This window comes from Lynx canadensis, chromosome B3 (genome assembly GCF_007474595.2).
Source record: "Lynx canadensis isolate LIC74 chromosome B3, mLynCan4.pri.v2, whole genome shotgun sequence".
Classification (NCBI taxonomy): Eukaryota; Metazoa; Chordata; class Mammalia; order Carnivora; family Felidae; genus Lynx; species Lynx canadensis.
In genome coordinates, this window is record NC_044308.2 from 108,193,403 (window position 1) to 108,337,581 (window position 144,179).

At 38.2% G+C, this 144,179-nt stretch overlaps 2 protein-coding genes across 5 annotated transcripts; both read left to right on the forward strand.

Moving 5' to 3' along the window:
• The first annotated feature begins 22,940 nt into the window (after nucleotides 1-22,940).
• On the forward strand, nucleotides 22,941-64,704 carry HIF1A (hypoxia inducible factor 1 subunit alpha). Of its 2 annotated transcripts, none has more exons than XM_030319250.2 (15): nucleotides 22,941-23,313; nucleotides 41,944-42,134; nucleotides 42,739-42,884; nucleotides 42,970-43,054; nucleotides 46,535-46,647; nucleotides 47,261-47,463; nucleotides 52,183-52,289; nucleotides 53,504-53,651; nucleotides 55,632-55,852; nucleotides 56,745-57,031; nucleotides 58,280-58,402; nucleotides 58,535-58,962; nucleotides 61,891-61,999; nucleotides 62,783-62,909; nucleotides 63,386-64,704. In XM_030319250.2, the coding sequence occupies exons 1-15, from the start codon at nucleotides 23,279-23,281 to the stop codon at nucleotides 63,535-63,537; spliced, it is 2,475 nt and encodes an 824-aa protein (XP_030175110.1). In that variant the 5' UTR covers nucleotides 22,941-23,278; the 3' UTR covers nucleotides 63,538-64,704. The 2 variants fall into 2 exon arrangements, with proteins under 2 accessions (XP_030175110.1, XP_032449256.1); XM_032593365.1 differs by lacking the exon at nucleotides 22,941-23,313 and adding an exon at nucleotides 37,047-37,175 and having other exon boundaries at nucleotides 63,386-64,261.
• A 13,193-nt stretch (nucleotides 64,705-77,897) lies between these two features.
• SNAPC1 (small nuclear RNA activating complex polypeptide 1) lies at nucleotides 77,898-112,787 on the forward strand. Of its 3 annotated transcripts, XM_030319252.1 has the most exons (11): nucleotides 78,050-78,106; nucleotides 79,964-80,046; nucleotides 80,190-80,349; nucleotides 80,503-80,643; nucleotides 81,496-81,600; nucleotides 84,346-84,504; nucleotides 86,090-86,158; nucleotides 86,910-86,972; nucleotides 96,355-96,505; nucleotides 107,480-107,578; nucleotides 110,226-112,787. In XM_030319252.1, the coding sequence occupies exons 3-11, from the start codon at nucleotides 80,197-80,199 to the stop codon at nucleotides 110,276-110,278; spliced, it is 993 nt and encodes a 330-aa protein (XP_030175112.1). In that variant the 5' UTR covers nucleotides 78,050-78,106; nucleotides 79,964-80,046; nucleotides 80,190-80,196; the 3' UTR covers nucleotides 110,279-112,787. The 3 variants fall into 3 exon arrangements, with proteins under 3 accessions (XP_030175111.1, XP_030175113.1, XP_030175112.1); XM_030319251.1 differs by lacking the exon at nucleotides 79,964-80,046 and having other exon boundaries at nucleotides 77,898-78,106; XM_030319253.1 differs by lacking the exons at nucleotides 79,964-80,046; nucleotides 80,503-80,643 and having other exon boundaries at nucleotides 77,898-78,106.
• Nucleotides 112,788-144,179: the final 31,392 nt, after the last annotated feature.

Here is a 144,179-nt window from a genome sequence, read left to right on the forward strand (position 1 = left end):
CAGCCAGCTAACACGGGAGCCTGGGAGTCTTAACCAGCAAGTCAGCTCCTGTTGATACACAACAGAGCAGGGAAGAGCAAGGAAAATGATATGTGGGCAAATGCCCAGTACCAATACACGCCTCACACTCAACTCAAAGTGTTCAAAACTGAACTTTTCATTTCCCTCACAGCTGAACCCAACCCCCCAAAACCTCTCCATCTTCCTTTGCCCCTTAATGATTGCTGCCAACAACCGTCCAGTCCAAAAATTTGGGTATCATCCTTCATTCCTTTCTCATCCTCATCCTGCCAATCAGTCACCAATGCCATTGGCTCTGTCTCCTTCATCTGTCAAAACAATCATTCTTCTCCATCCCAACTGCTCATCCTCTTTTCAGACTACCATCATCGCTGACATCAGTGACCACACCAGCCTCCCAACTGATCTCCTGCTGTTAGACCTGCCTCTTGCTTTCCTTCCAATTCATTTTACCCAAAGTAATCTTTATAAAGCACAAATCTGATACATCAACCTCTTGCTTATGCCTTTCTTCCTTCTGTAGAGTACCGATGGGGTGTCCTCAGAATAAAGTCCAAATTCGTTTTCATATGAGTTCCTTCTAATCTGGCCCCTTCTTCAGCCTCATTTGTTCATTCATTGACTGTGTGCATTCAATCACTAAGTGTTCATTCATCAAGTGCCTGCTCTTTCTATTGGGCACTGGGCCTAGCACTGAAGACACTCCTACTCTGAATGAGCCAGGCTCTTACTAACCAGCACCTGGAACCATGTTCCCTCTCTCCTTTCTCTTCCCCAGCCGCTCCCTGCTTTACCCATTCCCATGTCCTAACTTATTCCTATTCTTCCTTCATATCTTAGGTGAGTCTTCCTCCAAATAGCTGTCCCTCATTCCCCAAGTCTGGACTTGTGTCCCTTCTGAGTATCCCCAGAGCACCTTGTGTATATTCATTCATGAGCTAACCACACTTTATCACAATTGTCCCCTTACTGTACTAAATCTCAACCAATGTGTAAATTCCTTGAAAGCAAGAGCGCTATTGTATTCACCATTGTATTCCCATCACCTCACACAATGCTCAGCCCATTGAAGAACTTCAAATCTTTATTAAATAGTTCAATCAAGTAACTAATAAGGAAGGTGCCATAAAGGGGCATCTGACCCAGACCTAGGAGTGGTAGAATGTTGGGAAGGAAAGGCTGGGCAAGTTTACCCAGAAAAGGTAGCATCTAAACTCTATTTTGAAGGACAGGTTGGAAAGTTTGTTGGCAGTTGGAAAAACAAGAATTAGGTTAATAAGCAAAAGAAAGCATACCAGTGAGAAAAGTTAGCATGGTGTGAACACAGGAACTTTAGGTAGCTTCCTTCAAATAGCCTGGTTCATAGAGTCAGAGGAAAGACAATGAAAGATGAGGTTAACTAGGGATAAGAAGGGCCTTGCTCAAGAGTTAAGAGCTTAAACTGAAAATTTTTAAAGATGTTAAATGAGGAATTGAGAGGACCACACTTATACTTACAAATACCACTGGCAACTGTGCAGTGAGTGAATTAGAGACAAGCAAGGCTGGCAGGAGGAAGAGCAGTTAGACATGAAATGATTAGGACCTGAACATGAGCAGAGTGGAGAGATACTAGAGAAACAGAATTGACAAGACTTGGTGACTAATTGACAGGACTTGGTGACAAGAAAAAAGACAGAGTGAATCTAGAATTATGAGTTCAATTCTATCATTTTGGGTTGGAGGTGTCTCTTGTCCATCAAGATAGAAATTTGTATTTGGACTACATAGGTTTGAACTTAGAAAGGTCTAAGCTGGGATGGGCATTTCTATGGGAGTAAGAAAGGAATGGACATATGGATGTTCACTGCACAATATTTCTGGTTTTTCTTCAACTTGAAAATTTTCATAATAAAATGTTGAGGAGAAAAAGTGAGAACAGGCTGAATAAAGCAAAAGGAAAATAGAACAGAATTGCATAAAATAAAATAAATAAAATAAAAGTAAAGTAAAGTAAAAAAATTTTAATGCAATTTAAGAGGTAGATAGAAAACCAGCAAGGGGTGGAATTCTAGAAATCAAGGGAAGTGTTTCAAAAAGAAGGAAGTAATTAACAGTGTCCATTTCTGCAGATCAGTAAAGCGAGGTAAGAAACTCTGACTCACTTATTGAACTAAGCAGTGGAAAACCTAGGTAAAGGCCATTTTGTGGAGTGTTGGGAGTAGAAGACAGTGAGGATAAACAGTGATCAGGGAGTGAACAATGCAGACAATGAGTGCAGACTACTCTTTTAAGGGAAAGCAATAGCAGATGACAGCTATAGGGGACTATTGAAAGAGTCTCTTTCTAGATGGGAGACATCTGAGCCTGTCTGTACCCTGAGGGAAAAGAGTCAGGGTAGAGGTTGAAGATAGAGGTGAGAGGGGAGATAAACGGTGTTTCCAGATCCCTGAAGAAAGGGCAGGTGATGAAATCCAAACACAGGAGCAGAGATTAGCTGCTGGGAGCAGGAGAGATAGCTCTTCCTAGAGACAAAGAGTTAAGGATGGGAATAGATGCAGGCAAATTTGTTCAGGGACACAAGAAGCAGAGCAAATGCTTGTCCACCCACCTCTAGTTTCGTTGTGAAATGTTGGCCAGGACACTTGCTGATAGGGTCGAGGAGGAGACAATCCAAACAGCAAGGTTATAGAATGGATCTATCTGTTTAATAGTTTTCATGTATACTGTGCACTTTTACCAATTTTCATGGAATTAGAGAACTGTGGGGTAGAATGCAAATACTCCACCAAACTATCCATAACATGATATAATCTTTAAGCTTTCCATTGCCTGAGAGTAATTTTTAATTATCAGTCGTATTTACAGTACAATCTGCTTGAAGAAGTGCCAGTGGATAGAAATAATCTCCCTATGCCTCACAATGCTCATCTGTAAACCAAAGCATTTGAATCACAACCAGATGGGTCTTAATTCTTACAGTTAGTGTATGTGAAGGGTCTTGAGTGCGCCCTATGCAATGTGTGATACTTTGATGTCCAAGCAATGTTTTCGACAATGTTTTCTTAAGAGGTATTTAAAAAATTTCTTGGATTCACACAGCTTTTATTTAGCATGCTATAAAACTCCTCTGGGCTAAGAATCCACTGCAGTGCATGTGGTAATCTCTCTCCCAGACAACGCAAAATATAAATTGAAGTCAGATTGGTTTTAGGTCAACCTCTTCCATAAATTCATTTCTTTATTACAGATAGCTAGGAGGTAGAAAGTTGCAAATGTATTTTATAAGAATGAATGATAAAGCTGTAAGCCTTAAACTTCAAAGTAGCAGAGGGGTGCCTGGGTGGCTCAGTCAGTTGAGCATCTGACTTGTGATTTCTGCTCAGGTCATGATCCCAGGGTCATGGGATTGAACCCCGCATCAGGCTCAGTGCTGAGTGTGGAAGTCTGCTTAAGATTTTCTCTCCCTCTTCCCCTCTACCCCACTCATGTTCTCTTTCTAAAAAGAAAAAAATAATTTTTTTAAAAAAATTAGAAAGGGCGCCTGAGTGGCTCAGTCAGTTAAGCATTCGACTCTTAATTTTGGCTCAGGTCATGATCTCACGGTTCACGAGTTGGAGCCCTGCATCAGGCTCTCTGCTGTCAGTAACAGAGCCTGCTTCAGATCCTCTGTCCCTTTGTCTCTCTGCCCCTCCCCAGCTCATGCTCTGTTTCTCTCTCTCAAAAATAAATAAACATTTAAAAAAATAGCAGGGGTGTTAAGGGTAAGACATTGTCCTCTTAATGATTAGAGCCAATTACCCTTTCTGGGTAGTGATTCCTTTCTTGCCTCTGTCTTGGCACATGGAGCCCAAAGTAACCAGGTGCGAGCTGAAGCTTCAAATGCAATGGGATTCTTAGTATGTCCTCTGATAACAGGGCCTCCAGACCTACAATGCCCAAAGCAGGGATGAGAAGTACACATTTCTCAAATGTGTCACTGGGAGTGATGATGAAAAAGGATAGCCCCATTCCATTCCTTGTGTTCCAAACTTTTGTATTTTACCTATCAGAGATACAGAAATACCACACAATGTTTGTCATTGAGGATTTACACAGCATCCTGGAAGATGGTGCCAACCTCACAAGGTATCCTCTTCAGAATGGAGCCTCAGATTCATCTTTCAGAAGCTGTTTCACCGCTCTACTGGACTGATGGCTTCTGGGGGATACAGCATGAGATAGGAACAATGGACCCCATGGCCATGTGCCACTGCTGCACCCCTTTGTTGTAAAGTTAGTCCCTACAGGAGTCTGAAAGAATCCAGCTCATAATGGGCTGCATGAGATGGAAGACTACTTGATGTCTCATGTTATATGCTCTCTCTACCATGACCCAATAGTCCACTGAGTACTGTTTTGAATGGTTTATAGCTTTTGCAGTAGAAAGCATGGCCTTGTGCCAGAATCCCAAAGGTGTACATTATGGTTTTCCTTTGAAACTTTCCATGAACTGCAAATGATGTCTTTTCCCACCACAAATATTTCTAATACACACATTTTTAAATGAGGGTGATAGCATCCACAAGAGGGCAAAAAATGATTCTTGGGTAGTAAAAAACAAAATACAAAACTCTGAGATATTACAATGGTTTGTGGTTATTCAAAACTCAACTCTACCTGACAAAATCATATTCCTTAATATTTCATTTCTCTTACTGGATTTTCTTGGGCATTACATGAGCAGCATTGACATTGATTTCATAGAAAACACACAAAACATATATAAGATGAGTGCTACAAAACTATGGTGAATAATGGCTATGATTGGCAGATTTTCTCTTGATGGATTGCTCTATCTTGCAATGATACAGTGAGAGTGGGCTGTGTGTATATGTGTGTGTGTCTATTAGATGCTATTTACTACCTTGTAGATGTTGTCCATGTTGGATCCTCAGTGCTGTTGTGCGTGACTGGGACTTAATAAGTAAAAATAGTTTCTATTTTATCATTTAATTCTACAAAAGTCTTTCAACCCATCATTAATTATGTCAAGCATTTAGAAGATGTTGACAATATCTCACTGAGTATCAGCCTATAGTTTTACTGAAAGCCCATTCAACTCAAGACAGTCCATGTGTCATAGCGATAGTTCTTTCCCCTGACCTTATGAAACTACTTGGTCACTTGAAAAGGAAACATCCTGATAAAGTAGGCAAATGTATGTAATATATCAAGTCTTTAAAACAGAATTTTAAGCTATCTAACACTGCTACTTCCTTAGTTAAGAACACATGAATGAATGGCAATGGAGTGACCGGGCCTTAGAAAATTGCAGAAATCATTACAAAACCTGGTAGTGCTCGTACAGTTGCTAAGAGTATTGTGTGAATGTGGAGACTACAGTTTCAATAGTGATGTAGCAAAATTCAATATTTTAAAAGAACTGCCAGGGGCGCCTGGGTGGCGCAGTCGGTTAAGCGTCCGACTTCAGCCAGGTCACGATCTCGCGGTCTGTGAGTTCGAGCCCCGCATCGGGCTCTGGGCTGATGGCTCAGAGCCTGGAGCCTGTTTCCGATTCTGTGTCTCCCTGTCTCTCTGCCCCTCCCCCGTTCATGCTCTGTCTCTCTCTGTCCCAAAAATAAATAAAAAACGTTGAAAAAAAAATAAAATAAATAAAATAAAAAAAAAATAAAAGAACTGCCATTAAGCGGTGATTAGATTCATAGATGTTACCTATGAGTTGTTAGTTGAGAAGCAACTAATCAGCACATTAAAAACAAGAAAAATTTCTATGCAGAATGATGAAATACAGTTACTGACGATAAGTCCTTCTAATGGCAACTATTGTTATCTCTGGGGTGATTATAAATTATTAGGAGGGATGTTTATAAATTCTTTAGAAACTATACTATCTATTTTTGCTGTTGTAGAATTTTGGCTCAATGAAACACAAGTACCATTGGAGAGCTAAGTGCCCCATGGTGCTTCTGGTGGAGCAAATTAAATGGTTGGAAGACATAAAGATATATAGCCCACCTAAAGGAATTATGTCCTGAAGTTCTCTCAGTAAACTGCATTGTGCATTGACAACAGCTGATTGCAACAAATGTTAGTCCAGTCCTTTATCTCACTATTGCAATTAAAACCATCAATAAAATAAAGTCACATAGAAAATATGATTACCTTTCCATAAATCTTAATGTTGGTAAGGAATAGTATGTGAGGCTTCTTCTGCAAAAAAAAAAGTCAGATGGCTTCCTGAAGGAAACTAACAAGATTTGTAAGCCTTTTGGATATAATCCATTTTTCAGAAAATAAAGAAGACAGATTTAGCAAAGGAGATCAGCAAACACACACACACACACACACACACACACACACAAAGCTTATGTACTATGGTTTGAATTTTTCAGAAAACTTGATAAAGTAACATTTCAACTTCAGGTGAAATTATATATTATACAAATATGCAAATTTAGCAACACTCACTGAAAATCTGGAAATATTTTCAATCAATTGAATGAGAAAATGATGTAACAGAATGCAGGACTTAACTGAAATCAATGCATTAGTCACTGAGAATACAGTTAAGAATTTTTGAGAGAGTTTAAGAAGTCAAACTTCCAGCCAGATAGCAAGCTACAGCAGCATGGCTTAAGAAGAGCCAAATCCAGAAAAAAAAATTCATTGCCATAACACTGCAGGACACTTTGTTAGCAGATGTTCCCACCTGTTCAGGTAAGTACTCCAATTCCCCCGAAGTGTTTTCGGAGAGCCCCAGAGGAGTATCTCACATACCTTCACTGATCAGTGTGGGTCCTTCATTTCCTTACTATAGCTGGCCTCTGTAGTGCCAGGGCTCTGCTTTGGTAAGTGCCAGCTGGGGATCTGCTTAAATGCTGTTACTTGCTTCTGCCATGTTGACGTTCTATGCCAGGTACATACCCTTGCCAATCACTCCAGCTACCAGTGCGCTCAACTCTTGCTGTATATAATGATACGGCAGCAGTGAACTGCCAAGTGAGGAGGGAGACTTTTCTCCCCTCTGTGTTATACTGTTGGAGGGTTTTGTAACAGCACTCCAACTGGTCTTAAGGGTTAACTTACTTCAAGTTTATGCACTCCTTGCTTGCTGACATGAACCCCATAATTTATAATGGAACTAACCCACTTCCCTAAGATCCTGCAGACCGCTAGCCTTGAGAAAGGAAGGGCTGGACTTTTGGGAAGATAAGGCCTGACCACACTCGAAAACAGCCACCACTGACCATGATATCCTCAATAAGAGACACCTGGGAGCCTTGATTCCTGAGTACATGGGGAGGAGTGTGGATGGCCTTGTCAGGGCCTGGCTTGTTGGGCTGTAAGGGTATCCTTTACTGAAAGACACCTGGGAGCCTTGATTATGGGCAGAGAGGAGGACTCTGGACACCTTGCAAGGACAAATGATTAACTGCTGAGCACCGGCTTCTCCTGTATGTAGTCCGTTCACCATTTCCTGTGCCTTCTTCTTTAAAAACATTTGGCTTCACCTCTTTGGGGAGGATGGTCTTTGGAACATTAGTCTTCCACCTTCCCAGGTTGCCGACCTCTTGAATAAAGTAACCTTTCTTTTCCAACCAATACTTGTCTCTCAAGTATTGGCTCTCCAGAGGAAAGGAGCCAAACCTGAGTTCGGAACCAGTCCTCTGTCCAGTAACAATCTCACAGCAACATTCTCAAACTCTAATATGTAAAAATAAAAATTAAAGTAAATAAATACAAAATAAAAAACACGACCAACAACAAAACAAAACTGCCTCCTTCAATCACTAGATCACTTAAATTATGTTGCTAAATCCAGTCTACAACAGACTTTCTATAGGATAAGTTATCTTTGAGATTTAGTTGTCCTTTTGCTGTAATTTGCTTCCATTGAATTCTTCACAATTTACAGGTGCCTATGTATGCCTGAAATCAATAATTGCCATGATCCCAATTATTTTCCTAAAGGCTTATCACCGTCTGTATAAATCGAATAAAATGGAATAGATACAGGTAGACAGGAAGTTGCCTGTCTCTGCCGATAGCTGGATTAGGACTCAGTTTTAGTCAACCTAGGATGTCCTAATTCATTCTCAAAGAAAATGTAAAGGATTTTACTGTGAAACTTAAAAAACACATATTTTTAGAAGGAAAAAACCCTAAAGCTCAGATTCTGGAAATCGGGTTTCTTTTTTTTTTTTTTTAATAGTTATTTATTTTCGAGAGAGACAGAGACAGAATGCGAGTGGGTTAGGGCAGAGAGAGAGGGAGGCACAGAATCTGAAGCAGGCTCCAGGCTCCGAGCTGTAAGCACAGAGCCTGACACGGGGCTTGAACTCACGAGCTGTGAGATCATGACCTGAGCCTAAGTCAGACACTCAACCAACTGAGCGCCCCTGGAAATGGGTTTCTAATCTTATCTCTGTCTCTAGTTTTCTGTACCTCATGCCTTGAACCTATTTCTTACCACACTGTATTAAATAGTTACACAAGATGGCTTTGATTGTCAAGCAGGGTGATAGATGTCAAAGTGCTTGGAAAATATTAACTGTACTGTTCAAATGTGAAGGATTCTCATTTTTATAATATTTACTTCAAACTTTACCTTTTGAATTTAATTGTCCACCTACTAAGTTATGACATTAACTCTGTGTTTCTCAGTCTTATACCTTTAAAAGCTGTATGAGATAAATTACTTTAAGGGAGCTTTGTCATAAAACTTTAGAGTTAGTAGGGGCTCTGGGGATTACATAGCTCAAATCTCTCATATTTCAGATAAGGGAACTGAGTCCCAAAGAAAGATAGATTATCTTGGTTGTGGATGGTGTAAAAGGTCAGGAACACAGGATCCTGATTGATACATAGTACTGTCATGTCATAGAAGCATGCCCTCAAGTACATTATTTCTTTTCAGAGATTATTCAGTATGAACAGTTGTCCAACATGCCTATTCACCAGGCCTCCAGATAAGCTATGTGATATTCATTCACACCATTCCTTATCCCAGAGCTTTTAAACACTAGTGCTCATAGAGCCCAGTTTTTAGGAGACCAACAAAATGGTATTTATTGAGTTCCTTTTCTGTACCAGGCACTATCTGAGGCACTGAAGATCAGCATAACAAGATAGACAAACCACTGCTATAACAGAGCTTATATCCTACTGAAATACTGACATAAAAAGTAATATATATGTTAAAAGGTATCTGTTGTCTTAAGCTTATAGGACACACAGTGAATGCTCTCCTTGGCAGTGTATTTCTTTAGTTGGAAGTCTCTATTGGAACACTTTTCTCCATATTGTACTAATATTCAAGTTTCAGTCTTCCTAGAAATAGTTTCCAAGTCCTTTAACCATTTAAGAATATATCTATGGGGGGCACCTGGGTGGCTCATTTGGTTTCGTGTCTGACTCTTGATTTCAGCTCAGGTCATGATGTTGCAGTTCGTGAGATGGAGTCTGAATCAGGCTCTGCGCCGACAGCACAGAGCCTGCTTAGGATTCTCTCTCTCCCTGCCCCTCCCCTCTGTGTGTGTGTGCTCCCTCTCTCTCGCTCTCAAAATAAATACATAAACTTACAATAAGAAAAGAGAATATATCTATGGAGGCCCACATGCAATTATGAGAACCACCTGTATGTTTCAGGCATCTGCCTCGTACACAATGACACTCATATTTTGCTAATACATACCTTTGGTGGCATTCATTTCCTAAACAGAGCAGCCCTTAGTTGAGTAGGAATGAGAAAAGAGCCATCTTTTAACCTCTGTGTCTGGTCATTTCATTTTCCCTTCACACTTTGGAGCAGAGGCAATTCATTCAGCTATTTTACCCTCCTGAATTTTTCTCCTTTATGCCAGCTGACAGTCAGCTGCTATATATATTCTTCTGGTTGGAGTAGTGAGAACTGCGCATGTAAAGCTCTGAAAAATGGAACTGGAAGCAGGATCCAATGAGCCATAGACACAGCCACGATGAAAGACAACAAAGGACTAGGATATAGACAGCATTCAAGTGTTCAACCAATTGATAGTTGAAATGTATCCTAATGAGGATAATACCGAAGAAAGGTCAGAAATTAGACAAGAGGCACAGTGAACAGGTGGTCAGCGTCTTTGTAAGAGTATCATTTCTAATCTATTTTACTGAAGTGTAATTTACATACAAGAAAATAAACCACTTTATGTGAGTTTGATGTGTTTTGAAATATGGACATACTTGCATATCCACCACCATATCAATACAATAAGGTCTTAGGATGGACTCCTTTTTCCCTCCACGTAATCTTCTCAGCTATTTCTTCTTGCAGATTCTAGGATTGCTAAACTCTGGGATTTGTCTTTGCTCCAACAGAAAGTATCAATGAAGTACCAGCAGCAATAACACCTTGAGATAAATTCTTGTCCCCAAACCTAGTTGCCACAGATCTTGTTAACGGGATCTGGAAAAGGCTTGGTAAATGTTTGTGCAGCAAGCATCAGAGATGTTCTGCTGCGTGGGCATGTGGGGAATATGGAGGAAACAGTTTATAAATCCAGATGCTTATCTGTCCAAATACAAAAGGTTTTAACAGCTCATTAAGTTGTTTTCCTTCTTTCCCTTACAATCCTAGAAAAGTAGACAGGAAGTGAGGAGTGGAGGTGAGGGTCAGGACTAGAAGTATTGGTTGAAGTAATGATAGACAATGTCTGCAATTCCCAAGATCCACCCCATATGTTGATACATAGTGCATGTTTAATATCATGTGTCCTGATAATAAGATAATGCTGGGAAGCTTTGGCTTACTTGGTATTGCCATGTAATGTACACTCACACAGGAGTGTAGCTAACCTGTCTTTGCAAGTCCAGGTATAAAATTAATCAACTTCTTGTGACTGCCTCTGGTTCTTCATAGGCAAGTCTTGACACACTTAACCAAAGGAATCTTTGTAAGTTTTCCAATATAAGAGCCAACTAGCTAATGTTTCTGCATTACCCACAAAAAAATCAAAGGGAAAATATTATCCACCCCAAATTTGGAAAGTATGAGTTGCCAGTGGCTTAGTGCACATGGAAAGAAAACCAAGCTAGGATAAATATTAAGCAATGTAAGATTCTTGTTTTCTTTCTGCTATAATTTTTCTATCACAGTTTTTCACTTAAAAATGGTTATTTTAAAATACCTGGATAATAGAAAGATAAACTTGTAGTAGAAATTAACATCTAGAAGAAAAGTACCTTTTAAATGCCATGGTCACTGGTACTTTGAGTGTTCTGGGTAGTGTTTTCTTCCTAATAGAAACTGCAGTTGATTTGGAAAGGATGAGTATATTACACAAACAGTTTCTAAAAGTTAAGCACTCTGTCCTAAGATTTATTCTGGGGTTCTCTCACCTACCCTCTATCATCTGACTACCTGTATTATAATTTGAAAAAGTTTTTTTTCTGTGAGCATTGAAACAAAGTTGGATGGAGATGCACAGAGATTCTGGAAGGCTACAGGCTTGCAAAAGGTTATTGTTTGACAGGGTTTTGGCAGAACCTCAGCAGACAGTATATAGAACTTGAAGATGTTTCTCCTCTAGAAATATGTGAGCCAATCTAAATTTTTACCCTGAAGTATAATTATTTAATATTAATTCATATCACAATCAGAAATGCTCAAAATCTAATAAATGCATTCCTAAAACTCTTACTACAGAATTATTAGATTCACAGTGTCCTTTTCACTCATCACTTTCATAAAAAATCAGATGAAGCTCACCTGGTTTCAAATGGATCTGAAGTCATTAGTTGTTTACAATCAAGAGGTTTTGTGTCCTTGCAGCTAAAAATTTAGATGATGTATGATACACAAATTCAGAGTAGTTGCTCTAAAGATAGTAAGGATAAAAGAAAGAAAAAATAATTTTTAACTAGTTAGAATGGTCAAAATAGGTAAAATACAAGTATTTTTTTTCCATTTATAACTCATTTAAGGTTGATAGCTTTCATATACAGATAAGGAAATTGACATGGTGAAGTTTTTCCAAAGCAAACTATAATATAAAAATTTGTCTTGCTAGCTGTCAAATGTCTCTTTGTTAACCTGCCTAGAGAAATCCAATTTTATTTGCGGTCAAAATTAAAAGATACTTGTTCATAGACATTAAAATTATGTTAATTTTATTTTAAAATTCTAGGGGCGCCTGGGTGGTGCAGTCGGTTAAGCGTCCGACTTCAGCTCAGGTCACGATCTCGCGGTCCGTGAGTTCGAGCCCCGCATCAGGCTCTGGGCTGATGGCTCAGAGCCTGGAGCCTGTTTCCGATTCTGTGTCTCCCTCTCTCTCTCTGCCCCTCCCCCGTTCATGCTCTGTCTCTCTCTGTCTCAAAAATAAATAAACGTTAAAAAAAAAAAATTCTTGCCAAGTTGCTGTCTTTGTCATCCATCGGTTTACTGTAAATGCTGAAAATATTAGATGTATGTGAACTGATGAGAGATAATCTCCAAATGATATTGTTATGTGAAATAGATTTAGTAGGTAGTCAAAGTAAATACTAATCTATCATCTGTACAGAAAGGAAAGGACACAAAACAGATCTTTTGGTATGCTAATATCTCTGGACAGACACACAAATACTGGTAACAATGGGTTCCTCTACAGAGAAGGAGGAGGAAAGGGAGGTCAGGAGAACTTCTTGTATTTGCTCATTTGTTGAATTTGAATTTTTTCTAGCCAAAAGCACAACACACCCTACAATCACATGCATAGTTATATTACTCAACTTTTCCTCATTCTAAAATTGATGCTGTAGGAAGATGATGAACTATGTTTTTGTCCTCCTCACCCTACCTTCCACAGCTTCGAGCATTTTCTGACACACAGGTATCACAGTTTAAGTGCCATAAAGGAGTGGCATGGTCTATAATCCTGGTTCCACTAATTCCTAGCTTTGTGATTTTGTATTTTTACCTCTTTGACCATTAACTCACTGATCATGACATGATCACCACAATTTCTACCTCGCAGGGATGTAATAGTGCTTAAATGAGTGTATCTAGAAATGCTTAGCCCACCACCCTCCAAAAAAACGCAAAAAATAAAAAAATAAAAATGCTTAGCCCAGTGATTAGAATATGACAGGTGCTTAAGAGATGGTTGTTCTTATGTGCTGGGCACCATCCCAGGTTCTAGGGCTGCCAATATAAAGGATTCCTGTTCATAAGGAGCTCATACTGTATAATGGCACATACACCTGCAGATTAAAGAAAAAATATGTCTGGCCCAAAATAGAATGGCTCAGTTGGTTGAGCATCCGACTTTGACTCAGGTCATGATCTTGCAGTTCGTGAGTTCAAGCCCCACACCAGGCTCACTGCTGTCAGCCTGTCAGCGCAGACCCTGCTTGGGATCCTCTGTCCCCCTCTCTCTGCCCCTCTCCAACTTGTGCTCTGCCCAAAATGAATAAATATTTAAAAACATGATACAATTGTATACTCTAAGTATGTAACATATTGGTGTGGTCTGGGATGGGGATAGAAAACAAGCAAGGCAGATTCTTAATAAATACTTTTTTTTGAGTTATCAATGTACCAACTTCCATACAGGTGAAAAAAATATGTGGAAATACTATAAGCATTTGGATCGGGAGGTAGTATTACCATTATTTTTCAAAGATAAGACTCTATTCTCCTTTTTCTTTTATATCTTTACTTTCTAGAAATAAAAACTTTTATAGAGCTGTGGCTTTTCAGAATCTTCTTGCTTACTTCGATGCTGGAAAAATATCCAAATTTCACTTTTCTTTTTAGTCAAAGGGATGTTTTATCAAGGTTGATTCTTACAAATTTAAGCCTTTTGCTTTATTCAGGAAGATAAGAAAACTTGACTTTGGAAGGATATTCCTTTTTTTTCTCTTATAATTAATAGACTATTTCTTAGTTTTAGGTTTACAGAAAAATTAAACAGAAAGTACAGAGAGTTCCCATGCATTCCTTCTTCCTCCCCGTATAAACACACCATTCCCTTATTATTGACATCTTGTGTTGGTATGGCTCATTTGTTACAACTGATGAAGCAATATTGATACATTACTATTAAACAAAGCCCATAGTTTACATTAGGGTTCACACTTCGTGCTATAGAGTTCTATGGGTTTTGCCTAATGTATAATATCATGTATGCATCATTAGGGTATCATACAGAATAGTTTCACTGCCTTAAAAATTCCCTGTGCTCCACCTATGCATCCTTCCCCTCTTCCCTCTAATTCCTGGCAATCACTGATCTTTTTACAGTCTCCGTAGTTTTGCCTTTTCCAGAACGTCAATAGTTAGAATTATATGCTATGAAGACCTTTCAACTTGGCTTCTTTCACTTAGCAATATGCATTTAAAGTTTTCTTAAATATGCATTTGATGTCTTTTGGTGACTTGATAGCTCATTTCCTTTTAGCCCTGAATAAGATTCCGTTGTTTGGATGTATCACAGTTTATCCACTTACCTAGTAGTGAGTTTTAGTTGCTTCCACTTCTTGGCAATTATGGATGAAGTTGCTATAAACATTCATGTGTAGGTTTTAGTGTGAATGTAAGTTTTCACCTCATTTAGTAAATATCTAGGAGCATCACTGCTAGATTGTTTAGCATTGTAATCAACTGAGAAATTATACTCCAGAGTGGCTGTGCCATTTTGCACTCCTACCAGCAATGAAGGAGAGTTCTATTGCTCCACATCCCTGCCAACACTGGTGTCAATGCTTTGGATTTTAGCCATTTAAAATGTGCAGTGGTATCTCATATTTAAATCTGCAATTCCACGGTCGCCTTGCTGGCTCCATGGGAAGAGCACTTGACTCTTGGCCTCAGTGTCATGAGTTTGAGCTCCAAATTGGGTGGAGAGATTACTTAAATAAATAAATAAATAAATAAATAAATAAATAAATAAATAAATATTTTTAGGGTGTTGGTTAGGCATCTGACTCTTGGTTTTGGCTCAGGTCATGATCTCATAGTTTGTGAGTTCGAGCCCCACATCAGGCTCTTTACTCACAGTGCAGGGCCTGCTTGGGATTCTCTCTGTCCTCTGTCTCTGCCCTCCCCCACTCATGTTCTGTCTCTCTCAAAATAAATAAAACTTAAGAAGAAATAAATATTTTTAAAAAATAAAATAACTTTGCAATTCCCTAATGACATACGATGTTGAGCATCTTCTCATATGCTTGTTTGCCATCTGTATATCTTCTCTGGTGAAGCATCTGTTCAGGTTTTTGGTACATTTTTAAATTGGATTATCTATTTTTGACTTACTGTCAACAATTATCTTATTGTTCAGTTTTAAGAGTTCTTTGTATATTTTATATGCAAGTCCTCTAACAGATATGTGTTTTATAAGTATTTTCTCCCAGTATGGCTTGTCTTTTCATTCTCCTAGTAGTGCCTTTTGCAAAGCAAAAGTTTTTAACTTACTAGACCCCAATTATTATAGAAATAATAATCTATATTTTTTCTTTGTCTCTGAAAACTTAACATTTTCTTTCATGGATAATGCCTTTGGTGTTGAAGCCAAGGTCACCTAGCTATTTCTCCTATGTTATCAAAAAAATTTACTGTTTTACATTGTACATTTAGGTCTAAGATCCATTTTGATTTAATTTTTGTGAAAAGTATGATGAGGTCAGAGTTTAAATTCATTTTTTTAAAATGTGGATGTCCAATTATTCTAGCACCATTTGTTGAAATGATTTTTTTCTCTATTGGATTGCCTTCTTTGCTCCTTTGTCAGAGATCACTTGGCTCTTTTTGTGTGAGTTTATTTCGGAGCTCTTTATTCTGTTCCATTGTTCTATTTACCTATTCTTTTGCCAATACCACACTGTCTTGATTATTGCAGCTGTATACTAAATCTTGAAGTTCTTTGTTCTTCTTCAATACTGTGTTTAGTATTCTGATCTTTTGCTTCTCCATATAACTTTAGAATCAGTTTGTTGACAATGAAAAGTAACCTCCCAGGGCTTTAGATTGCATTGAGTCTATAGATCAGTTGAGGCAAGAATTGACATCTTAACAATATTGAGTTTTCCTGTCCATGAACATGAAATCTCTGTTTATTTAGATCTTTGTTGTTGTTGTTTTTTTTCCTGAGAGTTTTTATAGTTTTCCCCACATAGGTCTTGTGCATTTTAGGTTAGATTTATACCTAAGTTCCTTCCTTCCTTCCTTCCTTCCTTCCTTCCTTCCTTCCTTCCTTCCTTCCCTTTCTTTTTTTGGTGCTAATGTAAATGGCATTGTGTTCCCCCCTCCAGCTCTACTGAGGTATAATTAATATATAACACTGTGCACGTTTAAGGTGTACAATGTGGTGATTTGATACATGTATATGTTGCAAAGTGCAATAAGAGTGCAACAATAAGATCAGTTAACACTCCTTTACCTCACATAATTGCTATTTTGTTGTTCTTGTTATGGTGAGAACATTTAAACTCTACTCTCATAACAATTTCCAAGTATACAATACAGTATTGTTAACTATAGTTAGTGGTGCTGTGTTTTTAATTCAAATTCCAATTGCTCATTTCTGTATATAGAAAAGCAATAGACTTTCCTATATTAATCTGGTATCCTGCAATCTCACTATAATTGTTTATTCATTCCCGAAGTTTTTGTTTGTTTTGTTTTTAGTTTTGTTTTGTTGAACCTTTAGAATTCTACCTGTTGCCCTTGTCCTTCATTTCTTTTTTGTCTTCCACTCCTTTCCTGCATCTTTGGTTTGAAAAAGAAACACTCCTGGGGCACCTGGGTGGCTCGGTTGGTTGAGCATCCAGCTCTTGATTTCGACTTGGGTCATGATCTCACAGTTTGTGAGGTTGAGCCCCACGTAGGGCTTTGCACTGACAGCTTGGTTCTTGCTTGGGATTCTCTCCCTCCATTTCTCTCTCTGTCCCTCCCCCACTTGCTCTCTCTCTCTCTCAATCTAAAAATAAATACATAAACATTTTTTTAAAAAGAAACATTCCCTCTGGTTTACTCTATATGATTACATTTTCTCTCCTCTCTTAGCATATCAATTATACTGAAGAAAAAAAAAAAAGGCCCAGGGAAGGGGTGGGATAAAAAAAAGAAAAATCAGTGGTTACCCTACAGTTTGCAATGTACATTTATGACTAATCCAAGTCCACTTTCAGATAACATTATACTGCTTCATCAGAAATGCAAATACCTTATGAGAATTTTCCCAGTTCCTCCCTTCTGTCCATTTTAACACTGCTGCCATTCATTTCACTTATCCAAAGGTATAATCATTGAATACATTTTTACTATTATTTTTCTGAACAAACTGTTATTTGCTAGAACTAAGAAAAATAAAAAAAATTACATTCATTTATTTTTTCTGTAACATTCTTTTTATGTAGATTTGAGTTTCTAATCTATATTATTTTCTTTGTCTCTGAAAACTTAACATTTCTTGCAAGGCAGGTCTACTGACAAATTTTTTTTTCAATTTTATTTCTCCTTCACTTTTTTTTTAATTAAAAAACTTTTAATGTTTATTTATTTTGAGAGAGAGAGAGAGAGAGAGTGCAAGGAGGGGGGGTGCAGAGAAAAAGAGGGAGAGAGAGAATTCCAAGCAGAACACATGCTGTCAGTGCAGAGCCCCATGTGGGGCTTGATCTCATGAACTGTGAGATCAGGACCTGAGCCAAAATCAAAAGTCACACACTCAACAGTCAACTGACTGAGCTACCCAGGTGCCCCTCTCCTCCACTATTGAAGGATGATTTCACTGGGAACATTATTCAGGATGGTGTGTTTTCTTCCTTCAGCACTTTAAATATTTCACTCCACAGGCATCTGGTGGCTCTGTTGGTTAAGCGTGACTCTTGATTTTGGCCCAGATGATGATCTCACAGTTGTGAGATGGAGCCTCATGTTGGGTCTGTGCTGGGTGTTAAGCCTGTTTGAGATTCTCCCTCTCCCTCTGCCCCTCTCCTCCACACCCCTCCTCACTTTTGTGTATTCATGAGTTCTCTCTCTCTCTCTCTCAAAAAAAAAAAAAAAATCACTCCTCTGTCTTGCTTGGAAGATCTCTGAAGAGAAGTCCAATGTAATTCTTCCTTCCTCCTCTATACGTAAGGTATTTCCACCCCACCTCCTACCTAGCTTCTTTAAACACTTTGTCTTTGGTTGTCTGCAGTTTGAATATGCTATGTCTAAGTGTAGATTTTTTAGTATTTATCCTGCTTGGCATTCTCTGAGCTTCCTGGATTTGTGATTTACTGTCTGTCATTAACTTTGGAAATTTTTCAGTCATTATTTCTTCAAATATTTCTCGTGTTTTTCTTTCTTCCCCTTCTGACATTCCCATTAAACCTTTCCTCATTGTTCCACAGTTCTTGGATAATTTGTTCCATCTTTTTCATTAATGCATTTTCTTTGCATTTCAGTTTCAGAAGCTTGCACTGACATACTTTCAAACTTTCATTCTTTCCTTAGCTGTGTCCAGTCTACTGATGGGCCCATCAAAAGCATTATTTCCATTACATTGTTTTTCATTTCTAGCATTTTCTTTTTCATATCTTTGCTTATATCACCATCTGCTCCTGCATGTTGTTCACTTTTTCCATTACAACCCTTAGCATATTGATCATAGTTATTTTAAATTCCTGGTCTGATAATTCCAAAATCTCGGGCATATCGGAGTCTTATTCTGGTGTCTGGTGTTTGGTTTATCACTTCAGATTGTGGGGTGTTTTTTTTTTTTTTGCCTTTTAATATGTTTTGCAAATGTTGTTGTTGTTGAAAGCTAGGTAGACAGAACTTTACTATGAAGTTTTATGTTTATCTGGCTAAGAGTTAGGCTGTGTTATTGTTTGTTGTAGCTGTGGTGTCTGAAGCTAAAATTGCCTCTAGTGTCCTTATTTTTGTTTCTCTTGTTGTCTTTGGATGTCCCTAGTGACTCTTTAAATAAGGTCTGAGGCTTGTTGTTCTTTTAGCTGCAGTTCCCTACTATTACACAGAAGCCCTACTGATGTGGTAGCATGGTCAGGTGTGGGAGGAAGGAAAGCATTCTATAGTCCTCTGATTAGTTCTCAGTCTTTTAGTGAGTCTGAGTTGAGTATTTCCCTTCCTCCATGTTGAAGGCTAGCTAGGGCTGGAGCTGGGTGTTTTCCCTCCACAAGGTCAGTTGAGCTCTGGCAAAATAGTTTCCTTTGAGGGCAGATCTTGTTAAAAAGAACAGAGTGCTCTGGGAGTATTTTTAAGGGTTACTTTCCCCCACGGAAAGCAAGAGGAGAGTTTTCTCAGACCATCACAGTGAGAATTTGTTAGGGCTCCTGAACGTAAAACTCAGAAAAGTTGTGGCACCCCTCTAAGGCTGAGCCTCAGAGTTTTATTTTTTTTCAATATATGAAATTTATTGTCAAATTGGTTTCCATACAACACCCAGTGCTCATCCCAAAAGGTGCCCTCCTCAATACCCATCACCCACCCTCCCCTCCCTCCCACCCCCCATCAACCCTCAGTTTGTTCTCAGTTTTTAAGAGTCTCTTATGCTTTGTGAGCCTCAGAGTTTTAAATGCTAAAGCTGGTCCCCATAGAGCCCCCAGCAATCCACAATTATAATTAAATTAAAGTATTCCTACTGATATTTGCTCCAACTGTCATGTTGGCTTCAGCTGCTGGCTTCGGCTCCTGGTAAACTGTGATCTTCTGGTAAGCTGTGATTCTCCATATCCATCTGTCTGTCTCTTCAGTTTTCAGGACAACAGTTTGCCCAGTGACCTCAATTCTCTGATGGATCTAAAAAGAGTTGTTGGTTTTCAGTTTGTTCAGCTTTATTTTCTTATTGTGAGGATGGAAGCTTCCAAGCTTTTTACATATTGGACCAGAAACTAAAAATCCTTCAGCATTTTTCTGTAAAATTATGCTTAAAGTCCGTATCATAATTAAAAAGTGCTAGTGGCAAATTTTCAGGCTATTCTTATTTTCCATAAACTCAAACAATGTATTTATTTTGTTTTGATCCTTGAAAGAAAAAGACGAAAGATCTGTAATTCTGTTACCTTCTAGGCACTTTCCTTCCAGATGATCTGCTTTTCTTTCTTCCTTCCTTTTTTTTTTTTTTTTTTTGTTATTGTTCCTAGAGTAGGTCAAAGGTGCAGGAGGAACTAAGGGTAATAATAAGCCAAGAATCACTTACCACAAGTTCTTCCCATATAGTTTGATACATTCTAAACTATCTGAATCTGACGTTTCACTCGTTAAAAGTTTCAATGCTCTATTTAGTAGCGATCCAAATTTCAAGTTTTACCTTGCCTCATCCTCAATCACTGCCTAACTTCCTGCTTCCTACTAATATGGGTTAAGGGTCAATCAAGTCATTTGCAAGTCACCTGTCAGTCTACTTAGAAAGTTCCTCGGAGTGTTTTACATTTAAATCTGCTTACACAAATTAGAAAGTGAATAAATAAGACTGCTCATTAAGGTTTATTTAAATTGTAATAAAATAAATATATTTACTAATAGGTGGTTGTAAAGAGGATAACTTAAAATTTTATCCTATAGAAACCCTTGCTTTTTCAAATTGTTACTTAAATAGGAGTGATTGGATTATGGAATACTACTTGTCTCATTGGTAATAACGTGAAAACAAATTGGTTGAATATTACTGCTTTCATTGCTCATACATGGTACGTGTATGTGTATAAGCATATATACATACATACTTTTCACACATCCATAAAATACCATATTCTTCACATTTTTGGAAAGGAAAATTGAACTTTGGGGCAAATTTAACGGAGGCTGAAAATGTCTTTTGCTGATTGAATTATCCTTCTGCTTTTAACATTTGAAATGCTCAGTTTTTAATAAATGGCTTAATTTGCTATTACAAAGTGCTCATTTTTTAAAAATGTAACAGACATTATACACTTTGGCTATAATCACAGGCTAGAGAGAATTTCTTAGCAGTATAATGAGAAAGGAACTGATTGAGGGTCTCTGCCACCATGCTTATATACAAGGATGGTAACACCATGGGCAGTTCCAAAGTTTAAAAGAAAGAATATTTGTGGATTATATTAACGTAATAGGCAGTCTTGGATAGTTAAAACTAGCTGAACTGTGACAGAAGCCCAAGCAATTACTACCAGCAGAAGCACAAATTTGGGGGCAAAAATAATAAGAATAATTTTTAAAAGCCCACCAACAATACTCATATTCACATTTATTGATTGCTTACTGTGTTCCAGCAACTATTCTAAGTGCTTTAAATGTATTATCTCCATTATGCCATAATTCTGTGACATAGACATAAATGAGTAAACTGAGGCACTGAGAGATTAAATAACTTGTTAGTGTCAGAGTCTGTCTTCAAACTCACTCCTGACTGGTATCAGTATATTTAACATTGAGTTTTCAGCATGTCAAATTAAAAGGTTTGTGTTTTATAGAGCTATTCTTTTCACAACTAAGAAAGAAAATATGAGTAAATATTTTTGGTCCTTTTTTCTTTTCAGGCCTTTCCAATGGTATTTTTCAAGAAGACATATCATTCAGCAATGTAGAACTAAAACTTAAAAAAAAATAACATTAAGATCAGTCTTTATATCTTTATGGGTCTAGTGAATCGGTTTTTAACAGTTTAATGCTGTTTTAGATGGACTATTGTTTTTACACAACAATATAACTGAATCCAATATAGATATCCACATTAATATACCACTCTAAGCTAGATTGTAACAATATAATATGGCAAATATGAGAAGTAAAATAATCCAGCATCAAGTGGAGATAAAAGCGCAATGATTTTTTGTTGAACTCAAAATACATTTTTCTTTCGTTTAAAAGATTTACAGGTTTGAAATATATTTTTTCAAAGGCAAAAAGTGATTTTTATTCAGTAGCTTGCAAAGTCATGTTAGCAAACAGACAATACTGGCCGCCACCATGTCGAGTTAACTCCGGTTCAGCAGTCCGCTGCCCAAGTCTGGGCAGGGGGTTAGAAGAATCCTTCCTCTTTCCAGTCTATACAGTGAATTAAAGGTGGTGAGTCTCAAACTAAGGGTCATCTTCCATTTTTCCCAGTCCATCTAAGATTATTGTGGGCTCTTTTACAAACAACAAGAAAGTCTACCTAAAGCCATTTTCCTCCCATAGCCCTGAAATTCTGGTTTACGCTTTTATTAAAGCCACTGACACCTATTTGTAAATGCTTAATTTCAGATTTTAAGATTTCCCTGCTACCTTAACTACTTCCCTTGAGAAGTTTACAGCATGAGGCGTTTGTTTGCTTTATATTTTTATTTGCATTTACTCAGTAATCAAACTTCTTCATAGAAAAACTTAGTGGACAAGGAGAGTACCCTTGCGTTCCATGGCAAAAAGGGCGCTCGGTGACCGGGCCCCCGTGGTTGGACAAGCTGGCAAGAAAAACCCCATTGTAACATATAAGCAAAGGGTCGAAAGAGAGCTGCCACGACGTGAAAAGTCTGCTTTGTTGAACTGGGGCTCAGCACAGCTGTCAGCAACCTTGCACAGCACAGCCACAGAGGAGAAAGACATCGCAAGACTTGCTGCACCGGGAGCAGGAAACGCGATGCAGGCTTGAGACCCAAATCCCTTCTCAGCAGCGCCTCCCAAAGCCAGCCACTGCTTTCCCTTGGAGAAGGCAAAGCGTCCCCAGACCCAGGTTGGCCGCACCCCAGCTCCTTTCTCTTTCCTCCGCAGCTGCACACAGACGAGCACGTGAGCCCGGCAGCGCTTCCCAGCTGTGCCTCAGCTGACCGCTTCCTGATTGGCTGAGACAGACGTGGGCTGGGGTGGGACTGGCCGCCGGCGTCGCTCGCCATTGGCTCTCAGGGAACCCGCCTCCCCCTCAGGTGAGGCGGGCTTGCGTGAGCGCGAGCCGGGCTCCGCGGGCGGGCGCGCCCCCGACACTCTCCTCCCCCCGCCCCATCCCGCGCGCCCCCGAGCGCGCCTCCGCCCTTGCCCGCCCCCTGCCGCTGCCTCAGCTCCTCAGTGCACAGAGACGCCTCGTCTGAGGGGACGCGAGGATCGGCCTCGCCGCCGCTTCGTCCGGTGCTCGGGGCCCTGACAAGCTGCCTGAGGGGAGGCTCTTCAGAGCCGGACCTGGACTCTTACGATTGCCGCCTGCTGCTCCTGCCTCCGGGTTTACGAGGGGGTTCCCGCCTTGCACCTCCCACCTCTGGACGTGCCTCCCCTTCTCTCCTCGCGTGTGGAGGGAGCCAGCGCTTAGGCCGGAGCGAGCCTGGGGGCGGCCGGCCGTGAAGGCTTCGCGGGGACCGATTCGCCATGGAGGGCGCCGGCGGCGCGAACGACAAGAAAAAGTAAGCCCCTTTCCTCCGTCCGTCGCGTTCTCCGCCGGCGCCCCCCGTCCGCCCGCCGCCACGGGCTCGGGGGCCAGCCTCAGCGCTCCGGAGGGGGCCGCCTTTTTGTTTCTGCCTCTTCTCCCCTCCCCTCTCTCCCCCCAGCCTCGCCGGCCGGGCTCCCCCGCTGCCCACGTCGCCATCTTGTCGTGGGGGGTGGGAGACGCCTCGAAAGTGCTTTCAGGGGCCGGGGGCTGAGCCCCGCTGGCCCTCCCCTCCCGGCCGCCGGGGCCTCGCGCCGCCCTCCTGCTAGCCTTGAAAATCACCCGGCCTGCCCTATACCCCCATCCGGGTGGACTTTCCCTGGCCCGAAAACCCCGGGAAGAGAGACGAGCCGCAGCTCGGTCGCCGCCGTTTGCACCCGAGCTTCCGCTCCTTCCCGCCCCCATTCTCTCCAGTTCCATTGAACACTCGGCCCCGGGGCGGACCCTGCGCGCTGGTCCTGGCTTCCCAGTGGGCTCGGGGCCCTGGGTTTCCCACCCAGGGGCTCGCGTGGTCAGATGAGACCTTACGGTGTGGTTGTCTAGTCGCGGCGGGTGTCTTTGCCTTTGTGCATTAGGGATTTGTCGCGACGGCCTGAAGATGCTAACTTTAGTTTGCACGTGCAGGTTTTGTTTTGTTTTAATCGCCTTGAAAAACTTGTCTAGATTGAGGAGTCGGAGTAACGGGAATTTGGCGAAGTAGCAACATTTTAAAGAGGGCATCACAATTGGATTCTTGTGTTTATATCAGCTGTCAAGGGAGCCCAGACGTTATAAATTAATATGTGAGACTGAAAAAGTATGTGATCGCAGCAAGTTTCAATGTAGCATCGAAATTTTTAGAACGGTCTCATTTTCATGAAATTGAAGCATATTAAAGGAAAACCTTCAAGATGTATCCGAAGTAAATAATCATTCTGTTAGAACTTAATGCAAGTTTTTAAAACACCTTAAAGTTTGAGTCTAAATGGTACATTATAGGATTAAGAATTATAAATGGATCCAGTGGGATTGAGGCCCCCACCCCCCCCCCCCAAGCCCCTCACACAATTTGGTACATTTTTGGTATTTTAACCTTTGTGGAAATCGTTTTTAAGGAATTGGAGATTTATATAGTAAGAGTTGTGATTGGTAGACTGGCTTTACTCCTTCCACTCTTCTGGGAGAGATTAAGATTAACTTCCCTAATCAGTATTAGCAGAAGATAAACTTGTTTATATGTTCTTGCTATTTCGTAGATACCATTTTGGTCCTTATTTCGTAGAATGATAAATTCTCTTTGTACACCAGAGAAAACCCTTATAAAATTCAAAAAGTGAGTAAATAGGCCTGGACTTAATTCCAAGAGTTGACAGGAATTAATTGCAATTATTTTTGCGGAAATGATTACAATGCTTTTAATGAAATGATGAAGCTGCTATATTATAAACGTGAGGCAGATTACCTCTGTGTAGTGCCAGTTTTCAGTTCTTATTCTGTGCTGAATCATACTTAATACTGTGCATCAAGTTATACACCAATCATTTCTTTTTTATATGCAATTCTCTTTAATTGTAAATTCTTTGCAGTTAGTTGAGATTATCACAAGCAGCTTTAATATATTTGAATTAATTAGTTACTGTGCATCACCCCCCAATTCTAAATTAGTTCTTAGATTTTGCTCAGTCCCATGTGTTATTTTCAAAATACTCTCATTTGAAAATTTAGCAAACTTGAATCGGATTGCATCATATTTCTTAATATAGAGGTTCTTATAACTGAAAAATTAAGTTAAACACTTAATAAATAGCTACTCAACAACATTTAGATGTTTGTTAAAGATATCTGGTTTTTATCCTTTTCTAACTAATAATTTTAAAACTTTCTGAAAAGGTAACTGAGATTGAGGGGCAAGGTACTTTCTTCTTACAATTTTTCCATTTTAAATGTGCTGTAGAGTCCAGTTTGGGAAGACAAATTTGTCTTCTTAAAGATGTTCTAGGAAACTAAAAAACTGAAGGATTGGAAGAAATCACAACAGGATGGAATAGTTACAATAGATTTAACAGGGAATTTCATGTTGATTTCTTAGTGGTAGGTAGGGCCTGGACTTAATTTAATAGCACATTAATACTGATTTTTAGATTTCAGAGTAATGTCAAGAGGTTCATTGTTCTCTTTAAGGTGTCAGGCCAGACTCCTTCAGTTTCCAATAACAGTTATTGGATCGTTAGAGTAAAATTTCTGAGAATGGACATTTCTTAACTTCTTTAACTTTGGCCATTAAAGTCAAGAAGCTCTCATTTATTAGTAAACTTTTCTCTTGTTACAATTGTACTTTGATTTTCCTCTTTTTTGAAGAAGAGCATGGTTGGTAGTTGAGAGTATAGGATCTGGACCTAGACACTTCTAGTTAAGAGTCCAGTTTTTTCGCTTGTTAGCTTTGTGAGCTTGGGCAAGTTACTGAATGCTGTTGAGCATATTTCCTCCTTTTGGAACGATAATAATAGCAACCATCTCAGTGGTTGTTGTCAACATTACATGAGATAATGTTCACTGTATGTCTGGTTTAGGAATCTTGGGAACACTGTATACTTGGAAATATGCATTACCTGTTAAAGTTCTATTTAAACTTCCACAACACTTAAAAACTTTTTTGAAAGTGTTTCCAAATATTTATGTTAGTTCTTCTCCCCGCCTTCATAGATTTTTTCTAAATCTCCTAAAAATGAAGGCCAACATTGGATTTAGAGCTTTAAAAGGGGTTCTTTTCCAGTTAAAACAGTATATCCCTGGGTTATGTTGGCAGCTAGCATCGGTTACTCTTCTTGAGCATCTGTTCTCTCTACTCTCGGGTCCCTTCTTCACAATTCCTTACCCTGCTGTTTCCTCCCCAAATAGGCCACTTGTATTTACTTTGGGTATCAGAGACTAGAGTTGTAAACAAATATACTAGGCTTAGAGTTTATTTCAGTAAGGTATGTGCAAGTAACTTAAAGGTATGTGCAAGGAGTGGCAGTAACTTAAAACATTTTTTGTCTTGACTCCATAGTTAAGAGTAGATAGTTGCATAAATACTTATCTTTGCTAAACATGGTAAGTTGATAAAATACTCCTGGTAAAACATGTGAACCTACACAATAGAAAAACTCCTTTGCTTATGAATTTCTCCAGGTAAGACTACTGGCCTCTGTCTCAAGGCAAGGCTTCAAGCTGTATGTTAGTCTGATTTTTTGAGGCTTGATTTGTATGAAATCTGTATTAGTGCAGTCTTTTACCTAAACTGTGGTAGTTTGTTCCTGTAGTCCACTGGAAAGCATTTTGTGCCATTGGGAGAATGTCCAATCTTTACCTGGTGATTTCCATTGTCTGCAGCACTAATGGTGTGTGGGCCCAAAGTTAAGATTTTATGGTTATATTCTATTGTTGTATATTAAGAATGATGTGTAGGAGGCTGAGGAAGATTAGTCTTGACTGATGTTTTCTGAAGAACTCCTAACAGTTGATTATGTTTGCTGGTGAAATTAAAAAAAAACTGTTACCATACATGAATGTTAAAGATTTGGATTAGATTACTGAGTTTGTTCATAGATACAGCCTCTTAAAATGTAATTTTTAACATAGAGATACTTCTTAAAATAATATATTCTTTGTTAAAAATTTTTTTTAATGTTTTCTATTTTTGAGAGAGGGAAAGGGAGACACAGAATCCGAAGCAGGCTCTAGGCTCTGAGGTGTCAGCACAGAACTCGATGCGGGGCTTGAACTCCTGAGCCGTGAGATCATGACCTGAGCCAAAGTTGGGACACTTAACTGACTGAACCATCCAGGCACCCTTAAAATACTGTATTTTTATCTAAGATTGTTAACGTAAGTCTGTTTATAAAGTAGGAGAAAATAATCAAAATTAAATGTGTTGTTAGATAGTTTTCTATTAAGAAGTTGATTTTAATTCATAAGAATGTTCTCTTTTTATCTTGTTTCTTTTTTTTTAATGATGGGACTAACTATCCAGTTGGTGGATTTTAGCCAGCTTTCTGCGACTTGTGGTGTATGTATTGTGTATGTTTTCTGCCTAACTACAGAGCTAGAAAAAGAATTTGAAGCTAAGTCAATCATATTGCTCAGTATTTTTGGTAAAAGTTTGGCAAGAATTTTTGAAATAACTAGATCTTGGAATTTTAAAAATAATTTTATACCTCTCTTTCTTGGAGCATCAAGAATTAACTCTTTTGTATGTATATTGAGATTTAGATTAAAATTCACGTTTCTGCAATAAAGACTACCAAACCCATATCATTTGCCAGACATGACTCTTTCAGAAAAATGGAATATATAAAATCTACATTTATAAAAACAAAATTTAAGTGATTTCCTCATGACTTGTTTTTCCATAGCTTTTGAAGTGATTGTGAGGTTTTTTTTAAATTGTGGTTAAAAAAAAAAAAACCCACATAATGTAAAAATTCCCATCTTAAGCATTTCTAAGTGTGCAGTTCAAGAGTAAGTGTATTCATGTTGTTGTGTAACTAGAATTTTTTTACCTTGTAAAACTGAAAGCATTAAGCATTTCTCCTAGTTTCCCCCTCCTAGTTCTTGATGACCATCATTCCACTCTGTTTTTATGAATTTGACTACTGAATACCTTACATATGTGGAGTCATAAAGTTTTTGTCTTTTTGTGACTGGTTTATTTCACTTAGCATAGTGTTGTCAAGATTTATCCATGTCGTAGGCCTGTGTGAAAATTTCCTTATTTTTAAGGCCAATATACACTACATTTTGTTCATCCATTCATCTTTCGGTGGACACTTAGGTTGCTTCCACGTGTTGGCTGTTGTGAATAGTACTGTTAGGAACACGGACGTACAAATATCTCTTATAGATCTTGTTTTCAGTTCTTTTGGATATATCCCCAGAAGTATGTTGCTGGATCGTATAGTAACTATTTTTAAGTTTTTAAGGAACTGCCATACTGTTTTCCATAGTGGCTGCACCATTTTATATTTCCACCAACAGTGCACAGGGGTTCCTATTACTCCATATCCTCCCCAACATTTGTTAATTTCTGTTTTTGTGATAATGACTATTCTAATGGATATGTTCAAGTGGTTGTATTTTAAGGGTTTGTGTGCAATAACCAACTTAAAGTTAACAACAGAGAACAGTTGCCAGGGGAAGCCTTATCGGACATGAGGTTAAGCTCCTGTAAAATGAGAATTAAGTTTTTCTAGGGACTCAGATTTGATCTGCCAGTACATTTTCAGAAATACTTATTGATTAAAATGGCCTGTAACTGTTTTGTTGTTAATAAAGTTACACTTAATTGGTAACTTATTTTAAGTGACTTTTAAAAATAATTGAAATGACTTATTTTCATAAGAAAATCACCTCCAAGATGATACCATTTAGTTCTGGTGATCTCAACTGTTGGAGTATTTCTTCATTTTAAAATTTAATTTACTTATAATATTAAACATAAAGATGATTTCACAGTGTGATTTTCAAAATTTATTGTTTTGCAAGTGGTTCAAAAATCTAGTGATGGAACATAACTTATGGTGGTTCTTCACCTACTTGTTTTGAAAGTCACAATATATTTAGGCAAATTAAGTGTCTGCCACTTAATACTGCAATTTTCACTCATTTGTAACAATTTCCTGTGCTGCTTCTCTTTTCCTAATAGTTTGTGAGAATCTGTTTTGCCAACTGAAAAATAAGATTTAAAGGCAGTAAGTTTAAGTCTTTAAGAGTTCTGATATATTTCTCTTCTTAGAGATCTTGTAAATTAAGATGCTAACTAGATTTCTCTAAAGTGACCCTCTCTCCTTTTTTCAATTATAAAATTGAAACATTTCAATGGGCAAGATCACAAATGGGAATAATTGGAGGCTTGTGGTGTAAAAGAGAATACACACAGTGAGTTCTTAATAAATATTTGAATGAACGAAGAGAAAGCAGAGAAAGATTTTAAGGTTTTTAAAAGGTTTTTTGGAAGTCATTATTGTCCTCTCTTCTATGTCTTAATTTTCATAGGAATTTTTCTTATGCTTGGAAATGCCTTGTGTTACTTTGGAACTTCCTTGAATCTTGAAATTTATTTTTTTTGTTCTTTCAAAAAAAATTTTTTTTTTCAACGTTTATTTATTTTTGGGACAGAGAGAGACAGAGCATGAACGGGCGAGGGGCAGAGAGAGAGGGAGACACAGAATCGGAAACAGGCTCTAGGCTCTGAGCCATCAGCCCAGAGCCCGACGCGGGGCTCGAACTCACGGACCGCGAGATCGTGACCTGGCTGAAGTCGGACGCTTAACTGACTGCACCACCCAGGCACCTTTTTTGTTCTTTCAGAAATGTTTATAGTATCTATTAGAACCAGGCTAAAAAAAATTTTGTTAGTAAATACAGCTATATCATACATACTTGGCCTTGAAAGTAAATCAGTACCCTATTTTAAGGTATGTTAAAACTTAGTGCTTGCCAATTCTATATTGGAGCACTGAGTAAAAAAAGTTTACCAAAAGAAGCATATGTATATGACTGCAGGAAATTCGCTAGTTAAATGTATGGAATGTGTCTTTACCTTGTTTCATCTTTAGCAAATGTTTCTTAAGTCTGCTCTAAACTTTCAGAAAGTTTGGACCAATTAATAGTCTCCAGCAGTGTTGGAGAGTGCCAGTTTCTTGTACTTGGTCATCATTAAAGTTTGCTTCAAGTATGAAATGCTTGAAGTTTATAAGTATATTGGGATGTTTTCTATTGCAGTGTAGAGACATAACTCAAGCTAGTTTAAGGGGGTAAGGCAGTCATGGGCTTACACATGACAAGATACAACTCAAGCTAGTTTAAAGGGGTTAGGCAGTTAATTGGCTTACACAGTCTAGTTTTGGTTGAGAGAATAGTTAAATCCAGAGTCTCAAGTGATGTCCTCAGAGTATAATTTCTGACTTTCTCTTGAATATTACTTGGTTTATATGTCTTTGTTCTATATGCATGTTGGCCTTGTTCTGCCACTGACCGGCTATCTGTATGGTATGAAAGATGGTACCTAGCATTCCCATGCCTGCATTCATAGAGTTTGTGATTTAAAAAATGAAAAGAAACTGGCTCTTCTAGTATCCATATAGCTGTCTCCTGGATTAATGCCAGTTTGCCCTGCGTGGACTATTCATTTTTAACCATGTCAGTGGGGTTCCCTGATTACATGAGTCAAATGTCTTATTATAGTATTTCATTGTCTTGATGTAGATTATTAATTATCTCCTTATCTAGGACTCTTGGTCATTGCTGGTATTGTAATGAATGGGCTATAGGTTTTTGTTGCAAATCATCTGAATACGTATTCTACAGATACCAACCATAATTGTTCTTGCTGTGCACTTTGGGAAGCTTAGAGTCTCTTCTGTGGATTAGGGTTTTCATTTCAGGTTCCTTAAGAAAGAAGTAGAATGACTAATGGCTAAGAACTTAAGTGCTAGAGGCTGGCTGCTTGCTTTGCCACTTACTAGCTATGTGGTCTTGTACAAGTTGCTTTACCTCTGTAGATCTCACTTTCTTCATCTATAAATTAGGGTAAAAATATTTGCCTTTTAGGATCATTGTGAGGATAAAAAAAGATATTAACTCATGTGAAACACTCAAGAGTTCTTGGCACAAAGTAGGGGCTTAATAAACTAGAAACTATTATTAGGTTCATATTATAATTATTATGTTTTTTCAGAAGAGTTTCACTCTTTTGAAGTCTCATATTTAGAATCATTCAAGCCTTCTTTGGGACAGTCTAAGAACGGATGGTATCTTTTGGGCCACACCATTAGTAAACCTGTAATAGTAGTAGAATATTGGTGATGCTTTTCCTCTACATTGGTTTCTTTTCTCCACGAATGCCTGGCCTTTGCAGGTTAAATAAAGATATTTGTGTGTGTGTGTGTGTGTAGATATGCTGTTTTAAAGTATTTTTTCTGGGGTGCTTGGGTGGTTCAGTTGGTTAAGCGTCTAACTCCTGGTTTTGGCTCAGGTCATGATCTCGCTGTTCATTAGTTTGAGCCTCACGTTGGGCTCTGTGCTGACAGTGTGGAGCCTGCTTGGGATTCTCTCTCTCCCTCTTTCTGCCTCTCCCCTGCTCATGCTCGCTCTCTCTCTCTCTCTCTCTCTCTAAATAAATAAATAAATAAATAAATCAAAAAAACGTTTTAAAGTAATCATTCTTCATAGTGATGATGGTAGAGGAAAAAAAATATTCACAAGGCTCTTTATTTGGCTGTTAGAGGATGGCAAATTAAGAAAGCCTACTTTTCCATACTCTTTTGGTGTCAGGAAATCATTAAATGTCTTTTAATCCGTTTGCAGAGGAGAGTTGGAAATTGCTTGCCTTTGCAGATAACATAGCTAAAATGTTTAAATGGGTTATATGTCAAACCAGTAGTCAAAGCCTTCACTGTGAATCGAGGAAGTACTATTTTTCTTGGGTAATGTGAGCAAGTTGATTTATTTCAGTGGTTCAAAAAATTTTTTTCAACCCAGGACCATTGCTCCAGCACCTAACCACTTGACCTGTAACAGATTATTGTATATTCATTTGTTTAGCAGATATTTGTGCATCTAATTTGTCAAGCAGAGCATTGAGTTGTTGATGGCTCAGGCCACAGTTGAGTAATTAGTTTTTGATGCATCTGTTATGTAGTCCATCTTTTATTTTTTAGTACAGTGATTTCAAGTTTGGGGTTCTTGCAAAATGTAGACCAGGATTTAAGTTTTGTTATTAATACCAATCATCACGGAAGCATCCTCTATAATTGTATTTACTTATTTGGCCAGTCTGCTTTGAGAATTTTGACATACACAGAAGCACTCTCATAAAACAGTCTATTCATTTTTGGCAGCTTTAAATGTTAGAAAGTTCTTTTGTTCCAGTATTTCTTGACACTGACCAATGTTTAGATCTCTTTTGGATCAAAGCAATCCCTGTGAACCTTTGAGATGTACCGTCTGAGTGTGCACTTTAAAAAAATGTAACTATTCCTTTTAGTGATCATTTGGTACCAATTTGATCATAAACACATGCAACCTCAAACATAGAAAGTTTGTGGCAACAATATAGGCTTATGTAGAGATTATTTAGATGATCCAGAATATGATTTTTTTTCCCTTTTTCTTACATTGCCACCAGAACGGGAACACAATTTAAAAATTCATAAAGTTTACCTTCAGTACTGTTTTAACTCTGTTGAGCAAAAAGCCTGCCATCTTTTAATTCCTATGTATTACTCTCTGCATTTGAAAAAATCACCGAATCTGTATGACATCCTTTTCAAATACCTGAAGGTAGTTATTTCTATTCCTAAGTAAAAACATCCCCAAATTTCTTTAATTTTTCCATTTAAAAATTATTGAGCATCTGATTTGTGGAAAGGCATAGGCTATATTAAATATGGGAGCTTCAGTCTTCGGTGGAATCTGAGCCCTTCCACTTACTGATAGTGTTACTTCCTTTATATAAAGGAAATAGGATCGGGGGATTCATTGGGAAAATTTATTGGGTAACATTGGATAGGATTGATTAATGTAGGTGGAGGACCGAGACATTTGCTTAGGAGAGCTTTTTCTTTGTCATTGTTTCCAGGATCTTCATTATGGTCAGGGTTTAGAACTAAATAAAAATCTTCAGCTTGTGATTTCTATGTCTACACCTTTATTTCAATACATGTGAATTTTTTTACTAAGTACTTATTGTAACTTACATATTTTCTGTTATATTTAAGCAAGTAATTAAGGGCACATTCTTCTGAATACATACATCCACACACACACACACATGTAGTGTCATTGACCTTCTTTAAGTTCCAGTGTCAGGTCTATTAATATAATAAAATCATTTACAAGCTGAGGTGGCTAAAACGTAAAGGGAGAAGAGTAATAGAGGAGGTGATGTGCTTTGGGGAAAGCCATTAACACATAGCTGTTACTCAGGGACAGTGATTCTCAACCCCTTTGATGTTTGTGACATTCATAAAGAGATTTAAAGGTGAATTTTAAAAATTGTTTAAAAGGTTTGAAAAAAATCATTCTATGGTTATTATGTTTTTTAATTGGTCATCTTTGAAGCCTAATTATGCTCTTGTATTTTATTACTCACTTGTCACTGAGCTGTACCATTCATTAGCTTCTTATTCCTAGCAATTGTGCCTCATTCTACACAGCATCGCCCAACCCACTGAGTGCAGTGTTCTGCCTGACAAACATAGTTGTCTAGTATGTATATGTAGTTGCAGCTAAAAATAAATTTTTCTTATTTTTCAAAATTTGCTGGCTAACCTGTTAAATCTCTGCTATAAGACCTGCTGGTGGTTCTCAAATTTCTGTGACTTAATCACCTGGGTGTTTACTTAATATAAGGATTCCCAGGTACCCACCTGTAGACATTCGGATTTGATAATTTTGGGATGAGATTCAGGAATTTTTAAACTTTACAAGCACTGATAGATGAAATACAAACTTTGAATAGCTCAGAGCTAAACAGAATCATCTGAGAGATTGTTTTTTGAAAGACACATTCCAGGTCTACCATTTGAATTTCCAGGGTTGGGATTTAAGCACAAATACCTGGGAAGAAAGTTCCATTACTGATGATGATGTATATCACAGATCAACCAGTGTCTAATCTAGTCTAAGTCCTTAGTGTATTTTGTAGTTTTTGAGTTCCTAAGTATTGGCAATGCTAATATATGAGAGATTGGATATGTTTCCTGTACACGTAAAGCATTTGGGCAGATTGAAAAAAAAAAAGTTAACCATTTTTGGGTGTTGAACAGTCTTTTACTTCTCTGGGAATTTTTGAAAGACACATGAAGTATTTTCTTAGAGTAGAGGGGCTCAAAGTATTCTCCAGAGCAGCATCATTGGTACCTACCTGCTAACTTGTTACAAATGGAGATTCTCAGGCCCCATCAAGCTCTCCTGGATCAAAAACCCTGGGTAAGGCCCAATAATCTGTTTCCAGAATCCTGCCAGTTGATTGTGATACAAGCTAAAATTAGAGTAATACCTTCACATACACATTTTTGGTTTTATATATCTAGTACTTCATATATAGCAGAGGATCAAAGACTTTTTTGAGAGGCCCAATACCAATTCTGAACCAGGAGAGAGATGATGTAAATCACTAGTTAGGAATAATCTAAAAACAAAAGCATATTCCTTTTACAGACAGAACTTTAGTACATAATATTGTCAACAGATGTAAATCTGTTAGCTAATTAAAAGTTTATTTAATGTATAAATAGAACATTTTCACATTAATACTACTCCAGATGTGATACAGATTTTTTTTTCAGAATGTACCCTGAATTTAAAACAGTAAATCTTTCTTCCCTGTTTATTTTACTGCAGCATTAGAAAATCGAGTATTAAGCATTTCTGTGAGGTTATTGGAAGGAGAATAATCTATCTTTTCCCTAATTGTGGATATTTGCAAGATATTGCCAAGCTAGTAAGATAGTAAACACTTAAACCAAGAAATTTAAGTTCCTTTCAAAACTCAAATAAGTATATGTATACTGAGTATTTTTCTTTGGAAACCATTTCACTTGATTTTATAATTTCAGATTAATTATGAAATGCCAAATTTAAAAGCCAATAATTAGATGAGAACGAGAGACTGAAAATATTGAATTATATTGCTTACTCAGTCACCACTTTCCGTTTCTCTGAAAGAAATATGATTATTCCTGCTTCATTTCCAAAATGAAGAAAACATTTAACTCCTTTCTAATTAGTCTTTCTGGAAAACAAATTGAAACGTTAGATGACTACTTCTTTCAGACTTTTCTGACGAATGCAGGTACATAATAGTATCAGTTCACCGATGAATTTTGAAGTACAAAATATTCTGGGATCTTGCCATCTTGAAACTATGAATTTGGTAACTGTATATTGTGTTTTTCAGGTTTTATCTAAGCATTTGTAAGTTACATGTCTGTATGTATATGTGTACATATATACATACTGATTTACATATGTACACAGGTATTATACACAGAGAAAAATGGATTCATATTCAAATTTTGTTGTATACCCTCTTCACAATACTATACTGTAACATCTTCTATAAGCACAGATTAATTTTTGTAGACTTTTTTCTTGTGTCTTAAATTTTTGTTATTTGATTTTATGGAAAGATTTTTCCTAGGGCAAATGTGTCAGTTAGGGATTGACCTACTAACTGCTACTGAATAAAGACAAGAAACATAATGGTATATTTGTCCTAGAATGTAAGCTCCATGGGACAAGTAACATGGTCTGTTTTGTTAATCAGTCTTGCTGAGAACAGTATATGGCTCAATGGAGATGACTAAGAAATACTTGTTGAATAAATGAATAATATTCTTTAACATGAATATCCTAAAGGTTCATTTTTAAGTTTATTGGAAGTTAGAAGACATTTTCCTGGAGAAAATAGTTATAAATAATAACTAGCTGTCCTGAAAATGTAATTCATGTTTAATTTTAAATGTCACTGTTTGCAGTTTTTTTCCATTAAGTTAGGATATATATTTTTAAACATTAGTACTATATTGCATTTATCAAAAAAAATTCCGTATATAAGTGGATCTACACATTTCAGATCTGTGCTGTTCAAAGGTCATGTGTATGTAGCAAAATAACCAGAGTGGTGAAATTTAGGGGAGAAGAACAGTTTTGGAAGACAGAGTAGAGACAAAATAATGCTGGGTTGAATCTTAAAAGTTTCTCACATAAATTTGCCAAGTCACATACTGAGAAGGGTACCTCAGGCTGAGAGACTGAGCGAGAAAGGAATGAAATATGTTTTTGAGTAACTGCAGTGTGACCAAAGGAATAGGGAATAATGAAGATGAAGAGATGGACAGGGAACTAGCTAAGGGAGGGTTTCTTTAGAAAATAGATTTTGTCCTGTGTACATTTGATGGGATTTTAAGCAGGGCATAATATGAGATTTCTGACTGTGGAATGATAATTGGGTAGATATTTGGGTGAAATTAAAGCACAGTAATAGTGAAATAGTTCAGTCAGTGGTTCCCAGATCTAACTGTGTATCATATGCATCTTGGGAGTTTTACAAACCCAGAATTTTGGGCCCTGCTTCAGATCTACTGAATCAGAATTTACGAAGGTGGAGCCCAGAAGTTTGGAATGTTGAATGCCCCTAAATAATTATGATGCACCTAGACCAGCATTTGAAAATATAGCACTAGGTAACTATTTCTACAGTAGGCTAAGTGGGAGGCTATCCTGCTTGTCACTATATTCCTTATAACTTGAACAGTGCATGGTAAATGCTCAATAAATATTTATGTAACAAATATTTCTTGAATGAAAGAAGTTATTCTGAAGTTCAGGAAGTCCACTTCCCATCTTGTGTTTTGGTTCTCTATAGAGTTGTTTTCATGAACTGAGCTAATACATGAAAGTGTTTAACATAGTGCCTGATACACATTAAGTGCTCAATAAATGGTAGAAGGGGAAGATTTTCTTCGTCTTTTTTCTCTTACGTTACTTTGTGTGATTAGGTATCTTGGCAATTTAGCTTATGCGTAGCCAGCTTTGAAGTGAGTATGCAGATTGGTTTTACTTTGGGGATCCAGATGTGGAGCAAATAAAACACCAGCAATAGTGAGCTGAGATGTTTGAGTAGTCTGGTGGGATTATATGAGGTAGATTGAATTACTGTCCTCTGATTCTCTCCCCTTAGTGGTTGGCAGTATCCACTAAAGGCTGTATTGCTTTGAAGAGCTGGTGGACAGTGGAGCCCAGAGCATCGCCATTGTAGGTGCTTTTGAATTAGGATTTTGGATTTATAAGCGGATACCAGGAAAGAGCCTGCCCGTGAGTGCTTCTGAATGGCTTAGAGTCAAGTTCTAAATTCCAGAGCCAACCCCTTTACCTCTCCTTTATGTCTTGGGAGATGTGTAGACAAATTTTGAACTTTATAATGCCTGGATATATGTATACTTACCTTAGTAATTAGAATTGAATTTCTGAGAGGTAGCATAGTCTGTTGTTAACAGCATAGTTTTTAGAGCCAGACTGCTTGAGTTTGAATAAAGCTGTGCCACTTATTAACTCTATAAACTTGGGTAAGTTATTTAACCAGGTTCCTTATTTGTAACATGGTGATGATAATAAAAATTAAGTTAATTGATGAGAAATGTTTAGAGTACCACTGTGTACATAGTATAATCACCTTGTATTGGAGTTTGGATTAAAGCTGCAGGCCAAAATGCCAACTAAGAACATGAAAATTTCCTTGGAATTTCCTCTGGCCTGAGATTTTAAGAAGTGCAGGGCAGTTAAAACAGTGAGATGTACAATTTTTCACCTATCAGCTTCACAAAAATTAAAAAGGTAAAAAAGACCCATAATATATATATTACAGCAGAGTGCGTGGAGAAATAGATAAACACATTCATGAATTTGCAGAGACAAAAATAGTTACAGACCTTTTTGGAAAGGTACATTTAAATGCCACATCCTTTAGATCATGGAATTTCACTTCAGAAGTTCTGTCCTGTAGAAATACCAACATAAGAAGTGGAAAACAACAACTTGTACCTTCAAAGCCAGAAAGAGTTTTTAAAGCAGCAAATAATAGATTTGAGAGACTTTAAAAAAAAAAATGTATACATTAACTTTATTAGAAATAGGATGAATCAGGGTGCCTAGGTGGCTCAGTCGGTTAAGCATCCGACTTCAGCTCAGGTCATGATCTCGTGGCTCATGAGTTCGAGCCCCACATCTAGCTCTGTGCTGACAGCTCGGAGCCTGGAGCCTGCTTCAGAATCTGTGACTGCCCCACCTCTCTGCCCCCTCCCCAGCTCATGCCCTGTCTCTGTCTCTCAAAAAATAAGTAAACGTTAAAAAAGAAAAAAGTAAAAAAAAAAAAAAAGGAGGATGAATCAGTTCTTAACGTTTTGAATGATTGGCTCTAACTTCAGGTCTTTAAGTCACATGTATTTGTAATCAGGAATGTTAATAGGCTTTTCTTTTATAATTAGACAACAAAAAGAGATGAATTAAAATATCTGCAATTATTTTGTGTTCTTGTTAATCTAAAGAATACTAAGCATTCTCTGTAAAATGGCTATTGCCATTCAACTTTGTATACAAGAAGGTTAGTGACAGCGGCTCATTTTCCTAAGTGTATTTTCTATACAAAATAATTTCAAGATATAATTTAGTTAGCTTCTTGTCCAGTGCTGTATGTTAAATAATGATGAAATAGTAAGTGTGTGAAAACTACAGTACCACAAAGATCAACTTATTTTGCTATTTTCCTCAAATGTTAGTCCTAAAACAGTCATAGAGATGGGTAAGCAAACTATTGAAAAGATAGATTTTTTACTATACTCTTAACTGATTTCTACTAAGATGTGAAATAGCACTTTATACAGACATGTCAGTGCAGAACTTTACTTGATTTGTACTTAATTAAAAACAACAAAGATGGAATTGATAATTTAGAGAAATACAGTACCTTATTTGCATGCAGAAAATCTGCCCATTTTCTTCTGATCTACAAAAACTTTTATTTTGCAATCTAAGTAGTAAGTAAATAAATAGTACAGGATTCATCTCTGTGGGACGCAGATGCTGTGGTTTGTCCGAAATAATTTCTTGGCTAGTACTTTAATTCTGTGGGGTATGACCTGATAAAAAGAGCCTTCTGAGGAGACAAGAAGCTGAGCCATGCTGATGCTGAAACTCATAAGAACTTTGTTGGTTATAGCTTTAAGCTAAGAAATGTTTTAAGAGCCCCCATAGTCACATGTGTGAAGAACATCATATAAATTACTATATTAAATCTTTATTATAGGTCTCCTGATTGCTTTATGTCTAGATAAATTACGTAATATAGGACACAATGATTTTCATCACCTTCATCTAATTTAGGTTTGTCAACTCTTGAAATACCCTGTTACTTGTTTTATTGAGGCTTATTTTTCTTGCAGAATTCTGGCTCATGCTCAAATTCTTACTCTCCTAGTCTTCACTGCTTAAGTATATTATGCTATAAATGTTTTATCCAGGCTCACATTTCTTATGGATTTGTCTTATAAATTTAGTTGCCACATCTTTAACAATATTATTTTCAGAGTTCTGGATAATACAAGTGTTTCTAAAGGTGTAATCACCATGGTTAGCTAGATCAGATACCCTTTAAAAGCATATAGCAGGTAATAAAAGGATTTAAATTTTTTACCAAGTAAAAATTTGGATAGTCATTTATTGGTAGCTTTAATTTGGTTGAGTAATTAACAAAAGAAGCCTAGTAAGTTTGATGAAAGTTGTTGATAAAATTCTGATCACCTGGACTAATTGTGACATTTGAACTAATATTCAGGTCAGTTGGTCATCACACTTTTTTTGCTGGCTTTACTTGAACCAGATAGTAATCTGATTTCCACTATCATCCCTTCCTCTCACTTGCCAATTCAGAGGGGAAAGAGAGGAAAGTTAGATGCTAGAGCCAATAGGGACATATTGGATCTCTCTCCCCTAGAAACTCTGGTATGTGTATAAAATAGATTTTGAAAACTTTTATTATTTTACATTTTATTCTAAGTTCCAATTTAAACATTCATTAAAAGTTAACGAGAACAGTGAGGCAGTTCTAATGCACATAAAAAATGAAGTTGCAGACTGTTGACATTATTGAATTTTCATGGTAGCCTCGGAGTCTAATTTATTTTCATGTTTTTTAAAAATTATACAGCATTGGGGTGCCTGGGTGGCTCAGTTGGTTAAGCGTCTGACTCTTGATTTTGGTTCAGGTCATGATCTCACGGCCCGTGAGTTCGAGCCCCGTGTCGGGCTGCACATTTGACAGTGTGGAGCCTGCTTGGGATTCTCTCTCTTCCTGTCTGTCTCTCTGTCCCCCCCCCAAGATAAATAAACTTAAAAATACTATATGTCATTAAGAAAATCTTGATTCACATAGATCGCTAGTTATAAATAGTAATAGTTTTTAATAGCTTACCTTAAATCTCAAAATACTCAAGTAAAATTGATCTAGATGCTTGAGTTGAAAAATTTGTATCAAAGTTCAGTTACTAACAACAGCAAATATTCACATTCCTTATTAATGTATGAAAGTCAGATACACACACAAATTTAAGTGTTAAAACTAGATTATCATTGTTGCACAATACAACTGTTACTCAACATAATGGGAGCATGTGCTGAGAACCCTGCCTGTTTTTTTGAGAGTGTTGCTTCTATGATTGAACCTTGCAGTTTTGCAGATCATTTGGAGGGAGGAGAGATTTGAGGTAGATACAATTATGTGCTTCATTCATAGGATGTAAGGAGGATTAAGTGATAGAATGCTGACAAAGTCCTTAGCATAGTGCTAAGTGCTTAATAAATGGTAACAGCCGTTTTCAACATTTAATAAATAATTGACTTAACAGAATGAGGTTGAAAGTCATGGGAGCATGCTGAGTATTTGAGGTAGAAGCAGCATTCTTCCTTAAGATAAAACACTGGAAGAGCAAACAGACTTTGGAGTGAAAAAAACACCTTGTGTTCAAATCCCGTCTGCTAATGGCTGTTTTTAGCCTACTGTATAACCTCATCTGTAAAAAGGGATAATATTTACCCTATTTACAAATTTTGAGAGAACTAGGCACCTGGTATGGGGTAACATTTGGCACATAGTAGGTTTTAATAAACAACAGCTCTTAAAGAAGCTAAGGACAGAACCAGGGTTAGCCTTGTTTACCTCCTCCAGCTGGGTCAGGAGGAATAGATGTTTCTACACAGTCAAGCAAAGGAAGGTGAATGTCTCTGCTTAGGAAAATCTTTCTGATTTTATTCTTGGAAAAGTTCCCTAAAGATATATCCTTGTTTTGACACCTTTCTTAATGTTTATTAACCGGTTTCTTTCAATTCTTAGTATTGTGTCACATCTTTTTTTTTTTTCTTCTATACTCCTGCTTTTATTTGGTACTTGTGCTAGTAAAGAAAAGGCGCTGCTAAAGAGGCTGCTAAGGGAATAAGCAACCTGAAAATGGTAACTTATTATAGCTGCTAATATAGATTTCTTTAGCTTATAGTCAGTATTGCTCATGTGGTAGGGTAGAAGAAGTTGGGAAAATATCAGAGTCCAAAGAAACAAGTCAAAAATCAGTTTGTAGCTGTAACTGTTCTGCCAGCTTAACAACTCCTGTTTTCAAGTTAATATGTACAGCTTTAGTTTCTTTAGACTTAATGGTGCTTTCTTTATGTTGAAACTACTTCTGAATGGCTATGAGGGTGCACATACACAGGCTACTTTTAAGACTTTGGCTAAAACAAAATATCCTCTCTAATTTGATATGCCAGGAAGGAAATACCTGTTTCAGACAGGTTTAAAGCTCCATCTTGGACTTCTTTGTTAGAGTTCCCTATGTCTTCAGTAATCCAGAAATTTGTGTATCTGTCTCCTACATTCTTACTTTACACATTCATGTAGTAGACCAATCTCTATATAATTACATGGCATCTTCACATTGTTTTATGGAAAGCAGAAAAATGTAAAATTAGTTTTATCCAAGCAAAGGCAAGCTAACTTATATAAATTTTCTTTTTCTGTCCTCCTTTTTTTGCTCAATAGGATAAGTTCTGAACGTCGAAAAGAAAAGTCTAGAGATGCAGCGAGATCTCGGCGAAGTAAAGAGTCTGAAGTTTTCTATGAACTTGCTCATCAGTTGCCACTTCCCCATAATGTGAGCTCGCATCTCGATAAGGCTTCTGTTATGAGGCTCACCATCAGCTATTTGCGTGTGAGGAAACTTCTGGATGCTGGTGAGTTGTTTTACAGGGGCGTAATGAGCCTAAAAATTAGAAATTAGAAGTAATTAGAAGGTGGTCATACTCTCTGTCCTTTAATGTAATTTTTATTACCTGCTTTTAAAGCTTCAGTAAGGAATTTTTAAGATACTGGCCTTTTCCCCCTCTTTCTCTTTTGCCCCACCTTGCTACCAGTCTTCCTTTTAATAACATGACCCTTCTTTTCAATGGTTTGCTTGCCATGTTACTTTAAAAATAATCAGGGGCGCCTGGGTGGCTCAGTCGGTTGAGCGGCCGACTTCGGCTCAGGTCATGATCTCGCGGTCCGTGAGTTCGAGACCCGCGTCAGGCTCTGTGCTGACAGCTCAGAGCCTGGAGCCTGTTTCAGATTCTGTGTCTCCCTCTCTCTCTCTGACCCTCCCCCGTTCATGCTCTGTCTCTCTCTGTCTCAAAAGTAAATAAACATTAAAAAAAGAAACTAATCATTAAAAGCAACTGGCAAGTCTAATTTTAGTTTTTAAATAAAGTATCTGGGGAAAACTTTATACAACTACCTAAATATTGCTATCATTTAAGTATAACTTTTAATTTATTTTCCTTTTCTTGTGTCCTTTTTTAGGTGATTTAGATATTGAAGATGAAATGAAAGCACAGATGAATTGCTTTTATTTGAAAGCCTTGGATGGTTTTGTTATGGTTCTCACAGATGATGGTGACATGATCTACATTTCTGATAATGTGAACAAGTACATGGGATTAACTCAGGTAAAATACCCACATATTAAGAGCACTTCTAATTTTTTTTTTTTGATTTTATGATACAGATCTAATTTTTTTAATGTTTTTACAGTTTGAACTGACTGGACACAGTGTGTTTGATTTTACTCATCCATGTGACCATGAAGAAATGAGAGAAATGCTTACACATAGAAATGGTAAGAAGAAAAGTCTGTTGTTTGATTTAATCTGGCAGGTGGTTTTACCTAATAAAATACTGTTACTAATTTAAAAATTCTGCTATTGTACTAACCTAAGGCTCAAAACATCATTTCATGTTTAATAAAATGTTATTCTCTTCTTTGTTAAATCTTTGTTACTCTATTTTTTAGAAATTTCATAAAAATACCTTAATTTTTAAAGCTCACTGAATTCCATAAATAATTATATAGATAATAATACTACATAAAATGAAAAAGTCAAGACCCAAAGAGGTCAGTTTATAGCATACAACTTTTAGGCAAGGGGAAGTCATAATAAATAATAAGATTTTAGATAGTTGTTATACTTGAGGTACCAGTTTATGTTCAAGCTTTCTCAAGGACCAGGGTAAAGAAAAGAGAAAGTTCACCAGATTTTTTAAAAGCCTAATTGTTTATTTGACTTCAGGATGTTCACAGTAATTTGAGACTATGTAGTAAGATCATAAAGTATTATATTATTGAATGCCCCCACATTAGCAGCAACAAAAAAGACCCACTAAGACCTCTTAACTCTCAGACTTGAGGGTTTTTTTTTAATTTTTTTTAATGTCTATGTATTTTGAGAGAGACAGAGCATGAGCTGGGGAGGGGCAGAGAGAGAGACGGAGAGGGAGAATTCCAAGCAGGCTTCATGCTGTCAGTGCAGAGCCCAATGAGGGGCTTGATCTCACGAACCCTGAGATCATGGCATGAGCCAAAATCAAGACTCAGATAGTTAACTGACTGAGCCACCATATGCCCCTAGGATTGAATTGTTCAAAATAAGTCTTCAAAGATTTTTGGAAAATACCTCTTGAATTACAAAAGCTTAATAATTAGTCTCTCCACCTGTACCTTCTTAAGGCACAAAGTATACTGATAATTTATAGTCACCACAATGAAAATTTGTCATTATGCTCTGTAGCTGTCCTTTGCAGCTCTCTAATTTAAGTGTGTAAGTTTGTTTGCTTCTGTATTAAACAACCTCAAGTTCATAGCACTTTTTGAATATTTTTTGTTTTTTTAATCTCCTTTCATTTATGATAATAGTTAACCTCTATTGAGAGATTACTCTGTGCCAGAACACTGTTCTCTGCATATTATATGCTTTAATGCCTTTTTTCTTCACAACACCCTGTGAAGTTACTATTTCTATTTTACTGAGGAAACTAAGGCACAGAATTATTTGGAAACTTACCCAAGATTACTTGGTTAGTAAATGGCACAGTATAGGTTAAACTCAGGTAGTTGGGCTCATTAGTACCTTGGAGATCTTTCATGTTCAACAACTCTCAGTACTTTCTGTGGCTACTTTTGACCCTTTCAGTAGGAGCCTTCTCCTGTTTTTTTTTAATTTAATACTTGGTGTTCACTGTGAACTTGGGAAAACAAATATGATTTTTAGAATTCTGTATAAAGGAAGAGTAAATACACTTCACACAGGGACCTAAGTGGGCTGTCAATTAGTTTAGTATAGGACTTCTAGTGTTTAGACTTTGAAGTTTAGACACTGAAGTTTGGATGCTCAGTTCTTCCCTTGGGCTATGAATGGATGGATATGAGGAAATTTTGTTTTGATTGGGCAATGATGCTAATGCTTTATTCTAAATCAAATATATTCCACAAAATATAGTTTAAATGTATGTTTTTGAACAAATGTTTTTTTTTTTTTTAAACAAATGGCTTTTTAAAGCACATGAACTTTTTGAAAATCATTCCTAATGTAATGAATGTTTGATGTTTTGTTGGGAAACAGATACGCACTTTTCACTTTTAGAAAAAGGGTTTGCTGCAATGCGTCACATATTAATGTTATGCTAAGAACCAGTGGTGTGTTTATACAACATAGTTCTATTATTTTTTTCATTTAAATTCTAAAATGAGGACTTAGAGTTCACTAAATTATTATAAAATATGATTTATTTTTAGAGGTCTGAAAATTTAGTTCTTTTAAAATGTTTTTTTTTTTCCATTAGGAAAATGATAGTACCTTGGTTTTTAAATTAATCTTCCTGTCCCAATTCAAAGGCTTTGGGTTTCCAAAGGTCAGTACAATTCAAGCTTAGATTACGAAGGACTGAAAATCCTCAAAGAATTTACAAGTAGATCTCTGTTGGCATCACAACCACAACACAGCTCTATACCACCACTGAGACCAGTGTGGTTCTTGTGGCATCTTTTTAAAATCCATTCCCAAACACTGTGAGGGAGGGCAAATTGAGTCCTGATTTGACTAAACCCAAATAACTTATATCAGCACCAAGACTGCCCCTTTGCCTAATTCCACTAGCATGGAATTAGAACTCTTCTAGAAGAGTCCGGCGTTTCTACCTAAGTAAGCCTAAATTTAAGCTATCTTATTTCTTTTCTACTTGACACTTTTTTTCAATATACTAGCCTTAAAATCTCCAGATCCTTTTTTTTTATTTCCCTCCTCCCCACTTATTTCTATCAGTTTTCAAGTTTTTTCTAGTTCTTTATATGTCATTTGTCACCCTTCTTTTCACTTCTCTTTACTGTTCAGCCTGATTACCATCATTGTATTTTAATTCTAATACATCATATATATTGCTTCTAGATTAATGTACCGTAAGTTCCTGACTGTGCTTCCCATCTCAGAATTTTTTAGAAGCTCCATGTTGTATATTTAAAGCTGAACTCCTAATTAGGGCATCCAAGGCCCTCCAGTTACAGCCCTAATCTTCCCTTTCTAACTATCTCATTACGCTTCTGCAAGTACTTTATATTGCAGCAACCTGATCTATCTACTAGCATCTATCTATTCCCCAAACATGTGTTCTTTTTCCCCACCTCTGTGCTTTTCATTATTTTCCTTTTCACCATGTTTTAGTTATATAAGGTTTGGATTGGGAATAAATAGACCTAAATTTATTTCACTCTAATTTTGCTTTGAAAAGTCATTCAGTATTTTGGTTTTTTCCTCTAATAACAAAGTAGAAATAACGTCATGCCTGCTTTACAGGAAGATTTAAGGAAACGTCAGATATATAAAAATGTTACCTGCTTTGAAAAGAAAGTTGATATTTTAAAAGTTCTGTAAATACATGGAGTGTTTATTATAAATTGAGCTAACACATTTAGCAAAGGTTGGAGGAGTTCACTGAAGTTCTTTTTTGGGGGGTGTGCTTATTACACGGATACAGCAATTAAACGGGTACACTTAATAAGGCAGATTCCTACATTTGTATTTCTTTGTAATTTTGCCAGCTTTACTGGCTTCAGTGTGAAATGGTTAACTGTTATTTGCAATCAGGGAATCACTGGAATTGTGAACCCCAGTTACTGATTCGAGCATATTTATCCCTTGGATGTGTTTGAGTATGAATCACTGTTTATGCTGAGACTTTTAATTGAATAGGACCTAGGTGCTACTCTTACTAAAACAAATTTAAATATTTAATTATGTTTTTAAATTTTATTTCCTGCTTTTATTAGGCCTTGTGAAGAAGGGTAAAGAGCAGAATACACAGCGAAGCTTTTTTCTCAGAATGAAGTGTACCCTAACTAGCCGAGGGAGAACCATGAACATAAAGTCAGCAACGTGGAAAGTAAGTAAAAATGATTTCTAAGTGGTGATGCACTTAGTTTATAGATAAATTCATACATCTTAACACTGCTAATATTTAAGATAGCATTAGAATTGTGAGGGGAAACGTACAGTTGTTCATTGGCATTTGCAGATTTACCATCCCAAATTGTAGTAATTTGCCATTTTGAGGCATGAACTTATGTGAATTGTGATACTGGTATACCAATCTAACTTAATCAGCTGGTTTTTCCAACCCACCCAGTGTTTGAATCTTGATAGAAATTAATTTTCTATTCATTTTTGTTTCATTTCTTTGCTCGGTGTTGAAATAATCATCAAAGCAAGAAATAATAAAAATAATAAATAAAACTGCCACTATGACTAAATGAATGAAAAATCAGCCCAGATTTGTATGAAGAGAGTATTTTAAAGAGTAATTTATGGTGCCTGAGTCTTGAGTGGTGTCACAGGGGAAACATTTATTGATTTCAAAGATAGGGTTAATCCATGAATGACAGTAAATTTTATCAAAGCTTACTTGCCATGTCACACTTCAGCTATTTATCTCTGTGGTTTTTTTTAACTAGCATTTTATATTTTTTAAAGAATTGCTTTGTTTTCTTTGTACACAGGTACTTCACTGCACAGGCCATATTCATGTCTACGATACCAATAGTAACCAGTCTCAGTGTGGGTATAAGAAACCACCCATGACGTGCTTGGTGCTGATTTGTGAACCCATTCCTCATCCATCAAATATTGAAATTCCTTTAGATAGCAAGACTTTTCTGAGTCGTCATAGTCTGGATATGAAATTTTCTTATTGTGATGAAAGGTAAATGATATACAAACTATAACATGAAAGTTTTAATTAGTCCATAGCAAAGACATATAATGCATAATTTGAGGAAGAATAGGTTACTTTTGGTTATGGACAAGAAAGGAAAGTGTTTGATCATCTCCTCACCCTACGTATTGCCCATGATTTCTATTGCCATTTCCCTTTACGTTCATAACTATTTTTAATTGCCAATTTGATATTTTTATTTGGATATTTTTCTATATTAATAAAATATTTCTGTAACTGAACTGTACTACTATTGCCCCAAAACATCAACCTCAGAAATTGCTTTTCCTTTTATAATGCCTAGCATGGTTAGTATATCACTATAGGCATACGACTCCTACAAATATTTGGAAGTCATCCTTAACTTTTCTTCTGCCTTCATTATGTATACCCGTCGGTCTCTAAATCTTACAGATTTACTGTCTAAATACATTTCTTGATCCATTTGTTCTTTCCACCCTTGCTTTCCTGCCACTGAATTCTTCAGCTCATTACCTTTGGCTTAAATTGTTGCCATAATCTCCTAAACTGTCTCTTTCCTCACAGATTTTTGCCCTCTAGTCTCTCATCCAGGATCCCAAAAAGTGGACTTCCTAATATGAAAATCAGATCTTTACACAGAAAAAATTCTGGCTTATAAAAATATTAGAGGAGGGCAGGAGATTTTTCTTTATCAAAAGAAAAATGTGCATTTTGAAAAGCTGAAAGAAAAATAGACCTTGACAGTAAAACCCAAACTTCGCTTAGCATGGCCAACAAAGATATTTATGATCTGGCCTCTGCCCACTTGTCTAAATTAATAAGGAAGAGAGGGTGTGACCCCCCCCCCCCCAACACCCTACAGCTAGAGAGCACCATGTGCTCATTTGCTGTCTTAGCGCCTTTACATATATTTTCCCATTCTGCAGTGAGGTTTTCTTCAACTCCTAACACATATTTACCTTTCAGGAGCCATCTAGATACTCCTTTGGGAAGCCTTCCTTGTTCCTTCAGGACACTATACTATTCTTGTGCATATGTCTGTCATAACATTTCTTCTACTCTTGTAATTATTTACTTGTCTCACTTTTTACTATAAGACTATAACATCATAGCTGAAGGCATAGATTATGTAGCCAGACTACTAAATCCTGATTCTGTTGCCTATATCCAAGTGATCTTGGGCCCATTAGTTCTTTTTGACCATCAGTTTCTTCATCTTTTGTAACACCTACCTAACGTAGGGTCATCTTAAAGATTGTATGAGGGAACCAATTTTAAGCACTTAGTCATAATATAAAGTAGGTAGAAATCCCCACCGTAGTGGACAAGGAAATGTGACAGATCTCTGGCTTTAGAATCACATAAGCCTGGATTCAGTCCTGGCTTGCAGCTCTGATACTACAGTGTGGTCTTGGTATTAAAACTTAACTCTTTCAGGGGCGCCTGGGTGGCTCAGTCGGTTTAGTGGCCGACTTCAGCTCAGGTCATGATTTCACGGTCCGTGAGTTCGAGCCCTGCGTCGGGCTCTGTGCTGACAGCTCAGAGCCTGGAGCCTGTTTCAGATTCTGTGTCTCCCTCTCTCTGACCCTCCCCTGTTCATGCTCTGTCTCTGTCTCAAAAATAAATAAACGTTAAAAAAAAAAAAATTTTTTTTTTTTAAAACTTAACTCTTTCAAATTTTACTATCCTTACAATAAGGGTAATATTTCAAAAGGTTGTTGTCAGAATTGAAGGAGTTTGTTGAGTGCCTTGTACACGTAATAAATGCTTCACCACTGGTGACAAGCATTTTATGGTGTTTATTGCCATTAATCATGTGAATATATGATAGAACAGAGATACCCATCCCTTTTTGAGGAATTATTTTTTATCTTTTGAACTCAGTAGCAAGGTATAGAGATAGGCTGGGGAGAATGGAAAGTAGTGGAGCTAGAATGAGAATTGAGGAAGGGAGTGACATTTCTCTCAGGTCCTATCAGAAAACTGGCAAAATGATCGTGACAGGGGAGTAAAGACTGCCAACTTAGAGATCAGTCAAGTGAGGTTTTAAGTTTGACCGGGAGATTGTTATTTTCTGGTTAGAGCTCTTTACAGAAACTTCTCACATCTAAAACCCCTAATAACTGAGATCTAGAAAAATTTTTGCCCAATTTTGAGAAAATCTAACCTACCCAAAACTTACGGCATTCAAAATATCTCACAAATGCTTATTATTTACTGTACTAATTTCTGCTTATAGTTAATCTGCACATTTATTTGAGCATCTACAATGTTCATGGCAAAGTAGAAATGAAGAGTAACAGTTCTTGGTCTCAGGACACTTACAATGAATGAATAATACGCTGCATTGTTGCTTTAGATCACAGGTTTCCTAGTCCATTAAAAACACATTATGATCAAATTTCCTGGATCACTCTCCTTTTTGGTACAGAATATAAGCTATATAAGTCTCTAATGTTAAATAAAATTGACTTTCTAGGAAAGCATTCTGTTTATATTTTAACATCTTGCATCCCTTAATGATAGATGTACCTCAACTCTGAGAAGCACTGATTGACATCTAATTAAATCAGAGCTTCTTAACATGATAATAAAAGGTCCCCATTAATCTCCTTACATCTCTAGCCTCATCTCTTCTCACCTGCTCCCACTAACCACATGAAAGTCTTTCTCATTTATACACTGTCAAGCATTGTCTTCTGTCTTTGCTTCTGGTATATCTTCTTCCTGAAATGGTTTTGCTGCTCACCCAACCATTTCTTCTCATTGATAAGGGTGGTTCCTCTGATTCCTGCAACAGATTACCATCATTACACTTACCACATTATTTCATTAGTAGTATGGTAAGTGTTCCAGAAGATTAGCTACACGTTGAGTTTTGACCTTGCATTTTCACACCTAGAACAATGCCAGGCATACTTAGCATATAAAGATTTATTTTTTTGTTAAGTTTACTTATTTATTTATTTTGAGAGACAGAGTACAAACAGGGGAGGGGTAGACAGAGAGAGACAGACTCAAAGCATTCTTCGTGCTGTCAGTGTAGAGCCCAATGTGGGGTTTGAACTCATGAACCGTGAGATCATGACCTGACCTGACTGGAATCAAGAGTCTGATGCTTCAACCCACTGAGCCACAGAGGTGCCCCAGGCATATAAAGATTTAAATAATGGAAGTTTTTTTAATCCCACGGGAATTTTGTTTAAAAGTAACCAATATAAGATGAATTAAAGTTATTTTTAAAGCATAATTTAAAGAAATAGGACCATTTTTTAAAAATACTAGTTTCCTTTGTAATGCTGCCACCTAGTGCAGATGTGTTTAGAGATACCACTTTGTTTTTTTTTTTTTTTTTTTAAATTTTTTTTTTTTTTTTTCAACGTTTATTTATTTTTGGGACAGAGAGAGACAGAGCATGAACAGGGGAGGGGCAGAGAGAGAGGGAGACACAGAATCTGAGACAGGCTCCAGGCTCTGAGCCATCAGCCCAGAGCCTGACGCGGGGCTCGAACTCACGGACCGCGAGATCGTGACCTGGCTGAAGTCGGACGCTTAACCGACTGCGCCACCCAGGCGCCCCAGAGATACCACTTTGTAAAGAAGTCTGGATTTTAGCTTTGGTTTAGTTTTTGTTTTTTGTGTTTTTTTTACAAACCTCTTTCTATTTATAATTATTTTGGAATAAACTGTATGGCAGATCTTGCCTTAAAGTGTGACAACACAAACTCTTTTATACATTTATACATTTTACTTTTATACATTTCTTAGAAGGATATCTTTCTTGTGTGTTTTTTGTAGTTGTTTTTTTTTTTTTTTTTTTTTTTTTTTTTGGACACAGTACACTAAGTAACTTTTGCTTACAACTCCGAAGTCCTGAGAAATTGAAATGTTTAACTCAGGTTTTGCTCCTAGAAAAAAGAGAGCAAAGTGTGGTGTTAAGAAGACAGCTTTCTCTTTCACATGAAATGGATTCCGTTTCTGACTGGTTACACAGAGTAGTAAGATCTAATCTATGTCCTAAAAGAACTTTCAGGAAACCAAAAGGGGTTTAGACTAAATTACTTTCTAGTCCATTTTCAGTTTGATATCATTGTTTCATCTAAAATGAATTCCTATAATTTTATATTATTTAAAAAACTAAGTTACAAGAGCATCTTCTAAAACAAACATAATGTGTATCTCTCTTTACTTCCATTTAGTGTAGATATTCTTTGGTTGGTGATACTAAAATTGTGTAGTAGATGTTGACTGAAGCCTTGCCTAAGGGCACTGTTAAATAAAGAATCTGGTTTGTACACACTCAATACAAAAAGAATCTGGTTTTGTGGTAAACTAATGTTATGGATTTAATCTTATATTTCAAGTTAAATGTCAGTGATTACCATTACAACTTTTACCATTTTATTTAGCAGTACTTTCTATCTACTTATGAATCCCCTTATTACCAAAAGTAAGTACAGTAAAACATGATGACAATATGTAATGAGTTTGGGTGAAAGGGATAAACGGGTTAAGTAGCAGGATGTGAATCCAGAGGATTTAAAGAACATGCATGGTGCCGTATTTAGTAACTGTAGAGTTACCAAAAGTGAGATGTAAACTTCTTCTTAGCAAAGAAGGATGCTCTTTAGTTTTGAAAATTCACTGGTCCATGAGATTAATTCATATCAGTTACTTTAAAGAAGCAAAATTTCTCTTTCTCTTCTTACATTTTTTACTTAACAGAATTACTGAATTGATGGGATACGAGCCAGAGGAACTTTTGGGCCGCTCGATATATGAATATTACCACGCTTTGGACTCTGACCATCTGACCAAAACTCATCATGACAGTAAGTACAATGGAAAAACTATATAGATTTTCTAATTATGTAATTTGCAATCTCCTTACTGTTTGGCCATATATCTAACTTTTTGGTTAAAATTAATCAGTCTTCCTAGACTAAATATCTTAATAGAACTCTTCATAAGGGATGTCAACCATTAAATCTATGTTTTGTATTTGTTGTAACTGATACTAGTTAAAGTAGAATCATTTAATAATATATAAAACTAACCTGGCATTTTTTTTTTTTTTAATTTTTTTTTCAACGTTTATTTATTTTTGGGACAGAGAGAGACAGAGCATGAACTAACCTGGCATTTTTAATACAAAGACTAAAAAATGTCATGGAATATTATAGCATCATTTTCAGAATTCACATTGAAGTATTTAGATCAGTTGTTAGCACATGGAAGGCACTTAGAAAATAATTATTGAGTGACTTAGTGAATGTGAAGGCAATCAATGTCATGTACAAGTAGTAACAAGTACACTTGACATAAGATAAATACTCGTGAATGTTATTTGAAGATCCCATAGTAAGACTTTCGAATCTCACTTGCTTATTTAATCTGTACCTAAACATGACTTCCCAATGTGATCGGGGATACCTGAATGTCACTGAGTTAGAATGATTAGCCTTGAACTACAAAATGAGCCCAAGTCAGCAGTCAGGACCCCAAGACTCAAGATAATGTCATCATTACTTTTTATCTGGTACTTGCTCCCAAATTAGCAATTGATTAAGTTTGCCTAAATTGCCAAGATTTCAGCATGATACCAGTTGAGATTCAAATATGCGAGCACAGCTATTTGAAGCATTGCTAATTCTCTGGAAACCTCAGTAGAAACGTAAGGAAATGTAGCAGTGCCACTTGCTCAGATGTGCTCTGTAGAATCAAGATTATTCATTGTCTAGTCTTTTTGATACTTTCAACATATAAGTCATTAAAGGAATTAGTCACTGCTGTCCCTCATTCCTGGCTTTCATTTTATTTAAAGTGAAGATTGGCAGGAAAGGAGTTTATTTTAGGGGTTAGAAGAATGAACTGTGTATATTTTTGGCTATGCTGGGGCTTTTTCTCTGTCACTTTAAACAATTATAACTGATTCTATTAAAATAAACATCTCTTTTCTAAAATAATCAACATTCAGCATCCATTTATTTGATTGAAAATTAGAAGTTATTTTCTCTGCATGACTGTTTTTCCTTTTCACTCCTAGTGTTTACTAAAGGCCAAGTCACCACAGGACAGTACAGGATGCTTGCCAAAAGAGGTGGATATGTCTGGGTTGAAACTCAAGCGACCGTCATATATAACACTAAGAACTCTCAACCACAGTGCATTGTATGTGTAAATTACGTTGTGAGGTAAGCCTGAAAAGTAAATATTTTGGGGGAGGAAGTAATAACCTTTTTGGATATTTTGTTCTTTTATATAAAGGGAGATAAGATTATAAAATGTTAACTGAATTTTATTTTCACATTTCCACCTAATTACGGTTTTCAGTACTTAGACCTGAGTGTCCAGGCCTGCTATTCTGCAGTGATTGTACTATTACCAGTACCCATCTATTCACATTCTTTTCACTCCCATTTTTAAAAAGACGTTAAAAAAATACCATATCTCCTATTGGGTTAGTTTGCTCTAGTCCTATTTCTGTCAGCATATACTATCTCAAATAGCTATGTTATTTTTGTAGGAAGAACCCTGGCCTTGGAATAGGTAGCTTTGTGTCATAGCTCTTTCACTTATTAGCTGCATGACCTTGGGAAGTTCTTATTACTTTGAATTTCACCCATATAGGAGAGATGATATTTATCTCCTCAATATTCTGAGGATATTTAATCCTCAGAAATGAGGATTAAATGAAATTCTATGTGAGATTACCATAAAAGGCTGTATAATATAGTGCATGGCTCTTGTGTATTCAAGAACTCTTCTTTTAGTTGACTGGCTTGTGAATATTAATGGATATCATAAACTGGCCTTCCATTTGATCTGCTTCAGCAGACTCCCTTCTAGTCCATCTTCCACATTACCACCATGCTGAGTTTTCTTGCATGGATATCTGAGCATCTCCTTTTCCTTAGAATTGTTTTAAAGATGCTTTATCACCCCCGAGATAAACCCTTGCTTGACTTACATAGCATCATTTCTTGTCATTTTCTATATTCTTCATGCTTTCGTTGATTCCACCTACCCTCTTTCTAAAATCTGTGACTACCTCTCTTGGTAAGACTTTGGTCACTTGTTTTAATTTTTGCCACTTCTGACACCATCCTTTAATGTTTTTTGTTTTTTTTTTTAATTTTTAATTTTAGAGTGTGCAATTGGGGGAGAGGAGCAGAGGGAGAGAGAGAATCTTAAGCAGACTCCACACTCAGTGCAGAGGCTGACTCAGGGCAGAATCCTATGACCCTCGGATCATGATCTGAGCTGAAATCAAGAGTTGGATGCTCAACTGACTGAGCCACCCAGGCGCCCATCCTTTAATGTTTTAATATTAGTGTCAAAGAGTTCTTTTGTGACTTTCCCATTAAATTACCCACTTGGAATGTCCTTCTTTTGCCCCTGTCCCATCTGCCTAACAAACCCTACTTGAGCCGAAGTTTCAGCTTGTTGGCTGTGAAGCACACCTTCTCTATTTTAGCAATTACCATTTTGTATTTTAATTGTTTGCACATCTACATTGCACTTCTGAGAACAAGGGTTAGGTATTTTAAACTTTGTATCCTTGGTTTATTTCACTTAGTAAACACCTCGATGTTTGTGATTAAAGAAACAATAAAAACTTACATTTAAGCCAAACACATGGATCTGTTGTTCATCATCCCTCTTCCACTCTATACTGTAGGTGTTATCACCGTATCATTTTCTTACCACCAAGGAAAATATGGCACCTGCCTTAGGCCTTGGACATTTATCTATATGTCTTTACATTCTAGGGCCATCCTTAGGTCATGCCTCATACATCAGTCCCAAAGAGTTCTTCTGTGCCAGTTTCATTACATGTGAATCCTCACAAAAATTATTTAGATGTGTTGGTGCCCTTCATGTACTTGACTATTCCATTTCTTTGTCACCATCACTCTTCCCAAAGGGATAGCTGAAGTTTCTTAATTTAGTCAAATATTTAAACTATCTTATACTATGAATTTTTATAGGTCTTTATTTCATATTGGCATTTTAAACCCTGAATGTGAGCAAGTATGCATGAACTATTAGGTTAAAGCATCTTAAAATGTTCCTTTTCATAAAGCAGTATTTTAAGAGACAAGGTTGTTTCAGAGACCCCCTGCATTGTGTCAGTGCTCAGTTAAGAATTACTAATCTCTCTTTTTTGACAGTGGTATTATTCAGCACGACTTGATTTTCTCCCTTCAACAAACAGAATGTGTCCTCAAACCAGTTGAATCTTCAGATATGAAAATGACTCAGCTGTTCACCAAAGTTGAATCAGAAGACACAAGTAGTCTGTTTGATAAACTTAAGAAGGAACCTGATGCTTTAACTTTGCTGGCCCCAGCTGCTGGAGACACAATCATATCTTTAGATTTCGGCAGCAATGGTGGGTCTTTAGTTATTCTGTTGATTGCCTAAACTATGTCTATTGCTGTAAGCCCATTTTAACTGAATTTGGACATTTTTTGTTGGTAATCATTTGGATGTTGTAGTCTTACATAATTTGTTTTTCAAAGTCTTCAAAGTATTTGCTTAAATATTTTTGCCTCTGTAATTTCTCAGCATTCCTGCTTCTGTCATATTATTGGAAATAGTGCTTCAAAGGGTGCTTAGGTATTTCTTCTTCCCACTTTAATGTTTCTCAACCACCCTGCTATTTCTGTATTTCCCATTGCCCTATTTTCTCCACAATTGAGCAGAGTTCTATTGCAATAGGCATAGTTCACTAAAGGATAAATCACCAGTCATACCATAATATCAGACATTGAAAATGAAAACTGTAATTTCAAAGTTAGTTGAATTTTAATGAATAAAAGGTGAGAAAGGGTTGGAATTGCAGAGTTGGTTATTTTTTTTTTTAATATTTATTTTGAGGGAGAGAGCACGTGTAAGTGGAGGAGGGGCAGAGAGAAAGAGAGTGAGAACTCCAAGCAGGCTCTGCACTGTCCACAGGGAGCCCACCCAACTCAGGCTCAGTGCCACAGAACTGTGAAGTCATGACCTGAGCCACAATCAAGAGTTGGAAGCTTAACCAGCTAAGCCACCCGGGTGCCTTTGCGGGGGTATTTATGCTATAAATATAATAGGAGCTGTCAGTAGATTGGAAAGATAATTCAGATTTAGAGTTGTACCATAAGATCTGTAAACTTTCTGATGAAGGAAAATTTAGCAACATTTTTGTTTGAGTGAATTAGACATGTTGTAAAAGGGGGCTTGCATTTCTGTATATGTTAAAATATAGCTATTCTTTAAATTGACTAATAATTTTTTACCTATAGACACAGAAACTGATGACCAGCAACTTGAGGAAGTTCCATTGTATAATGATGTAATGCTTCCCTCATCCAATGAAAAATTACAGAACATAAATTTGGCAATGTCTCCATTACCTGCTTCTGAAACTCCAAAGCCACTTCGAAGTAGTGCTGACCCTGCACTCAATCAAGAAGTTGTACTAAAATTAGAGCCAAATCCAGAGTCACTGGAACTTTCTTTTACTATGCCCCAGATTCAAGATCAGCCAGCTAGTCCTTCTGATGGAAGCACTAGACAGAGTTCACCTGAGGTAGGTGTCATAATAAAAGAAGAGCATAACTTTCATATTTTAATGTTCAGAAATGTATTTATAAAATGAGTATCAAAAAAGTTTTGAATTTAGTCATTGATAGAGAATAATGCCTGTGCCTATAATAGCTCCAAGCCCATACATACTACTCATTGTGTTGGAGAATTGTCAAGTAGCAAAAACCTTACTTCAGCAAAGCTTAAAAAGGGAAAGGACCATAAGCTAATTGCTGAATTTTGTCCAATTTCCATTACTTGAAATTCTGGGTAAATTTAACATGAAAATACCAAGTCTTACACAGAGCAAATACTTGGTAACTATTTTTTATTCAAGTTCTGTCTTGATAATAGTTTTTCTATAAACACAAAGAAAATAGTCTTTAAGGGCTAGGCTGAAGTCAAGCCTAACGATGTCACATGGGGCTCTGTTTCTAAATCTAGAATGATTCAATTTTGATTCAGTAGAGCTTCCTATATCTGAAGATAGCTCAGGAGTAGCACAACTCAGACTTGAATATTCCGACTTGGTGAGGCACAAATAAGCCTTAATAAATGGTGAATAAGTTTACATTAAATATTTATCAATTCAAACTGGCAGGCTAAGAGGAGATTTGACATTTCATAGCCTTCGGGAAAATATACTCTGTGCTTTGGTGGCTCACCTTCCCCAGCATAAAAATCTATTGATTCATTTTGTTTTTTATCAGACAAAGGTAAATCTAACAAAAATGTTAAAATGAGGGAAGCAAAAGTTTATGCTTAAATTACATAGCTTTGGTTTTCTGGTTATAATCCTTGCTCAGAACTCCCAAAATCATACTACATATGTTAAGGTGAATGCAAGTAAAACAACTTAAGTCTCTACCCCTACTTCATCCCAGGGTAGATGTGAGATTTTTAGGTAGATCACCACAGTAGCGTGGCCTCTCAGTACAAAGGTAGAGTCCAGTGAATAGTATATCATATCTAATTATTGGCCAATTAGGTACCATGTGGGCGTTGAATTATTAAATGAATTCTCCTAGAAGCAGATCAATACCTTTTAGTCCTAATTTCATAAATGATGTTACACAGAAATGTATGTGTTGGCAAAATTAGTTACAAGGGTAAGTTCAAAAGTTTAACTTCTCTCTAGTTAGATAAAATGTGATAGAAGAGATGGACTTTGTTGGTTTAAGAATTCTAACAACTAGCAAAATATGTGCAGGTTTCCTCAGGGAAAAGTAAACCCATTGAATTCCTTTTACAGCCTACCAGTCCCAGTGAATATTGTTTTGATGTGGATAGTGATATGGTCAATGAATTTAAGCTGGAATTGGTAGAGAAACTTTTTGCTGAAGACACAGAAGCCAAGAATCCATTTTCCACCCAGGTATATAAACTTGTTTATTATATTTTCTGTTAAACTTTATTAATTGTTAGTTGGAAGTGACTTTGGGTTTAACTTGTTTTTCTTTTATAAGATGTGGCCATTGAAAAACTCATGTATTTTTTTGTTTTAAAGGACACTGATTTAGACTTGGAGATGTTAGCTCCTTACATCCCAATGGATGATGACTTCCAGTTACGTTCCTTTGATCAGTTGTCGCCACTGGAAAGCAGTTCTACAAGCCCTCAAAGCGTGGGCACAATTACAGTATTCCAGCCGGCTCAAATGCAGGAGGAACCTCCTGTTACCACTACCAGTACCACTGCCACCACTGATGAATTAAAAACAGTGACAAAAGATGGTATAGAAGACATTAAAATACTGATTGCATCTCCATCTCCTACCCATGTACCCAAAGTAACTACTGGTGCCACAACATCACTGTATGGTGATACTGGAAGTCGGACAGCCTCACCAAACAGAGCAGGAAAAGGAGTCATAGAACAGACAGAAAAATCTCATCCAAGAAGCCCTAATGTGTTATCTGTCACTTTGAGTCAAAGGTAATTATATACAACATTAAAGTTATAGTTGATTTATTATTTTTGAGAAAGTATGTGTGGTAATAACTTAATTCTAAGCATAGAAAACTTTCTGGTAATATGTTTTTGACATACAAATTCTGGACTTAAAACAAGCACTCAAATTAACTTGTGTATTTTCTTGAAGATAACCTTAGCACCTATCTAAATGTAGGAGGTAGGAGGATCTTCTAGTACTTCTAAAAATTAAATGCATCCAGTAAGTTCAGTAAATGTACAAAAATTGGCCCAGTTTTTTGCAGTTGTTTAAATCAGACTAGTTGACTCTCCTCACTGTTTCTGTCTCTTTGAGCTATTTTAAAGCTTACCTGAATAAAAGACCTTCCAACGTAAGGGTATTTCCAATTCCCCATTTCACATTGAGCCTGATGATCTTCAATCCTCAGTATTCAACATAGGTATTTATAAGCCTCCTTTTAAAATTTATGTATAATTGTGCTCTTTTTCCATTACATTTTTATAGAACATTAGCTAGACTATAGGTTTAAGAGCTACAACAGGAATCTGAACATGATTTATGATATTGCTTTTGTGGAGTTAGTTTGAACAAATACCTGTACACTACCCAAATTTTAAGTTACAATTTCTGTGTATAATTTCTGTATATAACTTGTAACGGGATTTGACATTTTATTTTATTTTATTTTATTTTATTTTATTTATTTTTTTTAATTTTTTTTCAACGTTTATTTATTTTTGGGACAGAGAGAGACAGAGCATGAACGGGGGAGGGGCAGAGAGAGAGGGAGACACAGAATCAGAAACAGGCTCCAGGCTCTGAGCCATCAGTCCAGAGCCTGACGCGGGGCTCGAACTCACGGACCGCGAGATCGTGACCTGGCTGAAGTCGGACGCTTAACCGACCGCGCCACCCAGGCGCCCCAGGATTTGACATTTTAAATTTGAGGCTGTAATCAAAGGAAACACGTTTTAGCTAGTCAGAGAGGCAGTTTGTAGAGGAAAGAAACAATTTCTGTTGTGCCTACACTGAACCAGATAACAACAGCAAGGAAAAAGCACTGCCATAAGAAGAGTCTATGACTTTTCTTCTCCAGCCTTTCATCGCTGTTTTGAACTAGAATGCTAGGAGAAACCTTTTCCCAGAACTAAGAAAAGATCTTGGGGCTTTAGATTAACAAGGAAGCGTTTATATTACTTTATAAGTTAGTATGTCACCAAATGACTACAGGCTCTGACCTTTAAGGCAGTGACAGTCTCTTAAACATTTCATTGTATTAATATTTGGTCACTAAATGGCTATTAGAAGATGAGTGAATATAGTAATAGAATTGGCTATGACCTATAATTTACAGTTTACTATTAGCTACAGAGGACTATGGGATATTCCGTTTTCTGAACAACTGTGTGCTTGTCAAAACCAAAGTCTAACATCTAGTCATTTTTTTTCACATTAGTATCAAAATAGTATGCACTAAATACTTGCAGAACTGTACGAAGGCTTTTTCTTTATGACCTCTCTAATTGCAAAATCAACATGTTGCACTAAACCAGATGACTTACAGCTTTAGAGCAAAGATTAAAGATAACCCATTAAGAAGTGCCTGGGTGGCTCAGTTGGTTAAGTGTTCAACTCTTGATTTTGGCTTGGGTTGTGATCTCAGGGTCATGGGATTGAGCCTCGCGTCAAGCTGCATGCTGAGTGGGGGGGTGGAGCCTGCTTCAGATTCTCCCTCTCTCCCTCTTCCCCTTAGCCCCCCTTACACGTGCTGATAAATCATTAGAAGTGCTACTACTAAGATGATATTTATATGATAGATTGCACTGTACTTCATAAAGATAATATATTTCTATAGGAATTTAAAAACCTGCCTATCTATAATAATGAAGGTTTTACAGAATTTTTTTTTTTCAACATTCATTTATTTTTGGGACAGAGAGAGACAGAGCATGAATGGGCGAGGGGCAGAGAGAGAGGGAGACACAGAATCGGAAACAGGCTCTAGGCTCTGAGCCATCAGCCCAGAGCCCGACGCGGGGCTCGAACTCACGGACCGCAAGATCGTGACCTGGCCGAAGTCGGACGCTTAACCGACTGCGCCACCCAGGCGCCCCCAGAATTTTTTAAAATACAAAACAAAACTGCATGTAGGAGAGCAGTTTGAATAATGTGTCACTCATATGGCATTTTCAACTATATGGAACAGAGCAAGAAGCTGTTGTGATTGTGTATGGGCTGGGGGGAGGAGTTCTTGAAAAGACAAAATGGATAACAGAATTCATGTGCCTGATACATAAAACAGTTATTTACTACTTAATATTAATTTTAAATGGAGATAGTTCAGGTTTGACAACCAGATCAATACTGAGGGCAAAGTGGCTTAGTGGGAAGATTACTGGGAGGGGAATGGGTATCAGGAGATCTAGAAGGCACTTCCATATCTGCAGCTAACCAGGTAATTTGCTCCAAGTCCCATTGCTAACAAGCCTCAGGTTTCTCATTTATAAAATGGGTGTTTTATACCTCTTGGAGATTGGTGTAAGACTAAAATGAACTAATGAACATGCAATGTTTTATAAACTAAAAAAGCCATAGAAATGTGAAGTTACTCTTATAATAGTCCCAGGAATATTTGAATATTATACTGGCTGGAATGGAAAAGCCAGTATTTAACTTTAACCTACAAAAATGTCAACTTAGTTCTGTTCAGATTTATTTTATAAATAGGTAAATGCATATTTTAAGAAATTTTCTTTTAAAAACTGAGCTTTGACTTCAGATGATAAACTTTAGTAATCAGAAAAATTCTCTTACATATTAACATTATATTCCTTAATGTTGGAAAACAGGCATCATTTATTTTGCTCAAAAAAAGTTAGTTGGGTATTTTAAAAATAGTAAAGCAACTGTGTGGTTTTTTTTTTTCCCAGAACTACCATTCCTGAAGAAGAACTAAATCCAAAGATACTAGCTTTGCAGAATGCTCAGAGAAAGCGAAAAATAGAACATGACGGTTCACTTTTTCAAGCAGTAGGAATTGTAAGTGTGAGAATATGTTTCTTTTTCTGTTGTATAGAAGCTAATGTGCTGTATACAATGTGAGCCAATATATAGGTGATTTCTCATTTCTTCCATATACGAAAGTTATATATTCAGAGGTTAAACATTGTTTCTTTCACTTGGTATTAAAAGACTATTTCATAAAAATACATTTAAATGAGGGTATCTGGGTGGCTCAGTTGGTTAAGCATCGGACTTCAGCACAGGTCATGATCTCACAGTTTGTTGAGTTCCAAGCCCCGCATCAGGCTCTTTGCTATCAGCACAGAGCCTGCTTTGGATCCTCTGTCTCCCTCTCTCTCAGCGCCTCCCCATCTCTCTCTCTCTTTCTCTCTCTCAAAAATGAAACATTAAAAAAAATACATTTAATGAATACATTCTCATTGTAAAAATTCCAAACAAAGCAGATGTATTTTAAGTAAAAAGTGAATTTCTCCCCTCATTCTAACCTCAGTGTCACCACCAGTCTTGTTCTTTTCTCTTTCAGTTACTTTTCCTTCTTACCTCCAAAAAAACAGTTTAAGTTAGTGCTGGTATAATTCATACTGATATTTTCAGACTATATTTACTGGAAAGCATTTACAGAAACAGTTGCCATAATGAGTGGCAAATGACTTTATCATAGTAGTATTAAGAGAAAGAATTAAAAATAATTTAGAACCATATTTAAGAAATACAGTTATTAATCTGCTTTTACAAAGTAAGTTTCTGCTTTTACAAAATTTCAACATAGTAAAATTGAAATAACTGTGCTGTTTTTAGGGAACATTATTACAGCAGCCAGATGATCGTGCAACTACTACATCACTTTCTTGGAAACGCGTAAAAGGATGCAAATCTAGTGAGCAGAATGGAATGGAGCAAAAGACAATTATTTTAATACCCTCTGGTTAGTTTATTCTTTCTACCCTTGAACATCCCACAGAGAATTAAAATGTATGAAAGTTTTTTATTTAGAAGCTTTACTTTCAAAGTGATTTTCATTCTTTAGCATCATTAAAAACTAAGGTAGCATTTTATCCACTGGTGGTGAATACAGGAATAGCTATTCAAGATGGAACTTTTAATTTATCTTTGTGTGCCATCAATATTCAGTAGAAGTTAAAACTTGTACATTTGTATGAGATTTTTTCAGAATTGATTTATCACTTCTTTGTGCCATCATTGTATCCTTTAAACACTTCTGACATAGCACCAGTAACACTTTATTCCACTTGCTTTTTCACATAGTTGTGGTTTTGCCCTGTAGACTAGAAACCCAGAGCTTATTTGCTTTAGTTTTCTGCAATACCTATAGCACAGTGAGTGTTCAGTAATATTTATTGACTAGGTGAATGAATACTTAGGTATGTCTTTGTTTTTCAGATTTAGCATGTAGACTGCTGGGGCAATCAATGGATGAGAGTGGATTACCACAACTGACCAGTTATGATTGTGAAGTTAATGCTCCTGTACAAGGCAGCAGAAACCTACTGCAGGGTGAAGAATTACTCAGAGCTTTGGATCAAGTTAACTGAGCTTTTTCATAATCTCATTCCTTTTTTTGGACACTGGTGGCTCATTACCTAAAGCAGTCTATTTATATTTTCTATATCTAATTTTAGAAGCCTGGCTACAATACTGCACAAACTTGGTTAGTTCAATCTTGATCCCCTTTCTACTTCATTTACATTAATGCTCTTTTTTAGTACGTTCTTTAATGCCAGATCACAGACAGCACATCTTCACAGTTCCTTGGTATTTAAACCATTACATTGCAGTAGCGTCATTTTTAAAATGCACCTTTTTATTTATTTATTTTGGGCTAGGGAGTTTGTCCCTTATCGAATTATTTTTAATAAGATGCCAATATAATTTTTGTAAGAAGGCAGTAACCTTTCATCATGATCAGTTTGAAAAATTCTTACTCAGTTTTTTCACATTTTACATACACAATAATGATTTGCCAGCAGTACATGGTAGCCACAATTGCACAATATATTTTCTTAAAAAAATACCAGCAGTTACTCATGCAATATATTCTGCATTTATAAAACTAGTTTTTAAGAAGAAATTTTTTTTGGCCTATGAAATTGTTAAACCTGGAACATGACATTGTTAATCATATAATAATGATTCTTAAATGCTTGTATGGTTTATTATTTAAATGGGTAAAGCCATTTACATGATAAAGAAAGATATGCATATATCTGGAAGGTATGTGACATTTATTTGGATAAAATTCTCAATTCAGAGAAATGATCTGATGTTTCTGTAGTCACTTTGCCAGCTCAAAAGAAAACAATACCCTATCTGTAGTTGTGGAAGTTTATGCTAATATTGTGTAAATGATATTAAACCTAAATGTTCTGCCCACCCTGTTGGTATAAAAATATTTTGAGCAGATTGTGAACAAGAAAAAAAAATCATGCTTTGTTAGCAAAATTGCCTAGTATGTTAATTTGCTCAAAATTTGATGTTTGGTTTTATGCACTTTGTCGCTATTAACATCCTTCTGTTTTCGTATAGATTTCAATAATTGAGTAATTTTAGAAGCATTATTTTAGAAATATATAGTTGTCAGTAAACATCTTGTTTTTCTATGTGCATTGTACAAATTTTTCATTCCTTTTGCTTTTTGTGGTTGGCTCTAACACTAACTGTATTGTTTTGTTACATCAAATAAACATCTTCTGTGGACCAGGCCCCCTTTGGTCAGCTTTTATATTAAAAATTTTGTTTCAATGCCTCCAACTCATAAAATTGATTACCAGCAGTTATCTTATGAAAATTAAATTGCCAGTGATTGTTTCTACATTTATTTTATTGCCATCACTTAAATGTATACTGTGTCCGTAAATGTCCTATTAAGTAAAAGCAAACTATAATGTTCCACTGTAAAAAATACACTTTTAGAAAAGAAACTTGTCATTTATAAATTTATGAACCTATTAAAGTAAAGCAAATTTTAATGCTTTAATATGAATGGGATGAGTAAAGCAAATCCCAAATATTATAGTTACATAATGTTGTAAGGATGAGAAGTACCTCTAAAGATCTAATCTATTTCCATTTCACAGATGAAGAAATGTAGACCTCAAATGATAATCGATTTGTCCAAGCCTTCAAGGTAATAAATGGTACACCAAAGATTTACACTTAGGTTTTCTCTTAGTATGAAACTAGAACAAACCTTGCATGTTTTTTAAAATCAGAACTGTATATTTTATATTTTTTAAATAACTTAATTCATTTTTTTCTGTATGTTTTTATGGAATTGCTATATTTCTTCGTGATTATAAAAGTAATATTCTCTCTGTAAAAAAAAAAATTGCACAAAAAGATGAAAAATCACCATGAGCCTCTGCACCTAGAAGTAACAGCAAATTATTTTTATGGACAAATTACAGAGGCAGTGGCCAGAGCCTTAGGTCCTGTAGCCTGAGGTTACAAGAACCAAAATATCTTGAACAAAATGAACTAAGTCCAGATCTTATCTTAGACTGAACAAAATGTTATTACAGCGGCATGAAAATTTGGGAACAAAAATTTATAATTCGAAGGCTCCAAGTTTTTGGGGGCACACGCATACTTCACTGTAAATACTATGACCCAAAGTAGTTTTGCATTTCATTACAGATAGTATAGAGGTGGTATTTTAGAATAAAATAGTTGCTTAGTATTTTCAGGTCAAAAACACCCCAAAATTATGCTTATTTTGGTAGCAGAATTAGCTTTAGTCGAAAGCTAGAAGTTTATGTGTAGTTTTCAAATATTAATAAGTGGTCAGGTTATGTAATGACCGGGAGTCAGAAAATGACTTGTAAAAGCAGTGATTTAGAAGAGAAAGCCACTTTAACAGACAGTAGAACTGGAAGAAAGTAAGTACCCACCTCTTGGTCATTCAGGAAACAACCCCCATGGAGTGCTTGAAGCTGCTGGAAATAGAAGAACCAGCCCTTCCTTCCCAGCTTTGTGCCCTCTCTCTCAGACTGTCACTTACTTCCTTATAATGCCTTTCTCTGAAGTATAACCCTACCCTAGCAACTAGAATTCTATAATAGCTCTTCTGTCCTCCCGATGGATGCCTATACTTTCCACTTTTCTGGTGCTGCTGTGAATGAATGACCACAGTATTATTTTACTTACCTGAAGAAAGTATGGCAAAGGAGTTTAGTGTATTTTGTTCTTTTGTGCTCACCATTAACTTTGGAACTAAAAAGGGTTCTACAGAGAGCTTACCACAACTAAGTACAATGGCTTTTAGATGAGTTAAAATGAATCTAAACATCTATTAGGTCCTATATGCTAGACTTTGTGCTAGGATGTTATCTCACAGTCTTCAAAAAACACTTCTGAATTAATATTTATATCATTTTGTAGATACGAAAACATTCTTGAGACCTAGCCTAAGGATCAGAGCATTTGAGGTGGCCATCAGTGACTCCATAGCTCATGGTGCTAAACACCAGGGGGGTACTAGCCAGGTGGGTAGCAGTAGAGCATGCCCTTTACCCTATTAACTGTTTAAACAGCAAACAAGAGAAAGCAATGGGGTGAAGGTAATGAAACCATAGGGGATGTGCTAAGAGGAATGGCAAGACCAACGGAAATGAGTTAAGTGGTGTTCTAAAGTGCTATCGAGAATTTTGAGTTTGAACTAGAGATTCAGGTGTCTGGTGATGGAGATATTAACAGGTAAATGAGATGATGTATGGAAAGCCCGTTAATGAACTATAAAAGATTACATCAGTGTATGGCATGGTCCTCTTAGAGCTGTCTGACTTAATGGCATTATACACGTTTACTTTAAGTTTGTATAACTTTGCAACTACCTTTCCAAATAGCAATTTTCCCCTACAACCTTTAAAACAGAGAAGTGCCCTTAAAGTTACTGGCTGTGCAGAAATTTAAACATTTAGATTCTAGAAGTTCAGATTTCTAATGCAGCAACGTCAAAAATAAGTTGCAAAGAATATGTAATCTTTTTTTTAACAATGGACTTTTGGTTAAATAAAACCTTTGCAAACATGTTGCCAACTGAAACCAACAACAGTGTAAAGAAAAAAATCTTACTCAGGTGTTTTTTAGGTCTGCCGCTAACCACTTTACTCGTATTTCATCTCTTAAAATAGCGCTGAACCTGTTGTCCCAGATCGTTTTACAGATCGTTGTTTGATCTGTAGAATTTGATACAAAATGGTCTCCCTGTAATATTAAGCTACGTCTTACCACAAACCCTCCTATCAATACCTTCTGGAGCTTTTTTGTGTTCACACCTTTCAGAGGTTTGGACATAATTTTCTTACCTGTAGTGGACGGTTTTATCCAAGACGCTGCCCAGACACCCGATCTCGTACTATTTAATTTCCTTTATTCCCTTGTCTCGGATCCATCCCGGGACGGAGAGGAAAGACAGGTGCCTGAGAGCAGCAGTGATCAGACAGCCCCCTCAGCGGGGAAAATAACAAGGATGCGGAGGGGACCGACCACCCCTAACGTCCGTGGTGCCGCTGGTACTACATGATGAGGATGCGAAACACAAGCCGTCAGGAGAAACTTCCCCAAACCCCGCCCGCCGCGCTGCAGGCCACGCCCCGGTACGTGCTCGGGCGCAGCACAGCAGCCCCGGCCCCCGCCCTCCGCCCCAGGCCCGGTCCGCTCCGTGGGGCGGGTGCTCCCAGCCCGGGCCTACGTGTAAGATCTCACGTGGGAGGCTCGGCCCCACCCGGCCTGCTGCGGCGCGGGGTGGGGCGGGTTCTCGAGGGGTCAGCGCTGCTCTTTGTCTTCCGTGACTTGTCCAATTCCGATGCCTGGCGCTTTCCCGATTTTTTGGGGGGGATGGGGTGGGGTGGGGTATAGGACTGTTATGAGGTTCAGGGAAGGAGTCTCATGTGTCGCTGTAGAGCTGTCTGCGGAATTCCCAAATGTTTTGGGGGTATGAAACTGTGTTTTGTGGAATAGAAACATATCTGAGGTCTCCTAACGGATGGGATTGCTTAACTATATAAAAAGGTTTTAAAATATTAATCATTTACTAATCTGGTCAAAAATGGAGGACTCTTTTGGTTATTTAACTATATTCCCCATGAGGCACTCAAAGGCTTAGTTCATTTTAAATAAAGCGCTTTGAGATATCCCTGATAATGTAAATTGAAACTTTACCTGCCCCAGGTGGTTTTTTGTTTGGTTTTTGTTTTTGTTTTGCTTTTTGCTTGTTTGTTTTTTGAATACTGTGTGCCAGCACCCTACCAATGCCAGATATTAAGACTCCTTTGGAAGAAGATAATCTTGTTGGACAGAAGGGAGGTGAGTTTATGGAATATGGGAAGGCTTGGGGCATTGAATTTAATCTCCTGTAATTCGTATGTTTAGGTTGATCAGTTTGTAGTAAAGTACAAAGAAAGGTATTGTTTAAAATAACCTCATCCATGCATTTCCGGGGTTGTCAACATTTTACATTTTATTTTAAATTGTTTCCTTCAGGATAATTCATTGTTTATGGTTTTTCAAACAATATTTAAGAAAGTAAGAGTCCATTTTTAAAAAGTGGGGGAGGTGTTTTAAATGTTTTTTTACTAATAAAAACTGATCTGTAGCCTTAGTATCTTGTGTGTTTGTGTTTAATTAGAGAGGTGCTATTTAAAGAGGGTGCTCAAGTCTTTTGGTCCTATGGATGCTTAATAACCATAAACTGGTGATTCTCCACAGAGGGGAGCAGGCTGGGGGGGGGGGGTGAAGTGGCTGCCTGTAATGTTTATCACCAAGGGCAATGCATTTTAAAAAGTTCAGAAACATCATATAATTAGCCTCACAAGTAGACTAGGACTCTGTTAAGTCAAATCTGTTTTTTTTAGAGATCTTTGAAACATTAAAACATTAAGAAAAACATTAAGGTCCTTTTCAGTATTTCTTGTTTATATTTTTTGCTCTTTGAAACAAATTGTTTTTAATGTTCTACACACAACTATGTGTCATATACACAGCGATGACAAACTCTTTACTAGGAGCACTGAACAGCTGTGGGGTGAGCCATTATAAGCTGTGTCCTGATTTTGCAGTCTGCTGGTAGAATATTGAAAGCAAAACCAAAGTGAAGTATTAACAGTACAAATCAGAGGGGCTAGCACAGCTTGGGTGGGTGCTATGCCTCTTCCCAGGCAGATTCAGCTGCAAATATTTGCCACCTCTGTGAACTTACATGGCACTACACCTTTAGCTTTCTTACTTTACTTCTTGTTGTATGTGTGGTTTTTTTCTTTTGTTTTAATTTAATTTTTTTTAAAATTTACATTCAAATTAGTTAGCATCTAGTGCAACAATGATTTCAGGAGTAGATTCCTTAATGCGCCTTTCCCATTTAGCCCATCCCCCCTCCCACAACCCCTCCGGTAACCCTCTGTTTGTTCTCCATATTTAAGAGTCTCTTATGTTTTGTCCCTCTCCCTGTTTTTATATTATTTTTGTTTCCCTTCCCTTATGTTCATCTGTTTTGTATCTTAAAGTCCTCTTACGAGTGAAGTCACATGATATTTGTCTTTCTCTGACTGGCTAATTTCGCTTACCATAATACCCTCCAGTTCCATCCACATAGTTGCAAATGGCAAGATTTCATTCTTCTTGTTTGCTGAGTAATACTCCGTTGTATATGTATATACCACATCTTCTTTACCCATTCATCCATCAATGGACATTTGGACTCTTTCCATACTTTGGCTATTGTTGATAGTGCTGCTGTAAACGTTGGGGTGCATGTGTCCCTTCGAAACAGCACACCTGTATCCTTTGGATAACTACCTAGTAGTGCAGTTGATGGGTGGTAGGGTAGTTCTATTTTTACTTTTTTGAGGAACCTCCATACTGTGTTCCAAAGTGGCTGCACCAGCTTGCATTCCCACCAACAATGCAAAAGAGATCCTCTTTCTCTGCATCCTTGCCAACATCTGTTGTTGCCTGAGTTGTTAATGTTAGCCATTCTGACAGGTGTGAGGTGGTATCTCAATATGGTTTTGATTTGTATTTCCCTGATGATGAGTGATGTTGAGCATTTTTTCATGTGTCGGTTGGCCATCTGGATGTCCTCTTTGGAGAAGTGTCTATTCATGTCTTTTGCCCATTTCTTCACTGGATTATTTGTTTTTTGGATGTTGAGTTTGGTAAGTTCTTTATTGATTTTGGATCCTAACCCTTTATCTGATATGTCATTTGCAAATATCTTCTCCCATTCTGTCGGTTGCCTTTTAGTTTTGCTGATTGTTTCCTTTGCTATGCAGAAGCTTTTTATTTTGATGAGGTCCCAGTAGTTCATTTTTGCTTTTGTTTCCCTTGCCTCTGGAGACGTGTTGAGTAAGAAGTTGCTGCGGCCAAGATCAAAGAAGTTTTTGTCTGCTTTCTCCTTGAGGATTTTGATGGCTTCCTGTTTTACATTTGGGTCTCTCATCCATTTTGAGTTTATTTTTGTGTATGGTGTAAGAAAGTGGTCCAGGTTCATTCTTCTGCATGTCACGGCCCAGTTTTCCCAGGACCACTTGCTGAAGAGACTGTCTTTATTCCATTGGATATTCTTTGCTGCTTTGTCAAAGATTAGTTGGCCATACGTTTGTGGGTCCATTTCTGGGTTCTTTATTCTGTTCCATTGATCTCAGTGTCTGTTCTTGTGCCAGTACCATACCGTCTTGATGATTACAGCTTTGTAGTATAGTTTGAAGTCCGGGATTGTGATGCCTCCTGCTTTGGTTTTCTTTTTCAAGATTGCTTTGGCTATTCGGGGTCTTTTCTGGTTCCATACAAATTTTAGGATTATTTGTTCTAGCTCTGTGAAGAATGCTGGTGTTATTCTGGTAGGTATTGCACTGAATATGTAGATTGCTTTGGGTAGTATTGACATATTAACAATATTTGTTCTTCCTATCCAGGAGCATGGAATCTTTTTCCATTTTTTTTTGTGTCTTCAGTTTCTTTCATAAGCTTTCTATAGTTTTCAGTGTATAGATTTTTCACCTCTTTGGTTAGATTTATTCCTAGGTATTTTATAGGTTTTGGTGCAGTTGTAAATGGGATAAATTCCTTGATTTCTCATTCTGTTGCTTCATTGTTGGTGAGTAGGAATGCAACTGATTTCTGTGCATTGATTTTATATCCTGCAACTTTGCTGAATTCATGAATCAGTTCTAGTGGTATTTTGGTGAACTATAGACCAATTTCCCTGATGAACATGGATGCAAAAATCCTCAACAAGATATTAGCCAACCGGCTCCACCAATACATTAAAAAAATTATCCACCACAACCAAGTGGGATTTACACCCGGGATGCAGGGCTGGTTTAATATCTGCAAAACAATTAATGTGATTCATCACATCAATAAAAGAAAGGACAAGAACCATATGATCCTCTCAATAGATGCAGAGAAAGCATTTGATAAAATACAGCATCCTTTCTTGATAAAAACCCTCAAGAAAGTAGGGATAGAAGGATCAGATCTCGAGATCATAAAAGCCATATATGAACGACCCAACGCTAATATCATCCTCAATGGGGAAAAACTGAGAGCTTTCCCGCTAAGGTCAGGAACAAGACAGGGATGTTCACTCTCGCCAGTGTTATTCAACATAGTATTGGAAGTCTTAGCCTCTGCAATCAGACAACATAAAGGAATAAAAGGCATCCAAATCGGCCAGGAGGAGGTCAAACTTGCACTCTTCACAGATGACATGATACTCTATGTGTTTTTGGTTTTTTTTTAATCTTCCTTGATCATTCATGCATGTCTCATCTCCCCTACAAAAATTCTTAATTCCTTTGGAGCATGATTCCATCGGATTGATAATTTGTTCCTTAAAAACTTCCACTCTGTTTGCACAAAGACAACTCACATATGATTAAAGGTGGGAGAGGATCTCCTATGATGTGGGAACCAGAGAAGAACTATGATCAGAGAAACAATGGGGAAAACAAGACTGTTTTCTAGTCCTTGTAGTGAAATCCATTCATTCAGTGAACAACAATCGAGGGCTGAGTGAGTCCAAGGTGTTTGCTATGTTCCAACTGTTTGTTTCCTCTCAAATTCATATGCTGAAATCTAACCTCCAAGATGATAGTATTAGGAGGTAGGGCCTTTGGGCAGTGATTAGGTCATGAGGGTAGACCCTGAAAGGGATTCATGCTCCTACAAGAGAGGCTCCAGAGAGCTCTTTTTCCCCTTTGGCTGTGTGAGGATTCAATGAGAAATCAGCAGTCTGCAACTGGAACAGGGTTCTCGCCAGCCTCCAGAACTGTAAGGAGTAAGTAGATGTTTGTTGTTTATAAGCTACCCAGCTTATGGTATTTGTTACAGCAGCATGAACAGACTCGGACAATTGTTACTATAAGACCTGTTGGTGATTCAAATATTCTAGAATGTAGTGCCTGCCATCAAGAGTATGGTTAATTCCCATTCTATGAGCTACTCACATTCAACTGTAATTGGGAAAAACACAACTGGAAGCTAAACAGAATGTTTTGGCCATTTAAGATGTTCTAAGTCACCATTACCTTTCCTTTTCATGAATTGTAGCTTGATAATCTGAATCCAGACTATACTGCTCCCCACAAGAACCTCAAATTCGGCCTCTGAAAAACTAACTGTGCTCCAAATGGTTCATCATATGTTCTCCAAATAGCTCCCATCCTGTGTTCCCTGCTCAGTGAATGGCACCACACAGTCTCCCAAACCAGAACCCCAGAGGTCATTTGTCACTTACAATCTTATCCACCACATCCAGTCTGATTCAGTTCTTTTCTTTCCTTACATTTTCACTATGAACATGTACAAGACTTTTAACATGTACAAAAGTAAAGAGAGTAGTATAATGGTACCCAAGTCTCTGCCATTGGGTTCCCTAGTAAGTGGACTCAGATGGACATCACAGGTCATGTCTTAGGGAGTGCTTTAAGGAACAACACAAGGAAACGAAAACGCAGAAGGGGGTAGATGAAGAACCTGTTGAGATGCAGTCCCAACAAAGATCTTCAGCAGCCATATGGGAGCTCTGGCCCTGGGATAGTCCTTGAGAGTTGTCCCAAGTCACAGAGAGGGCCAGAGCCTTTTCATCCCTACACTGATCAGTCATTGGATGGGGGAGTTATACCTTTAAATCCATCTCCAGGAAAATGGCAGTAATAGGAGCTCTGTGGACTTGCTCTCCAGTGAAAGTACAACTGGCAAGAATTTTTTTAAAATACCATTTAAAGTTTCTTGAAATTGAAGAGAATACAGCAGATGAAGAAATTTTTATTCAAGAAAATATACTAAATCTTGTTAAGAACATCAGGAGTTAGTGACCCTTGAGACGGGATCTGCTGCCTCTCCCATCCTGCTCAGTATGACAGAAGCTCAATTCCCTCTAAGGGGCTCCCTCTTTTGCTAGATCCCAGTAAAGGGCTATGTCATCTCTCTGGGAGGGCCAGGCTGCTAGCATTTCTCATCTTTAGAATCATGTTGCAAAAGCTAAATTTCAGGTAAGTATGGCCTAGACATTGGGGAGATTGCGAACCCCTTTCCTTTCAGGCACCATTCATTGGACAGAGGCTCTATCCCAGGTGCAGCAGTCCAAAAGTGCTGTGATCCCAATCACTTTCACCCCGGCTCACATGTAAACTGGAAAGTTCCATGCCAGCAGAAGCAGCCTGAGAAGAATAGAAACTGCCTCCTCCCAGAGCCCTGCTCCTAAAGCAGAGGTGTCATTCCGAGAGAAGTGGGCCATTGTCCCCATCCTCAGCTCCACAGCAGTGGCTCAGAGATTTTGCCCAGGGGGAGAGAAAATCCATTAGAATGGAGAACTCAGAAGCTCTCCCAAAAGAAAGGGCTTTATTTGGAAGAGTGTGAGAAAATTCAAACTCAAAGGTGCTCTTGAAAACAACGGATATTTTGGTGGTAAATAATTAAGAGGAGGCTGGTAGCTCCATGGCAGCAACAAGTTAAACTGCAGGCTAACTAGTTTACCAGAGAAATCCAGGGAAAGAGACAACTAAGAGGAGCCCTCTTGGGATCAGAACAAACCTCAAAGACTACCTCTAAAGGAGCCTAAATGTGATTGGATTAGACTCTGGAGCAATTCATGCCCCAGCACACTCAAAAACAGTGGAGCAATCAATAGGCAATTGGGGTAGCCTAATAGCTGGGTGTGATACCAACAGAGTCAGGCTCTTTAACAGAGAGCTCTGGAAAAGAGACAGCCAAAGAAAGCCTTGGTAAAACCACTGTGATCCCAGGCAAGTGTGTGCATAGCCAGGGCTGTACCCTCTGAAGAGCTACTTAGGCTCTTAAGTGGCCTTAAGAGGGAAATGGACTTCACTAAAATAGTCTAATCAGGTAAGTAAACAAATAAAGAAAGAAACCACAAAAACAGCAAGCCCCATGGGAAAGGGGGAGCAACAGGTATTCAGAATTGCTGCAATAAATTATATATACTAACAGTAATGTAAATATTCTGGCATCGTAACAACAGGTACAGAGCCACACAATTGTGTATTGGCTTCAGTTAGCCCTGCACACTTAGTATGTGACAGAAGTGACTTTTTAGATCATTAGGGAAAGGATGGATTATTCAGTTGGAGGTGCTAGGAAATTACACATATGGAAAATACATATACATGCATATATATATTTATATATATGCAAAAAAAAGTGAAATTGGATCCTTAACCCATACCATACATAGAAATCATTTTTATTTTTATTTTTTAACGTTTATTTATTTTTGAGACAGGAAGAGACAGAGCATGAACAGGGGAGGGTCAGAGAGAGGGAGACACAGAATCTGAAGCAGGCTCCAGGCTATGAGCTGTCAGCACAGAGCCCGACGCGGGGCTAGAACTCACAAACTGCAAGATCATGACCTGAGCTGAAGTCGGCCGCTTAACCAACTGAGCCACCCAGGCACCCCTAGAAATCATTTTTAGATGGATACAGTGAATTAACAGTGAAAGGCAATAATTTAAGACTTTTGATAGAAAATTGTGGCAGCAATGTTGGCAGTTCGACAAAGATTAAGTACCTCTTCCACAGATTGGAGTTGTGAGGAAGAGTTTGCCCAGTTAGGGACAACATTTCTCAGGTCTCTTTGCCTCTGGGTGGGCCCATGTGACTAACTTTTGGCCAACGGGATATGGACTGAAATGGTGTACCCCAGTGCTTCTCAAACTATCTGTGGTAATGGACAGTTTCTCTCCAATTGTGGACCAGTGCTTTTGTAAATGGAAAAAAGAAATAAATTACCAGAAGACTGAGATTTAAAAAGTCATGTCATATGCAGTCCCGCTTTTTATTATTAGATTTAACAGACATAAAATTACTTTGCCAGATTGCTAGTAAGCGTTTGCAAATACTTACTCTTAATTTCTGTACTAAAGAGTGATGGAGAGGTAATAGTTTGTAGACCAGCAGAGGTCAGCAGACCACCTTTGAGGGTGTACCACTTCCAGGCATGGCCCATAAAGTCTCTCATGCAGTCTTTCACATCCTCTTTCTTTCCCTGTCTACAGACTAGATGTCAGGGCTCAGCGTGCTCTTGAAAACCAATGACTGGAGACAGCAGAGTCTTCATCAGTCTGGGTCCCTGGATGACTTCTTGGTGCAGAACCCTTCCCATCCCAACTTGCCATTAATTGAATTTAATGGGAAAGAAAAGTAAATTTCATTTATGTTAAGCCACTGAGCATTTAAGGTCTATTAAGTTACACTATTGGTATTCCCTATAATGAAATATAGAGAACATATGTATCGACAAAAGTCCTTATTGGAAAAGATTTAAAAATTGACTACAGTAAAAATAAGAATTTCTGTATATCAAATATCACCATAAAGATAGTAAACAAAAATAAGTCAGACTGGGGAAAGATATTTATAATACATATAACAAACACCAGTTTAAGATCCAGAATATATAAGGTGATCCTACAGATCAGTATGAAGAAGGCAAACAACCCAATTGAAACATGGACAAAACATATGAACAGGCATTTCATAGTAGAGGGAACAGGAAGAAAATTAGAATTTAAGAAGATGCACAACCATTAATAATCACAGAAATGAATGTTAACAGCACAATTAGGTATGGTATCAAGTTTCTGAGATGATATGGCTGAATTTGGAACTGCCATACACGGATATTGAAGTGACAATCCGTTCAACCACTCTAGAAAAACAATTTGACGTTATCTTTTAAAGTTTTACACTTGCACCCATTATCATCCAACATTTCTACATATATATGTATATATATACATGTGTGTATATACGTATATATGTATATATATACATACATATATATGTATATATATACTGCTGTAATGTGTAAGTAGAATTGCCATATTTGATATGTGTATATATATGTATATGTGTATATATGTATATATGTATATATATACATACGTATATATGTATATATATATACTGCTGTAATGTGTAAGTAGAATTGCCATATTTGACAAAGAAAAATAAAGGACGTCCTTTAAAATACCGTTAGACTGTATTTAAGATAAACAAGGAATAACTTTTAAATATTTATTTATTTTTGAGAAAGAGCACAAGTGCGGTAGGAGCAGAGAGAGAGTGAAGGAGACAGAATCTGAAGCAGGCTCCAGGCCCTGAGCTGTCAGTACAGAACCCAACAAGGGGCTTGAACCCACAAACTATGAGATCATGACCTGAGCTGAAGTCGGACGCAAAAGAATGAGAAGCAAAACAAGGTAGTTGTTACCATGGTAGTGGTAAAGGCAGGGGAATAAATTAGGGGAGGAGTTCACAGATGAATGTGACAGACTTGTTCCTGTTCCTGTTCCTCCACAGGTAGAAGGTACACAAATGTTCACTTCATTGTTATGCTTATCTTAGACATGTTACATAAGGTTTTCTGTATACATAAATATTACATAAATTTTTTTAAAAAGATCAATGATCAGGAAAGTTAAGTGAGCTGAACCTCCATCTACAGATGGTCTAATGCTTTCCATTATATTGGCATACCACTCCTAAAGAATAAAAATAGCATGCCCTGCAATCTGAAAATGGTGAGAAGTCCAGCATACTACTCCATATCTAGCTCCAGGGAGTAAGAGGTGGAGGATACACAGAGTGCCAATTAAGCCAAATAATCGATAAATACGTACTTTCTGCCAAGTACTAGGCCAGATTATTATGAACATAGGGGTGTGAGCGGCGGTGGGGAGATGTTCACAAGTTTCTCAATTTGTGGTTGCAGAAGACTGCAATGGTTACAACGAGAGACACACATTGAACACTATACTATGTGGTTGTAAACTATGAGAGAATAAGTGGAGTTCATTTCCTAGTAAAAGGTCTTCTTTAGATCCTGTTTCCACGAAGAATTAGGTGGAAGATGGGACCTGTTCTTGCCGAACTATAAAAGTTGACTTCTGTGACTCCAGGATCACTTTAATGTTTATTTTTGATATAAAGACAAAGTGCCAGCGGGAGAAGGGCAGTGAGAGAGGGAGACACAGAATCTCAAGCAGGCTCCAGGTTCTGAGCTGTTAGCACAGAGCAGGATGAGGGGCTCGAACTCACAAACCCCCGAGATTATGACCTGAACCGAAGTCAGGGGCTTAACTGAGCCACCCAGGCGCCCCCAGGGTCACTTTAAAGGAAAGTAAGGGTAAAGCCAATTTACATAAGCTAGCCTAATGCAGACCTAAAATCCTGCTTGGGCTCACACGACTCCTGAGATAGAAACTTCTTCAATGAAATTGAGAGAACTGACCTTAGCCCTCTATCTTTAAGCAGATCAGAGCAGGTACGGGCACACATCCACTCATGCGCAAGAAGCAAAACCCACAATTCGCACCAGTCCAGCTAGAGGCGGAGCTAAAGGGGCCGGATAAGGCAAGTACGTCATGCACAGGGGGCGGGACGTCCGGCTTCGGTTTCCTGGGCGACAGCCGCCGGCTGGTCCGCGCGTGGTCTAGGGGCTTTTGCAGGCATGGGGACTCCTGCAGGCCTGCAGACTGACTGCGAGGCGCTGCTCAGCCGCTTCCAGGAGACCGATAGCGTGCGCTTCGAGGACTTCACGGAGCTCTGGAGGAGCATGAAGTTCGGGACCATCTTCTGGTGGGTGTTTCTAGTCCGCTACCCTCGCATCACTCCCTGCTCAGAGGCGGAGTAGGAAGCTTTTTTCTTCCCCAAAGCGCTGCTGCTCCTGGGAAGGGCTGAGGAAGGCTGCAGCCCCTGCACGCTGCCCCCAGCTCTCCCGGGCCTTCTTCCTGGGCAGTTTCATTGGCTTCGTCTGCGTCCTTTTGTGGCCTCCTGCCGAGTATGTATTTCTGCCTGGCCACCCTTCTAAACCGTCTTCTCCATCTCCTCTGCCTCACCCTGGCCCAGGTCACCCACCATTTGCCCTCCTCCAGCCTTGTTCTCCTAAAGCCCCTTGTTTAAACGAAACAAACACCCAAGCAAAGACAGAACGCTGCACGACTGAATTCGTTTTTCATACAACCACAGTTGTCTTTCTAGAGTGCCAGTCCGATCCTGTCCTTCCCTTGCTTACCACTCCAGTGGTTTGTCTTGCTCCAGGCCGCCTGTGGTCCTCTTTAGGCTTTACTGGGCCTGGAGCTTTCCCCCCAGTTCCTTCTGCCAGACCACCTTTTTCTAAACTCAGATTAATCTCAAATGAACAGTGTTTCAGGGAAGCCTTCCTTTGCCCTTCTAGAGTAAGTCAGGCGTTCATACTGGGTTTTTCCCCAGAGCATTATGCTTCTTTTATCTCTCGACTTAGCACAGGTTATTTTCAGCGTGTAGTTCAAAAGGTGGTAGAGTATAGCGGTTAAGAGCAAGCAGATTACAGAGCGGGACTGCCTGAATTTGAATCACAGCCCAAAGTGTAACTCTGACTTCGGGCAAATTACTTGCCTGAACTTCCATATCCATAGCATGGAGACTGGAATACCTCTTATTGCAGTCATGAGTGTTAAATGAGCTAATACGTGTTAAGGGTACCCTTCATTGCCCTGTAAATATTCATTTATTATTATTATTATTGCTTTAAAGTTTTCCTTCCATTAGACAGAGCTCTGTGAGGACAGTGACTGGATAAGTTTGATATTCATTAGCATAACACACACAATATTGAAAAAGCTAAATGATTGGCCGAATGAATTCTTGTGATTAAGACTGTGTTTTCCTGAATCAGAAGTAAAAGTTCTCTTTGTTTCAATGTAATAATTACCTGTGTAGTTTGTACATTGCGGGGGATGGAGGATAGAGAGCTATTTGTTGTACAGTTAATGAAAGGAACTAATTTTTTTAATGGCTACTAAATGTAATACATTTATAGCTTAATGTATTTAATCCGTAGAACAACTTTGAAAAGCAGGTACATAATTATCCTTGTTTTATGGAAGGGGAAATTGAGGCTTAATGAGGTTAAGTAATCTCCGTGGTCACACAGCTAGTAGGTAGTAAAGCAGATATTGGAAAATATTGCGGGGGTTACCTCCATATATTTAGCTAAGGAGGAAAAAGTAAAATGAGAAAAAAAGTAGACACTACTTGAGTAGTGGTGATGTTTCTTTAGCAGTTGCTTTGGTTGCTAATACTACAGTAAGTATTTTGCATTCTTTTAGTGTATTTATTATTTGAAGATCCCAGGCTTTGGGAGTATAGTGAAGTCTGCTTTTCTACCCTGCTCCTTCTTTACTTTGGTGAGCTTTGTCCTGCAGAATTGGGAGGAGGGTGTGGGTTATGTTGTATTGTGGTTCTTTAACTTTTTCACCTAGGTGTCTCAAGGACTAATGAGGTGTAGAGCGTATCCCTGAGAGTATTGGGGAAAATCTCCGTTGTATATTAGAAGGCATATAACTTTTGTATTTTATTCTGTAATATAACCATGGTTATTTTAATTTTTAAAAGTGTTTTAAATTCTTAACCAGGAATAATTTGTAGCCCCTCCCCCTTTGCTCCCCTATTCAGCAAGTAAAGTTGATGCCTTAGGAAGATGCATCCTGTTTACCGAGTGCATGCCTATTCCTCAGTGTAAGAAGCACAGCAGAAAAGTAAGTTTTTGTGCTTGAATTGTGAAAGGATCAGATGTGGAATGCCCATCCAGTTTCTAGTAGCTGCTAGAATATACCTCTTCTAATTCGTGTTCATTACTGGTTTACTTAGAGTCATAATATATTTTCTCTTTGTTTTCTAGTGGTAGAATGAGAAATTTAGAAAAGAACATGTTTACAAAAGAAGCATTAGCTTTGGCTTGGCAATATTTTTTACCGCCCTACACCTTCCAGATCAGAGTTGGTGCTTTGTATCTGCTATATGGATTATATAACACCCAACTGTGTCAACCAAAACAAAAGGTAATACTTGTTGTTTTCCCTCAGCAGAAATAGGAAACAGGTACAATATTTTTACAACAAACTGATTTAAACAGGAATGCCAATGTTTCAAAATTAAAATACATTAATGAAAAAGATATACCTTTAGTAACTTTTTTACTGTCTTGTTTGTAGATTAGAGTTGCCCTGAAAGATTGGGATGAAGTCTTAAAATTTCAGCAAGATTTGATAAATGCACAACATTTTGATGCAGCTTATATCTTTAGGAAACTGCGACTAGACAAAGCATTTCACTTTACAGCAATGCCCAAATTGGTATGTTATCTAAAATAGATTGTTTTTCAAAATGAGAAATTATACTTCATTGTTCATAAAGTACCTCAGTCTCCATAAAGTAGAAAGAATATTAAATAATTTCCAATACAATTAGAACAGTGTCTTAAAATAGGAGAAAATGCTTTCTGATTACTTTTTTTTGCAAACAAAAATTTAGTCTCTGCTTTTAAATACAGTGTGTTTCTAGATGCCATCTGTTAAGCAAATTGTTAGAATAGGAAATGAGATTTGGCATTTGCCATTTGTTTATTCCTTTATTCAGATCAGAGAGGTTACTGAAAGAAGACCAAGGAATTTTAAAGTCAGTTGGTGAAGAACTGAAATGTCCACTAATAAAATATGTTTCTTCAGTCTTATGACACTTGAGATATTAGATTAAAAGAGCACCAGGTCCTAATTCTGGATCTGACATCAGCTGGCCAATCATGTAACTTCTCTATCATTTGAATTTATAATCACGTGGCATGACATCTTAAAGGCTATTTTATTTTATTATTTTTTTAAATACTTTATTTTATCTATCTATCTGTCTATCGAAGAGGGCACAAGTGAATGAGGGGCAGAGAGAGAGGGAGAGAGAAAGAATCCCACACAGGCTCCATACTGTCAGCCTGGCCAAATTGGGCTCGAGCTCCCCTGAAGTGGGGCTCAAGCTCACCTGGTTTGGGGCTCAAACTCATGAACTGTGAGATCATGACCTGAGCTGAAGTTGGATGCTTAACCGACTGAACCACGCAGGTGCCCCTTAAAGGTTATTTTAAAAGTCTGATAGTCTTTGGAAAATGGATTATCTAAAAAAATGTCCTTTAAAAGACATTCATTATCACACAGCTATCATATAGAATGAAGAAGAAAATTCAACGAGCTGAAGTTACAGAAGAATTTAAGGACCCAAATGATCGTGTAATGAAACTTATCACTTCTGATGTGTTAGAGGTAAATTCGTTTTTTATGCTCTTGAAATTAAAAAAAAAAATGTTTTATTGTTAACTATATATAGAAGTTACACCTTCATCTAGGGATACTGAAATTTTTTCTAATGATTTTAACCAATCATAGAATGCTTATTGTTTCTCTAAAGTATCAGATGTAATACACTCTAAATATATGAAAATTTATGGAATAAATCTTGAAACTCTGTGAGAAGCAAAAAATATAGAAGACTGCCCTTGGACTTGGGATGTTTAGATTCAAATACTGAAGCCACCATTTATGTTTGATTTTAAATAGGTCATAAAACAAGAATTTAAAGTGACTTAATTTTTATTTTTTAACACTATGTATTTATTTCTTAAGTTGCTTTTTATAATGCTTATTTTAAAAGCCACTGAAAACAATAAAGCTGTTCTGATAAAACAAAAATATGAAATCAAGATTTATGGATAAGAGGCATAGTCTTAAAGCAGCTTTACCATCTAATGTATTTTGGTATTTTATTTGAGTTGTCAGTATTGAGAAAAATCATCTTTCACATGAATAAGTAGTGAGACTCCCAGAATTTTACATGCATGGAATAGCACTGCCCTGAGGTTGAAACAAAACCCATTTTTGGTTGTGGACTGATATGGTGGTAGAAAGTTAATTTTTTGTCAACATACCTTCTTAAACATGGTTTTTGATTTTACGTTCTTTTAAGAATTAAAGGTTCTGAAAGTGTTGAAATACAGGTTCCTTTGTTTGAAAATATTGTCTATGTCAGCAAACAGGTATGGAAGATTTTATATTTTATGTTTTTAAGTTAATTTTTATTTTGAGAGAGAGAACGAGCAGGGTAAGGGCAGAGAGAGAGGGAAGGAGAGAATCCCAAGCCAGTGCCACACTCAGCATGGAGCCCGATGTGGGGCTCGATCTCATGACCATGAGAACATGACCTGAGCTGAAATCAAGAATTGGATGCTTAACCGACTGAGCCACCCAGGTGCCCCTGACAGATTTTACAGAACAGAGCTGGGGTGAACAAAGGCATATCCTTTTAGGGTGATCGGGGAGAAGGGTCCAAAGGGCCAAGCTATGGAATGCCTATTCCTAGAAGCTTCTATGTGAAGTCATCGTGATTTTTTGTAGGGTCTTTCACTTACCACAGACCTGCTTTAAGAGCCTTTTCCCTCTGTTGACTCTGTTCACCCTGTCCTTGTGCAGTCTTTCACCTGTTCTCATAATAATCCTTACATTTAATACTTGCCTACGTTGCTTCTCCTGCCTGCAAATGCTATTAAGCCTACATGTCAGCAGACCTGAATTTGGGTCATGATTCAGCTACTCATTAGTTCTAGCTTTGTGGTTAAGGATGCATAATAAAATGAAGAGACTAGGATATTGAATCAGAACTTCTGATTTTTGTTGAGTCACGGTGTTGTATACCTAAAACTAATATAACACTGTATGTTTACTATACTGGAATTAAAAAAAAAAAGTATATGGGGAAAAAGAAACTTTTGATTTTGAATTATAACTCTATTACTTAAATATGACCTTAAGCCAGTCATTTCTTTGTTTCTTTACTTCTACAATTATAATACAGTAGTGGCTATCATGTGTTGCATGTTCAGCACGTGCCAGGAACTGTTAGGTGTTTTATGTCTGTTATCTCACTAATGATCATAGTAACCCTACAAAGGAGGTGGTATTTTCCTGATTTCAAAAACAAGGAAACTGAGGTTCAGAGAAAGTAAGTAATTTGCATAAAGTAGGGTACAGTAAGGTACAGACACTGGATTTGAATGTCCAAGCCTATAAGGCTCCAAGGTGCATGTACTTTCTTTTATTTCTTAATCCTTTAACTTTGTATGTTGCTTTACGTTTTATAGAACATTCCCACTTGTATAAGCTCACTTAATATAGTTTACAGTGGGCTAGATGGCATCACTTAATTTTGTACAAATGTGGAATGTGATTCTCAGATTGAGGGATTTGCTCAAGGTCACAGTCTAGCAAATGACAGAACTCAGCCTCAAAACCGGGTCCAGCTAGTGGTCTTTCCTCCGTATTTTATTGCATGTAGTAAAATAATGGAATTCAGCACACTGCAAGCTGTACAAAGTTAGGGGCTCCCCATGTCTGGACAGTGTTCTCCTTTGAAGGTCCTGCATGAGTGAGCACTCAGCACTGCCCAGTAGCTCGTGATTGTTTGAACAGATCCCTGTCAATGCCATCAAAACCTACTGGAAATGAATTGAGTAGCCTAACTTGGGGATGACTCGGGTGTTGCAGTGGTCATCTGTGATGCGAGTGTCAGTCGTTCTCTGCTGCTCTTTGAGCCAAGTCTCAATACTGGCTTTATCTGATTTCTGAAGTCTACCTGTAATGTGCTATCTTTCCCTTACCCCATAGACCTGCCCAACTGGCTGGAGGTTTCTGGGGAAGAAGGTCTAAGTGATGCCTCAAATGTTGTCATAATTGCCTTCTATTTCTTTTAATCGTGGATCTTACTAGTGAAGTAATGATGGAGCTTACGGGGACAGGCACAGAGGCTTTGAGGTTTGTGAAGATTAGTGGATCTCTGTGGAGACCATTAATAAAGTTGTACTATTTGGGTTGTGTGATTATATTGTTTTCAATATACTGTAGCTTATTATTCTTTATCAACTTAGTCACTTGGGAGTGTCATTTTATTTTGTGTTGGTTTTGCCTTTAAGTTTCTCCTCAAAAATTGAACTGAAAGATTCATCTTTTCACTTTTAGGAAATGCTGAATGTTCACGATCATTATCAGAACATGAAACATATAATTTCAGGTGATAAATCCAATCCAGACAAAGCCCTCAGCTTGATAAAGGATGATTTTTTTGACAATATTAAGAACATAGTTTTAGAGCATCAGCAGTGGCACAAAGACAGAAAGGTATGTGACTGCTTGTTTAATATATCACTGTTGTATTTGCATTCTACACTAATGGCTAGACAGGGATGATGAGGTTGAGAGGCAGTTTAGTTGAGTGGCTACATTCTCCTGGAGTTAAGATTTCGAGAGCTTTACTTTTCTAGGTCTGGCTTTGCCAGTTATCAGCTATGTAATGCTATTTAACCTTACAAACAGATTTTGTATGTCATTATATATATATTTACACAATTATTAATAATAATTCTATAATATGTATTAAATAACATACATTATATATAATATCTATCTAACTTTAGAGGAATAAGTAATCTTGGTATACCATAGATTTATTCCAATCTTTATAATTTAGCATTTTCTAGAGGTTGCACACTGGCGGTCTTTGGGCCAAATCCTACACACACGTGTGGTTTGTTTGACAGTGTTGATCCTAAAATTGTTTTAAAATGTCAAAATAATTACTGGCACTTAAATATTTGTGGACTTCAGTTAAAATTCCAGACATCTAGCTTCTGTTAAAAATCAGTGGTTTGTAATAGTGGTCCCACTTTTGTGCATGGCAACAGACTGCTAGACCTGAGTGGTGGCTTCTTCCATTGTGAGAGGGCATGCTCTGCCTGCTTCGATTTATCCATTTACAGATCTCATCAGCACAGTTTAGTTTTACACAGTTTTACAGATTTTCAGTTTAGTTTTCTGATCCAGATACTGACGCTGGAGCTGCCCACATTCCACAGTAACCTTTTCACCTAGAGAAACTTTTTACCCTGGAAACCTCATGGCCAGCCTTGCTGAATTTAGCTTTGAAATCACCACTCCATCTTATTTTAGTAAATACTTTTAGGAAAAAATAAAAGTAAAACATAAGCAATTTCTGATGACTTATTATGTGTCTGATAATGTATTAGTGTTTTCATAAATGCTAGATGGGAATTATTATTTTATATATTGTCTTTCAGAAAGATTGGTTGCCAGTTTTTGGCTTTTCATTATATAAAGGGATTTGGCTCAAAACTTAATTTTAGAAAAGATAAACAAAGAAAGTGATGAGATGACAGTCTTGAGAAGAAGGAAACAGTTTGCTTCCTCTACCCACATTTATTTTAATGAGAGACAGCACAGTTTAGAATGTTTGAATACTTCAAGTGTTACAAATGGGTTACACAAATGACCTAGGCAATCAATGTAAAAATCTATCGGAGTACTCTCTTATTGCCCTTTTTTTATACTACTTTTTTTATAGCACCCTCTTTGAGTAAACTCTCTAGTTAGCATTACTAAGACCTCTGAATACCTGAAGGAAAGGAGAATAAACCAATTTTCTTACTACTATGTGAAATGCATGTTTTCCTTCCTTAGTTAGGAGGATTTAGGCATTTTATTGATGATTTTTAGAACTATTCTGAAACCTAACCTGGATCTTAACTTAATGTCAGGTGGTGGACCGTGCAGTAATAAGGTGAAATGATCTTTTAGTTTTGCAGTAATTAAAAAAATAAATGATTCTCATTGCTCTGAAATTATTTGCAATTGATTTTTAGTTAATTTGAATTGTAAATGTGTATATATAACTTTTGTGCTCTTCCAGAATCCATCCTTAAAATCAAAAGTTAAAGATGGAGAAGAAAAGAGAGAAGGAAATTCACAAGAATCAGAGGTCAGAGAAATTCACTATCTGATTGTTTGCAGGGCAATAGTTTGCTTAGTTTATTTTCATTTTCTGTGTGGTTCTGTATACAAGTATTATGTATACAAGTGAATCTGTGTACAGGTATTATGACCCTTGGTATTAAAATAATTATCTCAGACAATCCTGAAACATCGGCTCTATGAAAAGTTAGTCTGTTTTTTCCTGGAAACCTTGTGGAAGACCACAACAAGTGTAAATTGGGAGTGAGGATGTTAAGAGTTTTTGCAGGGAAAGGGGAGAATGATGGTGGAAGGTGCTCTTAGTCCTTACACAGGCAGAGTAGGGTTTTTGAAATATGTCTTTTCTTCCTGTCCTACTTTCAGCCAGTGTGGAGCTCTAGCAACTGTTTATTGATTCCTGCCTCCAGGGTTTTCATCCATCTTCGTGGATGAGACAGGAGTCATTTTGGGGCATAGGCAGAAGAGGAGGCAGATGAGGAGGGAGTGGCCTGATCACCAAGGCTTTCATTCATATAATCTTCCTTAAATCCTGAATTTCAACAGTCAGAAGCTATGGAGATGGTATTGTGGACCTGCTATGAGAATGTTGTGTGTGTTTATATGTCTTTGGTCAATATGTGTCCAAAAAATGATAATTTCTTTTTACCGTACCTTCTATCTCCAGTCTTATTTCTGATATCAAATACCTGGGTATTCATAATTTCTTTTAATGTTTATGTGTTTTAACTTTTTCACCTTCCTGTTTATTTCTTATCCAGAGATGTGAAAGGGCAGAATCCTTAGCGAGAATAAAATCAAAGGCCTTTTCAGTTGTTGTTCAGGTAAGTTCTTTCTTTCTTTCTTTTTTTTTTTTTTTAATTTTAACATTTATTTTTTTATTTTTTATTTTTTCAATATATGAAATTTATTGTCAAATTGGTTTCCATACAACACCCAGTGCTCATCCCAAAAGGTGCCCTCCTCAATACCCATCACCCACCCCCCCCCCCCCCCCCCCCCCCCCCCAACCCTTAGTTTGTTCTCAGTTTTTAAGAGTCTCTTATGCTTTGGCTCTCTCCCACTCTAACCTCTTTTTTTTTTTTTTTCTTCCCCTCCCCTATGGGTTTCTGTTAAGTTTCTCAGGATCCACATAAGAGTGAAAACATATGGTATCTGTCTTTCTCAGTATGGCTTATTTCACTTAACATCACACTCTCCAGTTCCATCCACGTTGCTACAAAGGGCCATATTTCATTCTTTCTCATTGCCACATAGTACTCCACTGTGTATATAAACCACAATTTCTTTATCCATTCATCAGTTGATGGACATTTAGGCTCTTTCCATAATTTGGCTATTGTTGAGAGTGCTGCTATAAGCATTGGGGTACAAGTGCCCCTATGCATCAGTACTCCTGTATCCCTTGGGTAAATTCCTAGCGGTGCTACTGCTGGGTCATAGGGTAGGTCTATTTTTAATTTTCTGAGGAACCTCCACACTGTTTTCCAGAGCGGCTGCACCAATTTGCATTCCCACCAACAGTGCAAGAGGGTTCCCGTTTCTCCACATCCTCTCCAGCATCTATAGTCTCCTGATTTGTTCATTTTGGCCACTCTGACTGGCGTGAGGTGATATCTGAGTGTGGTTTTGATTTGTATTTCCCTGATAAGGAGCGACGCTGAACATCTTTTCATGTGCCTGTTGGCCATCCGGATGTCTTCTTTAGAGAAGTGTCTATTCATGTTTTCTGCCCATTTCTTCACTGGGTTATTTGTTTTTCGGGTGTGGAGTTTGGTGAGCTCCTTATAGATTTTGGATACTAGCCCTTTGTCCGATATGTCATTTGCAAATATCTTTTCCCATTCCGTTGGTTGCCTTTTAGTTTTGTTGGTTGTTTCCTTTGTTGTGCAGAAGCTTTTTATCTTCATGAGGTCCCAGTAGTTCATATTTGCTTTTAATTCCCTTGTCTTTGGGGATGTGTCAAGTAAGAAATTGCTATGACTGAGGTCAGAGAGGTCTTTTCCTGCTTTCTCCTCTAGGGTTTTGATGGTTTCCTGTCTCACATTCAGGTCCTTTATCCATTTTGAGTTTATTTTTGTGAATGGTGTGAGAAAGTGGTCTAGTTTCCACCTTCTGCTTGTTGCTGTCCAGTTCTCCCAGCACCATTTGTTAAAGAGACTGTCTTTTTTCCATTGGATGTCCTTTCCTGCTTTGTCAAAGATTAGTTGGCCATACGTTTGTAGGTCTACTTCTGGGGTTTCTATTCTATTCCATTGGTCTGTGTGTCTGTTTTTGTGCCAATACCATGCTGTCTTGATGGTTACAGCTTTGTAGTAGAGGCTAAAGTCTGGGATTGTGATGCCTCCTGCTTTGGTCTTCTTCTTCAAAATTACTTTGGCTATTCGGGGCCTTTTGTGGTTCCATATGAATTTTAGGATTGCTTGTTCTAGCTTCGGGAAGAATGCTGGTGCAATTTTGATTGGGATTGCATTGAATGTGTAGATAGCTTTGGGTAGTATTGACATTTTGACAGTATTTATTCTTCCAATCCATGAGCACAGAATGTTTTTCCATTTCTTTATATCTTCTTCAATTTCCTTCATAAGCTTTCTATAGTTTTCAGCATACAGATCTTTTACATCTTTGGTTAGATTTATCCCTAGGTATTTTATGCTTCTTGGTGCAATTGTGAATGGGATCAGTTTCTTTATTTGTCTTTCTGTTGCTTCATTATTAGTGTATAAGAATGCAACTGATTTCTGTACATTGATTTTGTATCCTGCAACTTTGCTGAATTCATGTATCAGTTCTAGCAGACTTCTGGTGGAGTCTATCGGATTTTCCATGTATAATATCATGTCATCTGCAAAAAGCGAAAGCTTGACTTCATCTTTGCCAATTTTGATGCCTTTGATTTCCTTTTGTTGTCTGATTTCTGATGCTAGAACTTCCAACACTATGTTAAACAACAGTGGTGAGAGTGGACATCCCTGTCGTGTTCCTGATCTCAGGGAAAAAGCTCTCAGTTTTTCCCCATTGAGGATGATGTTAGCTGTGGGCTTTTCATAAATGGCTTTTATGATCTTAAATATGTTCCTTCTATCCTGACTTTCTTGAGGGTTTTTATTAAGAAAGTTTGCTGAATTTTGTCAAAGGCCTTTTCTGCATCGATTGACAGGATCATATGGTTCTTATCTTTTCTTTTATTAATGTGATGTATCACATTGATTGATTTGCGAATGTTGAAGCAGCCCTGCATCCCAGGAATGAATCCCACTTGATCATGGTGAGTAATTCTTTTTATATGCTGTTGAATTTGATTTGCTAGTATCTTACTGAGAATTTTTGCATCCATATTCATCAGGGATATTGGCCTGTAGTTCTCTTTTTTTACTGGGTCTTTGTCTGGTTTAGGAATCAAAGTAATACTGGCTTCATAGAATGAGTCTGGAAGTTTTCCTTCCCTTTCTATTTTTTGGAATAGCTTGAGATGGATAGGTATTATCTCTGCTTTAAACGTCTGGTAGAACTCCCCTGGGAAGCCATCTGGTCCTGGACTCCTATTTGTTGGGAGATTTTGGATAATTGATTCAATTTCTTCGCTGGTTATGGGTCTGTTCAAGCTTTCTATTTCCTCCTGATTGAGTTTTGGAAGTGTGTGAGTGTTTAGGAATTTGTCCATTTCTTCCAGGTTGTCCAGTTTGTTGGCATATAATTTTTCATAGTATTCCCTGATAATTGCTTGTATCTCTGAGAGATTGGTTGTAATAATTCCATTTTCATTCATGATTTTATCTATTTGGGTCATCTCCCTTTTCTTTTTGAGAAGCCTGGCTAGAGGTTTATCAGTTTTGTTTATTTTTTCAAAAAACCAACTCTTGGTTTCGTTGATCTGCTCTACAGTTTTTTCAGATTCTATATTGTTTATTTCTGCTCTGATCTTTATTATTTCTCTTCTTCTGCTGGGTTTAGGCTGTCTTTGCTGTTCTGCTTCTATTTCCTTTAGGTGTGCTGTTAGATTTTGTATTTGGGATTTTTCTTGTTTCTTGAGATAGGCCTGGATTGCAATGTATTTTCCTCTCAGGACTGCCTTCGCTGCATCCCAAAGCGTTTGTGTTGTTGTATTTTCATTTTTGTTTGTTTCCATATAGTTTTTAATTTCTTCTCTAATTGCCTGGTTGACCCACTCATTCTTTAGTAGGGTGTTCTTTAACCTCCATGCTTTTGGAGGTTTTCCAGACTTTTTCCTGTGGTTGATTTCAAGCTTCATAGCATTGTGGTCTAAAAGTATGCATGGTATAATTTCAGTTCTTGTATATTTATGAAGGGCTGTTCTGTGACCCAGTATGTAATCTATCTTGGAGAATGTTGCATGTGCACTCGAGAAGAAAGTATATTCTGTTGCTTTGGGATGCAGAGTTCTAAATATATCTGTCAAGTCCATCTGATCCAATGTATCATTCAGGGTCCTTGTTTCTTTATTGACCGTGTGTCTAGATGATCTATCCATTTCTGTAAGTGAAGTGTTAAAGTCCCCTGCAATTACCACATTCTTATCAATAAGGTTGCTTATGTTTGTGAGTAGTTGTTTTATATATTTGGGGGCTCCTGTATTTGGCACATAGACATTTATAATTGTTAGCTCTTCCTGATGGATAGACCCTGTAATTATTATATAATGCCCTTCTTCATCTCTTGTTACAGCCTTTAAAGTCTAGTTTGTCTGATACAAGTATGGCTACTCCAGCTCTTTTGACTTCCAGTAGCATGATAAATAGTTCTCCATCCCCTCACTTTCAATCTGAAGGTGTCCTCGGGTCTAAAATGAGTCTCTTGTAGACAGCAAATGGATGGGTCTTGTTTTTTTATCCATTCTGATACCCTATGTCTTTTGGTTGGCACATTTAGTCCATTTACGTTCAGTGTTATTGTAGAAAGATACGGGTTTAGGGGCGCCTGGGTGGCGCAGTCGGTTAAGCGTCCGACTTCAGCCAGGTCACGATCTCGCGGTCTGTGAGTTCGAGCCCCGCGTCGGGCTCTGGGCTGATGGCTCAGAGCCTGGAGCCTGTTTCCGATTCTGTGTCTCCCTCTCTCTCTGCCCCTCGCCCGTTCATGCTCTGTCTCTCTCTGTCCCAAAAATAAATAAACGTTGAAAAAAAAAAATTAAAAAAAAAGAAAGATACGGGTTTAGAGTCATTGTGATGTCTGTAGGTTTCATGCTTGTAGCGATGTCTCTGGTGTTTTGTCTCACAGGATCCCCTTTAGGATCTCTTGTAGGGCTGGTTTAGTGGTGATGAATTCCTTCAGTTTTTGTTTGGGAAGACCTTTATCTCTCCTTCTATTCTAAATGACAGACTTGCTGGATAAAGGATTCTCGGCTGCATATTTTTTCTGTTCATCACATTGAAGATCTCCTGCCATTCCTTTCTGGCCTTCCAAGTTTCAGTAGAGAGATCCGTCACGAGTCTTATCAGTCTCCCTTTATATGTTAGAGCACTTTTATCCTTAGCTGCTTTCAGAATTTTCTCTTTATCCTTGTATTTTGCCCGTTTCACTATGATATGTCATGCAGAAGATCGATTCAAGTTACGTCTGAAGGGAGTTCTCTGTGCCTCTTGGATTTCAATGCCTTTTTTCCTTCCCCAGATCAGGAAAGTTCTCAGCTATTATTTCTTCAAGTACACCTTCAGCACCTTTCCCTCTCTCTTCCTCCTCTGGAATACCAATTATGCGTATATTATTTCTCTTTAGTGCATCACTTAGTTCTCTAATTTCCCCCTCATACTCCTGGATTTTTTTATCTTTTTCTCAGCTTCCTCTTTTTCCATAATTTTATCTTCTAGTTCACCTATTCTCTCCTCTGCCTCTTCAGTCCAAGCCGTGGTTGTCTCCATTTTATTTTGCAGTTCATTTATAGCATTTTTTAGCTCCTCCTGACTGTTCCTTAGTCCCTTGATCTCTGTAGCAATAGATTCTCTGCTCTCCTCTATACTGTTTTCAAGCCCAGCGATTAATTTTATGACTATTATTCTAAATTCACTTTCTGTTATATTGTTTAAATCGTTTTTGATCAGTTCATTAGCTGTCGCTATTTCCTGGAGTTTCTTTTGAGGGGAATTCTTCTGTTTCATCACTTTGGATAGTCCCTGGAGTGGTGCGGAACTGTGGGGCACTTCCCCTGTGCTGTCTTGAATAACTTGCGTTGGTGGGCGGGGCCGGCAGTCAGAACTGATGTCTGCCCCCAGCCCACCGCTGGGGCCACAGTCAGACTGGTGTGTGCCTTCTCTTCCCCTCTCCTAGGGGCGGGATTCACTGTGGGGTGGCGTGGCCCGTCTGGGCTACTTGCACACTGCCAGGCTTGTGGTGCTGGGGATCTGGCGTATTAGCTGGGGTGGATCGGCAAGGTGCACAGGGGCAGGAGGGGCAGGCTCAGCTCGCTTCTCCTTAGGTGATCCACTTCAGGAGGGGCCCTGTGGCAGCGGGAGGGAGTCAGATCCGCTGCCGGAGGTTTGGCTCCGCAGAAGCACAGAGTTGGGTGTTTGCGTGGAGCGAGCAAGTTCCCTGGCAGGAACTGGTTCCCTTTGGGATTTTGGCTGGGGGATGGGTGAGGGAGATGGCGCTGGCGAGTGCCTTTGTTCCCCGCCAAGCTGAGCTCTGTCGTCAGGGGCTCAACAACTCTCCCTCCCGTTGTCCTCCAGCCTTCCCGCTCTCCAAGCAGAGCTGTTAACTTATGACCTCCTAGATGCTAAGTCCCGCTTGCTGTCAGAACACACTCCCTCTGGCCCCTCCGCTTTTGCAAGCCAGACTCAGGGGCTCTGCTTGGCTGGCAGGACGCCCCTCCGCCCTGGCTCCCTCCCACCAGTCCGTGTAGTGCGCACCGCCTCTCTGCCCTCCCTACCCTCTTCCATGGGCCTCTTGTCTGCTCTTGGCTCCAGAGAATCCATTCTGCTAGTCTTTTGGTGGTTTTCTGAGTTATTTAGGCAGGTGTAGGTGGAATCTGGGTGATCAGCATGACGTGGTGAGCCCAGCGTCCTCCTATGCCACCATCTTCCCTTCTCACCCCTTAACATTTATTTTTGAGAGAGAGAGAGAGAGAGACAGAGTGCGAGCAGGGAAGAGGCAGAGAGAGAGGGAGACACAGAATCCAAAGCAGGCTCCAGGCTCTGAGCTGTCAGCACAGAGCACTACGTGGGGCTCCAACTCATGAACTGTGAGATCATGACCTGAGCCAACTTCGGATGCTTAACCAGTTGAGCCACCCAGGCGCCACAATACAAGTATGTAGTTTAAAAAGTCTAATACTACTACAGAGCTCATATAACCCAGCAGTCTCCTGCTCCACGACTTCCACCCCGGAATTCCTAATCCATCTTTAACTTTTTCTCTTTCAGTTATCTTTTCTGGTGTTTACTTGGAATTTTGACACTGTTGTTTGTTATTGTCTTCCAGCTTTTGATATTCTTGATCATGGAAGGTTTTAGGACTTTCTATCCCTGGAGTTTTGAAATTTCATGATAATGTAACTTGGTGTGGGTCTTTTTTTTTCCATCGCTGCCCTTGGCTTTCAGGGCAGGCATCCTTTCAATCTGATAGCCTTCAGTTATGAGGAGTTTTTTATATTGTTTCTTTGATAGTATTTTTGCTGCATTCTTGCTTTTTCTCTTGAATTTTCATATTCTTATTTTTGTTTTCTGTTTTCAATCCCTGTTTTCAGGAAGTCTGTCTAAACTTTGTCTTCTGAACCATTATTTGAATTATTTCTGCTGACCTTTTTTTATTGCTAAGATTTTTTTTTCTTTTCTGAATCTTTTCTTACTTAAAAATTTTTTTTTTCTGGAGACACTTTTATCTGTTTGAGGATATTACAGTATTTTGAAGTTTCCTCCTTTCTCCCTAGAGTTCCTATTTTTGTTTATTTTGATCTCTTTCATTTTGGTGGCTTTGTTGAAACGTTTGAAGAGCCTTAGATCATATTTAAGAGTGGTCATATAGAGCTACAACTTTTAGCCTCAGTATTTCTTTTCCTTGGATCTGGTCATTTTTACCAGACAGCTTGTCTGTGGGAAGGAGAGGTAAATAAACCAGGCTGCCAATATTTTGGGAGCCTACAGAGAGAGTCCCTCAAGAGGCTTACCGTTCCTTATGCAGATTTCACCTAACTCCTGGGTTGTCAGTGAGAGACTCTGTCCCCTTCTTCTGTTACACCATTCCTCAACCCTGCAGCTTAGCCTCTCCAGAGAGCAAGCCTTCTGTTTTCTGCAGGAGGTCAGTTGTTGAATTTTGAGGTTGGGAAACAGGACACAATTACTTCTGTAGATTTTCAGCCTATCTGCCATTTTTGTTGTCCCATTTCTTTTTTTTTTTTTTTTTTTTTAATGTTTATTTAGTTTTGAGAGAGAGAGGGACACAAAGTGTGAGTAGGGGAGGGGCAGAAAGAGAGGGAGACACAGAATGCAAAGCAGGCTCCAGGCTCTAAGCTGTCAGCATAGAGCCTGATGCAAGGCTCCAACTCATGAACTGTGAGATCATGACCTGAGTCAAAGACACTTAACCAACTGAGCCACCTAGGTGCCCCTTTGTTGTCCCATTTCTGATGAATAATTCCTGATCCACTTGGGTCAGCTTGCTTTCTAGTAACTTCCTCAATATAGGTAATTAGATTTCAAATTTCTTCATTCACTTCAATCAGCTACCACTCACTGTTTCTACTGCTAAAATTTTTTTAGCAGCTGCATTGTTTTCTGTTAGCTCTGTTTTGTGAATTTATTCATTTTTAGCTTCTTACTTTCATGTTAGTGGCATTTTAGGAGAGAGCACTGATAAACTTATGTGCTCAATCCCATATTTTTTCCTGTTTTTTTTTTCATGAATCCAAGAATGTCTGTATTCTGTGGGAAATTACTATCATTTTCTAGTTGTAGAAATGAAAAGGAATAAAAAAAGTTAAAAGTGACTGTAGATTTGTTAAGTGTTACATATAGGTATCTCACAGTAAATTAAGTACAAAATATTGTTGAACAAAGAACAATAAATTAATTAATCCAAATTGTTTTAAACCAGAACTGCTTCCATATAATATAGTGTCAATTGATATTTAATGTGTATCTTTAGACATTATGAAATACTTTTTAAAAGTTATTAAAGAATTAAATTATAATTCCCATAAAGTGTTAATAGAGTGTCATAGCATAGCTGCAGATTTTTTCTTTATTGAGACACAATTAACATACAATGCATGATAGTTTTTTTTTTTTTTTCAACGTTTTTTATTTATTTTTGGGACAGAGAGAGACAGAGCATGAACGGGGGAGGGGCAGAGAGAGAGGGAGACACAGAATCGGAAACAGGCTCCAGGCTCTGAGCCATCAGCCCAGAGCCTGACGCGGGGCTCGAACTCACGGACCGCGAGATCGTGACCTGGCTGAAGTCGGACGCTTAACCGACTGCGCCACCCAGGTGCCCCGCATGATAGTTTTTAAACAATTGTTAATACCTGCACTGCATACATGGCATTAACTGAAAACTCCTGTGAGAACTCTGCTTAAGCAAGTAAGGGAATTCATTGACTGATGAAACTAAAATGTCCTTGCACCCTTGTCCCTCCATTTCTTACCTGCTGTGTTGCTTTTACTGTCTTCAAGTGTTCTTCCTGACAGCCTGCTTTGCCGTGGTCCCAGCTTAAGTTCAATAGAAAGGGAGAATTTTCCTTCCTGATAGTTAACTAGAACTCTAAAATGGAGTTATTCTGGCCATGATAGAGATCACATGCCCAAAATCAGTGGCCATGGGAATGTGAAACTTTTGACTAGGTCAGCGGCACATACCTGGAACCAGGCATAAAGTAGTTCCACTCAAAACATATGGTGGTAACTAGGGAACATAAATGTTACTAGAAGAAAGGAAAAATAGGTTATTAGACAGTAAGAAACAGTACTCATCCTTTACACCTGTTTCCCAGCCATGCAACTACAACTACATTTTAACCCAACAACTACATTTTTCACCCAGTTTGAGTAGTTGCTGATGACACTCCAGAGAGGCTTTCCTATTGTAAAGATAAAAGAGTATATATATGCAACAAGTGTTAAGCTAGCATTATGGTAAAGTACTTTATGATTTTTATTTTTCCTCCTCTTTGATTGTATATGCTTCTTTCCCTAAATTATCCATCAGTTGGATTCATTTTGTGATTCATTGTGGTTAATTGGATTTCTCACTCTCAAGGCATCCAAGTCAAGAAGGCACCGTCAAGTCAAACTTGACTCTTCTGACTCTGATTCTGCATCTGGTCAAGGACAGATCAAAGCAACTAGGAAAAAAAGAAATAAAGAAACATTGAAATCAGCAGGAAGGAAGATGTCTTCCAAAAACAGAGGTAACTTTTTAAAGTCTTTTTGAGACTCAACAAGGGATAATGGGTCTTATTCAAAGCCTCCCCTTACCATTTTTTTTAAGTTATATTCCTATTTTATTTTAATTTTTTAAAAATTCTTTATTTAAACATTTTTTTAAGTTCATTTATTTATTTTGAGAGAGAGAGAGAGAGAGAGAGAGAGAGAAAGAGTGACATAGGGAAAGGGAGAGAGAGAATCCTAAGCAGGCTCCATGCTGTCAGCACAGAGCCCAATGCAGGGCTCAAACTCACAAACTGAGATCATGACCTGAGCTGAAATCAAGAGTTGGACACTTAACCAACTGAGCCACGCAGGCACACCTATATTATTCTTTTAAAATATGTATGTTGTGTGATAATTATGGCCTTAGACAATTTTGCAGAACAAATACATCCAATGAAAACTGGACAAATTTACAAAGATAAACATGAGGCTAATAAAGCTATTACATCATATCAAACTTACCTATTTTTTCTTTATTAAAAAGGATTAGACACTTGTTTGAGAACCTTGTGAGATTTAATATAAAAAATAAATTAGTTATCTTAGATTCTTAGAATCTTACTGCTGAAAGGGACTCTAGGAGTCATCAAATTCATCATTTCATAGACGATGAGATTCAGTTCAGGTCCATACAGATTAAATAACTTGTCCAAAAGTCACGTAGCTATATAATTATAGAATCAGTCTAGAATTTCCAGAGTATACTTTATTAGTAATTTTTGTGTGTGAAATAATGTATTCTATAAACTGTATTTCCCTTTAGCTGCATTAGTTAAGATGCACCTTTTCTTTTAAAATAGTGTGTCTATAAAATTAACCTTGGTATGTGATTCCTAAAGAAATTACATTTTAATAGTTTAATTTTTAAGAAATTACATTAAGTATTACATATTCACCATACATACACACATAGCAGACTCAGGAGAAAATAAAAAAAAGCATTAGAAGCATTAGTAAATATTCAGTCTAGTATAAAACACTCCCAGCTTCTAGAGCAGTATATGAAAATATGTTACAGCCTTTTAGCATTGTTTTCCTTCTTATACTGAGGCAGTAGAAGGGGAATTGAAGTTAAATTCCTTTAACATAGTTCAGATATGATTAAGTTCAGTAACAGTTGCTTGAAGAACACTGAACATTCAGAGGAACAGATACCGTATTTGTTAAGGATAATCAGGAAATACTTCAAAAGCAGATTTCTTTAGTTCTTTTTTACAAGGCTAGCAGATATTGGGAAGAGAACTGTTAGACCAATCTCACTTATAAGTATTACTGATAAAAAAAATTCCTGTTACATGTATCAGAAGAATCCCAGATATAAAACAACTTGACTGGGGTACCTGGGTGACTCAGTGGGTTAAGTGTCCAACTCTTGATTTTGGCTCAGGTCATGATTTCATAGTTCTAGAGAATCAAGCCCTGTGTCGGGCTGTGTGCAGACAACCTGTTTGGGATTCTGTCTCTCCCTCTGTATCTGCCCCCAGCCCCACTCACACATGCTCTCTCTCTCTCAAAATAAACATTAAAAAAAAACAAAAAAACACCTTGGTGCATTCATTCCAGGATGCAGGGATAGTGCAATTAGGAATCTCAATATAATTTGCCATATAAATAGGTTAAAGAGGAAAATGTAAATTCATTATAACACTTACCCAAGAAGATGTTTGATAAAATCTAGCATCCATTCTTAATTAAAAGAAGAATCCTCTAAATTAGGGGGTTAGCAAAACTGTTGTAAAGGGCCAGAGGGTAAATATTTTAGGCTTCATGGGCTGTCTGATTTCTGTCACATCTACTCAATTCTGCCATCGTAAGGTGAAAGTAACTACAGACAATAAAGAAATAAATGAGTGTGTTTCAAAAAAAGTGTGTTACAAAAACAGGTGGTAGGCCAGATTTAGCCTGGGTCCATAGTTTGTCAATCCCTGCTCCAGATAAAAGAAGTAGATGGTTATTTCTTTAACTCAGTTTTAAAAAGTGTATGTCAAAAGGCCACCTCATGTTTGTTGGTAATATATAGAAGTATCACAATTGTATTTAATATTGATCTTGAAGGGCTAGGCCTATTAGTGTAATTAGGCAGGAGAGTGAAGTGAGATATGCTTTTTTATAAAGGTTATAAAATTACCATGATTTATAAATGACTGATTTTATGTTTAAAAGTATCTTAAAGAGAATTCACTGAAAAGAAAATAGTAACAAAAAATTTAGTAAGGTAAGGGATACTACTGTGGACCTTACAGAAATTAAGAGGACAATAAATAAAAAATTGGGAATACCTTTTTTAAAAAATATTTATTTATTTTGATAGAGAATGTGTGAGTGGGAAAGAGGCAGAGCCTGATGTGAGGCTTGATCCCCAAAACCATGAGATCATGAGCTGAGCTAAAATCAAGAGCTGGACACTCAACTGACTGAGCCATCCAGGTGTCCCTGAATACTTTTGTGCCAATAAGTTAGATAGCTTATATAAAATGGATATATTTTTTAAAAGACATTTCCAAAACCAATACAAGAAGAAATAGAGAATCTGAGTAGTTCTATGTTTACTAAAAAATTAAATTCCCAGATGGCTTTGCTGGGAATTCTAGCAAACACTTAAGAAAGGAATACTGTCAATCCTGTTCTTTCTGAAAAAACAAGAAAGAACACTTACCAGCTTATTGATACTATAAGAAAAGACAACTAAAGACCAATATCCCTCATGAAAGTAAATGTAAAAATCCTTACAAACTGTTAGCAAGTTGAATCCAACAGTTTATTAAAAGGACAATTTGGTAGGACAAACTAAGGTTTATCCCAGGAATATCAGGCTGGTTTATTTAGGAAATAAACCAACATAATTCACCAAATTAGCAGAATAAAGGAGAAGGACTATATAATCATCTCAATAGATACAGACAAAATATTTGACAAAATCCAGCATCTACTCATGATAAAAGCTCTGGGAAAATTAGCGTTAGAAGGGAACTTCCTCACCCTGATAAAGGACTTCTGTGAAAAACTGTAACTAACATCATACTTAATGGTGAGACCATACTTTTCCCCTAAAATTGGAAACAAGGCAGGGATGACCGCTTGTTGCTCCTCTTACACATCATACTGGAGGTCCTAGCCAGTGAAGTAAGGCAAGAAAAGGAAGAATAGACATTTAGATTGGAAAGGAGGAAATAATACTATGTGTGTTTGCAAATGAAATTATTTCTTACACAGAAACTCTCAAAAAATCTACACAGTAGCTACCAGAACTAATAAGTGAGTTTAACAAGGTCACAAGGTGCAGGGTTAGTATTTCTCTGTGCTAGCAATGGAATAATTGTCAATTGAAAAAAATGTTAAAAAGTATAACACCCAAAACACCCAATAACACCCAAAACACAAAATACCGTGGTATATAGGTAACAACATATGTTCAGGATCTGCATGCTGAAAACTACAAAACGATGAAAGAAATCAGAAAAATTAAGCAAATAGAGGGATAATATGGACTTCATGGATTAGAAGACCCAATACGTTAAGAGTCAACTAATCCCAAATTGTTCTGTAGCTTAAATGGAATCCCAATAGAGTTATTTTTTATAAATTAACAAGCTAATTCTTAAGAATATAGGGAAATGAAGAGAAACCAGAGTAGCCAAAACAGTTTTGAGAAATAACTGTAAAGCTTCAGAAATCAAGACTGTGCTCTCTGCAAAAAGACAGACATACAAGGTAATGGAAAAGAATAAGACATCCTAGAAATAGATCCATACTTCAATTTTATATTCATATGCAAAAAACAGACCCTCAACTCATACCTCTCATCATTTACAGAAATTAATTTAAAATGATCACAGACCTAAATATAAAACCTAAAATTATGAAACTTATAGACAAAAACATAGAAAATGTGGTCTTAGATTGGGCAAAGACTTTTATACATGACATAGTAAATACAAGCCATAAAGGGAAAAAATTGACAAATTGGACTTGCCTCAAATTAAAATTCTTTGGAAGACACTGTTAAGAAAACGAAAATACCAGACTACAGACTGGAGAAAATATTTGTAAAATACAGACCTGATGGAGGTCTTGTATCCAAATATATAAAGAACCGTCCAAACTTAATAATAAACAAACAACCCAATTAAAAAATGGGCAAAAGATTTGAGCAGACACTTTGAAAAGAATATATAGATGGCAAATAAACATATCAAAAGATGTTTGACATCTTACAGTTATTAGGAATACAAATTAAAAGCATACTGACATTCTATTTTCCCTGTTGGAATGGCTACAAAAAACAAAAAACAAAACAAAAAAATTGGCAATAACAAAAGCTGATAAGGACACAAAACAGTTTGAACCTTTGTAGATTTCTGGTGGGAATCCAGAATGGTGTATAATCACTTTAGAAGACTGGCAGCTTCTAATAAAGTTAAACACACAACTTAACCATATGACCCAGGAGTCCTACTACTCCTTGGTATTTACCCAAGAGAAATGAAAAATTATGTATTCACATAAAAATTTGTATGTAAAAGTTTATAATGGTTTCATTCATAATTGTGAAAGATTGTAGACAGCTTATATGTCTTCAACTGGTCATTGGATAAACCAACCGTGGAGTAAGCATCCAGTGGATACTATGTAGGAATAAAGAAACTACTGATAACATGTAATAGCATGGGCGACTCATATGCATTGTGCTAAATACGGTGCTAAATACATGAAGGAAGACAGATACAAAAGGCATATAAGACATTCTGGAAAAGGCAAATCTGTAGGGGCAGAAAACATTACTGGTTGCTAGGAACTGAGGGTGGAGGGAGGTGTTGACTGCAAAAGGGCACAAGGGGGATTTTCGATGTGATAGAAGTGTTCTGTATGGTAATCACACAACTGCATTGTCCAAACTCTTAAACCTGTAATTGAAAATGGTGACTCTTGTTATATGTAAACAATACTTCAACAACCAAAACAAAACCAAATGAGAGGACATAAAGAAAAGAGTGATTAGTTTGATTATATGTAAAAGTTCTGGAAGATTAAGACTTTTTTTCTAAGGTACCAAAGAGAACTTAGGTTTCAAAAGCTGCAGGAGCATTTTTTGTTAGTAATCAACCTTCACACAAGTGCAGAGAGAGGTCAACTGACCAGGTTGGTTTCTTAAACCCCTAAAAAACAGGTAGTGAAATAGGGTGTGTGTGTCTGTGTGTGTGTGTGTGTGTGTGTGTGTGTGTGTGTGTTTAATGTAGTTGAGGAACAAAGGAGAAGCGAGTGCAAGATGGGAAAGAAATTAAAGTGTTTTTTTTTAATGTTTTTTTTTTTTTTTTTAATTTTTTTTTCAACGTTTATTTATTTTTTTTTGGGACAGAGAGAGACAGAGCATGAACGGGGGAGGGGCAGAGAGAGAGGGAGACACAGAATCGGAAACAGGCTCCAGGCTCTGAGCCATCAGCCCAGAGCCCGACGCGGGGCTCGAACTCACGGACCGCGAAATCGTGACCTGGCTGAAGTCGGACGCTTAACCGACTGCGCCACCCAGGCGCCCCAATTTAATGTTTATTTTTAAGAGAGGGAGAGGGAGAGGGGGAGGTGCAGAGAAAGGGGGAGGGCAGAGGATATAAAGCGGGATCTGCACTGACAGCACAGAGGCCGATTCAGGGCTCCCAACTTATGAACTGTGAGGTCAATGACCTGAGCTGGTCAGACGCTCAACTGACTGAGCCACCTAGGCGTCTCAATGAAAGTTTCTTTTCATCTTAAATATTTGGCAGGTGTAACTTATGAAATATCACTTCCTTCACTAACTGTATTTTATTACTTAATGTAGTTGAAACATTTTCATCACCTCTGAAATTAACTTTAAGAACTGGTTCTTTATCACATCCAAGATTTGTTACTGAATTTACTTAGAAGTATTAGGGAGGATTTAACCCGTGAGAAAGAAAGTGGCTCAGAAGGTATTGTAAATACTCTGAAGCAGAGGTGGTTTGTTAGTCTGTATGTTAATAGAGGTCCATCTGCTTACTTCATAGTTTCTTTTTAATCAAAAATTCATTTCCCTAATGTGAAAGGGTATTTTTGATTTCATGCTCTTTCCAAGAGACATCTTATATTCTATAAAATGCAAAAGAGTTTGTAAAACTACTTGCAGCACATATAATAATGTTAACATTTCTAATTTTAGGGAGCTCTTACCGATTAGTAACAAAAGGGCCACGACTCAGTAGAAAAATTGGCTTAGGAGATGAGCAGGCAATTCACAAAGTGCAGTCAACATGCATATGAAGAGATAATTAATCTCAATAATTAATATAAATTAAAATATGATTTTATATAATTTGTTAGATTGGCAAAGGTTAAGTATAAGTGAATACCCATTGATAGTGAATGTGTGAAGATGTAGAATCTGAATTTAAGTGGGAGTATAAATTGGCACATCCTTTTCAGACAGCAGTTTGGAATCATCTGTCAAAATTTTAAAGGTATGTGTCTTTCAACGTAGCAATTTAATTTCTCGGAATTTATCCTTTACAAGTGACAAAAATAGGACATTCACTCCAGGATTATTTGAAATGGCAAGTACTAAACAACTCAAATGTATAACATTAAAAAGTTGGGTATATAAATTTGTCAGCCCATATAAAAGAATATTTTGTAGTTATTAAAAAGCTAGAGAAAGTTCTATGTATACTGACATGAAAATATGTTCAAAATCTATCAAGACATTGCTTAGTGAAAATGTTTTTTTATTTTTTTTAATTTTAAAGACTTTTTTTTTTTAAGTTTATTTGAGAGAGAGAGAGAGCGAGAAAGCATGGGAGGGGTAGAGAGACAGGGAGAGAGAGAGAGAGAGAGAGAGAGAGAATCCCAAGCAGGCTCCGCACTGTCAGTGTGGAGTCCAGTGCAGGGCTTGATCCTGCCAACTGTGAGATTGACCTGAGCTAAAATCAAGAGTTGGACGCTAAACTGACCGAATCACCCACGTGCCCCAAAAATGTCTTTTTAAAGAGGAGTATGATTGCATTTCTGTTCATAAAAATATATGTAGACATAAACACAATATATATCATTGAAGAAATCTAGAAGCTTTTTAACAGTGGTTAATTCTCAGGGATGGGATCATGGGGAATTTCCAAGTCCATAAATTTCTGTAATGTTTGAATTTTACGTGATAACTATATGTTACTTTAGTAATCGGGAAAATTCAGAGATTTTTTATTTTTAATAAAATAAACGTAACAATAATTTCATAGGCTTAAGACAAGTAGAGGGATTGGTATGAAAAAAAGGAAGGGTAGTTGGAAGTATAGAGTGACTCCATTTTGCTTGGAGTGTAATGGATAGGTTGAGGAGTTAATGTAGAAAAATATGTTGAGGATTCTATTGTGACCAGCCCTGAAATGTGGAACCAGTAGACTTTGGTAGGCAGTGGGGAGTCATCTGAGACTTCTGAGCAAGAAAGTGGTATGACCAGTTTTCTTTGAAGAAAATCAATCTGGGAGTAGTATGGTGGGTAGGTGGGGACAAACTGTAAATAGGAACACTAAGTAAAAGGCTGTTTAGGAGTAATGAGCATCTGGCCAGGTGGTGGTAGGAATTAGACAAGCAGACGAACAGATAGGAGAACCAATGTCTATAACCAAACGTACATGCAATTTAGAGGTATGTCACCAAACACAGAGGCTGATGGAGAGGGGTGAGATAAGGATGCTTAGTGCAACTGAAGGAATATTGGTGCCTTTAACAGGAATAATGATCACAGGGTGAAGATTTCTTTTGGGGTAGAATTTGCCCTGATCTGCCTTTTCAGGTTCAATTCCTATAAGAGCCGTCTGGCACATAAGTAACTGCTCAGTGTATTGGTTGGATTTACCTAAATTTGTATTATTTAAGCTCCAGCTATATCTGTTCCCGATTCCTAGACCATAGCATGCACATTTCTAGGAGGACGTCAATAATAGTAATGATATGGTTGTGAAGAAGATAGCGGCTATTATTTATGCCACATTTATGATCTGCCACAGTTTTTTCACATGTCCAAGGTCACCTAGCTATAAATAGAGCTGAGATTTGAATAGCATTCTGTTTGAATACAAGCCTGAATCTTTAATTGCTATACTTGCTGTTTCTCAGGTAACTGGAAATAAGGATCTGGAGCTCAAATTAGACATGCAGTTAGGTACATTGTATTCTAGCTGCATGTCTAGTAACCATTTGTTTTGAGATTGAGCATTAGTCTTTAGTTATAATTGTGTCCCACATTGGTAGCTTTGAGCACAGTATAACCATCTACCTGATACCCTCTGGGGAGTTAGTGTTTGTGATAACTGAGGTTAATGATTTAAATGTCAAAATTTACTTTTTAAAAGTTTATTTATTCTGGTTAATATCTTTCTAAAACATTCTTCTCTGTATATTTCTTGTTTTCTACAATGTGCACTTATTTTTATAATGAGAAAAATACTAAAATGTATTTTCTGCTCTCCTTTTTTCTAGAACAGTGTACCCTAAACATAAGTTTTCTCTTTACGACTCAGAGTTATCATCATAAGCATATTACATTACTGGGTTTTATAATAATTGTATCAAGAAATATGTTAAGGGGCACTTGGGGGGCTCAGTTGGTTAAGCATCCAACTTCGGCTCAGGTCATGGTCTCTCAGTTCATGAGTTCAAACCCCACGTCGGGCTCTGTGCTGACAGCTCAGAGCCTGGAGCCTGCTTCAGAGTCTGTGTCTCCCTCTCTCTGCCCCCTCCACCACTCGTGTGCTGTCTCTGTCTCTCTCTGTCTCAAAAATAAATAAACATTAAAAAAAATATGTTAAGTGTGGGGAAATTTATCTTTATACTTATGGCTTCATGATACAGTACTTTGTCAGCTCTTAGGTCTTGTTTTGTAAAAAGTTTTTCTGTTATATTTATTGTGGTGGGTGTCTTATTTCTACTCTCATTGTGGCTTGTTGCAATTTTTGGCCCTTTTGCTCCTTCTTAACTGTAATGGTTTAGGAAACTGGGTGGCCATTCAATTCAGTTTTTATGTACAATAAATGCAGTCAGGTTCTGGATAAAGGCCTGGATAAATAAATGCAACATACTGGTGACTGAAGTTCATAAGCTTTATTTACTGTGTGGACTTTGAGATAAACATCTGAAGTTTTATGTGCCTACTTCCTGGTTCCTTGTATTTGTATTGTACTTCTTGGTTTGTATTTGGTTTCCAAATACAAAAGCACTGTATTTGTTTTTAAGAGCTTTTAGAGAACGTTGCTTTTTAATTTTTAAACTTAATGTAGAAATCCATCTCTAAAATGTAGTTAATCGTCATGTGACTAGATGAAAACTTGTTTCTCAGCTGTCAGTTTTTAACTCAGTCCTTTGACATTGTTGGATAGATTGTTAGGTTGTAAATGTGAATTTAGGGAAAAACCATTAATAATGGATATGGATGGACATTGCTAAAAGATTGTGAAGAACAGTATCAGTAACTTTGAGTAGATTGTACTGATTATAATTCTGCAAATTGAAAAATTTTATAGGTTCAAGTTAAAAAAAAAGTGATTAGATATACAAAAAGATTTCCTAAAACTACCATCTTAAAAATCATGTAGTAATTTACTATAATTAATATTTATGATTTGCAAGTAAAGGTAAAATTCTATTTTAATGACTTGAAACTTGGTATTATTTTATTAAGCTTGAATTGTGTTTAAATGGAAGCTTATTACTGTTTACTCAACTCTACCTTAGAGCAGTCTATTCACTGCATAAAGTCTATACTCCATTAAGGTCCCAAGCATACATACGTTCAGAGTAGAAAGCTTAAACTTATTTTCATTTAATTTCTTGCCTTTTGCACTGATAGGTACATATTAGCATATGTGCTAAATGAAATACTGTGGTATAAAAAAAGTCAAATACATATTTAATCATTTAATAAATATTTGTTGAGGCTCTACTATATGCCAGGCACTTTTCTAAGTGCTGGGGGTACCTTAACTTAAATCAAAATCTATCTTTGTGAAACTTACATTCTAGTGGGAGGAGGCAGACCATAGAGAAAGAAATTCACATATAATAATAGATCAGGTGGTAAAAGGATTGGGGAAAAGAATAAGGCAGCGTAAGGAATAGAGAATGACTGGATGTGGGTGTTGATGTTGGGACCTAAAAATTACGTGCTAAATGGGACCTGATAAGACAACAGTGTTTCATAAATTTCTTCAGGCACCAGAAGGTTGATGTAGAAAAATCTTTTGGAAAATGGAAAGCCAATGGCAAATTATGACTAGAGAAATCTGTCTTGTAGAGTATATATAGTGAGAAAAGAAAGTATACATTTAAAAACAAGGCCATTAACCTTAAAATTAAATTTGTGATTAGTTAATAAAGTTGAAATAACACACATGATTATTCCCTGATGTCTGTAGATATAACCCGTGATGTGTGTGAATAAAGCTTGAGTAAGATACTCATGTTTGGTTAATTTCATTTTTCCCCTTTTTCTCCATTTTTTTTTTTTCCACGTTTTTATTTATTTTTGGGACAGACAGAGACAGAGCATGAACGGGGGAGGGGCAGAGAGAGAGGGAGACACAGAATCAGAAACAGGCTCCACTCCGAGCCATCAGCCCAGAGCCTGACGCGGGGCTCGAACTCACAGACCGTGAGATCGTGACCTGGCTGAAGTCGGACGCTTAACCGACTGCGCCACCCAGGCGCCCCTCCATTTTCTTTACTTTAATGGAAGACTTAGGTTATTTTCAAAGCATAGATACAAATGTATTAGTACTTAAAGACAGATACATGTTTTAAAACGCGTATTTCTCTTTATCATTACAATTTTAGCTTTTAGTTTAAATATCTAATTTTTGTTATTGTAATAATGACATTATTTGTGTAAAAAATTTCCTCAAAGACTAACATTCTTTGCTTTTGTATAAAATCATTTTCCCAACTATTTCCAGATGACATGCAGAATGTACATAAAGAAGATAAATCTTTAAGGCTGAGTATGCCAGTAATTACAGAAGAAGAAGAGGACAATGAAAGTTTTAGTGAAACAGGTACAGATGAAATTTTGTTAAGCTCCTGATGGAAGGTTTTGGTCTTAGAGTGTCAAGGTTTAGAGTCCTTAAAGAGCTTGATGGTTGGCTGTGTATTCCTGTGGTACTTTCTTCTTTGACACTTGGGGAATTTTAGTATTAATCATACCATAAATCATGACACTTTAGTATATGTGCTGCCGAAGCGAGCACAAATCATGACACTTTAAACGTTAAGACAATAAATAAATGGAAAGGAGAGGTAGTGGTCGATTGGGATGAGAAGTGAAGGTAACATTCTGTTATTAGTAAGTGAATATGCCTCATCATGAGGATGTCTGCTTGAGTACTCCTAACAAATGGCAAGGTTCACAAGTTACAAATTTTTGGATAAAACTTTAAAAAGATTTTATTGTTAAAAATAGTTATTTCAAATTCTAAGGAAAAATTTTCACCTATGAAATGATGATTGTAAGTATTTAGTGGTAAATTGCATGATGTGAATTAAAATGGCTATACCTTTTAGTGTAGTTGTAGTTTTCATAATTTGTAGTTTTATTAAACAACAGTTTAAATAATATTACCTCTGGTAATGATAGTATTACAGAGAATAAGTTATATTTAGCAGGCTAGGCTTGATAATTGGTAATCCAATAATGAATATAATGTGGATTAAGAATAATGCGTAAGGACTTGTTTCATTTTTTGCTCTGTATTCATTCAGCATTTATTGAGTGCCTATCATGTTTCAAACACTTAGCTATGTACAGGGCTACAAAGACATATACTACTAGAATTTAAGAACCATTTTATTTTGATCACAGTTATGTAGATCTGAGCAGTGACTGGCTCATAGTAGACTTAAGTAAATGTTTATTGAATGAATCAGATCAGTCTGTGCCTTCAAGAACCTTACAGTTTAGTTAGGGAGAAAAACAACCCAGTTCATTATGGTAGAAACAGGGTGTTATTCAAGTATGTAGAAGACAAAGAATAGACATTTAAAAGGGAATATTTGTACCTTCAGAAATGTGAGTGCTTCTGTGATTTGCTTATGGCAGCGTAAAATAGTTCTTTACAATCTTGTGATGAATTTCACAATAGTTTCTTTCTAGTCTTGGTTGGCAGCTTTATTTTGTGAGTCAACAATTAAACACACATACACACTTTTATGGCTGTTTGGCAAGTCCCATTTTTGTCAGTTTGTGGGGCACCTGGGTGGCTCAGTCGGTTTAGCCTCCGACTCTTGATATCAGTTTAGATCATGATTTCACGGTTCGTGGGACTGAGCTGTTAGCGCAGAGCCTGCTTGGGATTTGTTCTCTCTGCCCCTCCCCCCTCTCAAAATAAATAAATAAACATTAAAAAAAATAAAATCTTTCAGTTTGTGATTTCTAAAAATTTGGTTAAATCATGACATACGCACATGATTTAACAATTAAAATGATTTTATAATATTCATTATAAGAAGCCACAGTCTTCTAACTTTGACTCCTATTTCATTCTTTCTTCATCATTTTTGACTCTTTATTGTTTTGGTGTTTATTACCTCCATGTCTTTAAATAACAGGTGTATTTTGTCACTTCTTTTGTGGATTATCTCTTGACTTTCCACTGAGGAAGGCAAGGATTTAAGTCTCTTTATTTTTCACATCCCACCTCAAACACATGTATACTTCCCAGTTCCCAGCCTCCCAATTTAATTATTATTTTACTTATATCAGTATTCAGCATTTACAAAACATTACTGGCAATAGAGCCATGTAATATAGTATGATTCTTCCTTAATCTGTAGATTTGTTATTTTTCCTTATTTTTTGCCTTATTTATTTTTTCTATAGACTTAACACTGATTTTTCCTCAAACTTTTCCTCATTTGTATAAATCTCCTCTTAAGACATTCACACACATGAGGCATTTTGTCAGTTTCATCTTTTTAAAGAAGTCTCTTGCTGACCTCTGAACCTACTTTACTGTGGAAAGTTTGCTGTCTTGGTCTGCTGCACTCCATCCTGGCCATTGCTCTCTTCTAGGAATCTAGAAGATTGCTGGAATCTCTTTTTCTTCTTAGTTTCTTCCTTGTTTTTTCTCATTCCTTTTCCTGTCACTCCTCTTTTGTTTTTCATTGGTAGGGAATATTTCACTTCTTCACATCTTTCATAATTTTCATGTTTTTGTATCTTCTGTTATTTTGTTTTAACGATCTGTAATTTTTAGGTTCACAGCTATTTCTAGATAAACACTCAGTTGAGTGTTAGTTGTGGCATCTGCTGTTGTATCCGAAAAGATGTATGGTACTAGGGGTTTGGGTTACATTTTCAGGTTTAATTGAAATGAAAATCACATCTTTATCTCTCTTTGCACTGGTCTGTATACCTTTCAGATCTGGTTTACTGGGTTTGTGTTAGTTATAGGGAGAGCATACCCCTATGAAACAACTTCAAAGTAGCCAATTATTAAATAGGATTTAGGAAGACTAGGACCTACCTTAGTAGATTTTCAACTGCAGTATATCCTTTTGAAGAAAAACATGTATGTTGGTTTAGGATTTATTTTTGGAGCTTTGTTTGAAGGCATTCCAATTAAGCAGCTATATAGTTTAAATGTATGTTATCAGTTAAAGTATTATTTTTTAGACCTGACAGACTTCTTAATTTTATGTCTTTAGAGTTCACGGCACCCAAGAGGAAAAGAAAATCCAGAACAAAGAACCTGGTGTAGAGTTCTTAATTTTGACCTTTCTGAAAGAAGAAAAGATTATATTTTTTGTATATTGAACAGGAAGACTGTCAGTATTAAAAATAATTCTTCTGGGAAACTGTAGGTTATTTCTTTGAAATGACAATATCTTAACATAGTTCTATACTAAAGGAACAAAAAAATAGAAATAAAAATTTACTTCAGAATTTAACTTTAACATTTCTCTTTATGAAGTCTGCATAAATGGAAATAAAGTTTGGATTTAGAATGTAAAAGAAATAATCCTGTTATGTGCAGATTATTACTGTTTCTGAAAACTTTTTGTGATGTTTTATTACTACAGTTCTGATAATATTAACTATTTAAAATACTTGTTCTTGAAATAGTAATGTTTATTACATGCAAGTGGTTAATTATATTTATAGTCTGGTAATGGATTTGTTTATGATGTGTATTAACTATTCTATATATTGTATGGTTGAGTGCAATACAATTTTTGCCTTATTTGCTTTATTTTTAAACCTATGAAACTTCTGTGGTCCGTAACTTAAATGATTGATAATTTAGGAAGCTCAGTTTCTACTTCTGCAATCAATTAAATATTCTCTGGTGCTTGTTTCAAAGCTCCCTTTGGCCTAACATTTATGAATGTATGTATGTTTGTTTGTGTATATATAGATACATGTAGGCATGTGTCCATATGTACATACATGATTAGTTCAGTACATTATTTAAATACATTTAAATACTAATTATTTCTGACAAAACCTTTAAGAGTGGTAATGTGAATTCTAGAATGTGTCGTACATACAGAAAAAAATGTCTATAGCTTTGTGGATGCGCCTCTGTTTAATTTCTCATTTAAGACCTTTAAATGGAGATCACTTAAGTTATGTTGTTTGAATTGCTGCCATTAGCAGACCATCTCCGACCATGTAGTTGGCTCCGCCTGTCTTACAGTTGAGTATACTCCATGTTGTCTTCTAGCATTGTAAATTCAGGAATTTTGAAAATGTCCTGTGAGTGAAAATGTGTGATATCTGTCATCTTTTAAAATCAAAATACTAATACTAGCCCAAATAAAATTTTATAAGAATCTATGATATCACATTTGTTATAAAAAAAAATTGTTTCCCCTGATTTCAGATATTCCCAGTAGTAGATGGGGTGGTTTTCATAATATGGACATTGGGTAGAGCTTCTGGGATTTAAAAATTCTAGTGTTGGGGCACTTGGAGGTATGGATCTGTTATTGGCCTCTTGTGTACTAGGTTACTTACTAGAGCTTGTCTGATCATTAACATTTACAGACATTGTAAAGCTAAAGTTGCCCTCTGTTTTCGCATAATAGTAGTTACAAAATACAAGGTTGTCATTTCACTTATACAATGAAGAAACTCTGTCTTAAGATGGTAAGTGCCTGGCCCACATTCACAGCGTTCGTAAGTGATGCATCTGGGATACAAATACAGGACTCTTGCCTATAATTTCAGTGTCATTTTACATAAGACAAAAGAACTGGAAATCCAGAGGAATACTCTGGACTGTAAGCAATAATACCCTATTTCACAGTGGCTTAAGCAGTAAGGAAAGTTTAAAACCAGTTAAGTCTCAGTGTAGGGTGGGTCTGAGTTATCAAGTACGTCTGTCCCATGATGGCTTCATATGCCAGGTTTGGGTCCTCAGGGAAAGCTGTATTTCTGCGTAGGGAACTGTTCACCAGCCAAGTTCCCAGATGTCAGCCAGGGACCAGCCTTGCAAGCCAACCTTTCTAAGGATTGCAGTCTCAGGCCTGCTGGGGTGCCTCTTTTGTGCACAGATTCGTCTCATTTTTCACTATTTCAAACAGTGCTGTGTTGATCTTCATGTGTATATCTTGGCTCACTTAGGCTGGGATTTCTGTTGGATAAACTACACATGAATTTGCATGTTGTACTATGTGAATATATGTAAAATTTTGTCAATTACTGCCAAATTGAAATCCAAAAGGACTGCCAATTTACTTTCCTCCTAACAGTATTTACAAAGGACTTGCCACGTCTCCGTTACACTTGCTATCAATCTGTAATTTTTGCCAGTTGAATATAGCCTGAATCTTAACAGCAGAAGATGTAGAAGGACCATTAAAAGTAACAAAATTGTATTAAATAGTTGCGAGTTGTTATATGGCCACATCTGACACAGTATAATGCTTTAGCTGATAGCAAGTTTTTCATGAATATATGATGATGATAGCATGTGAATCACTTGATAATTTGCTTTAAATATGAAATTGAAGTTTATTAAATAGAATTCAAATAGAAAATATTTGTGTTTAACAGTGGGATTTCAGAATTAAAATGTGGTGTCATAATACTTGCTACCTACTAAATTAAGTTCTTTGTATTGTCAACTTGATTATAATGCTGCTTCAAGTCATAAATATATGATTTTAATATTAAATACTAATTTTTTATGAGGAAGAGCAGTTGTGTGGCAGTGTTTATAGTCACAAGATATATTTTAAAACCATTCCAGGGGTACCTGGGTGCTCAGTCAGTTAAGCTTCTGACTCCTGATTTCTGCTCTGGTTATGATCTTATGGTTCATGGGATCAAGCCCCACATTGGGCTCTGCACTGACAGCATGGAGCCTGCTTGAGATTCTCTCCCCCAGTCTCTCTGCCCCTCCCCCTGTTTCAGGCTCTCTCGCGCTCTTTCATTCTCTCAAAAATAAATAAATAAACATTAAAATTCCACTTTCAGAAATCTTAATATATGAAAGTACTGTTCAAAGTAGAGGCTTGGAATTTGATGTCATATGCCTTTAATGTCATATGCCAGGCTTACTTGGAGAATTTAAAAACAAGCCATGAATAAAAGAAGTGGAGCCATACAGGAAATGGAGCTTGTGTAGATACTGATTAGGGCAACATTTTTCACTTTGAAAACAAGATATTGTAATTTATGTCTTCAGAAGAAAGTGACCCTGTGTGTTTTCTTTTCTGATACTCTTGAATTTATGTTGTAAGCACACCCATGATCCCATCTGGGTTTATAACCCCTTAATGCCTCAAAGGCTCCCTGTGAGTGGACATTTTTAACGTGGGGAAACATCCCCAGTCTCTTTAATACCTGGTTAAAGTGCTTATTCCCTGAAACGGACATGGTTGTATCATCTGCAAGCTCTTTCTTACTGCCAAAGGAGAGATCATGAACCAACTTTTAGGCAAGGATTTTGTTTTCTTACAGGCATTTCCAGAACAGTGGTACAATAGGGAAATGTATTTAAAAATGCATTTATCTAAATGATTTGTATACCTGTAATTTTCTGAACTAGAAACTAGAGAGTCAAATATTTGTATCCTAGTTCTGCCACTAGGATTCATTATGTATCCTTTAAAAATTCCTTTTTGTTTAAATCCTTTTCTCAGTTGTAAATTCAAGATGATACAGAACTATTTTACTAACTTGTTAAAAATATTTAGAATTGCATAATGCTTTGAAAATGCAAAGATATGAATGCTAAATTTCAAAACAATAACAGCTGGAAAGTAAGCTTTTAAAAAGTACTCGAATGCCAAGGAAACCAGAGTGATTTATTCGTGCTTAATGTGATTTTTGAGGTGATTTTCTTAGGCCCATAATTGGAAGCTTATGTGTTTACACAGATTTTCAGATTGACATGAGACAGGGCTCTCGGCTCAACGGACAAGGAGAGCCTGCTTTCCTTTTTGTCAAGGTGGATTAGCTACAATATATATCCTCTTTCTAATAACCTATTTTGGTTTTGACAGAAAGAGTCACAAATATATAGAGAGATCAGCTATCTTTAAGTATCTTTAAAAATGAGCTTTATGAACTGAAAATTAACTTTTGCTTTCACCTTTGTAAAGAGCCTAGGAAAATAAGCAGAATTGTTAATGCCTTCCTAACTTCCCCTTGATTCTTGAATTACAGTTCCAAGGATGCTTGCTTTTTAAATGGCATTGAGAAGACTGTGGTGGGTGCTTAACTATTCACATTTTCATTTATCTTCTGAACTATGTAGTAATTTTCATTGCACATTAAAAAAATTCCCTGTATTAAAGTAAATACTCAAGCCTCAGACTGTATAGCCTTTTTGTGTAGTAATGTAGTATTTTTTTATGCCTGAATTGTTTTTCATGTGCTGTATATTGCAGGTCTGGGTTTTGTTTTGTTTTTCTTCTTAAGATAAATTTGGACAGGCTCCTTTTGGTTGCAAGAAATAAAGGCACATTCATATTATCTTAAGTGCTGGAGGCTTATTTTAAAATATAGAAGATAAAATGAGAGGCAACCATCTCAGAGGCAAAGCTTCTTGGACACCTGGAAAAACAGCTCTTTGTCACGTAGTGAACACAGGAGCTCAGATGGCTGGGTTGTGTCCACATCTTTGAAATGGGTGCTGTGTAGTCCCAGTATGCATACTCTTATTCATGTGTTTTCCAGCTTCTCTCTGTAAATTTCTCTGTCTGCTACTCCTACTGCTCCCAAAAGAGGATCTGAATAAGCCCAAAGAGAGCTTCCTGATAGGGCAGAGATTATTCTGCTGGGTTATTCTGGCCTCCATTATGTCTACCCTCCATGGCAGAGATCTCTGGTACAATCAGTTGTGGCCAGTGTAACAGGGTCACAAGGCACAGGGCACAGCAAATTATGTGGAAAGACCCAACTCTGGCAGCTTTCTTTAGAAGAGGTGAGCCCACAGGCCTTTTGAATCTCAAGAATTTCTCAGTCCATTCATGGTTTAAAATGATTGGGGCGCCTGGGTGGCCCAGTCGGTTAAGCGTCTGACTTCAGCTCAGGTAATGATTTCGTGGTCTGTGAGTTTGAGCCCCACGTCGGGCTCTGTGCTGACAGCTCGGAGCCTGGAGCCTGCTTCAGATTCTGTGTCTCCCTCTCTCTCTCTCTGCCCCTCCCCTGCTCATGCTCTGTCTCTGTCAAAAATAAACATTAAAAAATTTTATTAAAAAATAATAAAATAATGATGTTATAAATTATCGATATTGCAACTAAGTGAAGTAATCAAGTGGTGGCAAAAATGTTCACTTGACAACAGGAGCATTGCACAGTGGTTAGGAGAAATTGGTCAGGGGCCAGAGTGGGTTTGCCCTGAGGTTACAGTGTGTACCTGTGACTTCATAAAATCTACCTGTAGATTCACTCAGTATAATTCCATTTAGACCTCCTCTCCATTGTGATATTGTTACATATTTTACTTCTGTATGTTCTAAACCTCATTATACATTTTAATTCTTGCTGTAAACACAAAAAAATGAGAAGAAATTGTAGACATTTACCCACACCTGAACCTTTTCCAGCTCTCCTCTTTCCTTCATGCAAATCTAGACTTGCATTTGGAATAATTTTCCTTCAGTCTGAAGAACTTCTTTTAATATGAATTTCTTGTAGTTCAGCTGCATTGGAAACACATTCTATCAGGTTTTGTTGGTCTGAAATCTCTTTATTTCAGCTTCATTTGTAAAAGGTATTTTTGCTGGTATTTGAATTCTAGGTTAACAGCTTCTCCTTTGGCGCTTTAAAGATTGGTCCATTGCCTTCAGCCTTCTTCCTTGTGTCTGACGTGAGGTTAGTTTCCATTCCTGCTGTTATTCCCTTGTATATGATATGCTGTCTTTGGATGCTTTTATGACTTTGTCTTTGTTTTTGGTTCTCAACAATTTATGACATGCCTGCTGTGGTTTATATTCTCTGTGTCCTACACACCATACCGGGCTCACTCCTCTCTAGGATTCCAAGTACATGTGTGTTGACTGCTTGATAGGGTCCCACAGGTCATCGTGGCTTTTGTCCCCACAATAATTTTTCTCTCTGTGCTTCAGACAGGATGGTTCCTTTTGTCTTGTTTCCGAATTGATGAGTCTTTAATTCTAATGTAGTCAATCTGAAGTTAGTCTATCCAATAACTTAAATTTTAGGTGTTGGATTTTTCAATTTTAGGATGTCCCTGGGTTCTTTTCCATGGTTTTCATACTTCCACTGAAATTCTCCATTTCTTTACCCACTATTTTCATCTTTTACTACAGATTGTTTAATATACTTATCTAGTTATTTTCAAGTCTTTGCTAGTTCCAACATTTGGTTCATCAGTGTTTGTGTTTCATTGGCTGATTTTTTTTTTTTTTTCCTACTAAGGGTCACATTTTCCTGTTTCCTTCCTTGTCTAGTAATTTTTTATTGTATAATGATACATGTCAGAGATTCTGGATTCTATTATTTCCCTCTGAAGAGTGTTTTGTTCTAGGAAGCAGTTAAATGACTGACAGCATCTTGAACTTGTAAGAGGTTTGACTGTAAGCTTTGTTACAGGGGATCTATTTTGGTTTTGTTCTTAGTTTTAGGGAAAATACCTCATTTCTGGTACACGGCTCTTATTTCTAAGGTGTGGCCCTTATGAAGTTTTACCAGAAAGCCTGGAGTGTTTGCCACATCACTATATCCTGGCAAGGCTTGAACTTTGAGCTCTTCAGCAGTTCACCTGCCTTGGAATCATTGGAGTTATTGCCTGCTTTCAGCCTAAGCTGTGAGGGCATTTTACACTCACATTTTGGGGGTGGCCCTCTCTATAATCACTGCCCTGGGGGATTTCCCATCTCGATTTCTAACCACTCTGACAACCCAGGCTTCCTTCCTGATTCCTCAGGTCTGTAGGACTCAGGCAGGAAGACCTGTTCCACTGTACCCCTGTTCACTCAGGGGTGAAGTTATATGAACATGACTCTCTCCTTTCAAGGATTGCATCCCCGGGGGCACCTGGGTGGCTCAGTCGGTTAAGTATCCGACTTTGGCTCAGGTCATGATCTCACAGCTCATGAGTTTGAGCCCCGCACTGGGCTCTGTGCTGACAGCCCAAAACCTGCTTTGGATTCTGTGTCTCCTTCTTTCTCTGCCCCTGCCCCACTTGCTGTCTCTCTCTGTCAAAAATAAACATTAAAAAAAAAAAAAAAAAAGGATTGCATCCCCTATATTTTTATCACAGAAAAGAATGAGATGATAGCCTCCATTTCACCCATAAGTTACTAAACCTTCTTCACTAGATTTGTGCCCTGAGTGTCTCCCAGGTTACCAAGGTTCCACTTAGTATTTTTGGAGAGTTTATTAACTCATTTAGGTCACCCACATGCGATTGATCGTAATATAGTGTGATACTAACCTAATGGCTTAAAAGAAGTTGGTGCACTTCTGAAAATGTTAAAAATCCCTGATTTTTCAAGGACGTTAATCTTCCCAAAATTCTAAGTACTACAGAATAATCAAGTTATGTTATTAATTTGCTTTTGGTTGCAGTCTGCAAAGCCTGATCATCAGGCTAATTACAGATTATGCTATGAAGGAAAACTTTTATATACACCAGTCTTCTTTTCTTACAAGTGCTTCAATATGAGGCTTTAAAAATCTTATTTTATTTAAGATAAATAACAAAAATTAAAAAAGAGAAAGCCTTCATATAATTACATTATCTACAGGCTGATTTCAAATACCTTGTCACCATAGTACCTAATTAATTGGGCTGTTAGCTTAAGTTAACTATTTTTAGAAAAGTCAACCCCCAAAGATTTGTTGAACATCTTATAGTGTATGTGATTTAAATGAAATGAATTTTGCTCAAGTCTCACAAATTGTTAACTCTTCTGCCTTTGTTACATGTTTTAAGTTGTTGATTTATCTCTTAGTTTCTTGTAGCATAATTGGTATACTGCCTTTCTTGCTAATTCTACACATCATTTTATTATACACTTGGTTAACTGAACATATTCTCTCTGTAAACTTCAACTAGTTGCCTATAAAATTTTCCCAGTAGATAATTTCCCCAACTTTAGCATTGCATTTAAAAATGAAATATCCTATCCTTTATTTAGAGACCATATGTCTGGAAAGTCATTCTGTCTATATTTAAAGATGAATCAACCAATAAAAAAATATAGCTTATCATCTTTAGTGTTCCCACTGACACCTAACACAGTACCAAATTACTAGCAAAATTGCCTATATACTGTATATGTTGTACCAGTAAATAACTCTATTAGTCTTCTTTCTGAAAATCCCTTGTATTTACAAATACAATTAATTCACAAAACTACACTCTACAGAAATAGGATCATATCTCTTTATAATGTTTCTGTATCTCCATAACTGGTACTTACTGCTTCAGAGAAGAAAACGAAAAATGTACAATGTCTCCTTCGGGCTGTGTAGTCAGAAATTTCTTTGTCCTGGGGCATCGGCGTGGCTCAGTCAGTTAAGCACCTGACTTCAACTCAGGTCATGATCTCACAGTTCATGAGTTCAAGCACCGCATCGGGCTCTGTGCTGACAGCTCTGAGCTTGGGGCCTGCTTCAGAATCTGTGTCTCCCTCTCTCTCGCCTTTCCCTGGCTCACACTCTCTGTCTCTCTCTTTCTCAAAAATAAACATTAAAAAAAAAAAAAAAAGAAATTTCTTTGTCCTCTGGTAGATTTACATACTTTTCCTGATACCGATTTTTGATAAAATAAGGAGAGTATCTCTAGCAATGTGTAAAGCCTGGGTGACTGGGCAGGGTGAAATAAAACAAGGTAGGCATGGGCTTCCAGGTAGGCCTCCTTAGGCTAGAATTTGTGGCACCAAGGGGAGCTAAGTCCAAGCCAGGCCATGGCTCCATCCATTGAGTTTTTAATTTCCATTTTGCTTTTTCATTTGAGATTTTTATTTCTATGTACCTACATAATTTTGATATTCTCTTGCTCTTTGACTTTTTTAAGTTCAACTTTTATTTCATTAAATATTTCAAACAATTATTTTACATTCTGTATCTGATAATTTCAGTAGCTGAAATTCAACAAGTTAATCTATTATTTGTTGTTTCTGCTCTCACTCATGGTGGTTTTTATCCTCATTGTTTTTGGAACTTATATTTTCTCAAATCTAACATGTGGGAATCCTGTGTGCCTAATTTGAAATGCTTTCCTTTACAGAGGACTTATGTTTATGCCTGCTGTGAGCCAGGAGTACTCCAGTTCTGATAATTCTAATGTCTTTGGAGTCTCAGGGTAAGCTCCAAGTTTGGTCTCTTGATGCAGGAGTTATCAGGTCAACTCTGCTTCGCTGGTCACTATTCCATTTGCTTGCAACATACTGTCTCCTGGTCTGGTTTCAGCTCATTGTTTTCTTTTTCCCCTTGGAGATTTTCCTTACTTTCTAGTGAGTACAGGAATGCATTAAAAATTATTTTTATAGTAATTTATCCAGGAAGAGTGACAGTGCCCTTTGAAAGTATCTGATTTGTCATACTGCCACAAGTAGAAGTCCCAGGAGGTATTATTCATCATCATTTTACAGAAGAGAAAACATAGGCACAATGATGGTAAGTAATCAGTATCTTGCCCAGTATCACAGAGCTGGTGAGTGATCAAGACATTGGACCCCTGTGGTCTATCTCCAGAGCCTATACTTTCTTTTTTTAATGTTTACTTATTTTTGAGAGAGAAAGTAAGTGTGTGAGTGAGGAAGGGGCAGAGAGAGAGGAAAACAGAGGATCTGAAGCAGGAAGCGGGCTCTGGGCTGAAAATGGAGAGCCCGATGTGGGGCTTGAACTCACAAGCCCGAACTCACAAATTGTGAGATCATGACCTGAGCCGTAGTCAGATCCTTAGCCGACTAAGCCACCCAGATGCCCCCAGAGCCTACACTTTTAACCACCACACAGGTGAGTCTGAATCTCAGGGGAGATTGTACAAAATATTGCAAAGAATTGGTTGTTGAGAGGAGAGATGACAGGATACCAAGGGAGTGTGTAGGATGGGACAGTGAACTGAGGGTAGAGCACCAAATATAAGGGCAATCTAAGGGGGAAGAGGAACCCTGGAGAAGAGTATTGATAATGACATGAAATGTAGGTGGAAATTTAGGAAAATGAAATGTCACAGAAGCCAAGGGAGTAGAATTTTAAGGATGAGGTGGTAAGTCGTGTCATTATACACAGCAGTATGATACAGTATTGAAAATTATCCTTTAAGTTTGGCAATTAGGTCACTGCCATAACTGAGGGTGCTAAAGATGGAATATTGTATTCCCCCCAAATTCTTACGTTGAAACCTAATCTCCAATGTGATGGTTGTAGGAGGTGGGGCCTTGGCAGGCCATTAGGTCAGGAAGGTGGTTAGTGCCCTTACAGGAGAGACCTCAGAGAGCTCCCTTGCCCCCTCTACCATATGAGGACATAGAAGATGGACCTTCATGAACTGGGAAGAGGCCTTTCTCCAGACACCCAATCTGCTGGTGCCTTCATCTTTAACTACCCAGCCTCCAGAACCATGAGAAATAAACGTTCAAACAACCCAGTTAATGGTACATTTGTTATAGCAGCCCAAAGAGATCAAGACAAGGGGCTAATCTTAGTAGTGGATTGAGGATTAAATTGGAAGTGATGCATTGTGGATGGGAAGTGTGGATTGTTCTTTCAGTAGCCTGCATGAGAATGAAGAAAAACTGGTTCAGTGCGAAGGAAGCTCAGGATCAAAAGCTCAATGTGTTTACGGGTTTAGAAAATAGAACTAAGGAGAATGATAGGAGAAATGATTTCTTAAAACTATAAATTATATTCTAGCTTGAAATATGTTAATATTGTGAATCAGTGTTTTATACCTTACTTACATTTCCCCTTTTAGTCATCCAGCTCTATTCTCTTGTGTCAAATAGAAAAAATATTAACTACTCAGAGGTCAAGTGGATGTTTTATTTCCTGACAGCCATAAAACTCTCCTTGTCCAAGAGTTACTCTAATAAAACACAGCTTTGAAAAATCATGTCCTATTCTTCTAGCTAAAAACAAGTAAGTACTTTGACAAAGTGACAAAGAATTAAAGTTACTTAGCCTGGAGAGAAGAAAGAAACTGTATGGCCCTATGACTCTTGGAGCTTTTTCTTATTATATGTGGAATTAATTACTGAAAATTGTGACCAGTTCTCTATCTTTATGAAGGATTAAAAAGTGGACTTTAATGGGCACCTGGGTGGCTCAGTCGGTTGAGTGCCTGACTTTGGCTTAGGTCACAATCTCATAGTTCGTGAGTTCGAGCCCCGCGTCGGGCTCTGTGCTGACAGCTCAGAGCCTGGAGCCTGCTTCGGATTCTGTGTATTCCTCTCTCTCTGCCCCTTCCCCGCTCATGCTCTCTCTCTCTCTCAAAAATGAATAAACATTAAAAAAAAATTACAAAAAAAAATAAAAAAAAAATAAATGGACTTTAATTTTTCACTGGGTATCTTGGGGCACCTGGCTGGCTCAGTCAGTCAAGCATGCAACTCTTGGTCTCCGGGTGGTGAGCTGGAGCCTCACATTGGATGTGGAGCCTACTTAAAATAAATAAATGGAAGTCTTTAACTAGATCTGAGTAAGAGCCACTTACTGAAAAGGTTTGTTAACACTGAGTTTGTTTCCTAGTGGCTAAATTCTCAGCATTTATAATTTACCAGTACTTTCACTCTCTGTTGTTAGATGGAGTAGACCAGAGCAGAAACTCCCAGGTCTGGCATTCTAGGTCTCCGGGTGGTTGTATCACCCTGTAACTAGCTGCTGTTCCTTGGGTCAGAGGTTTGCTAATTTTAGGCTGTATTGGAAACACTAGGGGAGCTCATTTAATTTGCAGCTCCTAGGGTCCCATTGCTACAGCTTCTGCTCCAGTGAGTGCTGGTTAGGGTCTGAGAATTGGCATTTTTAACAAGTTCTCCATGGGATTCTGGACCAGGTGGTCTGAGGCCCAGAGCTGGTGAAAGCTGACCTAGGCTTGCCTTTGGCAAAAGCAGAGAACAGCCATTAGGATGCATTTCTTGGACCCTGCCCTCACCTTCATCCGAGCACACTGGACACCAGGGTGAATATGTGTTTCTTGAGATCTTTAATATTCTATAACTGTGTATTGCTTCCTGAAATGAGGTGATTAGACACTTGTGAACTTTTTTCCTGAATGACTGTTAAAATGTATTAAAAAAAAAAAAGAAATTAATGCTGTGTTCACACAGAGTCTTGAACAGCAAAACCTTCTGACCTATTTGTCTATCTGGTCTCCAGACCGTCTCTTACTTTTTTTCAGACTGGTTATTTTCCCCTAAGCTCTTCTGAATTCCTACTTTACAGATCCTTAAATATTAACCTGACATCATGTATGGATTAGCTAAGAGACAGCCTGCTGTGAGATATACACCCTAATGCTGTGGTTTTTGGTTTTAAGCCAGTGAGTCTCTCCAGTGTTTGCTGGAACTTTAATCACTGACCCACAGGCCAGAACCCAGGCCTTGCCCTCTTCCCAGACCAGACTTCCACCTGACTAGCCCTGTTGTACCTCTGCCCATTTCCTGTGTGACTTGTAAGAGTTGAATCAGAAGACAATGCTATTTATTACCCAATGGCTACTTTTTAAAAGGCTTCATTTGTTTATTAGCATAATGCACGTCATATGGAATGTTCTGAAGTATTGGGAGTTCAGAGGCTTAGGACAGATACGGAGACTGAATAAAAATCAAAGGCAAGTTTTACAGAACACAAAAAGTTCCTCTCTTGTCATATAAAACACCCATTAGCTCACAGGCTACATGCACAAATCATAGAATAATTTTTCTGTTTTCACCCACTCTAACAAAGAAACAAAGCAATAGCTATCTGAACCCCAAAGAGTCTCCACAGTGACACAGACCCACTCGGCGTGGTGGCTACAGCCCCTCACCTTTCTCTGTTCTGAGGTCTTGTTTATAGCCAGAGTTAATAAAGTCAACAGGATGTGGTCATAGGCCAAGGGTCAGAGAGACTATATGGTCATTTCCACTCAGTGTGTGTAAGAGGTATTTATCCTTTCTTATTTTGGAAATGAACTTAAGCAATGTGGATGGTGATATGTGACTCACAGTTACGGCAAATAATAAGTTAGAAGAGCCCGGCAATAATCACAGATTACCTGAGCTGAAACCCTTTGTAAGCAGTTGCTGGGTCCTGTCCTTTCTCCATCCCGACCCCCTTTATGTAGGTGCAGTCCAAAGTGCTGGTGTTTTCGCAGACCACCGGAGCTTCTTCTCACCTGCCCTCCTCTGTGTCTCCCAGTCATGAGCTCCTCCATATTCTCCTAGTCCCACCTGACTCCCTCTGTAGCTCCTCTTTTCCCTCCAACTCCTCTGAGCCCCGGGGCTGGTTATTTCAGGGACACAGTGACCCAGAATTCCTCCCCTTTTATGGCCTTCAAGTCCTGTCCTCTTCCATTGTCCGCCCTTGTGCAGCCATGGTGGAGAAAGCTTACATGTGGCCGCCTTCCCTCCTGTGCTCCTGAGGTCCAGTTCCAGGAGGGCCCTCCCTGCCAGCTGGAAGGCCTCTTCTGCTCATCCCTTGGATTCCCTCTCACCTTTCCAACAGAAGCATCTTACCACCTTTCCACTCGAAGTCCTCCACCCCCTTCTGCTTCGTTCTTTCTTGGTAACAAAGCACACGTCCTCACGTGATGGAGCACTCGGGGACCATACAGCACCCCTGAACTCCCTCAGCCCCCCTCTTCCAACCCGAAATCCCTTTGTTATCACCTTCTTTTTGCAAACTACGTTTCTGAGACTGCAAATGTGTCTTTCTAAGGTGGAAGTCTCCGCCTATACTGGCAATGACAGCACTCTTTCAACCAGAGGTCCTGCCTCTATATTTTAGATCCTTCCTCCTTGAGCACTCCTTCTTTATCCCCCTTGACACTGTACTAGTATCCCGGCTTATTATTGAGTTGTGTGGTTTTTTCCATTCCTGTTATGTAATTTCACTTACAATGTGGGTCTCCCTGTGTCTAACTAGAGTTGGGCATCTTAGGTTGTATAGAAAACCAAAGAAGGCAGGATCTTGGCTTTTGAATTTCAGAGGATAAGGTCCACGAACAAGACACACAGATTTGCAAGAATAAAGGATGTTTTAACAGTTTTCAGCCCCTTAGGAGATGGATTTCCTCAGCCTTGGAGAGAGGAAGTGTCATAAAAGAGAGCAATGAACTGCGATCCTACTGCGGTGTGAGAAGACAACAGCAGACACTGATGGGGTGCCCAACCTTACTTCCCTACCCATTCTCCTTTGCTGACAGAACCCACCTCATGTCATAGAAGCTAAAGATAAGACTCTCACTTTCCCAGCATCCCAGTGTAGCTAGAATGGAAGGAGGAGGCTTCTAAAGGCTTTTTACAAAGATTGTCTCCCCTGATTAAAAGAGATGAGAAGGAATGCCCCATCCCCCAACTTCTGGAATGCCATTTGAGAACGTGAGGTTTTGTGCTGTGGTTGTATTCTTGTCGTGAGGGGACCTGCTGCTGACAGATGAGGATGGCAAGGTAGGAAGAGGGAAGGAGTCTGAGTCTTCACTGACATTGTTGAGATGCTTTGGATTCCTTGTTCTAGGAGATAAGGTGTTTCTAGGCTTAATCCACCCTCTGCAGTTAGTGTAGTTGCAAACATCCTACACCCATTCCCTCTGCTCCTCTTCTAAGAGAAAAATTCCATTGCCGAGAACCCAGGGGGATGAAAGAACTTCCAGATAGGTTGGGGATCTACGGGGACATTTGCCTCATATCATATTAAATGTCTTCTTTGTTGACAAACCATGCAGAGTTCTCCTTCACCACCATGGCAAGGGGATGGTAAGAAAGGCGAGGTTGTGTGGCCCATTCAAAAAGGCCCAAGACTCCTTCATAGATTTCCCTGTCACCCCAGAATGGCATGGGCAAAACAGACTTCCCCCCAACAGCAATGGAAATTTCAAGGGAGGAGTCAGCCTTGGCGAGGCTCTGGGTGTGGATGAGAAGACAGAGCAGTGAATGTACACTCAGGAAATGGCACCTGGAGGCCGTCCCCAGCTGGGGAGGTCTGATGGGCTCGGCAGTCCAGACAGAAGATGCCCATTACAGTGTGCAGATGGTGCCGAGGGCCAGATACCTCCTAACATCCCCGATGCTGTCCAGCTCTTTCCTCCCATGTAGATGCAACCCCCAGAAAAAAGTGGGGGGAAGAAACTGAACTGCCTGAGAAAAACCTGAATCAATGGAGTTTACCCTGAACCAACTAAAAAAATCAAGCTCCCTAACAAGAGGTGGAATGGGGACAGCAGCCAGAAAGTCAACTTAGTTCTAGAAAAGCAAGCATTTTTTTTTCTTTTACATACTTGAACGTGTGGACTGAAATAATCCATCCTGCTGAAAATCCTCTACCTTAGAAAAGAAAAAACAAAACAAAACCCAGTCTTACTTCAATCCCACCCTCCCCTGAAGCACTCCATACCCATTATTTCCTGCATGGCTAAACTTTGGGGGAGAATTACCTACACCTGGGGTCTCCACTTGTTTGACATCCACTTACTCCTCAACCCCTTCCCATCCCTCATCTGGCTCCAGGCTAATACACCTGCTATGTAACAGGTCAGTCATTCAGAAAACATTTATTGAACTTAGAGTTCTCACTTTTCAAACTCTTTCTGACTTAGAAATGTAGGTACAATTAATGAATAAAGAGCCTCATGAATGTTCTATTGACCCTTCAAATGAGTTCAAACCCAATCCACGGCCTTTCCCCTCACACCAGCTTAATCTCCTGATTTGTGAGCTTCAAATAGATTCCAAACTCCAGGGGCATCTTTAAGTCTTTTTTTCTTTTCCTCACCTGACCCATTTCAAGACGTTTTGCTTTGGGGCCTACCCCAAAGGGTTGCTGTGAAAGACCAATGAGCCAGATCTCCATGCTTGTTAACTAGAAGTATGCCTCAGAACTGCCTGTGCTAAACACACAAAACATAAAAACAAACAACAACAACAAAAACTTATGCCCCTGGGTCCCACTCCAGATGTACTGGCTCTGGATGTAGAACCTGATCAGATTATCACTGCCGTTCTCATCTGTGTTCTGCGGACTGATCAGAAAGGACTCCTCTGTGTTGTTCTCTGCTATTCCCAGCCAGATGAGAGCGGCTTCTGATGGTGTCTTACGTATCCTGTTGTCTTCTCAGCGTCTAGCCCAGGGCTGGGATGATCCCTGTAGGGATCCCTACTGATTGGGTTCAATGTGGATCCCCAAATGCATCAAATATATCATATTTGATAGAAGGACTTTAGAAGGACTAAGCCATGCGAAGCCTGCCACGTGCTTCAGAACACATGTTTGAGCTGTTTGATTCTTTACATAAAGGGTCTGGGGCTCTCATGTACCACTGTCCCTGACATAGCAGGAGTCCATCAGAAATTGGTTTGTGAACTTCAAGAAGATGTATACAACTCTCACAGACAGCTTCAGCTCAGAGCCCTCCCAAAGCATGCATGAATGGCCTGAGGCCACAAAAGGGCTTGCCTCACTCATTCTGGCTGATCCACTTTCCCAAGCGTCCACTCTTAGTCAGCTGGCTGGGCTGCGGTTTGGCCCGTGGTCACCCGTCAGCCAGTTGCTCATCCAGTCGGCATCCAATCAGTTGGCTATTTATTCATTCATTTCCTCATGCAGGCCTCCAGTCATACAGTCGTCCATCCACCCGCCCAACAGACAGTTACTGAGAGCCTACTATGTGCCAGCCTCTATTTTCACACTGGAGACAAAACAGACGGTAACATAAGGGGCACAGGACCCCCGGAACCTACCAGCAGGTTTCCCAGCAGTCCTCTCGTCTGTCCGGGAGGATTGATGTCCGGCACCTGGCTAAGCGTTGCCCCCCCCCACTCCCGACTCTTCATGCTTTGCTCTTTCCAGCTGGGGTTGAGCACTGACTCTTGGGTCCCAAGCCCCGGACAGGAAGCTTGGACAGAGATGAGGTGGAAATTGTGAAGGTGACATGAAAACAAGAACGTAGCAGGGAATATAGCGGGAAAGGCGGCCTGGCGAGGCAGCCTGGCGAGGAGACCCTGGCGTGGGTGGCCAAGAGCGTGTTTCCAGGTTGCTGCCTTCCTTGTCTTTGGGGGAGGGGAGAGGTGAGGAGGTGGGAGGGAGGACTGATGCTGCGAGTCGGGGAGGGGTGGGTCAGCCGCCGGGGCGAGCTCCGCCGCCTCTGACCCGCGGGACTGAGCTCTCGGGGCGCCGGCGGGGCCGGCGGCGGCGGCGGCGGGCGGGGGCGCGGGGCGGCGCGGCGGGGGCGCGCGGCGGGAGGGGCTGTGCGCGGCGCGGTTCCCGAGCGCGCGGGGCCTGGCGAGGAGCGCGCGCCCGGCCGGCTCGGCTCAGGGTACCCCAGCCGCGGGCGGCCGCCCAGCAGCCCCTGGCCGGACCATGGCGACTGGCAGTAAGTGCGCTCGGGCCGCCGGGGCCCCGGGTGGGAGGCCGCGGGGCCCACGGGTGGGAAGTTCTCGTCTTTCCGACGCCTGCCTTTGTGCCAGTCTCGCGGGAGCAGCGGCCCGGGTCCCCCCACCTCAGCCCCGGGCGACCCCCTGCCCCTCTGCCCATCAGCCTCTGCCGCCTGCGGGACTTGAGAGGCGCAGGTGGTTCTGGCAGCCCGCCCGGGAGGGATGTGGCCGAAGGGCGTGCTCCGATGTGGAGGGGACACAGCGATGCCGCGGGGCCTGTCATCGAGCCCTTTGGGGGCAGTGCCCCCAGGCCCAGACCCAGCCTGTGGAGATCCCTGCCACTGAGGCGCCGCGGGCTTTTGGCGCTGTCAGTTCAAGGTTCGCCTGGAGTTTGGGTTGGATTTGTGCGCTTGCCTTCTGGGGATCAGGGTGGCTTGACTGGTCGGCTGCCCAGTGGCCCCCCACCTGGGCCATGTTCCCAGCGGGCAGCTGAGGGACGGCCAGAGACCGCATCTGGTCACCACCGACGGTAAGCGAGGTTAGCGCGTGGACGTAGGTTAAAACTACTGAATGGAAGTGTTGGAAGGCGCTGAGCTGGCCTCCTTTGAGCATCTTGGCACCACTGCTTTCTTGGCTCAGTGCTTTTGGAAACGGAATCACGTCTATGAAAGCTGTATTGGAAACTGGATGCATATTAATAGAGTCTCAAAGGGAGGTCAGAGTGACACCATCAGTCACACCTGCCCCATACTTACCTTGTAGGAGGTGCTGTCTCCGAAGCCCTTACCACACAGCGCATGTTAGGGAACCCTTCAACCAATGGATGAATGAATGAATGAATGAATGGTGTATTGGTTAGAGAGGAGCTTTGGCAGGCATTTTTGAGGTGTGAGACAGGAAAAAGATGGGAAGATGGAGGTCCACATTTCTGCAATAATTATTATTTTTCTTTCTTTTTTTTTTAAGTTTGTCTTTTTTGAGAGAGAGAGTGTGAGTGGGGGAGTGGCAGAGAGAGAGGAGAGAGAGGGCCCTACATGGGGGCTCAATCCCACCAGCAGGGAGATCATGACCTGAGCCCCAAGCCAAGAGTCCAGGCTTAAGCTTAATCGACTAGGCCACCTAGGTGCCCCTGTTTCTGTTTTAAACAAATTGTTATCCCAGCCAAGAATACAGCTTTGGTATAGTACAGAGTGTGTAGGTTTTTGTAGCCAAACAGTATTTTAAACTTACAATATTTACTAGTAATGCGGCCATGCAAATATCCTCGGTTTTTTTTTTTTTAATATTTATTTATTTTGAAAGGGGAGTGGGGGAGAGAGAGAATCCCAAGCTGGCTCCACACTGTCAGCTCAGGGCCCTATGAGGGGCTTGATCTCACAAACTGTGAGATCATGACTTTAGCCAAAATCAAGAGTGGGACACTTGACCGACTGAGCCACCCAGGCACCTCTCCGTTTCTTTATCTTTAAAGTCAGGATAAAGGCTAAAATATCTTTTGGATAGTGATGGGCACACAATTGGTCCTCAGTAAAGGGTGGTTGCCTGCCCTCTTTACCATCATTTTATATGTGTGGAGATACCAACATCATTTCCTCCTTTTTTTTAATAAAAATCTAGTCATGTTTTTATAATAAAATCAGCTAATCTGGGCCAAGCTTCCCCTTTTCTCTCCTCATTTATAACTTTTTTTTTCTTTCTTTCCCTTTTTTTTCTTTTTTTTTTTTTTTCGGTCTAGGGAAAGAAATTATGGATTTAGCCTTTTGTTAACAAAGTAAGACTCAACAAAGAAAAAGATAATTACATTTGGCCTTATTCTTGTGTTTCTTAAGAAAAACAAAGGAGCTTGATGTATCTATAGGCATTTGTGCATCACACAAATGCAGTATGATAGTGTTCTATTATTCATTTCCTATGTTTTGGGCAAAGAAGATACATTTGGTGTTCTGGAAAAAAGTTGGCCTTGCTTCTGTCCCAATTTATTTAGATAAATGTTTCTTCTACTTCCTTACATGGTATTTTCAACTCTCCTGAAGAATCAAACTTTATTCCATTGATTTTGTTTATGGAAAAATTATAATATTTAACCAGATTACCTCATGAGCTGATTTTTAGGCACAGTCTGAAATCTGTTTATTCTCAACTGGGATGGAGCTGGAAATCTGAAAAGTTTCCAGGGTGTAGAGGATAATTAGTTTGTCTTTGTTCTTATTCAGAAGTGATGTGAGTGACTTACAACACGTCTCTGCTGTGGAAATGAAGAGAAGGGAGGTATTCTCAGCCAGTGTCTTGAAAAATTCTCCCTACATCTTGACTATGTTTACAGCTTCAAGTCCCGTAGTCCTCTTATAGTTAGCGTGAAAGTGGTCCCAAAACTAGAGTCCAGGGCTCCTCCCAGACAGAGTTCTCAGCCTGGCTGTGTATTAGAATTACCCTAAGAGCTTAAAGAACAAAAACAAAAACAAAAACAAAAACCCTCTGGTACCTATCTATCATCTATCTTTTAACATTTTTAAAACGTTTATTTATTTATTTTGAGAGGGAGAGAGAGTGTGTGAGTGGGGAAGGGGCAGAAAGAGAGGGAGATAGAGAATCCCAAGTAGGCTCTCCACTGTCAGCACAGAGTCCTACATGTGACTTGATCCTATGAACTGTGAGATCATGACCTGAGCCAAAATCAAGAGTAGGTCACTTAACCAACTGATCCACCCAGGCACCTCTCTCTTCCTACCTACCTTCCTTCTTTTCTTTCTTTCTTTCTTTCTTCCTTCCTTCCTTCCTTCCTTCCTTCCTTCCTTCCTTCTTTCTTTTCTTTTCTTTTCTTTTCTTTTCTTTTCTTTTCTTTTCTTTTCTTTTCTTTTCTTTTCTTTTCTTTTCTTTCTTTCTTTCTTTCTTTCTTTCTTTCTTTCTTTCTTTCTTTCTTTCTATGTAAGTTTTAGACTTAAATGTGTATTTTATTGACCTGGAAGCCTTGTTAAAACAGATTGCTGGGCTCCACTCCTAAGTTTCCAATATAGTAACTCTGGATTGCTGCTGGAAAGTTGACATTTCTAACAAGTTCCAGTTGATGTTGAGGCTCCTGTGCTTCCTGTCCTCCCTACCTCTGCAGGTGAGAGGCAGGTCTGCATATAGAGTGACAGTCACTTCTTAGGCAGTCCTGTCCTGTCACTGGGCAGTGAGGACATGGCCTCATTAAGATATCAGACCTGGGCACAGTGCTGCCTTAGGGCTATAGCTGATTGCTCTCCCCATTTTTCTCCCCCAGGAAATTTCCCCTTGAGAGAAATATTGGTTCTAAAGCCAGGCAAAATCTCAATGCTCTACTCCAGTAATTTCTGGAAGGAATCCAGAAGGAACTTCTTTATGAATGTGGTATGTAAATGGATATAAAAAACAGAGATACTTTAAAAATATTTGCCTGGCAACTTATAACCTTCACAAAAAAAGAATGTGACAAATAGAACGAAAATATCCTTATGTCCAGACAACATGCTAAGGGCCGATTCCCGAGGAGGAATGGAGAATCAGAACACCTCAGCTTTGTGTTCAGTGAGTTGTCATGAAATGGTACGGAACTTGTGATCTTCAAACTAAATTCCCCTGGGCTATTCATATTTCTATTTGTATAATTCAGGTTATATGATCTTTAAAACATATAAAGTGGGAGGAATTGTAATAGGAAAAAAGGAGGAGAGACTAGCAGGAAAAAAATGCTGTTAGCATGAACAGCCCAGTTATTATATAAAGTGGTGGTACTTAGGTATTTGAACGATGTTTCTCGATTGCCTCATTAACAAGTGCTCCAGATTATTTTGCGTTTCCAAATCCCAGTGAAGTATTTTTTTTCTTTTTTTTTCCATTTATGTCATTTGTTTCATTACTGATATTTCTCTTTATGAGTCTTTATTATTGAAGTCATTGCTATCTGTTTATGAGAATAGTTTCTGAGGAATAGCTAGGCATGTTGGGGCATTGTTGGGAATATGTAATTATATTACACCCCAGAAATCTCAGGCAAGTCTCAAGTGGATGGGTCTTTGTGGCTGTTGTTGATGGACATTTAACATTTGGCTTCATAAGGGAAACATCTGGTCCCCATCTGGTTGCTCCTGGTTTACTGGTTGAACTTGTGCCATTTTTGTTGGTCCATTCACAAGCTGAGTGTTGCTACCCACAGGCGACCTCAGCCAGTGGCCATTCCCTCCCTTCTACTTTTGGTCAGTAACTTGTAGTTTGTTTTTTTCCCCATCTACCTACCCCAGCAGCAATTTCCACTCTGTGCCAGTGCCCAGGAGAGAAGGAAGAGAGAGCAGGGAGAGGAAAAATCAAATGCAGGGCCTTAGCAGGTGAAGGCTGGAGCTTCTGGAGACAGTTACTTGAGCTGTTCAGGATTTAGCATATTTAGGATTTAAAAGAAAATCGCTTGACTTTGAGTGAAAATGGATTTGTTCTTGAGTAAAATGATTTCCAATTCTAAGGATATTTTTAAAAACTTACAAATAATGGCAATTAAAAAATATAGACCAACTAAAAGTTGGAAAATTACTCCTTTGCAACCATCACAGTAACAATTGATTCCTGCAAGAATCATCCATGGATGCCAAACTATTGTGTGGAAACTCAAAGACCAGAATATTTACATTCTTGGAGAATTTCCCCACAGGGGACTTATTAATTGCAAAGAGAAGATGGTAATTTTATAGTAGAGAAACCTGGGGGTTCACCACCCTATCCAAATAATCAAAGTTAATATCACTGGTAATGGGGCAAACTGATATCCTGTGCTTCCTGGTATGAAGCACTGAGAGTACTTGTGCCAAAAATGTATAATCTGGTTCTAAGCAAGAGGAAATATCGGACAAACCCAAATCCAGAGACATTTCACAAAAGTCTATAGCATGAAAAATGGCTGAGACACTATTCCAGATTGAAGGAGACGAAAGAGACAAATGCTATGGATGATCTTGGATCAGATCCTAAACTAGGAAAAAATGTTACAAAGGACAATATTGTGATAATTGGTGAAATTTTAATACAGTTTGTATATTGAATAATAGTCTTATAGCAAAGTTAACTTCCTTAAATATGCTATTTTTATTGTAGTTTGGAAGGGAATGAGCTCATTCTTAGGGGAAACTGAAGTATTTACTGGTAAGGGGACATAATGTCTGTAACCAAATCTCAAAAGGTTTAGGAGAAAAATATGTACGTGTGTGCATTTATATGTATATGTGTGTTATACAAAAAAGGTAAAGGGCACATGACAAATTTTTAACATTTGGGAAATCTAGGAGTGCTTTGTACTATTCTTGCAAATCTTCTGTTAAAAAAAGAGAGAAAAAACCCCGACAACTTACAAATGGCAATGCTAGTTCTAGGCAGTATGGTCTAGTACCATTGAGTCTACTTTTTGAAATAAATCGTGTTGAAAGACTGAATTCTGAACTCCTAACTTTGGTTTTAGATCCTAACCTTAACAAGACTGTTTATTATAGAAAATGTATATACATGAAAAAGAAGAGAGAATGGTGTAATAAACCCGCATGCACTCATTCTTTTTTTGGCAATTTGTTGCATCTGTCTCCCCACTACTTTTTGGGGAGGAGGTATTTTAAAAGCAAATTCAAGGGGTACCTGGGTGGCTTAGTTGGTTGAGAGACTACTCTTCATTTTGGCTCAGGACATGATCTCAAGGTTCATGGGATCAAGCACTATGTTGAGATTCTCTCTCTCTGCCCCTCTCTGGCTTGCACGTGCTCTCTCTCTCAAATAAACAAAAACTTAAAACTCAAGAAATCATGCCACTTTAACCACTGATGCCACAGTGTGCCTCTGTGTACACTTTTCCCCTCCCATAACACCCACGCTGCTAGTGCACTTAGGAAAAGTAACAATTCTGCAGTAAGAAAGGATAACATTTGGATATTGTTATTGTTACAGAATAGTAGCCAGAGTTCTGAGAAATGTATCAGTTTGACATATATGGGTTGTACACTTGTTTTAAGTTTGAAAAGCTTACTAACCTGGTAATTATAAATGGTGTAGAAAAAAGGATCTGAGAAGCTGGTTGTTCTTGTTGTGTTTTCCAAACTCCTCCTCCTGATTTTGTTTTTGTTTCTTAATTTTTTAAAATGTTTATTTATTTTTGAGAGAGAGAGAGCAGTGGAGGGACAGAGAGAGAGAGAGAGAGAGAGAGAGAGAGAGAGAGAGAGACAGAATCTGAAGCAGGCTCCAGGCTTCAAGCTGTCAGCACAGAGCCCAGCACGGGGCTCCAACCCATGAACTGCGAGATCATGACCTGAGCTGAAGTTGGACACTTAACTGACTGAGCACCCAGGCCCCCCTCCTCATCCTCCTGTTTTTAAACCAAGAATTAAACTTGAAGAAAACATGAAGATAAGCATGAAGACCCTATTCTAGACTGATTTATCTATTTGATGTTACCCTATTGAAACATTCTGAAAGTCAGAATGGCTAACGTCATACTGAATGAGGAGAATTCCATATGTTTTAAGTTCAGTATGGCAACTTTGATTTGGTAAGCCCAGAGAAGCCTTTTCTTGCTGAACTGAGTCTCTAATGTTTTGTATAGAAATGGACTAGATCTCTTGGGAGGAATAAGCCTCTTCCTGCATATGGTAGATTTGGATGACATTTATTCTTTTAGGTCACTAGGATGTTATTTAGTTATAAACTATTATTTAACTCTTATGGGTTTATAAAAAGATGCCCATTATGCCATTTAACAGTGATTATGTATATATTAAAATGATGGTAAAACTCACTGACAGCTCTTTCTAATAAACTAAGGAGATATCTAAAGTATATATTGCAAATAAAATTCTTATACACAGATATTATACTCCCAGTTACAGATTATGCACATTGGATTTTAGGCAGTTTAAGTTTATGCATATATACCATTTACAATAGATTTTCTTAGAAAATAAGAGTATAGTATTCCTGAGAGTTCTAATTTTAGGAATGCAATAGGCCACATTTTATAGTTTGATTTACAGTGAAATGAAGGTTAAGTGACATAAAATGATTTTATCCACCCTATGTGAAAATTACCCTGGCTTACGTACTAATATATTTATGTACTATTTCATTTTATTTTTTTAACTTTTGTAGTGTTTATTTATTTTTGAGACAGAGACAGAGCATGAGTGGGGGAGGGGTAGAGAGAGAGAGGGAGACAGAATCCGAGGCAGGCTTCAGGCTCTGAGCTGTTAGCACAGAGCCCGACATGGGGCTCGAACTCACGAGCCGTGAGATCATGACCTGAGCTGAAGTCGGACGCTTAACCGACTGAACCACCCAGGTGCCCTATGTACTATTTTAATTATAATCTATTAACCACTCAAAATTAGATTTTCAATTGACTTAGCTCAATAGATAATTGAAAACGTTGATGAACTCAGCATGGTGGTGGAAGAAGGTACAGGCTTAGTTTCAGAAGAGCCCAAGTTCTGACCTCTGGACCTAACACTCACTGCCTGGGCAACCTCAGGTAAACTGTTTAACTTCCCAGAGCTTTGTCTTACTCCACTTTGAGAAGTTGCAAAAATTAAATGAGATGGTGAACATAGTAGGCATTAAATGTCTCCTTATCCTCTTTAAGATTCCCATAGCATGTGCCTCATGTTACAGGAATGATCTGTCCTTTAGAAATGGAGTCCCTGGTCACTGATTCCATTTTTCTTTGTGACAAATAAAAAATGAAAACTAAATTACCTTTAGAAATGTAAGACTCTACAGAAGAGAGTCTAGGAGAAATCACCCAAAGGTAGAGAGCTCAGATTTAAAATAAAGTATTCAATCATGGTGTTTTCTTTCCCAAGGCTTATCATTTTGCACAAGTGTGCTTGCAGCATTTTTGGGAGCATGTGGGCATGTGGTACATGTGCACACATACACTTTTTAATAACCTCAGGAGAGTTCAGTGATAGGCTCTCACAGGTGCTACAACAGCTATCTCTTGTATGGGAGATCCAAGAGGGCTCTGGGGTCCTCTCTGCTGACTTGACTCTGGTGACCCCTTTGGGCTTTGTAGTTTTGCCCCTCACTTGGGCATGGCTGATAGGTGGCTGTCATACTGAGTGGATGCTGTTTCAGGGTGTCTCCCCAGGGTTTGATACCTGCTGGCTCTGGAGTCTTATAAAAGCCTGTCCAATGATGTCGATAAGCCTGAGGAAATTTCGGTTTTCCCATTATCGAGCTTTAAAAGGGTGTAATCTTCTAATAAGGTCCATAATGACCTCATCCGCCTGATGTCTCTGCTGCTCCTGATCTTGGACATCCAGGTTCTAAGAGTAGCCTTTCTCTGTCTCATACTTCTACTCTGGGGGACCCGCCCACTGTCCATCTTGATATTCCCTGTTTCTCTTGCATTGCAGCCCATGCTCTAACTCTCCCTATGAGCCAATCTGTTTTTTTTTTTTTTCCTTCCCTTTCATTTTCCTTTGAACTCTGGCTGAACCACACTAGCCCTGTCAACCTTAGGTTTGTAGAGGCCTCCGCAGCTAGGCTGCCTTTAACAGCCTTCCCCTGCTTCTCCATTGTCAGAAACTAGAGGATAGTCCTTCACCTCTCAGACTCTACAATCCTATCCTCAGACTTTTTAGAGGCACAATTATAATGTCCTCCTTGACTGGTCTATTAGCATAAAATCAATTGTTAGATTTCAGTGATGATAATCACAATATAATTATAGTTATATATTGTTTTTCATTGTGCTCCCCATTTATTTGTTATCTATTGCTGTATAACAAATTACCACAAACTTACTGCCTTAAAACAATACATCCATCTCACAGCTCTTTTAAGTCAGGAGTCTGGGTGGGGCTTCTGGGAGTTGGGAGTCTGCAAGGCTGCATTTAAGGTGTCAGGCAGGGCTAGGTTCTCATCTGAAAGCCTGAGGCTTGATTAGGGAAGGATCTACTTCCAGCCTTACATTGGCATACTATTCCTGTATCACGTGTTGGCAGGACTCAGACCCTTGCAGGCTCATGGACTGAGGATCTCCATTTCTCATCAGCTGGAGGCCACTCTTAGGTCTTTAATACACGAACCTCCTTAGTATGTCCACTTGCTTTATCACAGCTAGCAAGGGAGGGAGTCTTCTAGCAAGACAGGTATTAAAATCTTAAGTGATAGAATCATGGAAGTGACATCTCATCACCATTGACATATTTTATTGGTTAGAAGCAACTTACAGATTCTGCCTGCACTCAAGGGTGTGAGTACCAGGAGGGGGGGACAGTTGGAGACCATCTGAGATTCCATTTGCCATATTCCCTGTGAAACTTTTAGCATCTACTTCAATTAGCTTTTTGCTTGGAGTATCACATCCCTTTTCATTTCATTATTATTTTTTTAATGTTTATTTTTGAGAGAGAGAGAGAGAGAGAGAGAGTGTGTATGTATGTGAGCAGGGGAGGGGCACAGAGAGAGGGAGACACAGAATCCGAAGCAGGCTCCAGGCTCTGAGCTGCCAGCATAGAGCCCAATGCGGGGTTCGAACTCACAAACTGAGAGATCATGACCTGAGCCGAAATTGGACACTTAACTGACTGAGCCACCCAGGCGCCCCATCCTCTTTAAAACTTTAGATAACATTGGGGTGGTAAAGCCTGAAATGATAATTGCCCCTCTCAGAAAAGAAATTGTTTTCCTCCCTCCTACCAGAGACGTTTTGTGCTGGAGGAATGATGGTAGAGCAAGGAAGGGTACTATTTGGTCTCGGAGTGGAGTTACTGAGGAGGTTGTGTCTGAATGGGATGCTGCTGAGGGGAGCAGAAGACTGTACGCTGTGTGAATTAATTTTACGAAAACTTAAAATTTTAAAAATTGCAATGCTCAAAATGTCTCATTTTTGGAAAAGTTAACAAACAAAGGAAGTAAAGGACAGAGCTATGAAATTAGGGTTGAAACTCGGTGAAGGTCCCAGAGTGAGAAAACTAAGGGGGATGAGAACACTATCAAAGAGAAGCTGTTTTGTCATGGGGGTAAATGGATTTTATTAAGGTGCCTTGTTAATGTGGGAAGCATTCTAAGGGGGTAGGAGGTTATTTAAGGTTTAAGTGTCTATCTGTGTTGCATTCTTGTAAATGATTTTATCCATCTCCAACTACTGTTTTTGACTTAGAGGAGGGCAGATACCCAGACACTGGATGGATCCTGACTGCTGATAATATTGCTGTGTGCAACAACAAACTGCAAGCTAAATTCTTGCTTTAAAATTGACTCTGAGTTTAGAGTATGGGACGACCCTGCAGAGGTTTTTCTCAGTGGCAAATGTTGATTTTTGTTGCATGTCCCTTTCTTGAAACTCTCAGCATCTTGATTTTTTGGTTGCTACTTACTGCCTGAAAGCTATTCTATCATAAAAGAGATGTAATCATGGCCATTATTTGTAATCAAAATAAGACTATCCTACTTTTAATAAATTGAGTTGGATCCTGGAGACAAACATTTACATTTTTATCTGCTAAAATGAGCCTATATAAAATGAATAGAAGGGAGGAGTCTGAAATTATTTTCTTAAAAGGGATTTCTCCCACATTGTGGCCCAAATCACAGGCTGTTTTGTCTTTGGAGTATTTACAGACTCTCCAATAGATGCAACTGTCCAATAGATTCTCAACAGAATCTGTTGCTCATTTTATCTCTACCTCTTAAGGTTCCCCCCCCCCCCTTTTTTTCACCTCTTGCTAGTCTATATGTTCTTTGAGGGACAGATCTACTTTTAGGTATATTTCTTCAATTTTGTCACTCTACTGAATAAACATGGTGCCTTGCATAGAGTGACCACTCACATGGTTGCCAAATTCTGTTTCTCTACTGCGAGACTCCTTTTTCTTGGATTCCCTTCTTTGCTTCAGTAGTTCTCAAAGTGTGGACCTAGCAGCCAAGGTGGGGGAGGTCCCTGAGACTTCAGAGGGTCGGTGAGGTCAAAACTACTTTCACAATAATGCTAATACTGTATTTGTCTTTTCATTTTCCTTTTCTTGACTGCTCATCAGAATTGGCAGAGGGTACATAAGGAGCAGTGACCTCTTCACCCTGTGGCCAATGAATGTTGTGTCTGTGTATTCTGTTGCTCACCGTCGTAGTTCAGTTGTCCAAACTTTCCTGTGTCAAGGCTGATTTTGTGCATGGAGCATTCAGGGGTGTGCTCAGGACTACCTACACAGATTTCAGGGTTTACTCTGTCTAGTTCCCTCTTCTCTGTAATCTTTGTCCCCCCTTCCCCGGCTGAGATGAGGTAGGGTGCTGTCGCTTTGCTATCCTTCCCTTGCTACAGTGTGGTGGTTGATAGTGCTCTCTTTCATGGTCTGTGGCCTCTGTGGTCACTGTGCCAGTGAAGGGAGGGAGGGCCGCTGCCTCTTTCCCGAGGTTACTTAGTGCAGAGCAGGGATGGTCAATGAGGCTCCACCCACCCCGTGTGCAGCACACCCTGGGAGGAGGAGGAGGAGTGCGGCCTGTGCTTTGTTAGTGTGGGGTGGGGATGGGCAGCAGGGCTCCTCCCCTCGGTCTCCACAGTGCTGGGTGAGGAGGCAGAGCGAGCTGGCTCTTTCATGGTGTTTGCTTAGAGCAGACTAAGTATATTAAAGGAGGTTCTGTGGGTGGCTTAGTCAGCTGAGTGTCCGACTCTTGATTTTGGCTCAAGTCATGATCCTCAGGGTCATGGGGTCAAGCCCAGGGTTGGACTCCATGCTCGGTGTGGAGCCTGCTTAATATTTTCTCTCTCCCTCTCTCCTTCCCTCCCTGTCTCTCTCTCTCTATCTCCCCCTCCCTCCCACTCCCCCCTCCCTCCCTCTCCTCTCCTTCCCTCCCTCCCTTTCTCCCTCTCTCTTCCCTCCTTCCCTCTCTCTCTCTCTCTCTCCCCCTCCCTCTCTCTCTCTCCCCCTTCCTCTCTTCCTTTCCCCCTCCCTCCCTCCCTCTCCCCCTCCCTCCCTCTCCTCTCCTTCCCTTCTCTCTCCCTCTCTCTTCCCTCCTTCCCTCTCTCTCTCTCTCTCCCCCTCCCTCTCTTCCTCTCCACCTCCTTCTCTCCTTCTCTCCCTCCCACTACTCCTCCTCCCACTTGCTTGTGCTCTACCCCTCTCTCTCAAGAAAAGGAAAAGAAAACAAAAGAGGTTCTGTCCTTTAGGGCTATCTTCTTCCAAGTCCTTTGGCTAGAGAGAACAGATTTCAGTTGGGGATGGTTGGCCCTACAGTTGCCCTACAGGTGACTTTTGACAGTATCTGAAGACATTTTTTTGCTGTCACAAGTGGGAAATTGTTACTGGTATCTAGTGGGTAGAGGTCAGAGTTACTGCTAAATATGCTATGGTACATAGAACACCCCTACCACCGCCATGAACAAAAAGGTATTGTCTAGTCCGAAATATCAATAATGCCAAGGTTGAGAACTCCTGATCTACAGAGACTGGACTTTTCTTACAGCTTTTTTTTTTTTTTTTTTTTTTACATTTATTTCATCTTGCCCCCAAATGGAAGTCTCCTCAACATTTTAATATATTATGTTTTAGTTTGTTGGCATCTATTATTGATGAGAAATGTAATTTATAATTTACTTTTTTAGGGGCGCCTGGGTGGCTCAGGCGGTTAAGCATCCAGCCTCAGCTCAGGTCATGATCTGATGGTTTGTGAGTTTAAGCCCCACATCAGGCTCTGTGCTGACAGCTCAGACCCTGGAGCCTGCTTCAGATTCAGTGTCTCCCTCTCTCTCTGTCCCTCCCCCACTTGTGTGCATGCTCTCTCTCTCAAAAATAAATAAACCTTAAAAAATTAATATAAAAAATAATTTACTTTTAGATACATTATCTTTCCCCTTTGATTGATTTTAAGAGTTCTTTTCAGTTTCAATTTCATTATATGAATACATGTCAATTTTTTTTAGCCTTTTTTTTAGATTCACAACAAAATTGAGAGGTAGAAGGATTTCCTGTGTACTCTCTGCCCCCATATATACATAGTCTCCCCCATTATCAACATTATCTACCAGGATGGTACTTTTTTTTTTTTTTAACAAAGATACATCATAATCATCCAAAGTCCATAGTTTACATTAGAATTCACTCTTGGTGCTACACATTCTGTGGGTTTGGACAAATTTATAATGACATGTACCCACCGTTATTTCATACAGAGCATTTTCACTGCCCCTCAAATTCTCTGTGTTCTGCCTATTCATCCCCAACCCCCAGCAACCACTGATGTTTTTGCAATTTTGCTTTTCCAGAATGTCATGTAGTTGGAATCATACAGTGTGTGGTCTTTTCAGATTGGCTTCACTCACTTAGAAATATGTATTTAAGTTTCCTGCGTGTCTTTTCATGACTTGATAGCTTATTTCTTTTTAGTGCTGAATAATATTCCATTATTTGGATGTATCACAGTTGATTTATCCATTCACTAGTAAATACAATTTGGTTGCTTCCAAGTTTTGGCAGTTATGCATAAAGCTGCTATACACATTTTTGTGTGGACATAAGTTTTCAACTTATATGAGTAAATATCAAGAAGCACAATTGCTGGATTGTATGATAAGAGTGTGTTTAGTACAGTAAGAAACCACCACACTGTCTTCCAGAGTGGTCGTACCATTTTACATTCCCACGAGCAATGAATGAGATTTCCTCCGGCTCCACATCTTTGCCTTGATATTGTCAGTATTCCAGATTTTGGTCATTCTCAGAGCTGTGTAGTGGTATCTCATTGTTTTAATTTACATTTCCCTGATGAGATATGCTATGCTATAAAGATATGCATCTTTTCATATGCTTATTTGCTATCTGGATATTTTAAAATTGGGTTTGTTTTCTTGTTTTTGAGTTTTAAGAGCTCTTTTATACTTTGGACAATAGTCCTTTATCTTTATAAATGTGTTTCTTGCAAATATTTTTTTCTCCTAGTCTTTTCCTTGTCTTTCAATTCTCTTGATCTTGTTTTTCACAGAGCAGACATTTTTAATTTTAATGAAGTCTAGATTATCAATTATATCACAAATCCTGTCTTTGCTGTTGTATCTAAAATGAAATCATCATACCCAAGGTCATGTAAGTTTTCTCCTATGCTATCTTCTAAGAGTTTAGTGTTTTGAATTTTATGTTTTGGTCTGTGATCCATTTTGAGTTAATTTTTGTGAAGGGTATAAGGTCTGTGTCTACTTTTTTTTTTTTTTTTTTTTTGCATGTGAACGTCTAGTTGTTACAGCACCGTTTGTTGAAGAGACGGTCTTAGCTCCATTGTGTTGCCTTTGCTCCTTCATGAAAGATCAATTGACTCTACTTAAGGGTGTCTATTTCTGGGCTCTTTATTCTGTTCAATTGATGTCTTTATCTCCTCTCTCACTGATACCACACTGTTAGATTACTGTAGCTTTACAGTAAGTCTTAAAGTCTCCAACTTTGTTCTTCTTCAATATTGTGTTGGCTAATCTGGGTCTTTGGCCTCTCCATATAAACTTTACAATCATTTGTCAACATCATTAAGTTATTTAACTTGCTCAGATCTTTTTTGAAAAAAAAATTTTAATGTTTATTTTTCAGAGAGAGAGAGAGAGAGAGAGAGAGCGCGCGCGAGTGGGGGGCGGTGCAGAGAGAGAGGGAGACACAGAATCTGAAGCAGGCTCCAGGCTCTGAGCTGTCAGCACAGAGCCTGACACAGGACTAGAACTCACAAACTGAGAGATCATGACCTGAGACAAAGTCAGACTCTTAACCGACTGAGCCACTCAGGCACCCCAGCTTGCTGGGATTGTTGTTAAAATTGCACTGAATCTACAGATCATGTTGGGAAGACCTGATATCTTGACATTATTGAGTCTTCTTATCCATGAACGGAGAGTATGTCTGCATTTGTTAATTCATCAGAATTTTGTAGTTTTTCTCACATAGATCTTGTACATATTTTGTTGGATTTATACCCAAATTTAAAGTATTTTTGGGTAATTTATTTTTATTTTGTTCAAGACATTTTAATCTTAATGCTCATGTCTCTAATTCTGGAAAGTTCTTTGTTATTATCTTTGAGTATTAAGTTCTTCCTCAATCCCTCTCTTCTTTCTTTCTTAAACCTTGTTAGACTGATACACATTGAAGCTTTATGTGTTTCATGCCTGTCAACTACCCATCCAGTCATACCCATATTCTTTCTCTCTCTCTCTCTCCCTCTTTTGTAATTCCTTCAGATTTATTCTCCACTTCAGCAATGTCTACTCTGCTATTTAACCTATCGAGGGTTTTTCATTCCAGTGATGGTAATTTTCATGAACATTTGGTTACTTGAAAAAATTCTCTTTTCCCATAGTATCTTATTCCTGCAATATGTTATCTAAGTTATCTTAAAACATTATTATCTTCTGGTCTATTATATTCATTTATAGTTTCCACTTCTTGAAATGTCCATTTTGGTGTCTGCTGATTAACCCTGATGGTGATTTATTTCTTTATGTGGTCTTTGATATTAATTTTGCTAACTCATCTTTGGTGAGAGTTTCCCATAAACCCTGAGCTGTAAAAGAGTCTCTGAGGACAGAGATTTTCATGTCATGTTTACTAAACCCCTAGGGATTTTAGTGGTCTTGCATCACTTTTTATATTAACTATTCATCTGAGGTTCTTAAGCTGTGAATGTAGAAGAAAACTTACACCCTCTGCTTTGTGTAAGCTTAGGATTTCTAGTTCTCATGGGTGATTTGGTTTTTTAAGACTCAAGGTCTAGGGCACAAATCAAACATCTTTGCTCTTTCTTTCGGCGAGTAAGCAGGCTTTGTACAGTCTTATTTTTCACTTGCAAGAGTTCCTTAATGTGTTGGACTTCACTCTGGCCAGGGAGGTGTGGATGGAGCTTCAATACCAGTTCTTCCTTGTATAGACTCACTGCCCCTAAATCTGAAATTAAAGCCAAGTGCATTGCTGAGGCTCTGGCTTTGATTTTCTTTGGTTTTTGGAATCTGTGGAACATTTGCATTTTGGGGCTCACCTATGTAATTACCTTTAGTTTTTCAGTTGTATTTTTTTCTGGAATTCTGTGTGCTTGTAGTCAGAAGGGCACATCCATATCAGTTCTGTATACTGTGGCCAGAGTCCTGAATTCACATTTGAGGTAGATCACTCATCCATACATCCAGTTGTATTGGCATATAAATACTCTTTGGTGCTCGCTTTTTTCCTTTGAAATGATTTATTAAACACATTGCTATATTGCAATTACCTATTATTTGAAAAAGCAGTATTTGCTGTATGGTATTTGCTGTATTAATATGATAGCATATATCCTAGCATCTCTGTAAAACTGGGCATGTGTTTGGTGATGTCTTTCTATTTTCAAAGCATTTGTTTTTGTTTCTTGAAGGCCTTAAAGAAACCTACCTTTAATAAATCCTGATTTTTATCTCCATTTAGCATATGAAGATACTGAGATTAAGAGTTGTTACGTTATTTGCTATCAGAAATGATTTTTAGTGAAGGAGGAAGTGTGATTTATATCTTCACTGGTGTTAAAAATCAGTTAATGGATTGGCACTTTGAATAGGACTGAGTAAGTACAGTAATAAGTACAACACGGACCCAGCTTTTCACTTTATAGTACGTAGTGAATGTTGTCTCATGGAAGATGATTATTTTATAATTTAACAATCACCTTTTTTTTAAA

Excerpts from the sequence above, each read along its gene's own strand:
- HIF1A (XM_030319250.2), top strand. The coding sequence starts at position 23,279 with ATGGAGGGCGCCGGCGGCGCGAACGACAAGAAAAA. Across the intron at positions 43,055-46,534 it reads AATGCTTACACATAGAAATG|GCCTTGTGAAGAAGGGTAAA; the intron begins GTAAGAAGAAAA and ends TGCTTTTATTAG. Across the intron at positions 55,853-56,744 it reads TTTAGATTTCGGCAGCAATG|ACACAGAAACTGATGACCAG; the intron begins GTGGGTCTTTAG and ends TTTTACCTATAG.
- SNAPC1 (XM_030319251.1), top strand. The coding sequence starts at position 77,979 with ATGGGGACTCCTGCAGGCCTGCAGACTGACTGCGAGGCGCTGCTCAGC. Across the intron at positions 80,350-80,502 it reads TGTGTCAACCAAAACAAAAG|ATTAGAGTTGCCCTGAAAGA; the intron begins GTAATACTTGTT and ends TCTTGTTTGTAG. Across the intron at positions 81,601-84,345 it reads TCACTTCTGATGTGTTAGAG|GAAATGCTGAATGTTCACGA; the intron begins GTAAATTCGTTT and ends TTTCACTTTTAG.